The sequence below is a fragment of the Chenopodium album genome, chromosome 15 (genome assembly GCF_948465745.1).
Source record: "Chenopodium album chromosome 15, dcCheAlbu1.1, whole genome shotgun sequence".
Taxonomy (NCBI): domain Eukaryota; kingdom Viridiplantae; phylum Streptophyta; class Magnoliopsida; order Caryophyllales; family Amaranthaceae; genus Chenopodium; species Chenopodium album.
The window spans coordinates 15,710,136-15,836,661 of NC_137848.1; the positions used below are offsets into that span (position 1 = coordinate 15,710,136).

The 126,526-nt window shown below is 34.8% G+C and overlaps 9 protein-coding genes and 1 non-coding gene across 22 annotated transcripts; 5 read left to right on the forward strand and 5 right to left on the reverse strand.

Moving 5' to 3' along the window:
• Positions 1-4,528: 4,528 nt before the first annotated feature.
• LOC145582003 (uncharacterized) lies at positions 4,529-7,383 on the forward strand. The gene is made up of 2 exons (XM_081639039.1): positions 4,529-4,788; positions 5,034-7,383. The coding sequence occupies exon 2, from the start codon at positions 5,046-5,048 to the stop codon at positions 6,981-6,983; it is 1,938 nt and encodes a 645-aa protein (XP_081495165.1). The 5' UTR covers positions 4,529-4,788; positions 5,034-5,045; the 3' UTR covers positions 6,984-7,383.
• A 6,496-nt stretch (positions 7,384-13,879) lies between these two features.
• On the reverse strand, positions 13,880-25,909 carry LOC145583015 (uncharacterized). Of its 2 annotated transcripts, none has more exons than XM_081640112.1 (10): positions 25,722-25,909; positions 25,228-25,610; positions 24,836-24,972; positions 23,256-23,369; positions 23,078-23,161; positions 20,124-20,297; positions 17,283-17,427; positions 16,495-16,655; positions 16,289-16,415; positions 13,880-16,153 (listed from the first exon to the last, which is right to left on the reverse strand). In XM_081640112.1, the coding sequence occupies exons 2-10, from the start codon at positions 25,549-25,551 to the stop codon at positions 14,300-14,302; spliced, it is 3,120 nt and encodes a 1,039-aa protein (XP_081496238.1). In that variant the 5' UTR covers positions 25,552-25,610; positions 25,722-25,909; the 3' UTR covers positions 13,880-14,299. The 2 variants fall into 2 exon arrangements, with proteins under 2 accessions (XP_081496238.1, XP_081496239.1); XM_081640113.1 differs by having other exon boundaries at positions 25,228-25,636.
• A 3,895-nt stretch (positions 25,910-29,804) lies between these two features.
• LOC145580900 (uncharacterized) lies at positions 29,805-30,435 on the reverse strand. Its single transcript, XM_081637984.1, has 2 exons — positions 30,187-30,435; positions 29,805-30,077 (listed from the first exon to the last, which is right to left on the reverse strand). Exons 1-2 carry the CDS (start codon positions 30,433-30,435, stop codon positions 29,805-29,807), a joined length of 522 nt encoding a protein of 173 aa, XP_081494110.1.
• An 84-nt stretch (positions 30,436-30,519) lies between these two features.
• On the reverse strand, positions 30,520-47,099 carry LOC145580901 (uncharacterized). The gene is made up of 7 exons (XM_081637985.1): positions 46,749-47,099; positions 46,153-46,566; positions 40,580-40,933; positions 39,549-40,156; positions 34,083-34,427; positions 33,571-33,972; positions 30,520-30,895 (listed from the first exon to the last, which is right to left on the reverse strand). The coding sequence occupies exons 1-7, from the start codon at positions 47,097-47,099 to the stop codon at positions 30,520-30,522; spliced, it is 2,850 nt and encodes a 949-aa protein (XP_081494111.1).
• Positions 47,100-51,437: 4,338 nt separating this feature from the next.
• Positions 51,438-59,534, forward strand: LOC145582004 (2-succinylbenzoate--CoA ligase, chloroplastic/peroxisomal-like). 5 transcript variants are annotated; one of them, XM_081639040.1, is made up of 11 exons: positions 51,438-51,600; positions 51,786-52,016; positions 53,877-53,949; positions 54,558-54,711; positions 54,836-54,928; positions 55,729-55,826; positions 56,066-56,259; positions 57,186-57,313; positions 58,415-58,800; positions 58,969-59,183; positions 59,326-59,534. In XM_081639040.1, exons 2-11 carry the CDS (start codon positions 51,817-51,819, stop codon positions 59,453-59,455), a joined length of 1,671 nt encoding a protein of 556 aa, XP_081495166.1. In that variant the 5' UTR covers positions 51,438-51,600; positions 51,786-51,816; the 3' UTR covers positions 59,456-59,534. The 5 variants fall into 5 exon arrangements, with proteins under 5 accessions (XP_081495166.1, XP_081495167.1, XP_081495169.1 ...); XM_081639041.1 differs by having other exon boundaries at positions 51,440-51,595; XM_081639043.1 differs by having other exon boundaries at positions 51,440-51,595; positions 51,793-52,016.
• An 875-nt stretch (positions 59,535-60,409) lies between these two features.
• Positions 60,410-60,895, forward strand: LOC145580903 (uncharacterized). The gene has a single exon (XM_081637986.1). It carries the CDS (start codon positions 60,410-60,412, stop codon positions 60,893-60,895), a length of 486 nt encoding a protein of 161 aa, XP_081494112.1.
• Positions 60,896-68,366: 7,471 nt separating this feature from the next.
• Positions 68,367-76,781, forward strand: LOC145583018 (uncharacterized). The gene is made up of 10 exons (XM_081640117.1): positions 68,367-68,826; positions 69,591-69,652; positions 70,243-70,297; positions 71,301-71,399; positions 71,701-71,787; positions 73,794-73,910; positions 75,270-75,362; positions 75,549-75,579; positions 76,069-76,256; positions 76,344-76,781. Exons 1-9 carry the CDS (start codon positions 68,731-68,733, stop codon positions 76,248-76,250), a joined length of 822 nt encoding a protein of 273 aa, XP_081496243.1. The 5' UTR covers positions 68,367-68,730; the 3' UTR covers positions 76,251-76,256; positions 76,344-76,781.
• Positions 76,782-77,632: 851 nt separating this feature from the next.
• Positions 77,633-83,261, reverse strand: LOC145583016 (uncharacterized). Of its 2 annotated transcripts, XM_081640115.1 has the most exons (8): positions 83,046-83,261; positions 81,668-81,774; positions 80,431-81,431; positions 80,257-80,338; positions 79,186-79,252; positions 78,524-78,712; positions 78,368-78,428; positions 77,633-78,004 (listed from the first exon to the last, which is right to left on the reverse strand). In XM_081640115.1, exons 3-8 carry the CDS (start codon positions 81,197-81,199, stop codon positions 77,832-77,834), a joined length of 1,341 nt encoding a protein of 446 aa, XP_081496241.1. In that variant the 5' UTR covers positions 81,200-81,431; positions 81,668-81,774; positions 83,046-83,261; the 3' UTR covers positions 77,633-77,831. The 2 variants fall into 2 exon arrangements, with proteins under 2 accessions (XP_081496241.1, XP_081496240.1); XM_081640114.1 differs by lacking the exon at positions 81,668-81,774.
• Positions 83,262-100,812: 17,551 nt separating this feature from the next.
• Positions 100,813-112,511, forward strand: LOC145583019 (uncharacterized). 7 transcript variants are annotated; one of them, XR_014100004.1, is made up of 5 exons: positions 100,813-101,199; positions 102,367-108,469; positions 108,607-108,707; positions 109,533-109,601; positions 110,322-112,511. XR_014100004.1 is itself a non-coding variant. In XM_081640118.1 (4 exons), exon 2 carries the CDS (start codon positions 102,468-102,470, stop codon positions 102,912-102,914), a length of 447 nt encoding a protein of 148 aa, XP_081496244.1. In that variant the 5' UTR covers positions 100,813-101,199; positions 102,367-102,467; the 3' UTR covers positions 102,915-108,707; positions 109,533-109,601; positions 110,322-112,511. The 7 variants fall into 7 exon arrangements, 3 of the variants coding, with proteins under 3 accessions (XP_081496244.1, XP_081496245.1, XP_081496246.1); XR_014100001.1 differs by having other exon boundaries at positions 102,367-106,584; positions 106,838-108,707; XR_014100003.1 differs by having other exon boundaries at positions 102,367-106,435; positions 106,838-108,707.
• Positions 102,852-102,958, reverse strand: LOC145583655 (small nucleolar RNA R71). Its single transcript, XR_014100263.1, has one exon. It is a non-coding gene; the product is annotated as a small nucleolar RNA R71 (small nucleolar RNA).
• Positions 112,512-126,526: the final 14,015 nt, after the last annotated feature.

Genomic DNA, 126,526 nt, shown 5'->3' on the forward strand with positions numbered 1-126,526 from the left:
CACCTAATAATTCGTACGGCAACGATAGCGATTCTTAACTGGTGGTTCTGGGAAGCGATAGCGGCAACGGCGACGATCCTATTATTCAACCTCAACATCAAAATACTCGTCCTTAACCCTAATATGACAAACAAACCTAAGAAACTTACAATAAACCAATTCAAACGTCAACAAAAACCTAAAAAATCGAGAAAAATCGCAAGCAAATAAGAGTTTAATACCATTGCGAAGACTGATGCTAGCTTTGTTGCAGGTAGTATTTGTGAGATGCGTGTTTTGGTGGCTGGAAATCAGGGGCTGCTTTACTTGTAGTTGGTGGAGATTGGTGGTTGTTATGGGGACGCGGGTTTCGGGTTGTGGTTGGAGATGCGGGTTACTGGTGAGTCTGGGCGCTTAATTGCGGTGGTGGTGGATTCAGTGGGTGGGTTCGGTGGGTGGATTCGCTTGGTTGGTGGGTGCGGTGAAATCGGTAGGGTGGCGTACTAGCGTGGGATTTTTAGTTGATTTGAGAAAGAAAGAGAGGAAGGTTCGGTGCGTGGGTTCGGTGATTGGTGGTTGGTGGGTGCGGTGGGGTGGTGCGGGATTTGTGGTTGATTTGAGAAGTTGGAGAAGAAAGGAGGTGAACAGGTTCATTTCATTTGCAATAAGAGAAAGAAAGAGAGCAAGAGGGAGAAGGAGCATGAAGAGAAGGAAAAAAGCATTCTATCATATTAGCCAATAAAAGACGTATATAAGCCACTAAAATGAATATATCAATCAATTGATGTCTGATATCAGTCAATATTATGGACATAAATAAAAACGTATCAGCTAACAAAAGGAATATATCAGTCAACAATAGATACATATCAGCCCGCAACAAGAGGAATATATCAGTCAACAAAAGGTACTTATCAGCCAACAAAAGAAACATATCAGTCAACAAATAAATGAAGCATATCAGCCAACAAAAAGATGAAATCGGCAAACAAAAGCAAGAGGTAAGCCAACAAAATTAACATATTAGCTAATAAAATATAACATATAAGCAAACAATTAAAATATGTACATATTAGCCAACAAAATAAAGATATCAGCCAACTAAAAATACATATTAGCTAGATGATGTCTGATAACAACCAACAAAAGGGACATATTAAAAATTAAATTTAAAAAAATATCAGCCTACAAAAAGAATATATTAGCCAACACAAAAACCATATCAGTCAACAAATGAAACATATCAACCAATACATGAAACATATAAGCCAACAAGTGGAATATATTAGCCATGCCTGCCGCACGCAAACTTTATGAAATTGTTTCAGTATCAACTTTTCAAGATATTTATAAATACAAACCCTGTTCTTTTGAGCTTCTAGGCAGAGCAGATTTCAGTAGAGCAGAGCAGATTTTAGCAAAGCAGAGCAGGGCATGGCTTCCATACACTACAGAGTAGAACAGGGCAGGGTAGAGCATGGCAGGGTAGAGCAGCTCAAAAGAGCAGGGTCGTACTCCCTCCGTCCCAATATCTAATTCTTGTTTGTGTTTTTTCACGATATTTAAGAAATGTGAAGAGAAAGTGGATGAATTACATTAAAAGTGAAAAAAAAAATTAGACAAAAGTACAAGACAAGTAGATAATTTGAGGGAAAAAAATGTGAAAAGTACAATTATAGACAAAAGTTAGAGAGCGAAAGTGGAAAAGTACAAGACAAGTTGATAATTTAAAGATAAATTAGGATGTTCAATGCATATAGTTAAAAAAAATAAAGATATAATGGTCTTAATATACTATCTAAAAATAGAAACAGGAACATCATTTTGGGTCTAATTAGGGTGTTCTTTTTTTATTCTTTGTATTTAGGATCTTTCCTTTTTAAGTCTTATTTTGGACAAAATTACTCTTTCTTTACAATTTAAATACTCAATTGCCTCTACTTTTCACGTACAATTGTATCGTTTATAATATTTTAATGGGTTTTCAATTCTCATTATTACTTTCTCTCTCATCTCTCTTCTACTTTCTTCTTACTTTCTTTATCCCACATGTATAATATTTTTTTTTAACTAAAATTGTACTTTTAATGATTGAATTCATGTGAACATACCTCAATTTTACACAATTTTTTAATAAACCCCACATAATTTCAAACGTGAAAAACAAATTTAAATGGAGGGAGTAATAGTTTGTAGAACTGGTTTGATTAGTTGAATGTAAGATTTGTTTGACTAGCTACTTGCATTAGTTGTTATGTACAAGGTTTAATTTCAAAATTAGCTATTAGTTTTTTTTTTTTTTGTTTTGACAAGAAAAAATTAGCTATTAGTTGAAGCTACTTCATTGTACAAATAATTGACTAATAAGAATATATGCATAATTTATTACTCCGTATTAGTTTGTGAATAATTGATAATGAGTCGAATATGATCAAATTTAAGGTAGAAGAGTCATTTATCCACAACTAATACAAACTTTTCTCACAAAATCACCCCAATTACTAATTTTTCAAAACTAGCTTTTTAGACTTAAAACTCTATCTAAATCCTCTCTAATAATATTTGGTAAAGGTGGCTTGGTCGTGTTTACGACAAGAGTCATGGAGGTGGTTGGTGATTTCATAGACACCGATGGTGATGGAGGTTTTGGTGACAATGGTATGATGGAGGTGGTGGTGCTTCAGGTAAGGCGGCCGGTGGTCACGATATAGTGGGGAATAGTGGTAGATATCAAAAATCTAAAAGTTAATATAAGACAGTTATTGAAGTGTTGATATTAGAAATTTAAAGTGTTATTATAAGATATTGAAGTGTTGATATCAGATATTAAAATATCAATATAAGCCTTTAAATTGTTAATATAAGTTACTTCGTATTAAATTGTTGGTTTAACCTACAAAACTGTTGATGATAAGTAATTGAATCGTCATCAATATAAGTTTAAGCTATTAAATTGCTAATATAAGCAATTGAATTATTGATATAATTATGTTTAAAAAATATGTCTTGAATTTGTTTTCAGGTCTTAGAGTAGTGAGCGGTAGCTCAGTAGTTCGTTGGCAAGGTTGAAGATTGTGACGAAAAGTGGAGTTATAGCTACTAGGTGAGCGAGCTATAGCTCACAGAGGTATTTAGGTGTGGCTAGGTCCAACGAGAGCTTGGTTGCGCGCAACAATGGGAGACAGGCTTGCGTAAGTCTGAAAGTTACACACGGAGAGTCAGCGCAACTTTGAGAGTTGCGTGTGGCATCTAATGCTGAGGCGGTCAGCGTTTTTCTGCGCATCTATCTATCTTATTCCAAAGTGTTATATATGCTCCCGTAGGGTTATTTGTAGCCGTAGGATGATTGTGTCATTGAGTGATTATCCATAAATTTGAGAGTCTTTTGTGTATTTCTCATCTGTAAGATCAAAGAGAGATAACATTAGAAATATGAGAAATCAATATGTTTTTCCTGTGATTGGTCTCAAATCTGTTCTAAATCTATAATATGTTTTTCCTAAGATAAATAAAACTATTACTCTCGCCTGCCCGTAGACGTAGCCAATATACTATTGGTGAACCACGTAAATCTCTGTGTGTGTCTTGTTAATTTTACATTCAATATTTGTTTTGCCTTCGTTACAACACATTAAATTGTCGATTAAGATACGAAATTGTTGATACAATCAATAGTATTATTGATACAAGTTATCAAATTGCATAATTTTTATATGTGGCTGGCCACACGGGGATCACTTTGTTAGTCTGAGGTTACTTCGTCAGTATTATATGCGTTAATCATTCAGCACTACAGGGGTTACTCAGTCAGTATTACGTTGTATGTGTTACTTTGTTATTTTACAAGCAGTCATCATATGTTGTGGTCAGCCGCACACAAAACGTGTTGATTGAACTATTTTCTTCAGCAATTCTTTTAGTTAAATTGTTAAAAAAAAAAAAAAAAATCCAAAATAATTTCATGTTTTGGTCCTTTTGAATGAACCTTCTAAAAAGGATTTCATGTTCTGTAACATATAGTAGTACCTAGGACAAAGGGTCTGTTCTCATTGACTGAAATGAGCTGAAATGAACTGAATTGAACTTATTAGAGCTGAACTGAATATTTTATGAGAGAAGGAAATTAGAAGCTGAACTGAACTGAACTGAAATGAACTTATTAAAGCTGAACTGAACTGAAAATAATCTGATGAGAACAGGGCCAAAGTATCTAAAATTTAATACTCGTACTTAAGGGTCTAATCTTAGCTTAATATGCTTACTCAATGATAAACTATTTCTAATAAGCACTCCGCATGATTAATAATTAATATTGTCATGTGAAAACATCAAACAAATCTAGGGACGAATTCTGAATCTGCCAACACATGACAGAAGTAAATTAAACAATAATTAAGAACCAAAAAGGAAATTTCATAATTAAACATAGATTAATAACAATTTAACATTATCACTACAAAACCAATTCATCATAAAACAAGTCTATTTTAGTTTATACCCTTTTCTCTTTTACAACTCTCTTTCATTCCTTATTTCTAGGATTCCTAAGTCCACCACCCCACCCATCTCCTCTTATCATTACCTCTTTCTCTCTCCTCATAATTTTTCCAGTAAAAAAACACATTACCTTTTTTTTTCTTTTGATTTCCCCAAAATTTCCTTTTCCACGAATTTATACTGAATTTTTTTTTTGTTACTTAGATTTTTTTTTCAATAATATTTGTTGAGCAGATTTCTGCATTATTACATATGTATGAATAATCAGTAACACTGTAATTTACTGCAAATCTCCATTGTTGTAGTATGCAAGTAAGTTTAACCTTTTTATTTTTTTAAAAATTTTATGTTAGGTTGAATGATTTATAATTTCGAGAAAAACCCATGTTTTATGGACAAAATAGCATTAAATAATTTCTGGGTATTAATTAAAAATTTTCACCAAAGATTTCTGGGTAAAAAAAAATATGCTTTGATTGGCACACTACTTTGGTTTTCTGCTGTCTGTTTGTTGGCTCAGTCTTTTATACTGTGTTGTTGTTTTCCATATTTTGCAGTTTTTTTAGAAGATGATGATGCCGGAGAAGTTGGTTAACTCGGTAACTCAGTGGCCGGTTCTCAGGCTAACTCGCCGAGTTGGGGTTCTTGTTTCTGTAGCATTGTTAGCATTGTTGCTAGTTTGGAGCATTGATCAGTCTGTTGTGTTTGATTTTTTGAGGTATCCAAGAGAAACTCTTTCTCAAAAACTACTTGATAATAGTACAAAATCTGCAAATTCTAAAAATTCTCAAAATTCTACGTTATATGATGAATTTAATGCTACCCATGTCAGTTTTTTCAATGATAGCGATGTTTTATTGCCTAGAATAGAAAACCCAGATGAGGTTTTGGTTAATTCAAATCAAAGTTTTGTCAATGTTTCATCTGGGTTAGACTATAGAAATGGTGGTGATAATGATGTTGATGGTGTTGGTGTTGGTGTGCCTGAGGGGCAATTAGAGGGGGATTTGGATCGATGTTCGGGTGAATTTGACCCGAAAGGCGAAACAAGGAACCTGAGTCATGGTTTGGATTGGGTGTCAGTTGAGTTTGAGCAGAATTATAGCTCAAATCTGTTGTCTAGGTGGTTGGCACCAGGGGGTGAGGCTTGTAAAGATTCGAAAACGGTTGATATTAGGTTGGTTGGGTTTGATGATGGGAAGGAAATTGTGTTGTCAACCGGGAATGCTCATGAGGTTGTTTTTCAGGCATTGGATGAGTTGGGAAATCTTCATTGTGTTGGAGATGATTATTTTGAGATTGATTTGTCGGGTGAATCATGGAAATCGCGGCCACCCATCAAGGATTGGGGCAATGGGACTTACTCATTTACTCTTCAAGTTCATCCTGATTTTCCTGGAACTTATAATCTCACCATTATCCTACTATTCCGGCACTTTGAAGGACTAAAGTTCTCAACTGCTCGATTTGGATATGATCAGCAGCTTCGAAATATTCCTGTTACGTTTACTGAATCTGAAGCTATCTTGCCTGAATTGCATTTGTGTAGAAAATCCGATTTCAATAGAGATGTTTGGACGGGGAGATGGACAAGACATGGTAAAAATGATGCTTGTGAAATAAGCAATGATGGGCGATATAGGTGTTTGGAATCTGACTATCCTTGCACTAACCCCTGGTGCAATGGCTCGTTGGGGATGCTAGAGAGTAATGGTTGGGTTTATTCTGCCCATTGTTCCTTTAGATTACTTTCTGCTGATGATGCTTGGAATTGCTTAGACAATCGGTGGCTTTTCTTTTGGGGCGATTCAAATCATGTGGATACAATTCGCAACATTTTGTTCTTCTTTCTTCGTGTTCCATATCAGGAACTAGATGCAGTCTCTAGGCGTTTTGACAAGACTTTTACAAACCCGAAAAATAAGTCACAGTCTGTTAGAATTACAAACATCTTCAATGGTCATTGGAACATGACCAAGAACTATGAAGGCCTGAATTCACTAGCAAATGAAGGGTACCGGAATTTGGTGAAGAGCTTCTTCAATGGCTCTGCTGTACCTGACACTATCATTTTGAATTCAGGTTTACATGACGGAATTCATTGGCATAATGTAAGGAGATTTATTCATGGGGCAGAAGACGCAGCTTCATTCTGGAAAGAGATCATGGAAGGAGTGAAGCAGAGCGGTTTAGCAGTATCGAACTTTATCTTCAGGTCTACAATCACTACAGGAGGATATGCTAGAACTCTTTCATTCAATCCCAGTAAAATGGAGGTGTTTAATGGCATCCTCCTGGACAAACTGAAGGCAGCCGGTTTGGTTACTGGGGTTGTAGATGATTTTGACATGACTTGGGCATGGCATTTTGACAATAGGTGCAATGATGGTGTACATTATGGAAGATTTCCAGCAAAAATGAAATGGAGAGACGGACAAATCGGGCACCAATATTTTGTTGATTTGATGCTCGGCCAAGTTCTGCTGAATGCTATCTGTGCAAGATGACAGTTTTTGTACCATAAAATTCATTTTCGGTCCAAACTTCTACCCTGGTGGGCGGAAGGATCCCGTAGATAAGAGTATATTGAGCTTGAAGAAATTCAATTCATTACAAGGGCAATAGAGCATCTGTATAATGTGTCAATTTTTTCATTACCCAATTGTTTGGTTGAGCTAAATATAGGCTATATATGTCAATATTTACAGGGTACTCCCTCCGTCAAAGACCAATAGTCACGTTGATAGTGCCATTGAACTACCAACGTGACAATCAAGTCTGGACGTAGGTTGTACATTACACGTATCAAAATCATTTGTATTACTCCGTATTTGGAGAGACAACCATGTTTATGTCAATTCCAATGTGCTTAACAATAGTTTGCACTACATTATTATTGATGATTTTTATATTATTATACAGTACTCCATTTATAAGCCAAATGTAAGACCGTGTTTGGCTAATCTTGTTGATTAATTAACACCAGAATAAAATAATTTTGGAAGCATCAAATAATTAGAGATAGAGGGCACTAAATCATAAATGCTGGAATAGCTTACAGAGGGATTCACATGATTGGTTGAGTGTGTTTCATTGCAATGGAGTAAAGTTGTAAAGCCAACAAACTTTTGTTAGGAAATTAATATGTTCAAGGAAACTTCTAACTTCCTAACCTTATTTGCTTGACCTAAGTGTAGTTAGAATTTTATAGTTGCCTGTACTTATTGTACGAGTATTTTCTAAGGTTGGGAATCAATTTACGTGTTTAAGATATAAAACATGTTTTACATTTGACTATTTGGGTAACAATAGGGTTACATAGGCATTAAATACAAAGCAAGGAAGGGTTTGTAATTGTTGTGTTTTCTTGATTATCAAAAAAAAAAAAAAAAAAAAAAAAAAAAAAAAAAAAAAAAAAAAAAATACGAAGCACATATTTTAAAATGTTATGTCCTTGGATTCAAATGAGTTGTTAAGTTTTAACTTTTGATAGTATTTATAAATTTAATTCGTTAAAAAAAAAATACTCCATACATAGTTATATGAGATTTTATTATATCTTTTACCATATAACTAGTTGACGCGCGTTGTATTAATCTAGCGAGGTACAAGAAGTTGTAAAGTTTGCTTGTAAGAGTAATTAACATACAAATATAACTTTACTCCTTTCCATTTAAACGAGTAAATTAATCTTTCCTTGGATTGAATTTTTGGAATTATTATTGTTGTTAAGTGATATTGAAGCATAATTTTGTTTATTAATGGTCAATAGTTAGAATAGAGAGGAAATAAGAAGAAGATGAATAATTTGTACAAGTTGGCTAATTATTTTTTGCAAATCGGCAAAGAGATACTATCTATCTTCAAAATAAATGCTCATTTTTTGCAGATTAAGCATAAAAATCAATATAACAAAAATAGAACAACAAAAAAGTGTACCTCAGATTTCTCATTTAGCTATTGGACATCACAATATGAAGATTATATCAACAATGAAAAAATAAAAAGGGGGGGGGGGGGGGGGGTGGGGGTTGGGGTGGACATATAACTATATAAGAGAAGGAAGTACATTTAAATAAAATCAAAATTCGAACCTTAAATAAAAGAAGATTCTCATCACGTAAAAAATGGTGAATGAAGTTTGAAAAAAGAAAAAGAGAAAATGAGTCTTAAGAATTTAGAGACATAAAATTGAAAATTTTAAGCTATAGGCGGTGATACCATGCTTGGTACATACAAAAAACGCGGAAAGAACATATAGCTATTTTATAAAGAATGTACAACTTTTTTGTAAAGAACATATATATGGTTCGTAAAGAACAACTAAATGTTTTCATTTTTTTATATATATCTAAAGAACATGATAATATTATGTAATAAACATTATTTATATATACCCACCATAATTTAAAGACGAAATTCAAAGAATATTTTGCAATTAGCAACGAACATAATATTACAAATTAAAGTACATTACACTGACAATCAAAGAACATGGAAATATGTTATTTTCACTCTTTTTTGGTGAAAATATGTTTTTTTTTACTTGAGGTATGTGTTCATTACAATTTAATTGTATATTTTTTTCACTATAGATGTATGTTCTTTACATTTGTGTAATATGTTCTTTCCGCGAGAAACGTCTGTACAATGCATGGTACAGGTGCCTGTAGTAACCACGCACTGACATAAAATAGGTGTTAAACTTAGATATTATCTAGTTGCTCTTAATTCTATTTGCACTCAAACTTCCCATGAATTTTCTTTTGACCATTTTGTTTAGTTGACAGCTTGACACTAAAAATAAAATAAAGGAAGTCACAGTTTAGGGGATTTGTCACAAAACATGGCAATTTTATTCGAGAGCTGTTAGTCTATGTGTATCTCCACATAGACACCCAATAGATAGAAGACAACTCGTCAATTTATTATAATAAATGGGAGAGAGTTGAGTGGGAGAAAAATTAGTGATTCCTGCCTTGAAAGAGAGAAGAAATAAAAAACTTAATGTTGAATTAAATGAAAAAATTATGGCACCATTTTCATAAAGAGAAGGTATTGCGTCAGTCCGAACTGACGAAATGTTTTGCCAATCCAGGGATTTTTGATATCCTATATTGGCTGGATGATATCCTCTATTGGCTGGATGATATCATGGCTGGATAATATCATATAGCCAATAGAGGATATCATCAAACCATGATATCATATAGCCAATAGAGGATATTATCCAGCCAATAAAGGATATCATAGACACAATCATAAATGATATCATATAGTCAATAGAGGATATCATCCAGCCATGATACCATATAGCCAATAGAAGATATCATCCATCCAGTAGAGGATATCATCCAACCAATAGAGAACATCATCCAGCCAATAAAGGATATCATAGACACAATCATAAATGATATCATATAGCCAATAGTGGATATCATTCAGCCATAATATCATATAGCCAATAGAGGATATCATCCAACCAATAAATGATATCATCATCCAGTAGATGCTTTGTATAAATGATTGGAGGATATGTATAACTTTCTTGAGGATATGTATAATTTGTTTGATAATATGTATAACAATGGTGTAACCGTAACCTCCATTGAAGAGCTCGTACTAAAGGTTATGGGTATAACATAACTTGCTCATATCTCAACCAAAATACATGCATTTGCCATCAAAAAGCTCACAATTTAACATATAATCATATGGGACAAACAATTTCAACAATTATACATCACATAAGAAAGCCCCAATTTGATTTTTTTGGGCATTTTTTGAATAATCCGAGAATTAAACTCTCTCTCTTCTACCATGAATGACCTCGCTTCTCTCCTTCGCCATTGATGTTGTCATCGTCTCCTACAAAGGGAGAAGAAGATCCACCATTGTTGTCATCATCGTCATCGTCGTCTTTATCGTCGTCATCATCTCCTCCGCCGCACGAACTATTTGGTCAGACTTGACTGACCCAATAGTTTGTGAAAAATCTTACATTGTCACAAGCAAGCTATTTTGTAGTTTTGGCAACTATTTGTATGACAAAGGCAATGGAAGTTCAACATATTCTCATAATTGAAGCTAGAGATATTAAGTTCGTTAGTTAATCTTCCCGTTCAAAGCGTATTCCGGGTATCATTGAAGGTAATGTTTTAAAAAAAAAAAAAAAAAAGCAATTGAACACGTTGAATTCCTACAATTACTATAACGACTTATTGAATTTAATATATTTGCTGAACTAGGTTTTAACTATGAATTACAACTTATATAATTGATTTAAAGTAATACGGATCGAAGAAGATACTGTTTTAAGTTTTGCAATGAATTTGTAATTGTTGTTAGATAAATGGATTTGATATAAATAGATACATTTGTGTGGGAAGGTAAGGGTTTGTAGTGTGTTGATTATAAATGGTGGGTTGTAAATAGATTAAAAGGTTAATAATGTAAACCCAAACCCCTTAAACAGCTAAACTCACCTGAACCACCCATCTCGAAACCCAAAATGCGAAACCCACCTGACCCATCGACCTCCAAACTCAAATCCTGAAACCCACCTAAACTACCAACTTCAAAATCCCATATTTCCGACCACGAAACTAAAAAAAACCCTTCCTAAACGCCGGTCTTCTCAATTTAATTTATTCTTATAAAAAATAATACTCATATTAATTTGTTTATTTTTATAGACGATGATGTCGTGTACAATGCATTAATTTGTTACCACACCTAATAATTTAATACTAATTTATTATTGAAACATCTTTTACAAATACACTTAATACCAACATAATACAAATTAAGAATTACTAAAAAAAAAAATTGAACTCCATTTTTCATCCTAAAACAATACAAAAGAATAATTAACCCAGGTTTCTTATGCTAAAATGATCGTTTTTGATTTACTACATTCAACCACTTGAACTCCAACGTCTCTTCCGCTCAATCCCGCCCCATACTTTGGCTCTAATTCTGCCCACCGTCATTGCTTACCCTTCTCTAAACCATACTTTAGCTCTAATTCTGCCCACCGTCATTGCTTACCCTTCTCTAAACCACCTCACTCTCCCTAATTTCATCCACCATTTGTCGCATACCCTTCTTGGACCACCACTCTCTCCTTAAATAACACCTTACTTTTACGCTCATTCACCACCATATATACATTGACATTATAATTTGAAATTTAAATTTTCGATTCCGAAATATTTGAAAGTGAATATTTCAAAATATTTGAGGTGGGCCAAGGTGGGACTAAATTTCGACCAATAAAAATTCACCAAAGTGACTGTCTATGTTTTTTTTGACAAGAAGAAAAAAGATTTCATTAATGAAAAATATCCAAACGGTACTTACAAACAATTCCTAGGAATTAGATTTACAACAGAGGTACAAATCACCTTAGAAGTAGATACATTGCAGATTCGATCAACGATCGCCTTAATAAAAACTATACAATATGTGAGTTAGCACTAATTCGGCTTGAGATCTTGTGATGAATAGTTGTTCAAGTGAAAATACTCATATGGTCTTCTTGATATTTTTAGAGATTATGAAACCCTAAACCTTCAATCTTCAGCAGACAAACAAAAAAAGAAATTAACCCTAATAGAATAACCATCATTTTAAAGATGGGATCAATTTATTAAAAGAAATTAAAAAGTCTTTGGGGGCTTACCACCGGTAAAAACACCGATGAAAGCCCCTACAAAGATTCAGAAAAGAGACCGGAAGAAAAAAGATGAAAGAGAAAGAGAAAAGAAGAAGAGTGAAGGAAAACTTTAAAAAAGTTAGAAAAAATCTAACAATGGAGGCTAGAAAACCCTCGCAAGGGAAAAACCCTAGAGGGAACTAGAAAAACCCTTCCAAGGAGAAACCCTGGAGGGGGAACCGTCTATTTCTTAGGCTAGTTACTACTTAAAGTGATTGTCTATGTGGGTACACATAGGCGACCCTTTTTGTACAATTGAGCAATAATGATAAAAGATGGTATTTCCTCCATTCTTGAAAGATAGTTAACTTTGTTATACTAGTCGTTCTCTTTTGTTGGTTATGTTTTAATTATATACGGAGTATTAGATAATAATTTTTTTTAGACATTTTCCTTCATTTATACATGCTTTAATGCAATATTCTCATTTATTAAAATATTTATTTGCTTTGAAAGCTACTATTCCTATCTATAAAAATAATTTATCTGGTGTCAACGTATATATCCCTATTTCCGTCATTAACTTAATGCCTTAATACTTGATATATGTAATAGGAAAATTTGTCAATTGCATCCATTTAAAGTTTGTATTTTGCAAATTGCAGCCATTTAAAAAAAAAAAAAAAATTGCAGCCGAAAAGTTCTTATCAATTGTAAATTGCAGCCCGATTTAACTTTTTCAACGGTTCACGTGTCGAAAAATATTCGGTTAAGGTTTTAGGGGCCATTTTAGTTCTTAAGAGTCCGAATTGAGCTCGGAATTAACAAAAAAATAACATAAGTGTCTCGTTTTGCATAACAAAAATGTATCAATTTATGGGCAACTATTTTTTGTTGTAAAAACGAGGCACTTACGTTATTTTTTTGCTAATTCCGAGCTCAATTCAGGGCTAAAATGACCCCTAAAACCTTAACCGAATATTTTTCGACACATAAATCGATGAAAAAGTTAAATCGGGCTTTACATTTTATTGGGCTGCAATTTGCAATTTTTTTTTAAATGGTTGCAATTTGCAAATTATTGACATTAAATGGCTGCAATTTGCAAATTTTCCTATGTAACATCTAATCATTGATTTCCACTATCTTATTGCTTTTAATTACAGCATAAAGTCATCAATCATAACAACCTTTCGGGAATAGAGTGATGCACTTAAAAAGAACGGAGGGAGATGACAATTTATGGTCAAATTTGCAAATTTTGTCCCGAAAAAAAATATACTAGCGCTTGTAACGGGATGGAGGGAGTACAAAAGGAGTAGTTCTTGACACCTCGCTGACACCAATGGTGCACCAAGGCCTTAGGGCCTGCTCACATTTACTGAGCTGAGATAAACTGATTGGAGCTGAGCTGAGCTGAATTGAACTGAATATTTTATTAGAGAAGGAAATTAGGAGCTAAACTGAACTGAAGTGATCTGAACATACCCTAATGGATTAGAATTATTTTTTATTAAACATTACGTAGTACAGACTTTATATGGAATGATCCAAGATGCCTTGGTATAATTCTAAAAAAAAAACATGGTATGCAGTTCTTAAATTAAGAAATTATTGAGCTCCTTTAATTTAGTACTTTGGTAATTTAGTACTCGGCAGTATGTAATAAAAAATAGGCACAAACGACAGAAAAGGCAGCAACAGGAAACCATATCAAGGACCTCAGCCGGAGAGGCTAGAAATTTATTTTGGTAACTAAAAAGCCATAATTTAGACTGCAGAATTGATCAATAAATGCATGGAGAGCAATATCCACCTTCGTACACAAAATCTAGGCTCGAAAATACCTCTCAACGCCGGAACAGACCTCTAACCATAAAAAAGATGAGGAACCCAGATTTCCCACAGATAAAAATCAGGATAAAAATACAAGAAATCGCCTGTTGTAACATATTTTCCTTGGATGAATTAGATGTTCCCATTCCTACTACTAACAACTAGCTATATATACATGGTGTGGGTCTCAGCTGTTGTATAGGTATGTACAACGGGCCTATCATCCTATCTCTCCTCATGATTTGGCCAAAACTCCACTTATGCATCTCCTCCATACTTCAGTTTCATGGAGGCTCAGTTACTATCCCCAACAAAGTCCATAGAGACTGCTCATTGATTCCAAGATTTCACGAATGGCTTTCCAGAAGGATCATGTAATGATGAAGGTTGATTCCCCAAGCTCATCCACCCCATGCTGGGATTCTTCAAGGTAGTGGACGCTTCACCACCACTCAAGTAGTTAAATGGAGATACTGTTTGAGGCAAAGTATTGCTTGTCATGGGTATTACCCCAGCCAGTTCTTGTCCATAATTCGTCGGTGGGATCATTTGTTCAGTAGAGCTCACAGGGTTGTATGGACCCCGTGAACGCATATTGCACTGTGAGAGTACACTATAGAGGCTCTGGTCGCTACTGCTAACACTTCCAAGACTTGGGGTAGGGAGGGTTGGAAAAATCGCAGCATCCGACGTGGACCAACCACCATGAGCTCTGTTTTCGGTAGGAAACCAGTTATGATTTAACAATTCACCAGAACTCAATGGTGGAGGCTGAATAGGGTTTGAAAGACGGGGATTATTCCAGTCTCTCACATTCAGGGATGAAAAGTTTTCTGGCGCTGGGATAGCATACCTACTGTTGTCCGAGTAAATGCTATTTTGAATGTTCTCATGCATATATAGCTCACTTTGTGCTTTCTGTCTATGATGATCCAATGCAAATGGTGGCGGCAAATGCATATGGCTCGGGAACTGAACAGCAGGCTCCATGACAATATTAGTTGGACGAAACTCAGAGACAGTCTTTTTTTGCTCCTGATGAAAATTCTCACGCTTAATTAGAGAATGCAGCAGCTCATTTCTATCCCTATTTTGATAAGGATTGAAGAAAGGCATATGACTTGTATGCCTGTTCAAGAGGTCCTTTGTTGTGTCATCTTCAGGCATTGCAGACTCCAGATCAATCAAATGGGCTGTCTGTCCTGCAACTACTTCTGGATGCCTAAGACAGAGTCCACCAGAACTAGCATGCAAAGTAGTGAGTCCACCAGAACTAGCATGCAAAGTAGTTGGATGAGCATGATAAGATTCAGGCAATCCGATTGAAGACCACATATTCTTGAGTGATGAGCCAGGGATTTCCCCAGGATTTGAATCAGTAGCAGAACTGTTATGAGTGTCAAGGTGTGATATGGTGAAAGGTGCTTCAGATAGCTGAGCAACATGCTGGTCAGGCATGGAGCATGTGTCATTTGTTCCAGAAGTAACAGGATTATTTTCTGCATTCAAATCCATAGGAGTATAGTCCTCATTGTTGTTTAAAGGAGAATCCTCCAATGATGATTTATTCTCTACTGAAGACGGATCAAAACACTCCTTGGCTTTTAAAGTAGGATTCAGCAAAGATTGATTCTTCATGCAGGATGGATCAAGGTCCTCGTTGACATTTGAAGGATGCTGCTGCAATGGTTTATCCTCCATGGAGGCAGATGGATCAAACTGTTTATGGACATTTAGAGGAGGATTCTGCAATGATTGAGCCTCCATGGAAGCAGATGGATCACACTGTTCATTAACATTTATAGGAGGATTCTGCAATGATTTAGTCTCCGCAGAAGATGGATCAATCTCTTCTTTAACATCTAGAGGTGGATTCTGCAATGATTGAGTCTCCAAAGAAGAGGAAGGATCAATCTCTTCTTTAAAGTTTGGAGGAGGATTCTGCAACGATTGAGTGTCCATGGAAGAGGATGGATCAAACTCTTCATTGACATTTGAAGGAGGATTATGCAATGGAGACCCATTCTTTATAGAGCATGGATTAGAGGCCTCATTGTTATCATCTGACATAGAATCCTGAGTCGCTGACTCATCATGTTGGTGGTCCTCTGAAGTCTCTTGAAAAGTTTTCCCATCCTCATCTTGAGCAGGATCCTCATCATAAGGATTAACCAAATTCTCATCCTGATTCGATAATACATAGGCCAGATGTTAAAAAGATGTGAAAGCCAAAAACCACAAATATAACAATCAGGAGCAAACAGTGAAGAGTGGACCAAAGTAAACCCCAAATAAAGATGCAAAATTATGGAAACGAACCTTAGATTGTACTCCCAGTTTCTCTTCCATTTCTAACCATAAAGAATCCATGATTTTACGCTTCTCTAGTTGCCTATTTCTCCAGCTTTGTAAAGCAGTTGGAAGATCTTTATTTGCCAGATTTAACCTAGACAGGAAAGATTGTCAGAATTTGGTTGGATTTTACAATAAAGCAGCAGAATAGGACAGATAATACAGCAACATACCAGTACTCATGGATTCGTTTCTGCTCTTCTTCCACAAACATCTCATATGGTTTTACATTGGAACTATCAAGGCCACCCAGCAAACGGTTAAGAGCCTTGGATTGAATACTCGCACCAGACTGCCTCATACTCTTAACAAGTTCATGCTGCTTCTTGCTAATCTGAAAGACAAACAATGACGGTTGTTCAACCCCCTGATAATAAAATACATGTACATATCTTAAGAGCCTAGATGAATATGGTGCTACGATCATACAGCAGTTGCAAAAGGGTAACACCTACACCTGACTTGAACAACAACGAGAAAACTAAGCATCGAGGAACAAACTCTATCCAAAGAGAAAAGGGAGAACTTGTTAAGATATGAAGCACGACTCAACAGTTCAGTAGAGAAAAGAGAAATAAAGTAAGATGAAGAAAAGGGTCAATTGTAATGGACGCTACGAAAGATCAAATAGTAAGTAGCATTCTCTTGTAAATTCACACACAATAGTAAATAAATATTTGACTTTTCCCCTAGCCATTTGCTATTTGAGTTTACATGTTATTAGCACATAGTCTATAGGCTATAGCTCACAAGATGTACAGGTTGTTAACCTTTGTAGAAGTTTCCTGATCATTTTGTTCTGATAAGCCTGTTATATAATGCCTTAACAGTTACCAACGCTCACAGTATGCAAAGTTTTACCATATAGGGCAGAAAATAAATATAAAAGAGACCTGTTCAGCAGAACAATGAAGTCACAATCTAACATAACATATGAAATTTGCAGAAATGACAGTTTTACCTTCACATAAGACATATATTTGGCACCATCATTGGGGATCAAGTTGGGCTTTTGCGATTTTTCTGCTTTCTTAGGTTTTGACAAAACATTAAGAGGCACCATCATCTTCTCATGTTTGTCTTTCATAAGGTCCTGATTGCGCATCCTGTAATACAAGCAATCTAATTATAAATCCTCAACATCAAAAAGAAGTAAACTATTGATGAGGTCATTGACGATGTGACAGGTGCATGAGCATGGACATAAACAAGGAAAGACAATAAAGAAGGAAGAGGGGAGAGAAAATGTCAACCCACTTTCACTTAATGTCATACATATTAAACAAAAATCAGCCCGTCTCCCTGACAAAATCCAACAAGATCTGACTTAGTTCACTTCACCTTAAAAAAATAATAATCACTAAAAATAAGTTCAGTTTAGCAAAAATAAGTTCAATACAATAAAAATAAGTTCAGTTCAATAAAAATAATTTCCGTTCAGTAAAAATCAGTAACTTTAAAGAAGAAATATAACAGAAAATCAGTAAAAATAATTTCAGTTCAGCAAAAATAATTTCAATTCAGTAAAATAAATATTAGTTCAGTAAAAATACTTTTAAATTCAGCAAAAATAATTTCAGTAAAAATAATTTCATTTCAGTAAAGATAATTTCAGTTCAGCAAAAATAAGGTGAAGTGAATGGGGCCTAAAACATACAAATAAATTTCATCACAACTTCACAGGATTAGAAATGCTTCAAACATGTCTGCAATGTAGAACATGCAAAATTTGGTGTAATGATGCAAGGGTAGATAAAAAAATTGCAACAGGAACATTTCAGCATCTGTAAATATTTTAAAAAAAGAAATGAACTGACCCCAATAGAGACTAGAAGAAAATATGCAAAGCCATTGGAACCCTTTATCCAAAATTAGAAAAATTATTATTTACTTAAATGATAACTCATAGCTAGTATTATTATTTACTAAGACGATAGTTCAATATTTAAACGTTGATTGATTGAAAAAAAATTATGTCAATGATATTTTTTCTCCTAATTTAACTTTTAAACAATAATTTATGAGATCATTAATTATCTAAAATGCACTAACCCTATAGTGTTCAATGAAAATTAAATGAGGATATTCAAGTAATTTTAGGGGGACACCACCGCCTCCCCCCTTGGCTTATACTTCCTCCGTTCCCTTAATAAAGCAACAAATACTATTTTAGGATATTTCACAAATATTGCAACATTCCTTTTTTTCATAATTTTTCTCTACCTCTCTCCTCATCACATGGGTTTATAAAAGTTCTCTTTATCTCTCTCATCATCTTAAAAATCGTGCCTACACCCCTTGTTGCAATATTAAGGGAATGGAGGAAGTATAATAGAGATTATATGAGCCTCACAAATTTCTCAAGGTTTTCACATACCCAAAGCATTTTTCCAAGTCTTTCCAACCATTCACTAATAAATCCTTTTTAAGTTTTAACATAGTTCCAAATAGCTTGTTCTCCTTCTAATGCTATGCCCTTCAATATTTGTGAATTTCAACTATGTAATGAGTGGATTTCTCCAGATAAACACAATGAATCAAGTTACATTCTCATATTTTTATTGAATTAAAAGTGTGGGGCCTATAGACTGGTAAACCACACAAGCTATACAGAACAGAGGGGGGTACGGTATAGCTCTACTTATTGCTCTTCACTACCTTCTGGCTTACTGCATAGTGCATACTTTCCTAATTAACTAATGTAACTGTCATGCACTAGCCTCAACCAACCCCACCAGCATGATCAACAACCACTTTCCACCATGCCTATTGTTTACCCCTAACAGAATTTAGAACTACAAATTCCCACATTCAGATCTCCCTATTTAAATCAAGAATTGAAGAAATGGTTCATATATAGTATAGTATGAGTATTTTTGGAAAAGATATCTTTCACATTGCACCCCTCTAACTCTAGTTTTATAGTGCCAGCATCTTATATTGCAAAGATGCTAATCAATGATGAGCTTCTTACACAGATGAGTGGAAAAAAAAACAAAAAAATAATTCAATTGTAATAGAATATAAAACTCTAAGTGGGCAATCAGGGACCTTATTCAGATAACCAAACCACCCTTGACTGATATATTATGCAAAGGCTTGGAATGAGAGTCTTTGTCAAGACTCGAGATATTACTTTAGGTATACTAGAACTTCATGGAATTTGTAAAGAGATAAAAATTGAAAACTTGAGTAAAAGCATACTAGGACATAACAGACTGTTAAGGGGTGACTCTTTAGATGTGAAAGGGTACTTAGGGATTAAAGTTAGTTATAAGTTAAAAGATAGTTGGGAGAATAGAGGTGCATTCAAGGGTGGTTTCTGTTAAATTCCGAAAAGAAAGCATTGAACAGCTGTTAAATATACAAAAACTAGAATACACCAATGCTAATGCATGGGATATATGTAGGAAAAAAATTAGTATAAATGGAAGTTATAGATTTTCTTTTTTTTTTTTTGAAAGGAAGTTTATGGTTTTTTTTTTTTTTTTTTTTTTTTTTTTTTTTTTTTTTTTTTTTTTTTTTTTTTTGTTAAGTTAATTATTTGGAGTTGTGGGAGTTATTTGGAAGTTATTTTCCCTATTTGTAAGTTATTTTAAAAAAAAAAAAAAAGAGTGCATGAGAATTGAGGTATGGGGGTTTGAAGTGTTGTGGTTAAGTGTTGAAAAATGATTCTTAATTATATATAAGATAAGGTCAAAAATGAAAGCAAATAGCAAGAAGCATGACATTAACTATAGTCTAATTCAGTACAGAAGATAATGGGAAGCAAACTGATGATAAAGCAGAACTATAAGCTTACCTCTTCTGCATTTCAGCATCTCTAATGACAGACAACTTTTGGTTGTCACTATAATATATTTTCTCATCTGCAATTGAAGACCGAGATTCAGACATAGCAGCAACATTCTCATCAGCTTTGTGAAATTTGTGTCCGTTCACATCAGACAGAATGCCCTGCTCATACCTTCGTGGCCTGTTCAGGAAACAAAAATACATATACTCAGACCAACCAGCAATAACATAATAGGAGTTTAGGGGAAATAAAATGAGTTCATTTATTCACATAAGATGATTCTTATTCTTCATAAGCTGCACATATGGTTCTGTACTGTCCAAGGAGGAATAACAGCTTGTTCAGTTCAACTTATTTCAAGTCCTTGATACTTTTTCCAGAGCAAACCAGATAAATATAGATCAGATCAGATGAGATAACACCAAAGTTCATATCAGATTGCCTTAAAAAAAAATCACAGGTTCATGTATCAACATTGATCCCATTGTTGCTGCTTTTTTGTTCATTTTTTTTTTTGGGGGTCATTACATTGTTACTGTTTCATTACTGTTACAATAAAGATTACTATTGTAATTGTCATGGATTTACAGCAATAGAAATTTGACGATCAATAAGACATGATGTATGTAAGCTGATACGTTCAATTGTTCATTTTTACTCTCTGCTCTCCATTGATCCTCCTATGATCCATTTATCCACATTGATTTCCTACTTTTGCTCTAATTCACATGAAAAAACTCTATCCTGACCAAAATCTGAAAATAAAAAAGCGACTCACTCACCACTCCCTCCTTTCTTTATCAACAGAGAATAGAGGGAGGTAGTAGTAGTAAAAACCTTTTGCACTAACATAATAAGATATGCTAAAACTACCGGTACAAGTTATGTTGCTCTAATCCTTCCCGTAAAAAGCTAGACATATCCATGTCAAACACCAAATTCAAGTCTAATACTTTTGACAAGTCCAATAAACATATTGTTATACTAATTTTCTTTGCTAATATATTTGTGAGTAGTAATAGTAGTGGTGGTGGTGGTGGTACTTAGCAGTGTTTTCATAAAGCACTAATTACAAAATCAATAATAACAACATCAAACAATGATAATAATAACAGTTATCATTATCATAATCTTCAAATTTCAGAAAAAATTTAGATCAGTCAGCTTGGATACAATATAGCACATCAAATGATAACTCGCAAAAGCCTGTCAAGTTAATTTGTGCATATGTATTAATCGCACATTTTAACACAAGTTCCTAACAAGAACTCATAGCAGAACATAGTATGATTGCAACAAATAAGCAGATTGCATAACTTTAGCAAACACAACAAGCTAGTATCTAAGAGCCACAGAGAAGTATAAATGCATAAAAAACATTCAGGGAAAAAAAAAAAAAAAAAAAAAAAAAAAAAAAGATCCCGGGATTAAAAAAAAAAAAAACCTCACAAATCAAAATTCATGAACCAAATTAGCCAATTTAACCACTGATAACAGAAATCACTCGCCACATCGATTCTTTCCATAGTTTCGAAATATCAAGAATGGTTCCAGGCTCTTAACTCAGATCTCTAAACAAATACATCTATTTTACCACATTAACTCATTCTCCATGATTTATTGACACAACTTTTACCTCATAGGATCACATCCCACAAGATTCCAGGGGCAGTTATAACAAAGGATGATGCACAAGAATGACCGGTTTCTCCACAGAATTTCAACAAACCGTGACTATATATCCAACAATTCAGGCAGTATGAAACTGGAAAAGGATGAAAATATCAAGAAAACCCAATCTACTCCATATCAAATTAGCAGACAGCTGAGCTCTAAACAAAACATCAAACATCACGCAGCTCCAATATAAATTTTTGCTCAATTTCCAACCAAATCAGCAAACTTTTGACTAAAAAAAAATCCAAACTTAGCTGGACAAACCCAGTCTCAGCCCACTCAAGCACAATAGACAATATGTTTCAAGAAAAGAGAAACAAATGATGCTATGGCAGCTAATGTTTCATGGATTTTAAAGCATCATGTATAATGGTCCTAGTCTCAAGGGATACCTAAGAGAATACTTCCATCATAAGCCATTATCTTGGGTAAACTAGATCCATTTCACACCCTAGGAAAATGTCCTTGAACACCATCAATGATATACTAAATAATCTTCCTCTGACTATATGTTGTATCTAACAGTCTAACCTACTAATTCATTGTAAACTTATCAAGCACCTAGACCAATAGATCACTGTATAATAAACCCTGTTCTGTTAACTCAAATATTATTTAAAAAAAATAGAGACTATACGAAGGCAGGGCACATGAGCATTACGTAACCTAGGCAAAAGAATGCATAATCCATCACCCATCCAGCCCATTAGAGACTAGACATATCAGCAATGAAAAAAGGATCCAAAGAGGGATTCAAATATAATCCCCTTAGGGTCGGTCATATGATAAGAGAACAATACAAAGTGAAATATCAATTATAAACCCCAAAAACACCAAACTTTCAACCTAATATCTCTAGAATAGTCAAATGGCTCACACTCATAAAAGATATGGGCAACACATGATCATAGCACAGCCTTACCACCTATTTATTCAGGCTCATATACTAATGTCAAACATAGATACAAGTCCAAGAATCGAAATTCATTATTTTATGAAATTTATCCAAGATTTTGGACCAAAATGAAATGTCTAGCATCCATACCCATGTCAAAGTGTCAAAGATCCACCACGAAACACAATGTCTAAGTAAAATAGCTTACGGTAACCCCTAGAAAGTAACTATCTTCACATTATTAATGGAAAAAATAAGGGTCATTAGCAATCAGATCTCCCAAATTAAAATTGAAACCAGTAAAACCTCTTAGAATCCATTATTTTTGGGCTACAGAAGAGTCAAGACTGCTTTATAATAGATAGCCCAAACAGATAGAACAACCAACCTAGAGATTATCTGTTGAATTTCAGCTTCAGGATCCTTTGAGCTTGCACATCTCTGCTTCATGTGTTGCAAATTCCTTATCATGCTGCCATAAATTGAAAAACAATCTATAAATCACAATCACTAACATGCAAAACTTTTGAAGAGAAAGAAAAGAAGAAAGTATATTAGGGAAATACTTGTCATGATATTGTTGCAGCTCGGAATAATATGCTTTTTTATTAGTCTTAAAGGACTTCTCATGTTGAAGAATTGTATCAGGGTGAAGATCACCAGAGCAAAGTGAGGTGCCCCTGCATAAATTAAATTGCATAAATTCCTCTATAGCCAAATAATAATGTGAAGTATCAACAATAATAAAAAAAATAAAATAAATAAAAAATAAATAAAAAATAAAAAATAAAAAATAAAAAAAAACTCAACAATAGCAACACCCCAATATGGAAGTCACATAAGGGCTTAGGAAAGTCCTACATAGTTTTGACCCATGAAGCCAAGACAGTCAGAAAAAGCAGCCCACTGAAGACCGCATGTAAACTATTTCAAACAGAAATAGTCCGACAATGAAAGGCAACCTATTCCTGAAAAACCTCACATAAAGAGCTCACTTGTTATAGATGGAAACACAAAAGCAATTACTTTTAATGGAAGCCTAGTTAGTCTGGTTAGTCTTTTCAACGTATAAAAAGGCTCAAGGCGCAATGAGGCGATGAAGGTCCTGCAGCGCCTCAAAAACAATAAAGCCTTAGTCCCAAAATGATTTGGGGTCGACTAACATGAATCATCATAAGGCGTACAATATAAAACAATTAAAGAAAATTTGCCTATGTGCGCCTCATGCGCCTTAAGTGCACCTCTTTGAATGCGCCTCGCCTAGAGCAAAAAAGGCGCTCTACCCAGCACCTAAGCACGCCTTTTTATACGCTGAGTCTTTTGTTCAATTTTCCTTTCCCCTTATCATTTTGCCCATTTCAGGAGTTCCTGCCCCCCTTCGTAACTTGGATTACTTAAAACTTGATTATGTCTGCACAACACCGCAGCTCACCGTCGGCTTGCCACTGCCAACTTAGCTGCCCCCACCTCAATCTCACCACACCAAGACCACCACTGCCACCAACCTCTACCAGTTCCTAACTCTCTCACAGCTCAAAAACATTGTATCTATTAGCTCCAAAACTCATCAAGTCACCACCTTGCTCATGACCACAACAACCAACCGCCACCAAAATAGAAAATATGAAAACTTGGCCGTAACAAAGGCGAGCAACTTTGAGGTTTTGGATCTACAAATCCGACATTATGCTTGTAATTGTCGGTTTGAGTTCAAGGTGCCTGGAATATCCTCATGCCAGCTAAATTGTTCCTGTGATGTTTGGGAAGCTTGGGATATGGTCATGGTCAATGGCATGTGGTGTGCTCAAGGAGGAGATGCAATGGTGAGAAGTTTCAAGGTAGAAGAAGACAGAGGTTGGGAAATGTTTGTATGTGCCCAAACAAATCAAGAACTTTGGAGCTTTGTTTACTTTCCTTTCAATTTCTCTCTATCAATTCCCTTCCTTTCCTATTGATTAACCAAACAACCCTCATTTCAATTTGAATTTCTTTCCTAGCACATTCATCTAAATTTATCTTTCAATGTCCTAAGAGATGAACTCAAATAGGCTCCAAGAAGTTACACAGGGTGATCAATGATAGCTAATTGTGCAAGGCAAGGACAACAACAACAACAAGCAACAACAAGCAACAACCATAATCTCACCATTTTTGAAAAGGGTTCCCAAAACAGAAGTTGTCACCGGAAAGCAAAGATTGCACAACTTTATCAGCTTCAACTCCGGGAGGAAGGAATTGCATAAGGACGTTTCTCTCCTTTTCTGTTAAAACAGATTGCCAAACCTGCAATTTTGACAACATAATCAACACACACCGAAAACCACAAAGAACAACCTTTTACAACTCGAAACTATCTGTAAAATAACAATTACCTCATAACAATAACCAAAAAAAAAAAACACAATGGGCGATTGTTTAGTGGGGATAGGGATTACTAATCTGAAAAGGACATTTCCCTTTCAGACCCTAGTAATCCCAATCTGCCTAAACAAACAGCCCGAAAAGATCAAACTTTTAACAATTAGTAACAACAATCACCTCATAAGATAGAACTTCAGCCAAATCATTCAACTCAAACACATCCTTCGGAACAACAACGACATCGGCCAACTTAGTATTACTACAAGGCGCAGAAGGATTAAAAGGGCTCAAATGCCTCCAAGAAATCCCAATTTGATCCTCTTTGGCAACAACCCTCTTCCCATTATCATCCCATTTAAGGGATACATGAGTGTTAAAATTAAAATCATATTTAGGCGATCTCAAATCCCTCTTTTTTGCCCTATTATACTGTTCCTGAACCCCATAACCAAACGCAGTATTAGAAGAACTCAATCGTCTTTTCCGTTGATCAGCCGCCATTGCCACCAATTCTAAAACATTCCACAGTGTAGCATTTCACACCAAAATTTCGATATTTTCTGTACAAAAATTGAAATTCAAAAACCTAATTACAAAATTATAGAATACCCAGAAAAATTAAATCACAAAATAAAACAATAATTTGTAAAAGAAGTATGAAAAGAACTTACAAAGAAATCGAATGGAAATAGGTTAAGCAGATGATGATTGAAGATGAGATGAGTTGTGGAAGAGAGAGAAGGGGGATTAGGGTTTGAGAAAGGCAGACATGGAGGAGGTGTTAAGGGAAAAGATGAGAGGATTGGACATTGAGTTGAGGTTCAGGATCGAGAGAAGCCACATCCACTGTAATTTTCACACCCTTCTTTTTTTACTTTTTTTTAAAAAAAAAAATTGGGTGTTTTCAAGGGCCATTTGACACATTATCATTCTGTCCCTAATTATTTTTTTTTTCCTCATTTGACTTTTGCCGATCTCCAAGACATATTTTCATCCATGTAAATATTATAAAAACGTGATACATTAATAAAATGAGTCGAATGAAATTTTTTCCATGGAGGCAGATGCACAATGCTCTGTGCATTCGTTTTCTTTTTTAAAAGGCGGAATGAACATTTAGTACTTCAGTAAAGAACATAAACTTATTTTATAAAGAACATCTAACTATTACAAAGAACGTCACATATAGTTGTATTGTAATGAACATATAATTGTTTTGTAATGAACATATAGCTAGTTTGTAAAAAAAAACATCAAAATTTATGTTCTTTATATATATCTAAAGATCATCCGTAATATTAATATATTAATAAAGAACATGATAATTAGAAGTGGTCAACTTCAGCCCGGCTCGATCCGGCCCAAAGATAAGGCGGGTTTGGGCAAGCCTAAAAATGCATTTTTAGTTAAAAATCCAAACCCGACCTGATAAAAGCCCAAAAAGCCCGCTATTTTTTCCGGGTTTGGTCACGAGATATTATGTTAACGCCTAGCCCGACCCAAATTTTTTATCACCTATAATGATAATTTAATATAATGAACATTATTTTTATTCAACCACCATAATCTAAAGACAAAATTCAAAGAACATTTCAAAATAAACAATTAACATTATGTCACAAATAAAAGTACATTATACTGATAATCAAAGAACATGAAGATAAAGAACATTATTTAACATTCTATAACATGTTTTTTTCACTTTAAGTGAATGTTCTTTACATTTCTTTACAATGTTCTTTACAATTCTATAACATGTTCTTTTCACTTTAACTAAATATTCCTTACAATTCTATATAATGTTCTTTCCGCTTTTTTTTTTTGAAGGGATGCACCAAGCGAATCGTGCATCCGCCACCAAGAACTGCATCCGCCTGCAGGAACCACGCATTGTGAGTCGAATCTAACAATGAATTTAAGACAATAGATTGTTTTTTTTTTTAACAAATACCTCAATGGATTTAAGACAATTGATTGTTTTTTTTTTTTGGTGGGTGTTTGGGACATTGGAGATAAGAAGTTTGAGCCCTACTTCATCACATAGATACTTAAAAAAAATAAAAGAGTAAGTTGGCTTTAACAATTAGAATTATCGCTTGAGTACACCTAGCACCTCAATTTTTTATTAGTCACTTACACATCACCATTCCTCCAAGGCACCGACTATTGATTGAGATGAGGAAGTATAAATCGAGGATTGTGAGACAAATGGGAAGTGTCTCACAACTATTAAAATAACATAAAAGTATAAGGAAGAGAGAGAAAGGAGGAGAGAGATAGGAAGAGTGAAAAAGGTGGTGTGGGCCTCACTAAAACTTTTCAGACATGTATCACGTGCAAAAACGGACAAAAATTTTTGGAGACCACTACCACTGAGTTTATATTTTGTTCCACTAAAATTCCAGTGGAGCTTTTTGAAGTACCACAGAGAATATATTTTGTACCAGTGAGAGTGCATTTTATACCACTGAAACTCCAGTGATATTATTTGATAACTCAATGAGACAACTTTAAACTGACGCCTGAAATGCCTATATTACCCTTGTGAGACATGACTTTATTGTCTCACAACCCTCCATTTATACAACCTCGATTGAGATGTAACAGGTGCCAATATTTATCCATTAAATACCAGAATTTGTCTCATTTTGAGTGACAAAAATACACATTATTAGCACGTGTTGCACCCTAATCAATAGTTGGTAATGTGCCAACGATTTAGATAAATTTCGGGGTGTTAAGTGCACCAAAACTATACTTTATGGTGTTGAAGCTAATGTTAACCAAAACAAATGTAAATTAAGTGGTAGTTTTGTACATAAATCAATAATTTTGCTCAATTTTTATGATATTTTGTAATAAAATCAATAAGTGTGGGTTCGTACATAATGAAAAAAAAAATTATTTTTTTTTACAATATGATTGGTTGATTAAAATTGAATATTAAAAACTAGTTAAAGTTTGAGGTGTTGGGTGCACTCAAACTATGCTTTTATGGGATTGAAAGTTTAAAACTAATTTTGTAAATTTTTTTTTTTGGTGCTCACGAGGGGCAAAGCCCCGAAAAAGGAAAAACACAAACAAAAACAACTACGGAGGAACTAACCATGGCAAAGCCACACCTACTACATCATCATGCAAAATACGCCCTAAAGCTAAAGGGGGGAATTGAATCAATTCTAAAGAATTGTTCTGCAAGATTCCTTGATTGGCTAACCAATCCGCAGCTCTGTTTGTCTCTCGATAAATGTAGTGAACCTCAACTTGCCAATTATTCCCTTCTAGCAAATGCCTGCATCTTGTGATTATGTGGATACATTCACTATTATCGTTGCTAGCAGTATTCAGAGCTTTGACTAGAGTCTGAGTGTCCAACTAAACTTGAACCTTAGCAGCCTGCATACGAATAGCTAGTTCCAGCCCATATTCAAGGGCTTTTGCTTCAGCCATGAAGGCGTTGCATGCTCTAAGCTTAAGTGAGAAACCATGAGCTAGCTTGCCATTATGATCCCTGAGTAAACCACCCCCTCCCGCCATACTAGGGGCACCCTTCGCAGCCCCATCTGTGTTGAGGGCTAGACATCCAAAGGGAGGAGTTATCCATTTAATATAAGCCTTCTGTCTCAATCTTCTGCTTGAGTTCCCATTGTCACTGTCGTCACTTAAAATCCTCCAAGTTTCTTCGAATTTGGCAAGAAGGATTTGATTTGTATCAATCGGAATATCCTGAGTATTACCAAAGGCAACACTGTTTCGCCACCTCCAAAGCCACCAGATCACGATAGCAAAATAGGTAGGCCAAATTTCAGGGGATAAATCGTTTCAAGCTTGGACTTTAATGTTGCGCACTATCCATTGCTGAAGTGATCCATCACGAAAGCAAGGGAATTTCGCTGGGCCTCCAACACTCCTCCAAACTTCTCTAACATGGCTTTACAATCTTTAAAGACATGAAGCGTTGTTTCCTCAAGATTACCACATAATTTACACCAAGGATCATCAGCAATATTTTGCTTAAAACGATTAACATTGGTCATGATTCGATCATGCATCACCAACCAGAGGAAAACTTTTATTCGTTGTTGTACACGAAGTTTCCACACTAAATCCCAACTGCCGTCATTGGATTGTTCAGTCAGATCTCCTCGAATGATACTTAAGGCATACTTGATAGAAAATTTACCTTAGAGGAATTTCCCCAGTATGGAAGATCACCAATTGACGAGTCAACTTTCAAGGAATGAGCAACAATTTCCTGGACTATAAAAGGGGGTAACAAATCCGCAAATAATTATATTCCCACTTCCATCCTAAATTACAGTCCCACATATCAGCTACCATGGCACCTTCACTTTCTGAGGGAATATCAGCAGCAGCAAGCGATCTCAGAGTGCAATTAGTCGCCCATTTGTGATCCCAAAACAAAGTAGTATCACCTCGGTTGACAACCACTCTTGCACCTTCACCAATTACTTTAGCATTCTCAGTGATGCCTTTCCATACATTAGACATTTTTTTTATTGTGTTTCGAACATGTCTAAATCACACCTACCCTTACAATACTTAGCTCTTAAAACTCTAGCCCATAAAGAATTTGGCTCTGTATGAAGTCGCCACCCAAGTTTAGTAAAAAAAGCCGCATTCGTTTCCCTTGCATCACGAATACCAATTCCCCCTTCCTTTCTTGGCAGTTTCAAAGTCTCCCTAGAAATCAAATGTATTTTCCTCTTCTCCTCGGTTCCACCCCAAATAAATCATCTAGTGCGTTTATCAATGTCATCACAAATTGATTTTGGGATTTTAGCGGACTGCATAGCATATGAACTCATCGTCGAGATCGTTGATTTAGCAAGGGTAAGACGTCCAGCCAACAAAAAATATTTCGTTTTCCAACCGGAAAGCTTTCTATCAATTTTTTCACATAAATAAGCAAATGTGTCCCTGGTAATCCTGCTTGTAAGAGTAGGCATGCCCAAATAAACACCAAGATCATCTGTTGCCTCAATATTTAAGGCCCCTGCTGATTTCTGAAGCATGGACCAAATCAAGATTTTGAGAAAAATAGACTTGGGATTTCGCAAGGCTGATCCTCTGCCCTGATGCACCACCAAACCTCTTCAAACAGCTAGTAATAACATGGGCTTGCTCAACTGTAGCTTCGGCAAATAATATGATATCATCAGCAAAACATAAGTTGGAGAGTTTAGGACCATTTCTACTAGCATACATAGGCTGCCAGTTATTAGCTATGATCGACTCTTCAATTATTTGATTTAACCTCTCCTTACATAGGACAAAAATATATGGAGACAACAGATCACCTTGACGAATGCCACACCCCGGCTTAAATGCTTGAGTAGGCTCACCATTCCACAGAACTTGCATTGAAGCGGTTGTAATACATTCCATGATCACATCAGTCAATAGGCATGGAAATCGAATTTCAAGAAGGTTATCTCGAATAAAATCTCACCTCAATCTATCATAAGCTTTTTCAAAATCAATCTTAATATCTATTAAACCTTTCTTGCCTTGCTTATTTTTCATGGTATGGATCACCTCTGGAACTATGACTATATTGTCAGTAATTTGACGCCCCGGAACAAAACTAGTTTGATTGCTAAAAGTCAAGTGAGGCATCATTGGTTTGATTCGGTTCACAATAGCTTTAGTGATCACTTTATACACAACATTGCAAAGTCCTATTGGTCTAAATTGGGTTGCAAGTTCGGGATTATCGACCTTAGGAATAAGTACAATAAAGGTATCATTAAGGTTATTAGGAATACCTTTGCCAGCAAGAACATCCAGCACCACTTTATAGACATTAGGAGCCACAAGATCCCTATGTTTTTTATAAAACAGAGCTTGGAAACCATCCAGTGTAATACCTCGTATTTTTATACGTATTTTATTTAAAATAAGTATTTTGAGAAGTATTTAATTGAATTTAAATGTTTTATTTAAAGTATTTTATTTATTTATTTTAATAAATTGGAAATATTTTATAAAAGGAAAGTTTATTTAATTAACTATTTTAATTAAGTTGGGGTTTAGTTTAGGAAAGTTTATTTTAGTAAAGTTTTATTAGGGATGGGATTAGGAAAATTAAAAAGAGAAAGTTTAGGGAGAAGGGTTGTAGAGAAGGGGTATAAATATCCCACGTATGAGGCAAATCAAACTTTGCCCAGAGTGGAGAAAACCCAAGGTAAACTTCTCTCTCCTTTTCCTTATTTTCTTTTTTTTCTTTCTCCTTTCTCCCCTTCCCTTTCTTTTTTTTTTCGGCCACCCCCCACCACCACTGCCAGCCACCGGCAGCAGGTGGCTGCCGCAGCCAGCAGCACCAGCCGCCGGCAGCAGGCGGCCACCGGCGCCGGCAGCCGCCGTGGTGGCTGCCACCTTCTTTCTCTCTCCCTTTTTCGAATATATAAAAAAAAAATTTATTAACTTTTGTTTTAAAAATCAATTTAATCCTATATCTAAATATTAATTATGGGTTTTGTGATTTGATTTTGATGTTTGATTAAAAGTTTTTATGTTTATTAATTTTCAGATTATGTTTTTAATTAAAAAGCCCCAATTTTTGAAACCCTAGGTTCTTGATTTATAAATTATTGAAGGATTATGATATATAATGGTGTAAACCTTTGATTAAAGTGTTTTAAGACTACAGCAAGATTTAATTAAAATAAAGTGCTGGAAATTTTGGTAAAGCATTAGAAATCAAGTTTCTTTAAGGAATTTTAATTACCCATTAATTGAGATTTAATTATGATGTTTTAAATATAATTTCAGCTTATTTTAAATAAATTATGAGGGGTTTTATAATAGTATATATTGCTGGAAATTTGTGTAGAGTGAGTTTTAATATTCTTTTATGATTTTAAATTGTAGGAGACTTTGAAGTGAGTGATTTCTATTAATTGTGGCGATATTAAGATCGTATTCAAGGTACGTTCGCGTACTTAGCATAATTACATTGATGTAGTAGCATGCTAAAGGTGTTTAATTGATTTCAAGTAGTATCATGCTAGGTTTGGATTGGAAATTATGATTTGGATGTTATTGGTGATTGGATTGTGAAGCATGATTTATTTGTGATGGATTATTGAATGGAAAATAATAGCTTGGAATATTATTTATGAACCACATATTTATTTATGGCATGATAGAGAGCATGTTTAATTAAATTAAATGTTTAATTTGGTTTGGAATATTAAAAAGGAATTTTATTATGGTTCATATAATTTTTATTGATGCTTTATGCATGAGGAAAGGAGCTATATAAGTGTTTATGTACACGAGGAATAAATTGTATGTTGGTGCCTTAGTGCATTTAAGGTGTTTTTAACACCGAGGGATAGGATTTGTGGCGCTTTATGCGTTTAAGGTGTCATTGGCACCGAGGTAGAATTAAAAAGGGTTCAACATTAAATGTTATGTGATCACTAATTATTCAAGAATTAAATTGATGTATTTGATTGTTTGAATAATTATTGTTGATTGAATGATTATGGTTCGAGAGTCATCACCAAGTTTAATAATCGGTAAATAACGTAAAGTGAAAGAGATTACGCACCAAAACTCTTGGAACGTATATACCTTGAGTATGAACATATGGGGGGAGTTATGGGGTTTTATATTTAACCATAACTTCTAATGGAGTACAGGACGTTGTATATTCCTTTTTATTATTATTACGCGCAGGAATTCCGCCACCTATGTGTGGTTTTTGATGCTGGCACGGTTAGCTCCCGTGTCAGTAACCTCAATTTACTGGGGGAGGCTAGGGGGAAACCCGTTCCATGCGTAATCAATGCTAAATAAATTATTAGTGTCTAGTGAGAATTTTTATTGAGTGTTGTATGCTTGGAAAACAGGTGCAACAAGGTAAGTCGTGTGTTGATAGGAATTTGTATGCTAGTGTGTTAATTACGCTTATGTACTCAGCTTTGCTGATTGTGTGTTTGTGTGTTTGTTGGCCTTGTCTTTATCTTGGCCCTATGATGACCCATTTATAATGGAGAGTAGTGGAAATAGGTAGAGATAAGCTTTTCAGGTGTTGAAGCATATTCATGAATGGGCATGAGTGAAGAGCGTATCATGCTAGTTTCCATAAGTTTATGATGTGTTTATCGCTTTAATTATTTATGATAATATTATTATGCGTGACTAACGAAAAGGTTTTGAATTTGGTTTGGTTTTAATAAGGGCCTATAATGGTTCCAAGTTGTAGGTTGATTTTATTTTACTTCGTTTGACTTTGGTTTGACTTTACTTTCGTTGATTTACTTTTTAAGTTGACTTGTTTTGAAAGGGTTTGAAATTAGTCTTCCGCTGTGTGTCTTTGATAGTTGCCTTAGCCGTTATCACGGTGGCGGTAATATCTTAGATATTCCTAATTAAAGTTTTAAACAGAGCAAAACAGGTATTTTAAAATAAAGGAATTTCTAGGGTGTTACATCCAGCCCCGGTGCTTTCATAGCTCCCATCTCGTTGATGACTTTGTTAATTTCGGACCTTACAAAAGGACGAGCAAGGTAGTCCCAATCCCTCTGCGTGAATTCGGGAAAAATATCCGAGGGAAGATTTCCAATTTCATCACCACCTTCATCCGTAGATAAATTGGTGAAATAAGCCACGATATTATCTTGCACATCCACTTTGTCATAGAGCCAATTTCCTTCCGGACTTTCTTTGATGGCAGAAATTTTATTTCTCCATCTACGAGTGATGGTACTGAGATTAAAAAATGTTGTATTTTGGTCCCCTTCTCGAATCCAATTGACTCTAGATTTTTGGTACCAAAGGATTTCCTCTTGCTCCAACACTTCATCTAATTCCTTCCGCAACTTAGCCTCGAGTTTTATCAAATCCAACACTTCATCAAAGCCAAGCTTCGTTGAACACCAGTAATTTTGGCTAACAAAGTTCGTTTTTTTTAAATATTATGGAATATATTCTTATTCCAATCCTGAAGGTCATGCGTAATTTTGGATAAATGAGGCACAAGGGGGGCATCTTTATCTCACTTTTCTTCAATAAATCCCCGAAATTGCTCATGAGTGAGCCATGCTGCTTGAAATTTAAAGGGCTTATTGATTGAGGAAATTGGCGCAAATCCATTAGGGGATATGAGTAGGGGGCAGTGATCCGATTGAATGGCGGGGAGATTTTTTCCAACAGCATTTGCAAAGCGAAGAGACCATTCACCATAACATAATGCTCTATCCAACCCTGCACTCTTCCGTGAAACAACCGAATTACCTCGAGACCAAGTGTAGCTTGGACCACTAAATTCAACTTCAATAAGATTCATCTCTTCAACCCACTCGTTAAATCTGGAAAAACGCCAAGAGGTTTTAGAGCAACTAGAGCTGCGTTCATGAACAAACCTAGTATCATTAAAATCCCCCGCCAACATCCACGGTTTATTAGGGGAATTAGCAAAAATTTTAAATTCATTCCAAAGGTCAGCCCGGTTGCTGGGATTCGGGCTAGCGTTGTAATACTCCGTATTTTTAATTAATTAATTAGTATTCTCTTAAAAAAGGGTATTTTAGTAATTTAATTTACTATTTGAATTTTAGAGCCAAAATGGTATTTGAATTTTAGCGCCAAAAGTATTTTAAAACTCAATAATTATTTTGGATTTTGGATAAGATTTATTATCCATTTATTTTATTTAAAAGCCGAATTATTTATATATATATTTCGTATATTTTAATTAAATAAAATTATATTTTATTATTTAATTAAAAGAGCCGAATTTCCTAAATAATTAACTAGGAATTTTTGGATTTTCTTGGTAAAGAAAATCTGATTTCCTTAGTGAAATTAAATAGTGAATAATTGGTATTTTCCTAATTAATTATATACAAAATATATTATTTGCGCAATCATTTTTAATCCTTAAAATCTAGCAAATATTTCCCTAAACTATAAGTGGAGGTCCGAAAATATGAGCATAGATATGCTCAATATTTTCGGCCACCATTTGCTAAATTTGGGTTAATTATTTTGTTAGTTTTGTATTTTAATTATCTTCCTCAAATTCCTTATTTCCTTAATTCCTATTTTCCATCTCACAAAGATTTGATCATCTTATTTTCCTACTTTATACCTTCCTTGATTATTCTCCAAGTAATCTCTTTTGCTATATTATATTTCATGACAACACACCTTCCTTAAATTAATTATTCTTAGTCACCTTAATATTTAACTTTCCATAATTCTTTAACTCTCTTCTCCAAGTAATTTCCTTAATTCTTTTTACCATAATTCTTCCTACATTCTCCTACCATAATTCTTTCATTCATGAGCCTATAATACCCCTCCATACTTCTCATATTCTTCACACCAAAACTCAATTCTCTTCTTCTCTCTTATTCTTCTTTTCCCTAAACCTTTTCATACTTTTCTTCTCCTCTTTTCATACAAATATTATCCCGTATATCTTTGAAGCCAGTTTTCGGGCACTTCTGGTCAGTTTTTGGGTTATTAATGTTTCACGGAAGATTGTTCCTCTCAAAAAATCCTTGAGGTTAGGCCCAAGAATCACCCAATTCGGAGTTATATTGAAGGAGTTATGACCTCTGCAAGTTCTACCTATTCTTTCCAACGAAAATTCAATTCTCTTTAATCCTATTCCTCTATCTTCTTCATGGTTAGTTTTCTAAAATATAAATACCTATTTCAAAGCTATAATTTTATATTAAAGTATTATTTTAAAAGAGTTTTATAGTCCATGCACATTAGATTTGAGTTTATGTTGTGATAACCTTATGGTTATGTTATTTGCAAGGTGTATTCGTGATTGAACTTTGAAAGTGCGAAGTGTTGATTGATATTCGGAATCAAGGTACATTTAGGTGGCTAGATACCTTTGAAAGTGATTGGTTTGAATAACATGTTTTTAATGATTTTATGATGATTGAATTATGATTTATGAAATAAATTATGTTTGGAGGTATTGATTTTAATATATTTGTTTTTGTAACACCCCCAAATCTCCCTCTACGGAAATACCAGTATAATACGTATAATTATACCGTAGAGATAGACTTGGGCGTATTACCGCCGCGTGATTACGCAAGGCTACTCAAAATACTTAACTCAATAACAAAACTTGTAGCGGAAACTGAACTTTCTTTTATTAATACTTATAAAAATAGTAACATTGTTATGAGTACTCAAAATAAAGACACAAGACCAACACTTCCTAATCTAGGTGAAACCATTCCCGGAACTCCATATGCTCAATTATTGACTCCACCTGAAAATAGTTAACACTGCTTACCATTACGGTAAACAGGGCGAATCAAAACAAATAAGAAATACGGATTAGCAAAATATGCTAAGTACGATAAGTGCAAGATAATGTAAACTCAATTTATTTGCAAACATGCTTTTAAAAATCAATTCTAATAATTAATCCAATAATTTCAAACTCATTATTCCAAAATCGATTCCAATGATTCAATATTCAAAATAATAGTTAATAAAACCAATTCCTTTATTAAGAACCAATTCCTTTTAATCCAATTTCTCACCCAAGTGTGCACACCCCCCCAAGCTAGTCTCCTTATATTACAAGGATATTCTTGAGGAAAGACCCAGTCATACAAAGTCCAAGGACTTATCAATAAACCAAATCTGCATAGTGGGATTACCAACATACTTATAAAACATTAATAATAATAATTCAATGGTTCAATAAATCCTTTTAATATCCAATAAATTCCAATATAATTCAAACTCCTTTTTAATAATTCCACATACTTTCAAAATCAAAACCTTTTAAATAGATATTTGAGAATAAAATCTCATATTAATAACTTTTCAAAATCAATAACTCTTCCTTGAAAAAAATCTTTTATTTAATTCAACAAACCTTTTACAATCAAATCCTTTATTTAAACATGATAAGTAATCCAAACCATTCAAAACATGATTTAAAAATCAATCATTCAAAATACTTTTATTAAAATCAATACCTTCAAACATAATTTATTTCAAAATCATAATTCAAATCAATTTAATTCAATCACCAATCAAATCATGTAAAACATGTTATTCAAACCAATCACTTTCAAAGGTATCTAGCCACCTAAACGTACCTTGATCCTTGCTAGAAAAACCACACAAAAAGAACCTCAAGAACCTTGATTTTGAATATCAATCAACACTTCGCACTTTCAAAGTTCAATCACGAATACACCTTGCAAATAACATAACCATAAGGTTATCACAACATAAACTCAAATCTAATGTGCATGGACTATAAAAATCTTTTAAAATAATACTTTAATATAAAAATAATAGCTTTGAAATAGGTATTCGTATTTTAGAAAACTAACCATGAAGAATATAAAAGAACAGGATTAAAGAGAATTGAATTTTCGTTGGAAAGAATAGGCAGACCTTGCAGAGGTCATAACTCCTTCAATATAACTCCGAATTGGGTGATTCTTAAGCCTAACCTCAAGGATTTTTTGAGAGGAACAATCTTTTGTGAAACATTAATACCCCAAAAACATATCAGAAGTTCCCGAAAACTGGCTTCAAAGGTATACGGGATAATATTTGTATGAAAAGAGGAGAAGAAAAGTATGAAAAGGTTTAGGGAAAAGAAGAAGAAGAGAGAAGAAGAGAATTGGGTTTTTGGTGTGAAGAATATGAGAGGTATGAAGGGGTATTTATAAGCTAGCTCATGCAAGAATTATAGCAAGAGAATGTAGGAAGAATTATGGCAAATAGGGTTTAAGAGATTACTTGGAGAAGTGAGTAAAAGAATTAAGGAAACTTTGGATATTAAGGTGATTGTGTATACTTGAATATGGAAGGTATGTATGTCATGAAAAATAATAAGGAAATTAGAATTACTTGGGGAATAATTAAGAAGAATGAATGGCAAGAAAATATGACGATTAGATATTAAAAAAAATGGAGAATTAGAATTAAGGAAAATAAGAGATTTTGGGAGAGAATTAAAAATATAATTTACCAAAATAAGTCACCCAAAAATCCATCATGGTGGCTTTAGATATTTAGGGAATTAATTTGATAGTTTTAAGGAATTAAAAATAATTGTGTAAATAATATTTATTGTATAAAATAATTAATTAATAAAATTCCAATTATTCACTAAATAAAATAACTAAGAAAATCAGATTTTCTACACATAAAAAATCCGAAAATCATAGTTAATAATTTAGGAATTTTCGGCCCTTTTAAATAAATAATAAAATATAATTTTGTTTAATTAAAATATCCGAAATATATATAAATAATTCGGTTTTTAAAATAAAATAAATGGATATAAATCTTATCCAAAATCCAAAAATAATAATTGAGTTTTAAAATAATTTTGGTGCCAAAATTCAATTATAATTTTGGCTCCAAAATCCAAATAGTAAAATAAATTACTAAAATACCCTTTTTAAGAGAATACTAATTAATTAATTAATTAGAAATTTGTTTCAAAAATACGGGGTATTACAGTTTTAATAAAAGTATTTTGAATGATTGAGTTTTAAATCGTGTTTTGAATGATTCGAATTACTTATCATGTTTAAATAAAGGAATTGATTTGAAAAGTTTGTTGAATTAAATAAAAGGGTTTTCAAAGGAAGAGTTATTGATTTTGAAAAGTTATTAATATGAGATTTTATTCTCAAGTATTTATTAAAAGGTTGATTTTGAAAGCATGATTTAATTGGATAAAAAGGAGTTTTGATTTAACATATTATAAACGTTTATTTTATTTAAGGAGGAATTATTATTGAATTAAAGCTTTACAAGCATGTTAGTAATCCCACTATGCGGATTTGGTTTGATAAGGCCTTGGACTTTGTATGACTGGGTCTTTCCTCAAGAATAGCCTTGTAATATAAGGAGACTAGCTTGGGGGGTGTGCACGCTTGGGTGAGGAATTGGATTTAAAAGGAATTGGATTATTAAAGGAATTGGTTTTATTAATTATTTTGATTATTGAATCATTGGAATTGATTTTGGAATAATGAGTTTGGAATTATTGGATTAATTATTGGAATTGGTTTTGAAAGCATGTTTGCAAATAAATTGAGTTTACATTATCTTGCACTTATCGTACTTAGCACGTTTTGCTAATCTGTATTTCCTATTTGTTTTGGTTCGCCCTGTTTACCGTAATGGTAAGCAGTGTTGACTATTTTCAGGTGGAGTCATGAATGAGTATATGGGAGTCCCGGGATTTGCTTCACCTAGTTTAGGAATGTTGGTCTCGTCTTTATTTTAAGTACTCATAACAATGTTACTATTTTTATAAGTACTAATAAAAGAAATTTGAGTTTCCGCTGCAAGTTTTGTTATTGAGTTAAGTATCTTGAGTAGCCTTGCGTAATCACGCGGCGGTAACACTCCTAAGTCTATCTCTACGATATAATTATACGTATTATACTAGTATTTCCGTAGAGGGAGATTTGGGGGTGTTACAAGCGTAGACATCTATAAAGTACCAAGAGGCACCTCCAACTCTTTTGATATCCATAGTAATATACTGTCCATGCTTGATGATTGGTTCAATAGAGACAAGGTCGGGTTTCCAGTACACCCAAATTCCCTTGCTAAACCCTTGTGCGTCTACTCTTGTGTGACCAGGATAGCCAATGATGGAGGCTATTTTCTCTGCTTGCTTACCACCCATATGGGTCTCAACTAGTGCAATAACATTAGGGTGATTGCTACGAACTACTTCTTTGAGAGCATTAAAAAAGGATCGATTTCCTGCACCTTGTACGTTCCACACCATACAAGAAATTGGTGTACAATCTGGAGCCAAATTTGGTATTGTGTCTTCCATTAAAACAGGTATAGAAGGTAAGGAATTTGTGTAGGCTTGAGAAATCAATCTTATCACGCGATTAATTTCATTGGGAATGCACAAGGTCATTATTAACTCCATCAGCTCCGGGTATGGTTCCACCCAAGACTCGAGACGAACTTCCATCACATGTGTTAAAGGGTCTGCTGTGTTCATGTAAGGGACTTCCATCGGTTGTCCCACAAATAGGGTCTTCTCGAGAGGTATGCGCAAGAGAATGACATTCGAAGGTAGAGGGAATGGCTGGAGATTCATTGATGATTGCCTTGTTCGAGTCAACTGCTATGGCTTCTTTTTGTGCTTCTGTGGACTATTGTGAGGTAAAATTAAGAGCTTCTAAACCTTGATTTTCCTTTCCTTGGTTAGTATTACTAATTATATTCTGTGGGGTAAACTTAGAAAAATCAAAATTGGTAACTTGTTTGAGGGGGGTGCTAATAACAGGGTTTTTGTTAAAAGTCTTGGCAGAATTTTTTTTTTATTATTATTTTTTATTGAGATCCCGTGCTTTTGTCTTGGCTAGATTTACCAAAATTAAAAGGGGAATCTTTATGGATGGGAATAAATGGGATATGAGACTGATCTTCCAAGTTAATAATATTCCTTTGTGCATCCAAATTGGTTAAAATGAGATATAGTCAAATCTTTAATTGCTTTATCACCTACCTGTAAATTAGCTTCCAAAAAATTATCTTTTTGCAAATTAGCATTTGAAATATCTCCTTCCATATCTTGATCCGCTAAAATAGCAAATCTTGAGTTATTCCCAGTAACTTTCGTTGCACTACTAACAGTTTCCTTTGGAGCAGGCTGACCAAAGATTTTGGGCATATTCTGACCATCTTTGTTGGCAACCATAGTAGGCTTTTCTATCCTCGGAGATTTTTTCCGGACAAGTTTCTTAACCAGCATCCAAGAGCCATAATTTTCCACTTCTTCTGGCCTTGGAGCGGGGTCAACATGCTTCAATTGCACTTGATCAATAACAGAATTAATCTGATCAACAACCACTTGTGGTACCTGGTTTTTAGTGGACAAATTAGTCTTAAGAGGTTCCACTTGAGTCTGATAAGACTTTTAATTAAAAACTTAGAGTCGCCACCTTATTCTTAACCGATTAAGGACGGATTGTAAAACAGTCAATTTTTAAGAAATAATACTAAAAAACTAACTGCTAACTTCATAAAAAGAAAACTTTAAGGCATAGTCTTGGGTTCAGGATTTAGGTTAAGAGAATTGAACGTCTGAAACTCGTCTTCTCTTCCGTTCTAAAGAACGTTCTAAAGAATGGGCTCTTACTAATGCATTGTTTAAAGTCAAGTTTTAAGGCATGTTAGTCACATAAAATGATATAATAATTAATATAAGGTAGGTTTGAGCACCAAAGTTGCACTACGTACCGATCATAGCGGGATTTGAATCCACTCACGGATCAAAACCTTCGTAGTTCGGACAAATGTCGTGTTTTATATAATCAATTCCATTGGGTTTTTAATTTGGGCAGTTGACATAAACGTCATTTTTGTAAGTGGGATTTTAGTGATTTTTGACGGATTCACTCATAAAAGTAAAATGAACCACCTTGGTTGAGGAAAATCATCTTGATTAGTGATTACCAAAAATGTCTTTTGAACAAGAGAATTCAACAAATGCTTCCCAATTGACGACTTTTTAGTGGGTCAAGGTATTTTTTGGAGTGAAATTGTAAGGGTTTACTATGTAATCTCACTTTAAGTTTAAAATCACTCAAGGATAGTTTTTGTAAGGTTTTAAGGGTTATGTGTTTAGGCTTAAGGAATTGGCCAAATAAAACACGACACCTGTCAAGGCCTTACTTTCAAATAAAAGGGAACAATAAACTATTTAATCATATCCGATTGTTAATTAATCCATCGGGCAATTATAATGGGATCCGGACTTATTTTTATGGAGATGGATAATTGTTACAACCTTATACAACTAAATAATTAATCTTAGCCTCATGTTTGGAAATGAGGCCATAACCTTATACAACTAAATAGTCATAACTTTGCATATATAAATATGCAAAGCTATGACTCATTCTTGTGATACAAAATGGTTTGAAATAAGAAGGTTCACAAAATTATAAAAAACTTTATCTCTGAAGTCGTCTTAAAATAAAGTCAAAGTTTCTTAAAATATCATTTATTTCCGATGTCATCTTAATATAAGATTAAGTTTCCTCAAAAACAATCATTTAAGAACAAAAATTAAAGTTTATTAAAACTCTTATTGCTAAAGTCATCTCTAGATTAAAGTTCCTTAAAACTCTTTTATTTCGAAAGTCATCTTTAGATTAAATTAAGACATCATAATAATAATAAAAAAAAATAATTAAAGTTCCATAAGTTAAAATTACATGTAATAGTGTAATATAGATTTCATACCATTAGTTTCTTAAAAAATAAGTTAATTCAATTTTTTAAAAGAAGGTAATTAGAAAAACGGCCTTTTTCTTGTTTTAGATATATTGAAAAAAAAAATCATTAAAAATCATAAAAAAAATCAAAAAAAATTATTGTGAGATATGGTTGGAAAGATATTGAAAAATTCTATCACTTGAGATAAAGAAATGGAACCGTTTCTGGGCGTTAGGGTTGTTTCATTTACCATCTTTAGGACGTGGTAAGTTACACTTTATCCTTGAACATCCTTTACATAAACTATTAATTCCTTAGGTTTTTAGACTCACTTAAAAAGAAAATTATTCTTAATATATATCTTAGAGAAACACAAGAATGTATTAATCCTCTATATTTTTAATGCATTAGAAAGAGATGAAATGCAAAATGCAACTGCCCCTTCTTTTATAACCTATCACCTCACCAATAGGCTTGGCTTTCTAATATGGAGTAATGAAAGATTTAGGGCTAATTTAGCACCTAATGTCGTCATTACTCCTATTGGTAACATCACATGGAAACAAACACAATAGTTAGCATAATAATAATAATTAAGGAAATTAAGAAAGGAATAAGGATAATACCTTGAGCTAGATGTAGCTATTTTTTGGATAACCCCTTTTACTTATCAAGGATTAAAAGATGATAACTCCTTAATTAAAGTGAAATAAGAGAGACTAATTGATATTTTTTGGAACTTTTGAGATATTAAAAGAAATTAGTGCAAAATAAAGCTAATGAACCTTTTTTTTTATTTTTTGATTAAGGAAAATAAACTTGAAAAATAAAACTAAATCTTGAGAGATAAACTTTTTTTTGGTTTTAATATAGACTAGGAATACTGAAGCAATTAAACTATTTTTTTTTAACAAGGATAATAAAGAAAAATAATACTTGAACTTGAAATATATATTTTTTTGTGGTTTTTTTTATAGGAATTAAAGATAATAACAACAATAAAATAAAAATGACGACTTAATTAGATGATGCTGAAGCTAATAACTTAAAAATAAAGCTAAATTAGAGTGATTTTAACTAAAGCAAAAGATTAGAGGAGAATTTCTTAGAGAGAATTTTTTAGAGAGAGAATTAGTAAGAAATTTTGGTGTGTTAAAATGAGAAAATTAGGGAGGTATTTATAGGAAAATAAAGGGGTTAATTTGTAAATAAATTAAAATAAATAAAAGGTAACTCAAGGATTTAACTGGTAAACATCAAGATTTTGGTAATAATGAAGATCTTGATATTAAATTCTTTTATTTTTTTATGTAACAAACTAATAAATCAGTTTTACAACACTTAAACTGATAAAATAAAGAAAACCGTAACTAAATCATACTCTAATAATGCTACATAAAAAAAATGTTCTAAAACACCACGACATTACAAAATGAAAAATGTATATAACTAAGTCACGTCAAAACTCAAAAATACTTACGTGGTTTACGTATGACAGAGTACCTAACCCTACTAAGTGATTATTATACTCACCAAGCTACTAAAACAACACTTATAAAATAAATAACTCCCAAGATGTCAGCTCTGAAAGTTACTCAAAGACATAAGGTTACAATACTTGTAGGGTCAGACAAAATATCTTCATAGCTTATATATAAAAATAAAAGTTAACCTTTGCTCTTATTAGACAATACACATAAATTTACCAAAGAACATCTGACCATACAACGAAATCTTATACGCACGAGCATTACAAACAATGATCCTTACTAAAAAAGTATAAAGTGAGGTAAATTATATAAAGTCATGAATTGACATGGTCAAAGTAAAAAAAAAAAAAAAAAAAAAAAAAAAAAAAAAAAAAAAAAAAAAAAAAAAACCTATGTGAAACCACACAACACAAAGTTGACATGATTAAGAGTAAAAATCATTCCCTTAACCGGGCAACCTTAAAAAAGTATAAACCTTTAAACTATCTTACCCTAAAACACAAATTTATATTTATTACGGTGGTATTATTTCACTGTTGACGATGACAAGATATACAAAATTAGATAAAAACAACAGAACAGCGAAAAAACAGGTATCTAAGTTCATGTTGACGACATAACTAATCATAATGGTGAATAGTGTTTTAAATAGTGTCAAATAGTGTTTGAATAGTAGTATGCAATATGTGATGCGTACGAAATCTAGCTATTTCAATTACCGTCAAATAAATATTGATACAATTGGTCCAAATTCAAAATTTATCGAATCCAATGTTAACCCTGGGGAAAAAAGGTAGCATTATTTCACTATTGACAATTGTTCATCTAAATTGACGAAAGGATACAAAAACTAGACCGAAATAAGCAAGTCATAAAAAAAAAAAAAAAAGAAAAGTAAAATAAAAAAAACAAAAGGAAAAAAACGAAACAACAAAAAAAGAAACAAAAAGAATGTCAGAACCATAACTTCTTCCAACCAAAGACAACGAAATGTAAATGATCAGGCGCAGGCGCAAGATCCAAAATGTACGCTACCGCATACAGTAAAACATAACCAAAAGCGAAATAATTGCTCTACTATATTTACTGAAATACAGATAGTATTATTCTAATGTACGCAAAACATTCCTACATTCTAATTATCAAGTTTCCACTACACCGCAAATCGCTCACGTCCATACATCTATTATGTTAGAAAGTTACTGGTATAATTGGCCCGAATTTAAACTCATCGGATCCAATATAAATATATATATATATATATATATATATATATATATATATATATATATATATATATATATATATATTAGTAGTATCTTAGTTCATGGCTTATAGTGGTAAAAAAAATGTACATTCAAGAAGGTCCCTTTAGTGCTATGGCGGGTAGTACCTTTTTAGGTGTGGTAAACTTTGTTGTAGGAAAGGGAATATTTGTCATTTCCCTACCTTGGTTGGGCATAAGTTTTTGGAGTAGTGGACTTTATAGGTAAGTTGGCCAAATAATAGAGTATTGCACAAATTGTAAAAATCACTAGATAAAATAAAAAAGTAATCTAACACTCTAAGTGAACATACCAATATACTTAATATACTTTAAAGGGTTAAACAATACTTGTTTATAACGAAAATAACATATTCCCCCGACGAGACAAAAAATATCGTACTTTTATACTATACGATTGTTATACGTATACAAAAAAATACGGTATAAAATATCCACTTTTTACTATAAAAAGAAGATTACCCTTATCCAAATCTCCATTCATCACTTATTTCTTATCTTCTTTTATCTCCCTCCTCCCCCGAAAAACCAAACAAAAACACCATTAATTTCAGCCACCATGTTTCAAGACAACCAGGAAGGTCAGCTAGTCTTCTCCTTCGAGGAAGACATGAGGATGATACAGGTGTACTTTATTTACATTGTGAGGCTAGTGGTCCTCCTAATGATATGGCTGCATTAATTTACTCGCTAATCCACAAGTGAAGCCCGAATTACTTAGGAGTAGCAAGGTAAAAATACATATGGTGTTAGTTGTACTTCAAAGTTTTGTAATTTAGTAGTTTAGAAGTACAAATTGTAACATGTATTTTGGAAATTATGAAATAAAATCATTTTATTGCTCGTTTTTTTTATCGTTTTAAATGGTTTTTTTAAAAAAATAGTTATTAAGTTATAAAAAATGTTTTAGCATATACTTACCACGTAATTAAAAAAACAAGAAGCAAAATAATGATAATTGTTGTAAAAATAACAATTATAATGATAAAAATAATAAAGAATAATATTAATGGTATTATAAATAATAATAATAATAATAATAATAATAATAATAATAAGATCAAAATTTGGTATCTACACTACTGCATCATTAGCATGATTAGAAGCACATTGATCTTCGACATGTCCTAGTTTACCACATTTATAACATATCATTTTAATCCCCTCATATTGAAAACTCCAAACTTTTCCTTTAAGCCAAAACTTTGATAACAAAGGTTTTGACAAATCGATCTCCACACTCAGCCTGGTGAATTGTCCTCTTTCAGCACAGGTAGTAGATTTATCTACCCTGACTACTTTCCCTATTTTAGCACCAATCTTTTTTAAGAGCTCCTTGTCAAAGTATTCAACCGAGAGATTCGGAATACAAACCGAAGCATTGAGCACATTAATAGAGGCCTCTTCAGGGATGAAGTTAGGCGTCCACTTCCTAATGGTGAGGTACTTATCATCAATTATCCACGGACCTTGAGTAAGCACATAGTTATACTGAACCTAGCAATGAAGTATTTGCAGCCTATGTCAGTAAGGATTAACTCACCCTTCAATTGCCATTTCCTTTTTAAATGCTTCATTAAGCCCATGTAACCCATACTACCATCAAACATTCTGATGATTAATGTGTGTTTTCAGGGCTTGCGCATGTTCCTTTTCTCCTTCTTTGTAAGTTGGATGACAAGACACCGTTCAGAATCTTCTATCCCCTCAGGAGCTTCATCGTCATCAGAAACATCAAGATCATCATCCAGGTCAATCTGATTCTCATTAATTCCTTGCGCAGACAAATGGGTATCCTTGAGCAAGTCTCTCAAGGATTTTGGAGGGATCCCAAGAACCCCTTCCAGGGTACGAGAGTCCCCTGCTGTTTGCCCAGCCTGAGAAATGGAAGGCGCATCAGAATTCTTAACATTATCCACGTCCATGGATGAATTAATAATAGGGTTATCCAGGAACCCCTTCCAGGGTACGAGAGTCCCCTGCTGTTTGCCCAGCCTGAGAAATGGAAGGCGCATCAGAATTCTTAACATTATCCACGTCCATGGATGAATTAATAATAGGGTTATCCTTGTTAAAGATCAGATGAGTGATTTTTCTTTTAGGTTTCTTATGATCTATTCAACTAATTGAGCAATTCCTTAGAGTTTGGAGGATTTTTGGAGAGCGCTCATTTTTTCTAATTTTTTTTTTTATTGTTTTTAATATTATTTACAAAATTAGTTAAAAAAAACTAATTTTGTAAATAATAAAAATACATAAGTGGCAATTTCATAAATAAACCAATAATTTTACTTAGTTATTATGAAATTTTTGTAATTAAATCAATAACACTATGCTTTTATGGGATTGAAAGTTTGAAACTAATTTTGTAAATAATAAAAATACATAAGTGGAAATTTCATAAATAAACCAATATTTTTACTTAGTTACTATGACATGTTTGTAATTAAATCAATAAATGTGGATCCATATTGTACTATTTAAAAACATTGGTTTAAAAATTCCCTAGATATTGTCCACGTAGGATTAGTATTGAGCTTTAATTTTTTTCTTCTTTTGGTTTAGCTTAAAACCGCTATCACCATTAGCAGTTTAGAAAGGAGTCCACACCTAAGACTTAACTAATAACATGTCTCTTTGCGTCATTGGTTAATTACAAGTCTTAGCTAAAGCAAGAAATTAAAAGAGGACGCAAAAAGACCAGTTATTAGTTAAGTGAGGTCTCTGTTCTAAAACGGCTAATGGTACAGTAATAGTGGTTTAAGAAAAGAGACCGCACCTAACTAATAGTTGGTCTCTTTGCGTCCTTGGTTAATTCACAAGTCTTGAAAAGAGAGCGCTGGCAATTATACTGACAAATTCAAAGAGACTGTCTTTCAATAAAAACAAGTCTCTTTGACTTTAATTGAAAAAAATTGCAAAACCACTAACGTCGTTAATGGTTTTAAACTGAACCGAAAAAACAATCCTGTGGGGACGGTATTTTGGGAATTTGTTTTTAAAACGAAGCATAATAGGAATTTATTTTTATTTCAACAATATTAAGGGAAATCGTTTTGTAATAAATAATATTTGATTTTTTTTTTTTTTTTACAATGTGGCCAATATGATTGATTGACTGATTAAAAATTAAAATTGAATATTAAAAACGAGAGTAGTGATTTATTTTGAATAATATATATTGAATGAAAAAGGGTAAAGTTGTCAAAAAGTACTCCGTATATGGTTTTTGTTTTTACTACACTTGGGGCCAGGGAAGGATAAGGAATCCTCATATTGAGTTTCAAACCTTGTCCCTATGTCAAATATTTCAAGATTAGTTGATACGTTTTGACTGTTAACACAATTAATAAATTAAATTTTGACTAGTTTTTGTAAATTATAGATGGAATAAAACATATTCATGTGAAAATTTTGTTATATTCCTCTAAAATATATAATTTCATGATTTTAAATTTTTATAAATTTTACTTATTGATAATTAGATGCTAGTATATTTGTAAGGATTCAATTTATGCACACATATGTGATAAAAGAAATAGAAGAAGTATGTATTTTTGTGGTTGAAGTTTAAAAGGTTTTTATCTTCTTCTTTCTCTCCAGAAGGAAAAAAATAAAAATAAAAATAACTATGGCAGTATTTGGTGCATAGTTGAAAGTTAAAAATGATCGTGATAGATAATATTGACTTAATTAACTAATTGGTAATATTAGTCTATTGTATAAAAGAAGTTGGTAAATAGTTACTTGCTTTAACTTGTTTGAGTATGCAAAAGGACCAATAGGGATATTGATATACTCCTATTTTGTTATGAAGGATTATTTATTACAAAAAAAAAAAAAAAAAAAAAAAAACCGATAGTTCCCAAACTATGCTCAGATTTTGATATTAATAATAACTAGTTTAGGCCCCATGCACAGTAAGTGTAATTTTTTTTGTAAAAAAATAATTATAACTAACAAATAAAAGTGATACTTTAAAGTAATTTCTTTAATATCAACATTATGAATCAATTTTATTACAGAGTATTACTTTTTTTAGCAAAATCTAATATTACTTCGTTTATCAGATAATTAAAAAGGAGTTGAAATAATATTTTAGGTAAATATGTATAGAAGAATAATGAAAATTAAATAAAAATTAATATTTTTGTCATAAAGATGATATAAAAGATTTGGAATGATATTATTATAATTGTATTAAATATTTACAAAAAAAAAAATTTGGTTAAAAAGGGAAGGGGGTTTTGGAGGGAAAAAACAGCACAAGGATGTGACACGTGTCACTCCCGGTGTCTGTTTTAGTATTAACTAGACTAGATTAGTCTCGTGCGATGCACGATTGGAACAAATAAATTTTTAAAAAATTTGTTTATTTTTTCATACCAAAATTAAAAACAAAAATCCCGAAATAAATAATGCATCAAATATTAAAAATAAAATTTAGAGTTCATATAAAAATTGAATAATAAAAGGGCTACTCGAGGAAGAAAAATTAAATTATTATTATAAGGTGGATAGACTATTTTCGAAAATTGATACTAATAATGAAATAGCTTATCAGAATTTTAATTAAATCAAATAAAAAATCATGATGACATCATTTATAGTTTTGGAGGGAAATTTTTTAATGATGATCTGACATGTATCTAGTTTTAGGAAAGGATGTTGTAAGCGGTTGCTACTTTAGTATTAGTTATAGAAGATTTATTGATTTGTTGATTGATGATTTATTGATTCATTTTATAAATATGGTACCCTTCAAAAAAAAAATTATACAAATATGGTAATAATACTGGTTAACAAGTGTTTAAAATACTTGTACAATATACTCCGTAGTTTTTTAAAGTTTATGGAGTAGATTAAAATGTTGTCATAAATGTATTTTGAGAACATATACTAAATTTGTTATTCTCATAATATAATGAAATTTGCCAAAAAAAAAGGGGGTTTAGGCCTCGTTTATTTCACCTTATTTTTGCTGAACTTAAATTATTTTTACTTAACTGAAATAATTTTTGCTGAATTTAAATTATTTTTACTAAACTGAAATTAATTTTACTAAATTGAAATTAATTTTGCTGAATAGAATTTATTTATTTTTACTGATTTTTTTTATTATATTTCTTCTTTAAGTTTACTCATTTTTCCTGAACTGAAATTATTTTGGTGAACAGAAATTATTTTTGCTGAACTGAAATTAATTTTACTAAAGTGAAATCAATTTTACTGAATATTATTTTTTTAAGGTTAAGTGAACAGGGCCTTAGGAGGAGAAATTTCCTCTAGAAACAACTCCACTTTAGAAAATATATACTATATATTGTTGTTTCACTTTAAATTACTTGGAAAAACTTATTTAAGCAACTTATTGAAAAAAAAGTTATTTTGGGTGGAATCAGCTAACCACCAAACGCTTCAATTAGCTTATTGTATTGTCCAATTTGCTAAAATATATCAAATTGACTAATTTTTTTTTTGAAGGGAAGATCAATTCATTAATAAGAACCATACAACATCTACAAAAGAGATTAGAAACAATTAATAAAATGAAAATTGAATCAAATAACAATAGTAATTCTGTAAAACTACGATCGCGAGTGAGCATTGACATTAATGAATACCCTCATCTCTTAAATCGCTGTCCTCTGCAGCCTTCTTCTACAAGGGGGCCTTTGCGATCTTTGGTGGTTTTTGAATTGAACAAATTAATTGTAGTCGTTGATATGACAATCGATTCAACGCCATACGAACCACCAACAACAAATTAAAACTTTCGATGGCAAAAGAGAAATCATCTACACCGATCAAGATCATTATAAGGATAGGATATATTATTATAAGCAATTAAAAAGGGATTTTGGGGCTTACCACTGATCAAATAACCCGTGGTAGCCCCTACCAATATTCACGAGGGAGATCAAGGAGAGAAGGATGAAGGAGAAAAAAAAGGGAGAAGGGAGAAGATTGAAAGAAAACCCAAAAAACTGGGAAAACCCTAACAAAAACTCGAAAAACAACCTCTCAAGAATAAACCTAGAGGGTATTATGTCAAATCGACTAATTTAATTTTACTCAATTAGCTCACCACATCCTTAATAATTCATCCTCAATTATTATAGAGTATTTCATAAGCATTAACAATTAATGAGGATCTTATTAAATTCATTAACGTGTAATTCTACAACATTATATAGACGGTGGAATACAAATTACGCCATACTCCACAATAAATAAATATAATAAATATATGAAACGGAGTAATAAATTATACGGAGTACAACGTAACGGGGCCAATATCTACAAGTACTTCGTATATTGTACCTATTTCCCGCTAGATACCAAATAGAATGAAGTAGTACCACTGTACCACAAATCAAATTGATAAGCTTTACTCTATCATCATTATCAGTCTATTCACACCTTTCCTTCTCACTCGCAAGTCAATACAACTATGTTTCATATTCAATCATTTATCAGCAGTCATACCACTCAATCGTAGAGCTTCGGCCACCATTGAAGCTCAGTTAAGTTATTACTCTCCCCCTTTTCTTAATTCTTTCAGTTTATCAATACAACCTCATATAGTACACAATTTCTGGTACTGGGTTTCATTTTTTGGTTCAATTTTTTCATTAATTTATAATATTATCAAGCTAATCGGTTCTTCAAAAAAAAAAAAATATTATCAAGCTAATTAGTGACTTGATTAATAGGTTTCAGTTCAAAGCGACGGGGTAGAGAAACATGGGCGAGTGGTCTAAAGCCCACATTTGCCAATGTTTAACCCGCCTTCTAACTCTGCGGCGTGATTCAACGGTGACTATTGCCGACGAAAGACGGAAGTCAGGGGAGCAGTTTGTAGAAAATGTGTTGAGTCTTGCTCATAAGTTCTGCCAATTGGGTCTTTGCCGTGGTCACATTGTTGCAATTTGTGCTTTCAACAGGTTTCTTTTCATTTCATGTCATTTTTATTTGTCATCCATGTTCCTCCCCCGTTCATGATGTCTTATCCATTTCGACTGTGTACGTTTGTTAACATACGACTTAAAAATATAATTCCAACATCATTTGTTGTTTATATACAACCTTTGCTTTACGTATTTGCAACAATATTTTACAACACTTATTTTAATTAGGCGTTAGTATAAGAGGTCGTTTTCCATTCACCTGATTTTTAATTGGGAAATTCCCATTGGTACATCCGTGGTTTTGACTTTTCCCATTGATGCATTCCAAAATTTTTGCCTTCCCATCGGTACACCCATGGTTTGGTCTTTTTCCCAACCGTGACTAACACCGTTAAAAAATATTTCATTAAGTTAAAATAATTAAGGAAAAGACTATAATACCCCTTTTAAACATTTAATGTCTCGATTTGCGTGTCGAAAATTGATCAGTTAAAGTTTTGGGAGTCTTAGTCGTTAAGGATCCAAATTAACCTCGAAATTAGCAAAAAAAAAAACGCAAATGTCTCGATTTGCGTGTCATTACTTTTTTGTGATAATAATTGTTCGGTTAAGGTTTTAGGAGTCATTTTGATTCTTTATGGGTCTAAATCAAACTCGAAATTGTCAAAAAACTAACAAAAATATCTCATTTTGCACGTCATGATATTTCTTTTTTGTTTGGTCATGACACGCAAAACGAGACATTTTCGTTAATTTTTTGACAATTTCGAGTTCGATTTAGTCCCTTAAAGAATCAAAATGACCCCTAAAACATTAATCGAACAATTACTATCACAAAAAAATAATAGCACGCAAACCGAGACTTTTTTGACACGCACATGAGACATTTGCGTTATTTTTTTTTTGCTAATTTCGAGGTGTGGATCCTTAAGGACTAACATGACTTCCAAAACTTTAACCGAACAATTTTCGACACGCAAATCGAGACATTAGATATTTAAAAGGGGTATTATAGTCTTTTCCTTAATTATTTTAACTTAATGAAATACTTTTTAACGGTGTTAGTCACGGTTGGGAAAAAAACTAAACCATGGGTGTACCGATGGGAAGACAAAAATTTTAGAGTGTATCAATGGGAAAAGTCAAAACCACGGGTGTACCAATGGGAATTTCCCTTTTTAATATTTTAAACTTATTATACTCCGTCCGTCCTTTTAATAGAGTCTCGTTTCTCATTTTTCACAGGAATTAAGGTTTTTCTAGATTTCTTAAACCATTGATTGGAAGTATCAAAGTACGTTAAATAACAAAAGTGAGAGAAAAAGAAAAAAGAGAATAAATGGTGTGCTCATAAATATTTGGTACAAAAAATCAGTAAAAATTAAGGATTAAAAATATTTGGCACAAAAAATTAGTAAAAATTGAGAATAATCTGGGGATTAAATTAGGAGAATGAGGTTAAAATTGTAAAAAAACCACTCATTAAAAAGAAAAAGATTCTAACAATGGGACTTTAATTTTGATTTGCCAAAAACGGAATAGTAAACTCTAATAAAAGGGTGGAGAGGGTACCTTATTAAGATTTACTTGTATTATAATTGTAATTTAAAGTTGGATAACCCTTATTTAACTTTACCTAAATTTATTGTTTCCAAAAAAGTGAAAATCGGGTCAACATCACAAGACATTATTTTATTGTTTCACAATCAATTAAAGATTCATTTCCATGAACTAAACATAACCTTTCATAAAACTACATGCAAAATCTAGTGTTACAAGTATTTAGGAACAATTGTTTCAAAAAAAGTATTTCGGAACAAAATACGTGTACGAGTTAACAAGTCTGTGGTTTGTGGCTAGTTTTCTAAATTGCGTGGTGTTCTTGTGACTGTTTAGTGATTGGTATCTGGAATGGCTGCTTGCTGTTGCATATATAGGGGGGATTATCGCTCCTCTAAATTATCGCTGGGTACGTATAATGTTTTAGTTTTTGTCCTTTGATTATTTCTTCTTTCATAAGATGAATTGTGAATTAATTTAATTAAAGGCAGACAGTTGTGCATTAGGAGTAGCATTGTTACTCTTCAATTTTATTAATCTTTCATGGCTATTAAGTGTAATCAGATGACTTCTTAGTTCACCAATTTGGAACAGAAAATATTCCTGAGTTTCAAGGTGGTAGGAGCCATAAGGGTTTGGTTCCATTGTTAGCTTTGAATAGACCTGTTTCTTCTTTAGCATTCTGTACCACTAATGTCAGATATTACACCATTATAAGGCTAACAGTTTCTGTTACTTAGTTTTAGTTTTGAAAGTATAAACTGATTGCAAATTATGTGAGGATATGTTTTTAACATATGCTTGTTTGTGTAAAATAAGTTTGGTGGTATAAGTGAGGTTTACAATCTAAGGTCTGCGGAGTTTGGAATTCAGAAATTTGTGAAACTATATGCTGACTGACTGTTTCGTTTATTAGATGGCGTAAATGGCATATGATATATTAGCATCTTCAACAATTTGAAGCAATATCTATTATACGGTCTATTTTGATAGCTTCAATAATTTTTTAACCACCAGAGCTTGGAGGAGTCAAAAGTGGCGCTGGAAGTTATCCAACCAGCAATGATTGTCACCGATAATTGTTGCACATGGTTGTCGGAATTGCAAAATAGTACCATGTTTCGTCCAAGATGGCATGTTAATATTGGATTTCATTATTGGAGTTCAAATGGTATGAAAGCTGGCTCCAAATCCATGCTTGACTTTTATAGCTACATTGGGATTTGTGTGTGAAGTGGCATCGCCAATGATCATGTCTGACAACTTTTATCCTTCATCCTGTAATACTATGTCAGGTGTACAAAAATTTGAGGGGCTGTCCCTAAATCTTCAATCTATCAAATATTGTTGGGCACCTGAAGATGTAGTTATTATATGTTTCACTTCAGGTACTATTGTGCTCCAATCTTCTAATTTTCTGACATATGAACTTGTAAACATAGGGGAATTAAATTAGTTCCATACTAAAGTTAATGCGTATATATTAGTTATGATGTACATGCAAAGTAGGAACAACCTTAGACTTGTAATTGCAGTATTCTCATAACATGGAATAGTATTGACGTTTTGTATCTCCAATTCAAACCCCCCATTGCTGTAAAGCTCATCAATAGACTGATTATCTTTGTCCGTATGAATTTTCTATATATGTATATTAATTAGATATGAAAAAGATAATCATGCTTAGGCCCTACTCATGCTAATGCCTTATAATTGTATAAGCTATTCAATTTCCTCTATTAAAATGCACCTTCATAAACCTAAAAAGTATTTCAGTGAGGTACTGAGTTTCAGATTAATCACAGCAAGTTATGTGAGAGCCTTATGCTATCATAAAAGACCAAGTTACATACACGTATGACATAGAAATTCTGTAATACATGTACTAGTTACGGCCTTGCCAAAATCACAACCTCTCCCCACATCAAATTCCATTCCCACCTTTCACAAAACAACCTTTTCCCATATCAAGATTTCCCCACCTCCATTGAAAGGTATAGCTAGTCCTTACACTATATCACATATTTTTAAAGGTGATTTTTCATCTGTTATTATATTATTATGTGAATTTACACAACCTACATTTTTTTTTAAATTTTAGATGGTAACAACTCAACTTTTAGCATTCTGTTTACATTTGATTCTTTTTTAGCATTCTAAATCAGTTTAAATACTTTCTTCTTTATAGGGTCTACTGGCAAACCAAAAGGAGCTACCATAAGCCATGGTTCATTAATAGTGCAATCCTTGGCAAAAATTGCTATTGTGGGTTACACAGAAGACGATGTAAGTCTCTTTCCATGGTCCTTGTATTTTGTAATTTAATTTTATCATGAGATTGCAAGAATATGAAAGCAAAAGGTACTCTCCCCTCCTTCTTGTGGCATAGAAAAGAGCAAGATATTTGTTGAAGAATGCATGATTCCATTTACCATATTTAAGACCTTTATTGGTACCTTGAAATGAAATTGAAAAGAAAGAAAAACATTGATGATCTTTTTAAATTTTGTTCTTCTTTTTCTTAGGTATATTTGCATACTGCCCCACTGTGCCACATAGGTGGGATATCCTCATGCTTGGCTATGCTAATGGTAGGAGGATGTCATGTATTGTTACCCAAGTTTGAAGTTAAAATGGCTGTGAAAGCTATAGAGGAATATCATGTGACTTCATTGATAACTGTCCCAACAATGCTAGCTTCTCTGGTTTTTATGATAAGGTACTTTCAGATTACATGTAATTGACCCTTTTTTTTCCTATTAAAAATTGAGTGAAGTATGCATAGAGTAAAACACGTGATCGTCACTAATTGGTTTCTAAAGTTGCTCCTCTCTTTGGTGATTGGTAAGGAGTGCTAGTTGATGCATTATCTTACTCCTGATTTCAGTGGTAGTAACTTTTGTGTGAAAAATCAATTCTTAGAAGTTTCTCACTTTCCATGATACCCTTTTTTTGGGGTGGGATTTGTGGGAATCAATGAAAATACAAGTAAAAGATACAATCTTGATTCCCACAATTAGCATAGTGTATGTTTGCAAAGTAGGGTTTCTGTGTACACTATAATTTGAATAGTAATGCTAAGGCTCCTCAGGGAGTAGACGAGTAGTACATATTCATGGAAGACGGGGAAACCCCTCACACCATTACAATAACCAATGCCTATCACTGAACCTTGAATGTACGTCAAAGCTTGGTTCCTTTTATTCAATCTTGACTAGAAAAAGGTTAGTATGCTGCAGGAGTCACTCTCTTCTGCAACACAGCTAAGGTCTTAATGTTTCGAGTAAAATTACATATGTTCCCTTGAAATGATCATAAATTCACTTTGTCACCAAAATTACACCGTTATACCTTCAAATGTAAAATGTTTAGGTGTCTGAAGGGCCTCACATAAATATGATAAGAGACCTTTGACAAACATCATAATTGGAATGCTAACTTCTTTTTTTTTTTTTTTTTTTTTTTTTTTTTTTTTTTTTATTTATGAAAGTTGGGTTTTTCATTTTTCATTTTTGTGTATATTAAACAAGATTTGATGATAGGCTTTAGGTACCACCCCTAAGACTTTTAATAATTAAACTAGTTGGCATCTACTATATTTTACTATTTGTGCTATCAATTTGTTTTACATATTTCCTTTTCTAGGCACAATGAATCAAGGAAATTGGATCTAAGTGTAAAGAAAATATTGAATGGTGGTGGGAGTCTTTCTATCCAACTTGTTGAAGATGCTATAAGATGTTTTCCAACAGCCAAGCTTCTATCTGCTTATGGTACTTACCGCTTGTCTTATTTTCAATGGTTTTCTTGTATTTACTCTAGATTTAATTCAAGCAACGTTCTTGGTCACTGAGGAAAAAACATGTCTGGAAATTTCTGGCTCCTTTTTTTAAAAATTACTATAGCTGTCTTATGCATCCCTCCTCAAAGTGGGGAAGTTTAGGTATGTACCACAATACTATTATGTAAGATTTGAAGCATATGTATATGTGAGACTCTGTTGCTATGCCCTCTATTATATCATATGTTGGTTTACTAATCCGGTGGGTCAACATGTTATTGGCATAGAAATTTATGGGTTACACTCAAGTGAATGCGGATTTTGGATTGATATTCCATGTTCCATTTGCAAAATATTTGGTAACACACCAACTTTGTTTTCAAGTCCAGCTGTCTAGGCCATATATTGCCATGATTATCTGTGTGCTATGTTGCAAAAATGTAGACATGTAGTGTTATTTTGGTGTTAATACTTAGCATTGACTTGAATAAGCGTGTGTTGATCAATATGGGTTAGACATTCATGCCGCAATATGTAATCCTTTTAGGCGGGGTGGGGTTGGGGGTGGGGCCGTGGGGGGATACTGTACGTGGGTGACTGTTGTATTGATTCCACTGCTTTTGCTCAAGTTAAATGACATTGTTCTTAGTTCATACCAAAAGGCTAATTTTCAATTATGTACATGAACTTCCATCCATTTTTCTAATAGTTGGTACAACTTGGACTTCTTAAGCTTAGTTGAGCTTTTTAACCTTTAGCTTACTCCACCTTTTATACTGGCTTGCCCTTCAGATCCAGCATAAGGACTTTTAGGTATTCAGTGAAGCTTGAACAAAAATCCTGTCAGTAATTAAAAACCTGGAATGAAGTTCGATTAATAGCGCCGTGACAATATATTTGCACTTGATTTTAGGAGAACAATTGATAATTCGCCAAACTACAGAGAACTGATTTCTTTCACAATAAGAATTAGTTCTATCTTTACACATCTAATGTTTGTGTACTCGTGCAAATGAGTATAAAATTGATCTGCCCCACTTTTTACATTTGCTTTTTTGGTAAACCCTCTTCTTATTTCTGATATTGACTGCAGGCATGACAGAGACCTGTTCTTCTCTCACCTTCATCACCATCCATGATCCAACTGTTAATAATTCAAACCAGCACCCAAAGAAAACAAGTGGAATTATTTCCAACTCTGTGCACCCAGCAGGAGGTATCTGTGTTGGGAAGCCAGCACCTCATGTCGAGATACTGATAATAAAAGAGGAATCTACTCATGTGGGGAGAATTATGACTCGGGGACCTCATGTTATGATGCGCTATTGGAGTCAAATTAGTGCTGCAGTAATTGACTCCGGAGCAAATTGGTTTGACACTGGTGATAGTGGACACATTGATGCTCATGGCAACCTGTGGCTTGTTGGTCGTAGAAATTGTCGTATCAAAAGTGGCGGGGAGAATGTGTATCCTGAAGAGGTAAGGAAAACCATTAATCTCTATTATTGGTTTTGCTTTTGCAGTGGAATATCCAGGAATGAATTGTTTCTTTGTTGTGTTACAATTACAAACAGAAGGGTTGTACGTCTTGTCCCCTCTCCCAGCTAATGTTGTTGGCCTTATATTGTTACTACATTGGTGACACAGGTGGAGGTTGTGTTGTCACAACATCCTGCAATTACAACTGTGGTTGTCATTGGACTCCCACATCCACACTTAGGTGAAATGGTTGTTGCTAGTATTCAAATTAGAGAAAGCTGGATATGGACTGACTTGAAGGTTGGTGAGTTGCCAAGCAATGTGGAATGTCACTTATCAACCAGCATGCTCAAGGATTATTGTCGACAGAAAAGCTTGACCGGGTCTTTTTCTAATCCTGTCCCTCTCCTCTCGTCTCCCACTTTCTGAAACAAATGAAAACAGAATCCCTGTCTGTACAATTTTCCTTGGGAGTGATTATATTTTTTTGTTGACTGACAATTTTCTGTAATATTATGCTTGTAGGTTTAAGATACCAAAAGCTTTTATGGTTTGGAGGAAGCCTTTCCCCCTTACAAGCACCGGAAAAATTAAAAGAGACCAAGTTGAGGCAGAGGCTAAATTGCGTTTACAACCTTTACTTTCTAATCTTTAACGCAATTGTTAAATACGACTTCATTTTTAACAACATTTTACATAACATTTTTTCATTCAAGGTATAGTTATTTTATATTCTTTACAGTTTTTTTTTTTTTTTTTTTTTTTTTCCTGGTAGTCTTTATAGAGTACTGAAAAGTTGATTGTGTGCTCTTTACAGACCGCCAGATTCTTAATTTTTTATTTGGTAGAATGTTGAGTTTTTGTTAAATTAGTTTGACAAAGAGAAACAAACAATTATAGGAAGAGATAATAACAATATTCTAAACTAAAATATGCTCTTTCGCTATTACAACAGATATTTATAAAGAAATTTTCTGTTTCATACTATTGTATTTTACTCCCCCGTCTGAATAAAAGTCTCGTAGTGAATTAAAAAATAAAGGGGCTTACTTGATTAATAGTGAAAGAATTACCATGTAAATCTTGAGACCTGAATTTAATGTATTTCAAATGAGACAAACAAAAAGAACAAGGTTAGTTCTAAATAATATAATTACGAGTTTACAGCATCATATTATTCTCCCAATGGGTATGCAACTACGCATGCATATCCTATGCTTGTTTCAACATCTTTCTGTCCATAAATATGATGAAAGAAAAAAGTTATCTATCCTTAAGAAATTTCTACAATTATCAACAAAAAAGCCAAAATTAGAGCTGTCTAAAGGTCATCTTCTCCTTGAAGCTTGAATTACCAAGTTGTACCAACTGTATGGTACATTACCTTTAATCCTTCATAAAATTAGATCATATAGTCACTTTCTTATTTGGTCATTAAAGCAAGTATATATGTTTGTTCCAATCTTACTCAAGACAAAAGCTAAAAAGGTGACACAAACATCATTATAACACTCACCATGTTTATCTTCCTCTTTTTCTTTTGGAAGTTCTTTCATCATATGATAAAATGTTAGTGCATAATTTCTAGTCCTACCAAACAAAAATCACAATGCCTAAAAGAGCAAGCAAATCAAGCATTTTTGCTCTTCTAAAGTGCATCTCCACATGCCAAGATCACACCAATGGCGATTCGAGACAAGGCACAAGGGTATGGAACTTAAGTGATAGGACAATAGAGTTGCAAATAAGGGTAGGATCAATACTCAGGAAGGTACACACGTTGAAGCCGGGATCATCTAAGCGACTCGAGAGCAAGAGTATCTATAAAGCTTATATGCCTCAAGGTAATGATCAAAATAACGGTGATGATAATGGGAAAGGTAATATAGTTGTGAAGAGGTATGCATACCATTATGATGAAACATGTATGCCATATGTATGGATACATGATGCAGGAGGAAGTTTTTCAAGGATGGTTAAACAACAGTATATTAGTCTTGAAGATCTAAGAGATTGTTCTGAAATCAAGATTTTTAGAGACCACCAAAAAGGGTGTATTGCTGTCAGAAAAAAATTCAGGGCTGATCTCTGCTGACCCTACCGCTAGTTTGACAGAACAGGTCATATATACTACTATAGTTGTAAAAAAAATAAGAAATAAAAATGGGATTGTTTTTGTGTTTATGACTTTTTTTTAGTATGTTTAATATCAAATCTGTTGTATTTTGAATATTTTGATGTCTGTGGTTTGATATATTGTTCAAGATTTGGAATTTTTTTTTTTTGGGTAGGAAAAAAAAAAAAAAAAATAGTAAAGTCTTCTCTCAAGATTGTAAGTTCAAGATTTGGAATCAACATGATATTTTTGAGTGTTTGTGTCGATTGGCTTTTGAGTGATTTTTATGGATATTATTAGTTATAAATTCCATTATTATGCCATTTTTTTCCTTAATATTCCCTGCATAGTGTATATGACTATATTAGAGAAGATTAAGTACACCCGGGTGTACCGTATACTCAAACTCATTTGCTCATTCAACCAACAAATGTGTAAAAATATTATTTGCTCATTTGTTGGTTAAATGAGCAAATGACCCCAGGTGTACCGTGTACGTACACCTTGAAGTATATAACAAATTCTAAGTGCACACTGTCCATGTCACCATAAAAATCGAATTATTTTTTTTTATAAAAAAAAATAAACAAACACCGCTAGAGGACTTGTTATTGATCGTTTTTTGTTTTAAAAAAGTTTTTTGTTTTCAACCTTTCGTTTTTTTAAACAAAAATCAAAAACAAGAAACTAGAAAAAGTTATTTCCACTTTTTAGTTGTCAATTTTCAAAACTAGAGTGTACCCGTGCAAAATGCACGGGATATATATTTTATAGAAAGATATTACAAAGATCTAATAAAAAATATATATTTTAAATACGTAAAGTTGATTGTGATATACGGAGTAGTAACCAACTCTAATATGAGGTTGGATACACTCGTGTAGCTAGCTATTATGAAAGTTACTCTGTAAATATTATAAGGGTTACCCGTTCGGCCGCCATTCAACGTTATAATTGTTATCCATTAGTGTTATAAGGGTTACTCCGTCAGTATTATAGGGGTTTGTTCTTTTGCAAACAGTCACACTGTTGGCTTGTTGCACAAAAATAGGAAAAAAAATAAAAATAGTAGAAGTGGAAGTTATTTGGATTATTTATTTATTTATTTTTTGGGAAATTCTCTTTGGTGAACTCCAACTTTTTCATTTTCTAAGTGGTAAACGTTCTTAAATTTTATTATCAATGGTAAACCTAAATTTTTATATTGAGTCAATTACAACATTAATGATGAATTTTAACTAGATATTTAACCATAGTTAGTTAGTTTTTTTTTCATTTATTTTAGAAATATTTTTTTTTATCAAACCTAAAAAAAAAAAAGCAAACCCCACCCACAGTAGCCCCTCCCCCGTCAGCCACCCTGCACTCCTCCTTAACCCCAACTCTGCCACCATGTCCCCTTTCCCATTCCCGCTGCTCCACCCACCGACCACCATACCCTCTCCCCATTTCCCCCCAGCTCGACTCTCGCTCCACCCCAATCCTCCCCAAAAACTGCCCACTCCCCTCCCCCAAACTACCCTTCACTTGTTTTTCGCCCCCCCCAAAACCACTATAACCCATTCGAAACCACTCAGCCACCGTCGACCTCACTAACCACCCCGAAAACTGATCCCCTTCCCCGACGACCCCCCTCCTCTGTTCTCCGACCCAAAATCCAACCCAAAAACACAAAAAAAAACCCAAATTCGTTCATCCAAATCCAGAAAATCGAATTCGGGTTTTTAGGTGGGGTTTAAGGTTTTCGGGCCGCGCGAAAGAGAAGGGGACTCGTCGAGGAAGAGGGCCGTTTTTTGGGGGTGGTTAGCAACGACGGTGGCTGAGGGTGGGGGGTGGTTAGCGAACGATGGTGGTTGAGGGTGTGGGGGATGTGTCGAGATGGAGGAAAGAGAGAAAGTGGGGCGGGGAGACTGGACGACGGTGGCTGAGGGTGTGGGGGAGGTTGAGTGTCGCCGGCCGAGGATAGGGGGAGCTTGGGCGTCGCCGTCAGGGGCTTGGCTGCCGCTGGGTAGGGGGGCTGCTGGTGGCTAGGCTGGGTGGGGGAGGGATATGGTTTTTTTTTTATATAAAATAATTATAATGAATTAACTATTCAAAAAATAATAAAACTAACTATAGTTAAGGAATTTCATTAAAATAACTCTTATCAAGAGTAACAAAAAATTTAGGTGATAAGTCTATTTTATATATATATTTATTCCCTGTCCCACGGTCATATTTGTGCTTATTTGAGCTCTACGGAGCTATTTTTATTACTAATATACGTTTTCTAGTGTTTTTGTAGAGTTGGTATTATTTTGTAGGAATTTGCAGATTAATGTCAATTCCTGAGCTTATTGAGCCACTATGAAAATTTTAGAGATGATCGTACCTTATGACGAGTATTTGAAGCCCAAGGTCGAGCTAATTAAATTTGGTTCGGTGATTAAGGGCTCGGTTTGTTTGGAGTACTACTTTTGTTGCAAGTCCAAGATAAATTAAGAAGAAGAAGAAAACTTCAGCCCAAATTTGCTGGCCCAAACGAAGAACCAAGTATTGCTGGGCGTGATTTCTGGTGGGCCCGATCGGGCATGCTTGTTGCCGCAAATTGATTTACCAGCTTCGTCAGTGGGCTTCATTGTTAAAGGCCCAATTATTTTGGCAACCTTCAGATGCAATTTTCCGCAGCTTTTTATTTAGCTCCTTTGGGTTTTGTTAAGAGTTTTATTTTGGTTAGGATTAGTTTTTCCTAATCTTATAATTAAGATAAGATTCTTCAATCCTTATAAAAGGATGGAGTACGTAGCTTTTAGAGGGGGAATATCTTAGGTGTTATTAGCTAAGTTTTTTTCTTTAGTTAGTTTTAGTTTTTAGTTTTCTTTTTTTTAGTTTAGTTTTTCTTCTCTCTTTATCTCTCTAACTTTTCTCTCTCCTTTTAATTAAACTCTTAGTATTACTTTCTCTTTTATTTCTTCTCCCTTAATCTCAGTTATTTATTTTATTTCTTCTATCATGACTTGTTTAATTGCTTTACATGTTTTAGATTTAATTATGTCTGAGTAGTTTAATTCTAGGGTTTATGGGGATCCATAATTAATATGAAGGGATACTTTGTTATTATTGATTATTGATATTGCATGATAATTTCTTATTGAATTGTTTTAATTCTTTGCAATTAGATTATGAATCGAGCAGATGTAATTTGATTGTGAATGTTGAGCAATATTGAATTGATGAATCGAGCAGATGTTAATTTAATATTAAAGGCTATTTTCAATAGGAACTCAGATCTAGTAAATTGCGAGAGCTTGTTAGATCTATGTTGATTAATAAATTGCGAGAGCCTGTTAATCATGTTATTTGTGCAATGTTATTTATTAATTGTTATGTTTTATCCTGTAATATTAATTATTGGTGAACCTGTGACCCTAGGCCTTCTTATTATTGATTTTCTCCCTAAACTTAATCTCCGTAGTATAGTTTCATATTAAAAACAACAAATTGGTTACCTTAATAATTTAGATTATATTAATTAACTAGGAGTAGAAAGACCAGTTTCCCTGTGGATTCGACCCTACTTCCCTATCTACTTTAGTTAGAGGATTTAGGTAATTATTTTTGATTAGGGGATACGACTTTACCCTGTCATTAGGTTTACCATTGATAATAAAATTTAAGAATGTTTACCACTTAGAAAATGAAAAAATTGGAGTTTACCAAAGAGAATTTCCCTTATTTTTTTAAATGGAAGTTATTTAGAGGATAGTGCAAAAAAAAAAAAATAATAAATAAATAAAAAATAAAGGGAGTGCATGAGAATTGAGGATTGAGGTTTTGAAGGCTTCTCATTCACTTACTCTACAATCTATACTTAGTATTTAAAAACACAAACCAAAATTGACACATGTCATCATTCTTTCTCACCTTTCTTTATTCATTCTCCCTCCTTATGTTTTCAAAGAAATTCTCTCTTCATCTCCCCCTTTATTTCTCAATAACTTTTATATTTTGTAATCTTTATTTTAATTCAATAACAAATTAAATTTCCTAAACCTTCTCCTCTTCTCATTATTCCATCTATCAATTCAATTTATTCACATTCATAATTTATTTCTTTAATTTGACCCCTTATCTTCCCCCTCTTCTTATATAAATACAAATTTTCAATAAAGATTTTTTCACACTCATTAAGTTTCAAAAACTAAAAAATTAGTATATCTCTCAAAATTCTATGTGAAATTTCTACAACAATGAGGATGATGATTGAAAAGGGAAATATTTAGGTGGCAAGAATACTATGGAAATTCCATAGAATGACATTGTTTGCGTGTCATGGGGCTTTAATTTTGAAGATATTAAGCGCAATATAAGAGACATATATTGGTAAAGCTAAAGAAGAATATAATGTCTTCACATTTGATGTAAAAATTGTAAATTATAATAAGTGTTTCGTATTTACAAAGTAGTTTTTTATACAAATTGTTGATTAATATATCATGCGATAGAGATATGATTTTATGATTTTAAGCCATTTTTTCTACAACTATTAGTCTATTACCATAAATTCATAAAATATTATAATATGTCAAAAGACGATAAAATAAATTCATTCAAATAATTTGTAAAAGGGTTTTTTTTTTTTTGTGACAAGATAATTTGTAAAGTTTCAAATAAATATATAACTTAAGCATAACCCGTGCGTAGAACGGGTCCAAAAGCTAGTTATATTATAGATTATCATGAATTTAATAAGTTTGACTAATTTTTAATACATTATTTATTTATATGGTATATACGAATTAAGAGATTGAGCCAAACCAGATGTTTAGCAAGGGGTAAATTGGTCATTTCATCAACAAAAATGCAGGTTAATTTTGTCATTTTTTCCATCTTCTTCCTCCTTCCGTCATTTTTCCATCCACCTCTTGTCATCAACTTCCTCCTTTCCACGTATCTTCATCTTCTTCCTCTTCCTTCATCCACCCACCGTCATCTTCTTCCATTCCAGACACCACCATTTCGGATTGGACACTGGCACACCGACACATTCTCCTTCTTCGTCTCCACGGATACCAACTCCACTATTTTCGGCGGCCATTTAAACGAAAATCCTAAATAAAAAGGAGAGAATTACATGGTATGGTTAACCCTAAAGGGATAGGTGAGTTTAATTCCCTTCTACTTGTGAGCTTTCTCCATTAATGGTGAAGCAAGAAATTTGCGATCCATTTTTGCCGTTACTTTAGCCAAGTGGTAAGAAACGGTAGACAAAGGTCGCATTCATGCAAGTGGCTGAAAGTAAAAGTGCAGCCGGCAAATTAATGAGGCAAACCCAGTTAATATTCTATATTAACAAAAACATGTTTATATCACCAATTTTTCTCTCTCCTCCCCCACACATGACATTATTTCCTTCTCTCTCCTCCATTCTCATGGCCACAATTTCCTTCTCTTTCCTCCACTCTCATGGCCATGCTCAAGATCGACCACCTTTGCGGCTCTAAATCGGCGGCCAGCCGTCCAAACAAAAGACACCCTAGTAGCAAATTATTAAAATTGGGTCATACTAACCCTTTAGGGAAAGAGATTCGCTCGTGCTAGTGGTGTTCATTGCGGTGGTGCGACGGTCGAATGGTGGTGCTAATGCTCAGTGGGGGTCGGCCGGTGGTGCTAGTGATTGTGTGGTGGTCGGTTGGCGAAGCTAAGGGACGTGCGGTGGTGCAGCAGGTGGTACTAGTTGTTGTGTGGTGGTGATAGAGGGGAGAGAAAGGGGGTCGGGTATTAAATTTACAAAATTACCCTTGGTGTAGCTGATAAATTTACAAAAGTAACCTTAATATTAACAAGTTTTGTTAATATAGGACATTAATTTGTATTTTCTCCAAATTAATTGCTAAAATACTGAACAGTATCATTTTATTTACCAATTTGCCACCAAATTAACCAAATTCATTGATATTGAAGATCAACTTGGATTCTCATAAGAGATTTCCTTAAAAAAAAAAAAAAAAGGGACGTATGATATATAAAAGAGCTGGTGGCGAAGGCCATGGTACGAAATAAGAGAGCCAGTGATTGCCCCATTATACTTAAATGAGAAATTAACGCTTGACAAGCAACTCATAATGCGTTGAACCCAACTCATCCAAAACCCCATTTTAATCATCATTCTCCGAAAAAACATTATTCAATTCTACCATATGCCTTGCTCACTTTATCTCTTCATAACATGGAAAATTTCAAAAGCAACCAGAGTATTATTCGTAATAAGTCTTTTTGGGACAAAAGCACTCTATTCAATTGAAACAATCAATACTACAATACATAAACTTATAGGCCAAAAATCAAACATTCTCTTCAGATTATTACGTTTTGGGATAAGAACAATACATGTAGAATTAATGTCAGTCAAATCAGCCTCACCCTTCCATCACCCCTTAACAAAATGACATACATCCTTCCCAACTAGGGCTGGCAATCCCTGACCTCGACCCGGTAACCTGACCCGAAGTTACCGAGAGAAACCCGAACCCGACCCGACTTGAACCCAAACAACTCGAATTCGACTCGATTTCACCCAAATTTCACATTTTATAATAATATTAAGTTTTAAACTATTTTTAATAGTTTCTAAGAATAACCCGAAATTGACCCGAAATCTGACCCGAACCCGACCTGTTGACCCGAATTGCCACCCCTATTCCCAACTATACCTCAATTTTTTCGAAAAAATACAACATGCATTCCATCTAATCTAGAAGCCTTAGGGCCTGTTCTCATTTACTAAACTGAACTGATTGGAGCTGAATTGAACTGAGCTGAGCTGAGCTGAAATGAATATTTTATGAGAGAAGGAAATTAGGAGCTGAATTGAACTGATTGGAGTTGAACTGAACTGAACTGAAATTAAGCTGAAGTGAACAGACCCTTATTTGGGTGCATTTGAAAAAGAGCAGAACGAATTTCTTCGTCATTGGCTTCTGCATCAAACAAATCATTCATATCCTCTAAAACTAGAGCCTCGATACCAGTCAACGCATCATCCATATTTTTCGGGGTTACTTGTAGAGGAGTAGTCGAGTAGAGAACAAATCCCCCAAAAAACTAGCAATGGTATCATCAACTTCCTTCGACTACTCCTTTTAGGGCCTGTTCACATTTACTTAATTTCAGTTCAGTTTCAATCAGTTCAGTTTAGGTCATAATTTCCCTCTCTCATAAAATATTCATTTCATCTCAGTTCAGTTCAGCTCCAATCAGTTCAGTTCAGTGCAATTCCAATCAGTTCATTTCAGCTCAGTTCAGTAAATATGAACAGGCCCTTAGTTCTCTTAATCGACAATTTAGTCGTTTTTATTTTTGATGAAAAATCGATAAAATGTCGTATTATTCCAAAAAAAAATTTCCTACTCAAAATCAAATATAAACAAAAAAGTATAACTAAACAAAAAGACATTTGTGATCACGGACATTTCACAAGACTTTTGTTCCTTGAATATCAAATACTCAATCCTTACTCCCAAAGAAACCCGACAAGTAACGACAATTCGTCTACGCGAAGCACCTCACCAATTTTCTAACGCAATTAGATCATTTCCCTAATCCTATTCCTATACTTAGGAGAGAGAAAATTCTGGGAATTCGGCAATTTCTTCTGCACTTTCCGATCTCCATTTCCTACAACAGTCATCTAATAGCCTAATACAAACACCCACCATTTTGAAAGAGATGTTTTGAATTTTGATGGGGTTTAATTTTGTTGTTATTACTTTTTAAGGCCATAATTGTTGAGGAGTAATTTAGGGTTTGTTTGGAATTTCTGGGTTTTCATTTTCATGGAGTTTTCATGGCTGAATTGTTTTCGAATTACCCTTCTTTTGCTCCTCATCGTTGCCATTGCTACAGCTTGTTTCACGCTTCCCATTGAAAAGGTCGTGTTTTTTTTTACCCCTTTTTGATTTTTTCTTAATTGATGTTATTTTGATTAGGGTTTGAATAATTTGGATATATGTTATGTATGGTGAATGATTTTGATCCATTAATGAGAGTAATTGATGTATGAGCTATGATTTTTGAATGTCAAAGCTTGCAACTTTCTGTTTTCTTAGTAGAGTAATTTCATTTGAATTTGGTTTTGATTGATTTTCGGGAAATCTTGCTTAGTGATAAAATGGTGATTAATAATTCATTTCATGAACTAAAATTGAATATTGAGTTATATATACAATATAAACATGACGCATGAGTTTTGAATCAAAAATAATATCTATTTATTAAATTACTATTACCATCACAAAATTGGCGTATTCGAAGAATTTAGCTTGGATTGATCAAAGCTTAATCATTCTTACCATAAGTTTGTCAAAGTCCGTGTTGAGTTATTCTGTGAAATTATACTTTTAGATTTATCTTAGCTCTTAGTATTACTTGCTAGTTGAACTTTGGCGTTGTGATTTGAAAAATTGATTGAATCAATAGTTGAACTTGGTAAGAATTGATAACAAACGTTGATGTGGCTTATTATGTAAATTTGCTTTCATTTGAAGACAAAAGTTCGCTATGCTGTGTAGGATATAAGAACAGATTAACTTTGGGCTTCAAAGTTCTTCTGTTTTTGTTATCTTATTGGTTTTGTAGCATTTGCAACATTTTTCGTGTCAAGTTAAGTGTGCTGTGTTGTTGTCTCTGCTTGCAGATATTAAGAAACTTTCTCTTGTGGGTGGATCAAAACCTTGGAAATTGGGGGCCTCTAGTTTTGTAAGTCATTTGATTTTGTCCTTCTGAAACAATTTTGCCTGATAGTATTCTGTATTTATTTTTTCCTTCAAGATATACTCTTTTACACCTTACAGTTAATGTTTAGTTTTGACTTATTTTTACTTTTAATTTTTAGACTTGAAGTTCCATGTTTGTTGTGGTCCTTAATAGATGCTTGATTAGTTGATTATTATCTGAAATTTCTGTGAATCCTTTTCTTGGGATTGTTTTGTTGGCTTTTCATAGAATCTGTAGAAAGAGAAACACGTTGGAGAGTTCCAATCTCTCTAAAGTTGGCATAGGCTGTCATTGGTGAATTATTATTACCCCATAGTTCATCAATTACTGTCATATCTTACTCGCGTTGCCCTAATTTTTAGCCTAGTTTCTTTCTTATTTCAAAATTTTGCATTGTCTGTAAGGTTTGAGCGAAGGATCTACTTATTCTCTGAAGTGGTGATATATATGTCCTTGCCTTCTTGGAGTGACATGCGATAATTTGTTCTCAGAATCTCAGTACTGGTATATTATTGGTGCTTGGAGATTTATGTTTAATTTTGACTGATTATGTTCACCTTTGATGTTTATAGGGCTGTTGCATACATCCCTCTGACTATTTTGGCAGTTCCAGCTTCAGTGCTCACGGTAAGTAATGAATAATAATATCTGATTTTCATTCTGTTGCAAAAGAGGTTACTTGCTAGGCTGCTAGCTTCCCCTTGAGATTCTCCTTGACTTGATTCTCATTAGTCAAAATACTGACTGTTTTTTTAAAGTGCTTCATTGGACTTTTTGCACTATTCACTTGACCTACTTTGACCAATGCTAGTGATTTATCAATCAATCAAAGCCTTAATCCCTTGGGTGGGCCGGTGGGGTTGGCTACATGAACCAAAAGTGATAATGCTAGTGATTTATATGTAAGAAAAAAATATAATCTTGTGGGTACTTGTTGGAATTGTCTTAATGAGTAGTTTATTAAAATTCAATTATTATAGTTTATACTTATTGATAATAAAGATCTTATTAGTCAAAGTTTTGTAGGACGTGCTTAGTCAAAATGGAGTACTTAAAATAAAAGCAGTGGGAGTAGCTTTATGGATTGCCGAATGTATTCAATTTCTGCTGTGTTACTTCTGTGATAGATTGGATTTGTGTTGATTAACCATTTTCTAGTGTAAATGCATTAGTTGTTGACCTGATGTGCTCTTCTAAATGTCTTTGGAGCCTGCCGAATCACTGAATTCAAGCCTACTACCCTTTGGATTAATAGAGGTTTTTAAAAAAGGCCATCTCTAAGGTGTTTTTGTTGAAATATTTCAAGAGTTTCTTGGACCCTTATAGTGAAACTGAGAAAGTTTTTGGATGGAACTGAGAGGAAAGGTTACTTATATATTGTAGTTGATATTAACATTTATTCAGTGTGCCCTCCATGCCTAAATGCTAAATAGAGGAATTAGCACAAATGGTTGAGTCAGGTGTTAATGTCTCATTATGATCTACCATTAGATACCAACCCTTCCTACTAATCTTCTATGCTAAAGGACATGTTTGTTGTCTGCACTTAGAATAAATTTTGTCTGCAAGTTCATGCCCCTGTGTCACTGTCTTTGATGCTACTGTATTGATTGGACTTGCCATTCTGCAGCTTGGTGGTGGCTATCTTTATGGGTTGCTTCTGGGTTTTGTTGCTGATTCTGTAGGTGCTACATTGGGGGCAACTGCAGCTTTTCTTTTGGGAAGAACTGTGAGCACTTTATCTTATTTTTTTTTTTAATTGGAATTTGATATTTGAAGGGGCAGAGAATTTCTGTATGTAGTTTTTACTTTGCTATATTACACAAATTTAATTCCTGTATCTAGTCGAATCTCACATGTCATTTGTGAGTCTTGAAATTGAACTTATGTGATGGTATATTGGTGGTACCTCATGACATACATTCTGAAAGTTAGTTACATTTTTCTTTCTTCTACCTATAGAAGGCTATATTTTTGTTACTTCTTTAATGTGGTGCATGAATTAATTTACGTTTGAACCATGTGTGCAGATTGGAAGGTCATTTGTTATTTCTAAAATCAAGGATTACCCTAAGTTTCGGGCTGTTGCTATTGCTATACAAAGATCTGGTTTTAAGGTATGAACGAATAGTTGAGTACTGTCATTTGCTTGGCAAATTCCATTCAATGACCGTTTAATTTACATTTTATATGAATACTTGGTTCATGACTCCACAGTCATATTTTTTTAATATTAGATTGGGGAACTTACTAAGTGTAATCGGTTTGTTAAGTGTTAGCTGACTCATTTTCTGCGGGCTTGAAAAATTGCTAGATTTTTTTTTTTCTTTTTCTTAACTACAACCAACCAAAATATATACAACTCTTTGCTTAAGACTTGACTCTATGAGGTATGAGGTGGGACATGGACAAACTGGTAGATCTGAGTCTGCCCTTTTACTGTTAGTGCGACAATGATTCACAAGAAAAATTTAATAGCAATAATTCCGGAGTAATTTGCCTGACTGACAAGATGGATTGATGAGTAACTGCTTCGGAGAGTCTACTGTATCAGTACTGCCTTGTGATTTCGAGGGTCATGTAGCTATTATTTGTATTTGATGATGGAAGACCAGGATTATTTAAAGTGCAGAAGATTTCTTCAGAGATTATATTTAATTTTGTTAGAACAAATTGGACTTTTTTTTTCTTTTCCTAAGTGAATTCTAAAAATATTCCCCTTCTGAGATTCATTACACGGCACACCACACCTTTATTATTTGTCAGATATTTGATTATTGACATTTTAAAAGATGTGGGTACTGTTGATGATTTTGGGTTTGCCATATTGCATAGTTTCAGACAAAAAAAAAAAAAAAAAAAAAAAAAAAAAAAGTTTCACATATTTCAGTGGTACCTGTCCCCGGTATTTCAGCTTCATAGGTTATTGAGAGTTTTAAAGACTCCATGTTATGTTTGTTAATGCATTGTCAGTATGGAGCTTTTCGGGCTTTTAAGACCATGATTTAACCTTTGTTTTGTTATTTGGACTTTTGGAGTATAAGGGCTCAATCAAATATTTTACACCTTAGTTTGAACTAGTAGGTTAGTGGCTTGAATATTATTGTTTCCTTCCTCTCCCTAAAGGACTAAGGGATCTAGAGAATTGCTTAACTTTTATCTAAAGTCCCTCCGTCCTTTTTTAAGTTGACAAGTTTCTTTTATCATGTTTGTCAATGCACAAAGTTTATTGGGTTAATATTTCTAATTATCAAAAATTAAAAAAGGTAATATTATGAAAATTTACATTTAGACAATTATGATAAGATCCCACATGATTGTTCTATCGTTATAATAAATCACAAAAACTAATCAAAGTAGAGTTTGTGAACAGTGGCAAGTCAAAGTGTGTCAATCAAAAAAGCACAGTGGAAGGTTGTAAAAACAAGGGATTTATGTGTATCAATTTGTCATTCTCTGGTTCTTGTTCAGTAGTTTCAATCCATTACTGTTCCAAGTTTATTTGTGCTTTAGACTTCAGTAATTGTACCGATTCTAGTCTTGGCTGACAGCATTGCGTTGGTAAATTCTGGAAATTTACTTTGACGTGGATTAAGTGAAATGATGGCATAGTTCTTTAAATCTGCAGGATCCATCAAAGCTTCTTCCATGACTCTCATGAGTACTTGAATTATTTGATGATGTAGTTTTGTTCTCTCCTTAAAAGTTGGTAAAAAATGTCTTGTAGGTTTTGTTAGGAAATAGCAGAATAGGTGAGTTTAAGGTGAGACTGTCTAATTAATCTTGATCATGAATTTTACCTTGAAATATGATGTACCATGCTATTTCGATGGTGGAGGAAACTTGAGAGTTGAAGCCAAATGATCAATTTGTTTTAGCAAAAAACATCCATTGTTTCTCTGAATTGCATGCAAATTTGCTAGACTATTTACATTTTAAACTTGCAAAAAAGATTGTGTCCTTTCTGTAGGTTCTAGATAAGGGTCTAGTTTATTTCTTTTTGGGGAAAGGGTGAATGGGGGACAATGGATGGCTGCTTGCCTTTTTTGTTGTTGTTGTTGTTGACTCATTTATAATGTGATTGTTCCATCTTTTTTTGATGTGCTTTTTTTTTTTTAAACAGATTGTCTTACTTCTCCGGCTTGTTCCCTTACTTCCATTTAATATGTTGAACTACCTCCTGTCTGTAACTCCTGTTCCCCTGTGGGAATATGTCTTGGCCTCTTGGTTAGGGATGCTGGTAATTTCTACTCTCTATTTATACAAAGCTGCTTGTATGTTCTATCCAATCCTCGTTTATCAGTTATAATACAGATTGTACATTTGTGTTTGAGCCCATAGAATTTTTGTTGTAGTGAGTGCGCAAAGATATCATACTTGTATTTATTTGTCTTCTATACTTGAAGAGAAAGCTTAGGCTAGGAAAAAAGTCTTTGGAGTAAACTTTGACTGCAGCAGATAAAATTGATTGCATGGATGAGAATGAACTCTCTATCTGTAAAGTACATCATTGTAAAAATTGTAAAATTTGTCAGTCTGGTTTTCCTTTGAAGTTTTATGGTCAAACAGACAAACAATGTTCATTTATTGCTCATCTTTATCAATAAGAACAACATTTAAGTGTTTACTGGTTAAGGACATGAAAGTGAGTCTACTTTGACCCATATATTTCTGCAAAATGTTGATGATTCTACAAGATGACCTTTATGCGAATTACCTGTCTAAACTCTAAAGTCTTCTATGTTTTAGTGATGTTATAGAATACCAAGTGATCCATTAGAAGGTATAGTGCCTAAAATATAGTTCTTGTCAAAGTAATTTATGGTGTATTTTATGCTCTGTTAGATTATTGTCCAATTATCTTCCATTCCTTTATGCTAGAAAAATTAGCAGTAAAACTGTAGAAAGGTGCATCATATGATGCATGCATATTACATAAAGCTTGCTTAATCTGCTGATACACTGTCCTTGACAAAGTGAAGATCCCTCTGACTGACCCATATCATGTTTTCTCCAAACTGCTTAAATAACGTGGATTCGGTGTCTCTTTTTTTTTTTTTTTTTTTTTTTTTTTTCTCTTTTTTTTTTTTAATGTACGCTTTCTTTGGATAGCATAGAAGGAAGGAAAGGAAGGGGAGGGAAGAGAAAGGGAGGGGAAAAGGTGTGCTTGGAGGGATTATGCTAAGAGAGGGGGAAAATGGAGGGATTATGCTAAAGAGAGGGGGAAAATGGATCCCTCCCTTTCCTTCCTCAATCCTTGACCCAAATAAGAGAAATTCCCTCCTTTTATCTTCTCTCTTCTTTTCCTTCTATTTCCTTCTATCCAAACAAAGTGATAGTAGGACTATAGTCTTGAATTCTCAATTTGCAAAAGCTTTGATTTCTGTGCCGGGCATGTCTGCCCTGCCTTTTGTTATGACTTATGAGAACATTAGTGTTCAGTTAATCTTTGAACGTGTTTGAATTCTTATTTATAAATTATAATTATGTTACGACCTAAGGTGGTATTATATCCTATTTTTACTTGTTAACCACTTGTCTACCTTTTTCTTTGGGGAATTTAATTATTTAATGCTCCCTTTTTTGGTTTTGATTACAGCCTATAACACTTGCATTAGTGTATGCTGGAACAACTCTCAAGGATCTTTCAGATATCACACATGGATGGCATGAGTTCTCTCCCTCCCGTTGGGTAAGATCTGCTATTTTGTGCTTGGACGTGTTAACACTTCAGAAAATAACATTTTCCCTTGCTCATGACTGTTACAGTTATTATGTTCCTGTCATGACCACTACACGGGTTGCTTTTGCCTCCCCCCGTAAAACACCTTTTATGGAATTTAAAGTTTTAAACTAATAAGTGTTATTGTGGATGCAGGTATTTCTTGTATCCAGTATTGTGGTTTCAGGTATGTTGTTGTAGATGCCTCTTCTGCATCTTATAAGCAGTAGCACTGCTTTGTTCTATCCATATCTTGACTCATTGACAATGTGCAAACCAATGAAGTAAACTGATATTATTATATGTTCTTGTTATTGGAGGTGCTCTACATTCTAATGGCATATGTATTCTGAATTTTGAAGACTTAGACCAAAACTATACTTCTATATTGAATTATATAAGTAATAGCTAGTAATCCAAACATCAGAATGAAATTTTCAAGGTTTCCGATTCAGAATGAAAAGTATGAGTATATCTATCATGCTTGAGCTCATCAGGGTCAATATTTTTTGATTGATATTTAACTGGCTAAGTGGCTATGTTTGTTCTGTGTAGAATAATTGTAATGCACTGCAACTTTCGTATTAAGTTAATTTTCAAATTGACTATTTTGCTTAAATAGTAAATTGAGCGCATTTCTGCTTTACATCATCTTGATGGTTCGTGTTGCTTGCAGTGATATTGATGGTTTGTGTAACTAAAGTGGCAAAGACTGCTTTAGAAAATGCATTGGCTGAAAATGAGAATGAAGATACCCTGTCCTGCTCCGAGTTGCCTATCTCAGGTGATCTGGTAGGGGAGCTTCAACAGCCTCTCATTGTTAGGATGGATTCGTCCCAGGATAGCCAGCAGAACTGAAAATCGGTAGAATTTTTCTACATACTCTTCATTTTGTGCCTTGAAGTCTCATGCCCTTCGACATTAATGCTTCGTACTTTCATTTTTGTGCAGCAACATGCATTCGAAGTTCCTACATTTTGTACAGCCTTAACATTACTTTTCCCTTCGTGAAATTGGCCGATAATTTCCTTTGTGTATAGCCTTTTCACTTATGCTGAATTGGAACTGCTAATTTGAGATAGTCAAGATTGACAAGGATTTTGCTAGAGAACTCATGTTAGCAATTAGCAAGAATGAAAGATGCTGATGAAGATATTGCTGAAAGAAATATTTTCGTTGAGCTAGGCTACATCTAACTATTAGTCAACACCCTTATATTTTTAAAACATCTTACTTTTTCCTCTTATTCTACTCGTGTAAGTGATGTAACACTTCTCTCCCTGTAATTTTGTTAGTTGTTGACTATTGTAATTAACAATTTGCTTTTTAGTGCTATCCGCACCAAAACAAAACATAAGAAAAAGCTTATAGAGTTTTCTTTCTGTTTCATTTTGAGATATTTTATCTTCTATATTTCTGTCTTGTTGCCAAAAAGGAGAAGAAACATAATGTTGTACCCCTTTTTTAACAACCATTTAAGGTGATCAGACGAGAGGAATCACGACCCCTTCCTCGCAGCAGCTGCCAGATTTTGGGTGTGTTCTACCATATTTCTACTTGCTTTCATGCGGAAGACAAAATTTAAAGCTTTCAGCTATTTCTGTAATGTTTCTATTAACTTGATGTTCGATGAGGAGTACCTTCCCTACCTTGGGATCTCCAGTTGCTTGTGATGCACTACAAGTTATAATGAACACTAACTAATGACGGAGTATTTACAATCCTAAAAGCCTGGAAGTGGTCACTTTTACTCTTCAGCTTGAGGTTATTTACCTTACTGTAGTTACGCCAAATGCAGAATGCCCAACGGTCCATGAAAAAGTAATTTAACTGAGAGGAAGCAATTTTTTTAACTGAGAGGAAGTAGGTAGTACTCCCTCCGTTTTTTTTTAAATGCGTCACTTTTCTGGGGTGTTTTTTTTTAGATGCATCATTTTCATATTTAGTCATTTTAAACTATATTTTATTATTTCTCTCTCTTCTATAATACTCCACCCAAAATATTTTAGCATTTCTCTCTATTTCGTAGTCCCCACTTATATAATTATATAAATCAATCTCTCTTACATATTATTTATTTCATAACCCACATTGTACTTTTATCAAAAAAATTAATCACCCACTTGCTCCACTTGCACAATATAAATTTAAAGCAAATAACTTTCCTAAAACTCTGTGTAAATGCAAATGATGCATTTAAAAAAAAACGGAGGGAGTAGTAACTAGTATGGAGTAGTCGATTAAATTGATTTCAAAAATAATTTATATTTCAGCCTGCTTCCTATATAAATGGTGTTTTTGTTACATTGCAACAAAACAAAAGTGAGGTACAGCATATAAACACATCAGGCAAGACAAGAACAAAAGCAAAATTTCTTGAATGAGGTGAGATATATTTGAAATTCAATTCGATATTGGACAACCAAAAGATAGAACAGGTTAACCCCCGGCTGCCACTGCACTCTGTCCTTTGATAACTTTGTCATAGAATTGCCAGGACAAACTTCTTTCAGTGATAGCACTCTGACCAAATGGATGTTGCTCTATATATTCCTGTACATTGTCAGCCATAGCTAGTTCTTCCAGATATTCTCGAATGATCCCTCCTGGACCTGTAATTGCATTATTCCATGCTCAGGATACAAATTTAAAATCTTCCCAATTGAAAATTAGTTTAACTTTTACTAATGCTAATTCAGAATTATGCTACAGAAAGTTCAGGAACATGAACCAATGCATTATTGACTTGACACTTCATCATTACCCATAATAAGCTAATGATTACCAAAGGACACTTGCACACCATAACAAAAAATAATATGGAATAATGGATGTGACCAGGACAATATTGCAGACCCAGAAAATACACAACGGCAAAAATACAAAATCTATGCGTACTTTTAAGCAACATACATTATATTAACCCAGAATGAGAAAGTTAAGGTAAGATTGACAAAGGAGCAGGTGAGTCATACCAATTGCATCATCTGCACCATCTTTGTAGTCATAAGAGTATGGGAAAATAGCAGTATGAGGCTGTGCAAGAATCACATATTTAGAAGAAAGGTTAACGCAAGAACTTGTCAAGTTCACATCCACCAAACATTCAGTAGAAACGGTGATCAACTTACAGGATTGAGCAATGCCTTGTAAGGAGTATCATCCAGCAGTAATGTATTTGATTCATTTAATTCACCTTTCTTCCATGGAAGGTCAGGGTCATCGTAACTCTCCCAGACTTTTCTAAGCTCTTTGAAAACCAATGCCTTATGTTTATTTTCCAAGGTTCTAAAGTTTGACGCAGTGCAATAGGATAAATCCTGCAAAAATAAGCAATGCATCGAAATTTTGAAGCTCGTAGACATGCACCAATGACCGTCCAAGACTCCAAGCATCCACTTCAATAATATAAAGACAACAAAAATTATCTTAGTCGAAAATATTTTCTAAAATGACATTAACCCAATCTATGACACATCTATGAACTATATTGATTTGTCCAGACAACTGCAGTTACATTGATATTAAAAAAAATAAGTAACAAAGTCATGCAAGCCAGCATTTTGACCGACAAGTACTACTCTACTTTCAACAAGACCGAGCATCAGGTCCTTTTGAACAAAGCAACTTGCATGCTATCCCTATCTTATAGCTTGCTTTCCAGGGATCTTCAAAATAATATGTGAGGCTACTAATTTGTGCACTGTTCAAGGTTTCTAGGCTTTGCACATTAAGCTCTTGTAAATTATTTTCCAATCATTGCTAACAATAAAAAAAAGGGATAATTACTTACCCAGCAGAAAATCAATTTGTCTTTCATATCTCCTATCAAGTAGTTAAGTAATCTATCGATAATTTTCCTGCAAATTGAAAAAACATTGTTATACATGGACTTAATGAGTACAATGAAGAAATTTGATTTATACAAGATACAATCAATTCCATTGGAAACCCTAAGTGACTCAGATCACTACGCAGAAATCTAAATCAAATTAACTATAATTTGCAATATTAATGTACATTACTCAAGTGATATAGGGGCAGCAATAAAATGCACACATAATACGTATATGGTTTCAGAGTCTACTTTCTTATCTCTTCTCTTTTTATCATGGTTATCACATGTTCACATTGATAATTATTTAACTTGCGTGATCCAGATTAAAAAATTCAGTTATCCTTATAAACTCCCGACATTTCAGTCCTTTGATGTCCCAGATCTTACATTACATTGATAATAAGTTATTAAAATTTTATGAAGCTCTGAAAGTTGCTCATCTTTAATGTATTAACTACCTCATTTATAAACATAAATTGAGGATTTGCAAAAATAAACAACAGCTTGTGAACACATTTAATATTGTCCCCTTAATTATATTGAAATCCATTATCGAATTAACTATTTGGAACCGTAAAATTTTTTTTGAGCCATTCTCATCATTATAGTTGCTATCAACTTTATGGCCCCAAATCTCCTTTTCTCCTTTAGTCCATTTTACTTTCATTATTAGCTTTGCATATCATTTTATTTCCTGAACCCAAACCATTCAAAACAAGTGGGTTTTTTTTTTTTTTTTTTTTTTCTCTTTTTCTCTGGTTCTCTAAGAGAAAATATTCGTTTAAAAAGAATTTTCATGGTAAAGAACGTATTTATGAAGCTCAAATCAAGAGATTGCTGCAAGGACATATAAGGTCTTTTAAAAGCTTGACCTAAGGCTCCAATTTTCAGACACCATCCTAAGCTCCATCTCTAGTGTCAAGGGTGACGGTGTCCATAAAGATGAAGGCCTTAAATTTTTTTTTTTTTTTTCAAGTTGGGAGAGGAGGGGGTGTGCGGCGGGGTTACTAAATACAGTGTATTTACCTTGATCTTGATGACCATATTGCCACATTGAATCTCTCAAGGCAAAATTTCAGGAAATCAGAGCAGAAGGGTCTAGTGAAAACTGCACAAATAAGCAGCAAACAAAGCACATATTCAGCTGAGCTGAATGCAAAAAATATGCAGTTGACTACAAAGTGGAGCATCTATACAAACCTGCCCGTCCTGCAATTTTAGTGTCTGCCTTGTATCCCTTGGGAGGAGGATAAACTATATCTGCCAATATTCCATTGATATCAAGAATCAGAAGCTTCTTTCTTGAGCAAAAAGTGGGAGCTTTTTGTGGAAAATAATTTAATAAATGCAATATGCTACTATTTCGACTGACATTAGCCAGAGAGAAAGGATCATTAACATTCAGACTTGATAAAGAAAGCTCATGTCCATTGAGGCTTTCAAGCAATGACAGCTGCATTTCATGTTTCTGGGAGAAAGATCCAGCTCCTGAGATGGTTATCGGATTCTCTAACAAGACAACTGACTCACTAGAAGCATCTCTTTTAGAATTGGTTATCCTACTATTAGAGCTCATTGATAATGAATCAACATCCTCAAGTCGCTTGTCTGAAGTCCCAAGAGAAGCTTCCAAAACAACAAAGCCATCTTCACAAGAATCTATTGGAGCCTTTTGGTCCACTTTAGAATCTGAGGAAGGCAATTGCATCAATTCCTCAGAAGCAAAAGCTTGTGATGTTTTCAAATTACATTCTTTAATTGGTCCAAGTCCTTGGAGGGTACCATTCAATTGCTTACATTTCCCTAGTGAAAGGCAATGAGTTGAGCAATAACTTTTTTTCTTTAGACAAGACATATAGCCTTTCTCAGTTTGTTTTGAAGCAGGAAAGTTATGGCTCTCTACATTATGCATTGCCTTCTTCGTCACCTTGCATGACACTTCCATCTCCTTTTTCATCAAAGGGCCCATTTGTCCAATAGCTTGGGCAGTTCCAACATCTGCCCTTGCTGGTATATTGACTGAAAAATAAAGAGTCGGAGCCAGCTCTAAAATATTTCTAATGTTCTTCCAAGTCTCAAATTATGCAACTTGGAATGGGTATAGTGTCATTCGTTGCATGAAGTTGACTCTCTCCCTCTCAGGATATTAACATTTCCTCTTCACCAACGCTATCAGTTTCCTCTTCCAATTTACTTAAGCCCTGTTAAGATTAGGATACCATAAATAAAAAAATCAGGTTATCATTCTATTACAATATGTGCAACTCACCACTTCTATAGAGTTACTAAAAAGCTAGAGTAAATCACAAATTCAGTGCAGCAGAAGAACACAATTGCTTATGTAAAATAACATGACTTTAAGATGAAAGAACATGAGATATGTTCCTTTTTTTTTTGTAGCAATAGTTACATATCCATATTCTTTTTATCACAATACCTTTACATAAGCACTTGTGTTTTGATGCACAATTATCCGCGTCCATAGCCCAAGCATTGAAGAGTGTCAAAACTCGATTTAAGTTCTAACAAGGTTGATCTTGACCTCTAAAAACATAAAACGTTGTTCAGATTCTAAAAAATGGCCACTCTTGCTTAACTTTAAAAAATTTAAACCAAAAAGCAGGGATATGTATTTTGGTCATAGTAAAACCTGGACAATTCAAATTGGATAGTGTCTGTAATATACAGTCTGGATGGAACCAATCATGATCGAGCATGATGAAGGCTGTGCATTGCAGTCATGCAAGAACATCGCCAATTAGATAGACCCTGAAGGTTTTGTAATTGGAGTTTGGACTAGTCTTTACTTAGGGATGAAGAATATTTTTAACAATTTGAGAGCTTACACAAACTTGATATCCCTTTCTCCCAGGACAACAAAAAAAAAAAACTCAAAACACTCTTTACGAAGACACACAAGTCTCCGGCTCTCTACCACCGTTTAGATAACATTTCCTAGAGGATGCCATGAGGTCTCAATTATGCATTGGAAGAAGGAACACTACTTAGAACTAATTACAGACTGATTTCAAGGAGCAGGACAAATGCAATGATAAGCAACATAGGCAGCAATATATGCTTGCAAAAACTGCTCTAAAATCCACAAAAACCAAAGAAGAGATATAAGTTAGCAAGAAATAACTAAGATTTCTACAAACCCTGAAAAATCTCCTGGCTCAACACAAACACATGCAAAAACAACCAAACTACAAATGAATACGGAAATTCCATATGTAGTAAAAGAATTCATCTTATTCAGCTGAGTAGATTTTAATTTCTGAGTCTAATTCAAAACAATAACACTCTCCGTCAAGAATTATTAGTCACATGCATAGAGTACATTCAAAAAACAAAGCACAATCTAATTCTATACTCTCATAGACAATATACGGGTAGTTAAGACGGTTCATTAGGGGGCGAAAATGCAGGTTCGGCTAGAGCTCAATAGGATAAAGGCAGGCTCGGCTCGAGCTCGAATTACAAACAAACCTCAAATTCCTCAAAACCCAAGCTCAGCTCGTGAACTCGATAAGGCTCAGTACATGCAACACATTAAAATCAAAGTTTGACTCATGTATCAAATTAAAACTCCAAAATCACAAAAAACTCTTCTAGCCTAAGAATATTAACGTAAATTACACACAGCAAAATTCCAGCAGTAAAATCGTTCGTCTTAATGTTTCATAACCTCAGTAATTATAGTTCAACAATTTACCGTAATAGAACCCTAAATTGACAATTATATCATCGAATATGCGAAATAAAACCTAGATTGTGAAATTGATATTTGATGATTGTGAAATAAAACATTGTACCTCAGAAGCCGTTTCAATGGAGTAGAGAAAGCTCAGAAGCCGCGACAATGAAGAGCTCGGTTTACGCTTTAATGGCGGAGATAGAGAGAGAGGAACCGCGTAAAAGTGGAAAGCTTTAGAGGGAAATTAAAAGAGAAACATAGAAGGAAGATATAGGAGGCATTTCAGACATAATCGTAACCAAGAAATATTTTAAGGATAAAATATATCTTTGAGTTGTGTTGTGGCGTAGCAATGGAAATAAATTGATGAAGATTCGTCCTTTATTTTGACAATATCTTATGAGTTACTAAGTACAGTGACCGTGCAATGCATGGTTTATAAATCAAATTATTAATTATTAATTCTATAAGAAAAAAAAAATCAAAGATAATTCAATTAGTAATAAAGGGCTTATTTACTAATGATAGATATAAAAGTAAAGGAATGTAATTTAAGTAGTATTTTTTATTACATAAATGAAGTAGTATTTTTTATAATTTCAATTTATTAATTGAAAAATAAATGAATATTGCTCCACATAATTACATAAGAGAAGTAGATTCCTTCATTTCTATCTCCCATAGAAAAAAAAAAAATTAAAATTCTTATCATACCTTCTGCTTCAGTAGCTACAATCTTATACGAATTGTATATTTTACCCACGTATTCACCAAAATCTTTAATTATTATTATTCTTATATATTTAACATAAATTTTGCTTGAAAAATATTTTTTTAACTTTTAGATGTATATATTTTTTAATCTAAGTAGTTAATTTAATTTTACTTTAGGTTTGAATGTTAAACATTTGGAAACTCTATATTTATTTAAAATTACATTAGATAGTAGTCTTAAATTACATAGCTAGATTGGAAAATATTAATTACAGAAATGAAAAGTATATAAATCAAAATAATCACAATTAAATGATATGATTTGGTGAATATTTTGTGTATAACTTATAATAGGTAATTAATGACATTGGCTAAAAAAGGAAAAAAAAAATAAGAAAAAAAGGGGAAGGGATTTTGGAGGGGAAAAACAACACCAGAAAATGACACGTGTCATTCTTGGTGTCTGTTTTAGTATTATGTTATGTTATTGATTTAAGGCGGGTTTCGTCTTGCTTGCTCCATTTGGCTGGAAAAGAAAAGAAAAGAAAATGTTTTAATATGTTCCCATGTTTGGTTTGATGAATGACATGAGAACAGAGCCGGCCTTGAGGAGTAGGCCTTGAGTGCGACCGCCTAGGGCCCACGCTAGAAAGGGGCCCAATTTAAAAAAAAAATACAGTTTGCATACTTGTACCGTATAATTTAACTCGATACTTCTTACTCATTTAAACAAAAAACTTTTAAAAAAGATAATTACTGCATTTATTTAGCGATTAACATTAGCCATCAATTAGGTGGAGATTACAATGCAATATAACCCTTCACTTCTTCTAATCTTGCGGTTTCTATTAGTATCTACTCCAAAATATTAATCTTTTCAATTACATCGTTTCATATTTATTCAATATCCGAAATTCAAGCCTTTTAATTTTGGCTAATTAATATTATGGAAACGATTAAGAATTGTCAATTGAGACAAATATGTTAGAAAACATCGATGTTGATTTAATTATAAATAATTTTGCATCAAAAAATACTAAAAGAAATCGCTTGTTATGATTTTTCAAGAGGAAAAAATTTATTTTTAATATTATGCAAAGTTATTATTGTGTATCGAGGATTAATATTTAAATAATATAAGTTATTTTTATTGTCTTTTATTTAAATCTATTGTGTATAAAAAAATTTGTTTAAGCAAGGGGCCCTTTTCTTACATTATGCCTAGGGCCCATAAATTTCTAGGAATGGGGCTGCATGAGAATTTAAAGGAAACGAAGGGAAGTGAAATGAAAGTCTCTTTACAAATTTTTAGCTTTTCTTTCCTCCCAAAATTGGAGGAATTTGATTGGAAAGAGAAAATAAAAGCATATTTCCTTTCTCTTCCTTTCATTAACCAAACATAGGAAATAAAATCTCCTTTTCCCTTCTCTTCCTTTCTTTTCCCCTCCCTTACTTTCTCTTCTTTTCCTTTACTAACAATGAGCCAAACAAAGCCTAAAACATATATTCAGAGTGATGTATGTATCTCCTTTTTGCTCTCCTCATCACATGGATCTCTATCTTTATTTCTCTCCTTACTTCTTAAAATTCGTTTCCCCTTCTCATGTTGCACTATTAGGGGAACAGAGTACGTAAGTATATACTTTATTAGGCAACTAACTTAAGTAATTTCAAACTGTACTACTTAGTTAAAAGATATAATCATTGTTTTAGAAAAAAGAATATATAATCATAATCCATATGAAAATCTCAAAATTATATGTTAGATATCCAAATCTTACACTCACTAAAAAAATTACCAGTACAAATTATACTTGTGCTTTACTTGTCTAGTTTTTTTGGTGTTGTTTAAGGGTGGGTGACCGGAGTTTTTTAGCGGAGTTGTGTTTCAGCTCTGGATTGGAGAAGCTCTTGGTGATCTTTTAACCAAAGCTAACTCAATTCAGAGCCTATTTCCTCCTTATCCTAATTACTCTTGTTAATCAACTCAGAAAAACAAAAGCAATTACAAACGATTATTTACTTACTCGAGCAACTTATAACAAAATGTGTAAAATAATTGATAAACTGACAAATTGTTTCCCAAGAAGTGTTTTGAGCTTTGAATGACCTCTAAAAGCATACGTGAAAAGCTTTTAACTCAAACTATGGAAATGTGATTATGTTAAAGGTTCCTTAGGAGATAAAATATTTCGTGACCTAAAAGATCATATCTTAGGTAAAGATACTTTCCATAATGCATCACTCGCATAATGGGAAGCATTTTCTATATCATTCAGTTTCCACAAATAGAAACAGAATAATATCCTAAGATATATGTGAAATAATTAATTTATCTTATTATCAAAATCACATATTCCTCCTAGTTTGCAAATATTCTCATGCTAAAAATATGTTAAGGACAAGATTCTCAACCTTTGAACATATTGACCATTCTCCAACTAATGGACCAAGTTCAGTAAACATACATTTTGTTGTGTTTCTAACTAATAGTACAGTGTCCTGAATTCCTGATTCACATAACACTTAATTATCTCCTTAATGAGAAACATTTCGCAAATCTAACCAACTACTCATGCACATTTACAACAAGAAGACTAACTAATAAAATAAAGTCTTATTTTAGAGATCTTCATATTCTTCAGGCGTTGAAGCTTCCCTTGATCAACTTCTGATGATTTTTCTTTTCTTGAACTTTATTCAAGAGGGTTATCAATCTCTAAGAACCTAGATTAACATAATTGTTACCGCACAAAGAAAACAATATCTAATATCAAAACAAAAAAAAATAAGCGCTAAATTGTTTAACATCACTAAAAATCTAAGACGCCCAAACACACTAACTTCAAATGTCATACACCGGATGGGTAATACCTTTGTGGTATATGATTAGTAGCTCATCACAAATGGTACATGTGGTGGAATCCTGAGGGCATGTCTTTATGCTAAACAATATTCCTATGGTTATCCTACTCAAAATCTTCATTACTTCATCGTAATCTTATTATGACATGTAAGATGCAACACTTTTCCTTATATCTGTTCAAATACAGTTACAGACTATGTGATGAATGCATGATAATAATAGTATGTGACTGAATTTTTATATAAACTTGATTAATGCCCGTGCGATGCACGGTAGTATTAATTTTTTTTTTCATAATTATTTTGTGATTTAATATAAAAATGAGGCATCTTGAGTGGAATAAACAAATGCAATACATATAAGAAATATGATAATAAGACAAAAATTATTAAAACTACAACTGAGAAAAAAAAAATGCTCCGTATTATTTTTGATTAGTTGTATTGAAAATATTTAAAATTGTACATTATATTACATTATGATGCATGTTATTCCCAATAAAACTATATAGTGTAAATGTCATATGGCTTTTTTTTTTTTTTTTTTTTAGTTAAAAAAAATACTATACAATGTACTTCCAAAAAATAAGCTAAGTAGAATAATTTCTTTTTTTTAAAAAAAATAATTTTAACCTGGCGCCATATATTGTATTGGCAGGAAACTTTTTAATGATAGCTTGACATATGTCCAAAAAGATTGATGTAAGCATGACATGTTTTAGTAATAATTAATAGATTTTTTGAAGGAAGAAATATTTATAAGTTAGTAAAATTATTGCAAAAATATTTAACAGAATACTAACTCAATTATATATTATTATTTCATAAGGTTTCAAATCAACACCAAGAATAGAAATATTTTTTAACCCATAGAACCCCACTATAGAACAACTATATAATGGTAATTTAGTGTTAATATTGTAATTTTGGCTTTGTTATTTTATACTCTCCAGTCTCCACCATATTTCGAACTTCTAAATTATAGCTTATTCTCCCTTAATTAAAAGGTCACAAAATCTTGTGTAACTATTTTACATAAATAAAACATGAAATAAAAAGGAATACAATTATTATAAGGATACTATTTAAGATTACGGATAATATATTATTATAGTTGTATTATACAAATATTTCGTAAATAAAATATTAAGGGAGGGGGTAGTTTTGGAGGGAATGATAGTTGTATTATACAAATATTCTAAAAACAAAAGATTTTTGCTAAAAAAAAAGAGGAGGGTTTTGGAGAATTGGAGGGAAAAAATAGCACTAAGAAGTGACACGTGTCATTCCTGGTGTCTGTTTTAATAATATGTTATTGATCGTAAGGAAAATTATCGTTCATTCTCTTGATTATGTCGTTTCACCCAAAATTATCTCTTTTACTACTTCACAAATTTTTAGTGCCATGCATCAATTATTGTAGGCGTCATTCGAAGCGCGCCTATGTTAAGTATGTTGTGAATATGCTTGACACTCATAGGAAGTGGGAATTGACATATACGATTAGGGACAAGGAAAGTAGGGAGCCGCCAACAAGTTTTTAAGGAACTTGTAAACCGTTCACGGATAATTAAAGACAACCACGATTAAGGGACAACAATAGGCAACAACGATTGACTCGTGAAGGTTACACCCCATTCATAATCCATCAGAAAACTAACTCCATATGGTTTGAAATCATGAAAGGAGGATCGAGGATGATGGTTCAAAGTGACTCATGGAGTCACGTTCGCCCGTATTGGCCTCTACTCGATTCTTATTGTGAAAAGTAATTCCTGCGATCTCAAAGGTATACAAACAAAGATTCAATTTGCTCCAAACTATATTTATGTTAAATTGGTTGAATATTAATGCACATATAATTCTAAAATATATGTGATCACTTGATTAAACAATTAGATTTAAAAGGATCCTAAATAAGTTGTCCAAATTATCTTATTAGGCATTGTATTAAATTACATATTCCCTTTAAACATGCAATATAGTGATCAACAATAACAATAGAATAAACATTAACATTGGAAGCAATTTAACCATAATAACGTTAGTCAAATAAAAAAAATAATAAACCTAATCATGATACTAGCAATAAAAATAAGAGTAATTAAGTGGATAAATTACTCACATTCCGCGTTCCTTTAAACCGCTTCATCATGAATAAATTGTTAGTAACTTCAATAAATATATAAATCAAATTGAAACAATTAAATTAAATTTAAAGTAAAGTAGATTTGGTCAAAACCCTCAATCGGTTCTACCTTTCACGCCTTGGTTTAAGTATGTTACTTCAGGTCAAGTATGGACTCCTTGGAGTGTTTAAGGAAGGAATGGTGTAATTAGGAATATAGGTTTAAGGCTTGGAATATGAGAGATAGAGATTGATTTTTTGGTGTATAAGAGAGGAAGAGAGAACGATTTTTGGTGCCCCGAAACTGAGGAAATCAGCCTCGTATTTATAGAGAAAATACAAGGGGTGAAGAACGGAATCCTAGAAGTGAAGGCGCCGATGGAAAAAGCCCAGAAAAAATGCCATGTCACGGAAAATATGCCGTGCCACGATGGCATTTCCGTGGCGCGGTGAAATCTAGTTTTTATGAGTTTTTAAAACTTTGATAACTTTTGAGTCATAACTTGGAACAAGGCATATAATATATCATTGGAAAATTATTTAATTCTAATTTCTAACTTAATTAAAATCAGGTCAAAATATTTTGTAGATTTTAAGATATGGCCGTTTTAGTGAATGGGTGTCGGTTTTGGGCCGAGTTTAGTGTTTTGGTCATATCTTCTCCGTTTTAAATCGAAATTGGGCTTATGATATACTGTTGGAAAGCTTATTTCAAGACCTATCCAACCAAATAATATATGGATTTAAGAACTCTAAATATGGGATACTCAACCCGACCAATAACAGCGGTGAAAGGTTGTTTATCATCGGGTTTGGTTTTGTGGAGACATCTTTAGGTGTCTACAGAAGCCCCCACTTTGACTGAGTTTGTAGAAACGTCAGTTTCGAAAACGATACTCAAAGTAGTCGATCAGTGAAAAATATGTTTAGTAGTTTTCTACACTTCGAGAAATCCACCGAATGATGATTTTCCACGCCTCGAGAAGACTGTTATGATATTTTCCACGCCTCGGGAATGTTGTTAAATGATATTTTTCCTTGCCTCGGGAATGTTGTTAGATGATATTTTTCCACGCCTTAGGAACACTGTTAGATGATATTTTCCACGCCTCGGGAATGCTGATAGATGATATTTTTTCAAGCCTCGGGAATGCTGATATGAGATAGAGTTCTCGCCCCGAGAACTCTATCGTGAACCACTACGCTTTGAGCGATCCACTAGAAGGTGATAAAACCGCTGACTTCTATGCCTCGTGAAGTGTGCAACGACCGATAATTTTCCACGCCTCGGGAAAAGCTTGTCTGATTTGAGATAGTTTCTCGCCTTGGGAACCCTACCGTAAACCACTTTTGAGCGATCCGCTAGAATGTGATAAAATCGCTGACTTCTACGCCTCGTGAAGTGTGTAACGACTGAAAATTTTCCACGCCTCGGGAAAAGCTTGTCTGATTTGAGATAGTTTCCTCACCTCGGAAACTCTATCGTGAGCTCCTACGCCTTGAGTAGCTCACAAGTGAAATTCCGTACTTCGAGAATAACAATAAGTGTCCATGCCTTGGGACGAAATAGCTGAATTTGATGCCTTGAGAAGTGTACAACGACCGACAATTTTCCATGCCTCGGGAAAAACTTGTCTGATAATGAGAGATTACAAGTCTTTGTGTCTCGTGAATCTTCCTCGCCTCACGAACGTGAATTGTAGATGATAATGGTTCGATTGTCCCCAAACGTGGGCTGTAGATGATAATGGTTCGATTGTCCCCAAACGTGGGCTGTAGATGATAAGGGTTTGATTGTCCCTGAACGTTGCCTGTAGATGATAATAGTTCGATTGTCCCCGAACGTGGGCTGTACGTGAGACCTACAAAATGGAATTTGCTAAAGGACTCGTATAGGTTGTGATTGACTTGACCAATTGACTTGACTAAACATGACTTGACACGACATGACTTGACATGTGTAAAACTTGTGATTGTGTATGTATATGTATAGTTTGAGTGTGCGCAGACACAAACAACTGAAAATGCAGAAATAATAAATTTACGTCATTTTTGTCATGAGTGGAGGGTATAACTTTCACCCGAAAAAGAAAGACGTGAAAAAAATGAAGGAAAAATTTTGAAAAAGTTTTTGAACCTCCCCAAAAGAAAAAAAAAATTGAAGAATAGAATAAGTTTTGTACTTCCACGCCGAGAAAATTTTGAAAAAGTTTTTGAACTTCCCCTAAAGAAAAGACCTGAAAAAGGAAGAAGTTTTGAACTTCCTCGTTGAGCAAAGCGAGATGAATCGCATGGATCAAATTAAATTGCTCGTCTTGAAAATAATGTATGCATGATGAATGTTCGTAGGCCAGGAGGCTAAGGACAACTACATCATGTGACATGATAAATGAATGAACTTAGGTCATGAACCTAAGCACAATAGTTTGTTGTCAATGTATGTTGCTTAGGTTAGGAAGCTAAGCATCATATAGTGTATGAAAAACAATCTTGATGAACGTTGCTTAGGTCTGGAAGCTAAGCACGTATATAGATGAAGTGATTGTTGAGTATGAATCTTGATGAGTATTGCTTAGTTTAGGAATCTAAGCACAATATGTAATGTATGAAACAACGAATATTGCTTAGGTCAGAAAGCTAAGCAAGTAAACCATGTTTCTTTTAATGAATGTTGTCTTGAAAGATTATGAAGCACGCGCATTGTTGAAGTAAGATTTCATGATAAAGGGTTCCTAAGGGAAGGATGATATGGTTATGTACGTGTAAATGAAGTGTGTGAAAGTGATACTAAGGCTGGCTGCAAAGGCTATGGTGATGGGAATAGATGTGAGAAAAGTCAAAGATGATGACTCCTTAGGCTAGGTAGGCTAAGTGATGTGGGTTAAAGCCCCCAAGTCTAGCTCTATATGGATATGGATGAGCACTAGAAATGTTTTGACTCGATCATGTATTAATATGAATGTGGCCACACCTCGATGTGAGGTTGCCTACGTATCCGTTAGGATCAGCCCGAACGTAGCTCTAGCCGAACTTTGTACAAGTGTATGTACACCTCAAAGAGGTCTTTTTAGGGTTGTAACGTGATTAAGCTAGTGGTTTGAAGAAGAAAGGGTGAAAGGATCAAGACCCGAGAGAAACCCCTAAGGTGTGTAGTTGTGTTTTTGAAAATTTTGAATTTTGCAAGTTTATTTTCATCATTTTTTTTTGCTTTGAATTTTTTTTTCTTTTTTCTTTTTCATTCTTTTGAATCAATGTGGGCAATTTCGAATCGTGCGGTCATCACTCACTTAGCATTCATATTTCTCAGGCGCGGTACCAAGCACTCGATGAGAGACGCAGTTCGAGACGTGTTCATATCAAAGACATTGGAACACTTGCCCTTAGACATTGTTTTATTATTGTTTTGCTTTTTTTTTACTTGCTTTTAAATATTACACGAATTACACATCTTCGCATCCCAAGCTTAGGTGAAGGTGGGTTGAATAATTGAGGCCTACCGTTAAACGAGGCTCAAAGTAGTTCATGAAGAAGTGGAATGGTGTTTGAATGGTTAATTAAAGTAGAAATGATAGGTTGCAAAGGGTGCCTCAAGTCATTGGTATACCTTGTACTTGGTTTGGCAAAATTTTATTTTATTTGTTTTTTTTATTTTTTTTTTACTAATCACATGGTTGAATGTAAGAAAAAAATGCTCATTGATGGAATGTGGCTCATAGACACATGGGTAAGGAGAACCTATGCTAGACTTATTAGGGGAGAAAGGAAATGAATAAAAGAAAACATCATGAAATTTTGTACAGAGGGTTCATCTTGGCCTTGTCTTCATCGTTGTTTATCACTTCTTGTTGCCTGGAGGGACCAGAAGTTTGTTAGCATCCACTAGATCTTGAATAACGTCCTTTAAATTCCAACTTCACTCAATGGTGTTGATAGGGTCGTAAAAATATATTGTTTATATATATTAAACTCTTGATTTTATATTAACATTTGATAATTTAAGAGTATAATAAGTAATTTTCTTTCTATAGACACCTGATTGTGTCTCCTCAAAAACCAAACCCAGTGATGAATATCTTTCACGTCATTGATTAATGAACGAGGTGAAATGTGAAAAAGTCTCGTGAATTCCCCTGTTTTTTAAAAAAATAATTCTTTCTATTTTTGAAAATCATTCATTTCGTATACTATTTATGAAAAACGTCCAATCCACTTTAATATATTCCATAATCAGGGTCCAATAATTGTGTAGTTGGATGGGGCTTGAAAAGACCTTTCCAACGATATATTATAAGCCCAATTTCGAGTTATAACGAGGAAGTTATGGTCAAAATACTAAGCTGGGCCTAAAACGAGTTTACGTGCAACCCAATGATCATGTGGAGGGTCCACTAATCTTAATTATATTCCTAAAATAATTAGGATTTATTAGAAGATTTTATTTGTTTCTAAAAGATCTTAATTATCCTTTTTGAAAAGATAAGATTAAAGAGTTTGAAATTGGATAAAACTTTCCTTTTTTAAGTCCTAATTCTATTCGAAATGAAAGACGTTCAAAGACAGTCAGATATTAATTTTGTGCCTCATAATTTTTATCCAAATCTTATATGGTTGGATAGATCTTGAAATTATCTTTCCAATGATATATTATAATATTAATTCCGAGCTATAAGGAAAAAGATATGAAAGAAATACGAAACTCTATCCAAAACTGACACCGTCCCACTATTTCGGCCTTTCTTTTATTTTACAAAAGATTTTAATCTGATTCTAATTGGGTTGGAAAGTATGCTTCAATATCTTTCCAGCGACATATTATATGCCTTATTTGGGCTTCTGGATCAAAAGTTATGATAAAAACAAAATCCGCAAAAACTGCTGACTGTTGAGTTTTATTTCGATTCGAATTCAGATTCTTTTCTATTCCTTCGACCCTCTTTTTTCCTTATAAATAGAGGTCATATCACCCCTTTTTCAATCATCAACAATCTTGATCATCGACAATAATCTAATATTATTCTCTTCTCTCCACAAGCTAGAAGCTTATTCTTTCTCCCTCTTTCTAAGCCTTCCCTTTTCAAATAAAAATACCGCATTCACGAGTTCTAGACACACCTAGCCAAGCTCAAAGTTGCCTTCGCCCTAGACGTGAAAGGTTGATACTTTCTGAGGGTTTGGTCCCAAAATCCCTATTTCAATTATTTAATTTAATTGTTTGATTTAAACAAAATCCGCAAAAACTGCTGACTGTTGAGTTTTATTTCGATTCGAATTCGAATTCTTTTCTATTCCTTCGACCCTCTTTTTTCCTTATAAATAGAGGTCATATCACCCCTTTTTCAATCATCAACAATCTTGATCATCGACAATAATCTAATATTATTCTCTTCTCTCCACAAGCTAGAAGCTTATTCTTTCTCCCTCTTTCTAAGCCTTCCCTTTTCAAATAAAAATACCGCATTCATGAGTTCTAGACACACCTAGCCAAGCTCGAAGTTGCCTTCGCCCTAGACGTGAAAGGTTGATTCTTTCTGAGGGTTTGGTCCCAAAATCCCTATTTCAATTATTTAATTTAATTGTTTGATTTAATATTGATGTGTCTAAATTATATAGTATTTTACCCCGTCCCTTGGTCATAATTAGTAGTGTTTTTGGCTCTTTAGAGCCACTTTTATTACTAATATGTGTTTTCTAGTGTTTTCGTAGTTTTGGTTGAGTTTTATAGGGAATTGCACTCTTGGAGCATTTTCCCGGGATTCTATGGAGTGACTACGAGCATTGGAGGAGCATGACCATCTTTCGTAGCCCAAGATCGGTTAGAGTCATCAAACCGATGATTAAGGGCACGACTTATGAGAAGATGAGGCATTGGACTGAATGATTAAAGCCCCAAGGAGGATATTTGGTTTGGGCCGAGTTACAAGCCTAAACAAGGAGTCCAAGTAGCCCGGTGTAAGGGTCTCCGCTCGAAGGCGCGCCCGATCGGGCGCGTGTTTCTGAGGAGAAGTTTAAGCGTCGTTTAAGTTGTTTTAACTTAGGATTTTCGAGCTTAGTTTAGATACGCTTTTGTTAAGCGAGTTGAGTATTATTTCTCCCTTCCCTGACTCTCTCTCTTTTTCTCTCTCTAACTTTTCTCCCTCTCCTCTTAAACTCTAGTATTATTTTCTCTCTCTACAACTCTTTGTTTAATTCCATCTCTTGTTTCCTTCAACTTTGGTAACGATTTCTTCTCCTTTAACCTCAGTTATTTATTCTCTCTCTTTCATCATGATTTGTTTAACTGCCTTTGTTTAGTTTATATTTAATTATGTGTGAGTAATTTTCTTTCTAGGATTATGGGGATCCATAAATAATATGAAGGGGTAATTATTATTGTTAATTGTCAATGCTTGATTAATTTCCTATTGATTGATTTAATGCTATGCGGTTAGATTTGGCCAGATTTAATTCGTATGAGTTTAGCAATATTGATTCGAGATTCGAGAGATGAGAATTGATGTTTAGGCTTAGTTTCAATAGGCAGACTAATTTATAAATGGTTTGGTCGAGATTCGAGAGATGAGATTTAATACCGGTAAATTAACTCTGTGATTGTAATAAGTAGCGAAAGCCCTTTATGATCTGATTAATTGATGCATTGATGATTGATTGTTATGTTTTACCTTGGAATATTATTTATTGGTGAACCTATGCCCTAGGTCTTTTATTATTTGATTTCTCCCTACTTTTATTTCTCCCTACTCATATTCTTCGTAGTATAGTTCCTTTAAATAACAACTTTTGGTTACTTAATAATTTAGATTATAATAATTAATTAGGAATAGAGAGACTCATTTCCCTGTGGATTCGACCCTATTTCCCTATCTATTATTAGTTAGCGGTTTTAGGAATTACTTTTGATTAGGTGATACGACTTTAGCCTGTCAAAATTTGGCGCCGTTGCCAAGGAAACGGTTTTATTTTTATTTCTAATTATTATTAGAGTCTAGATTATTTTGTTTTATTTTTTTTATGAGTTTAAAATATCCATGCTTTCACCACTACAAGAATTATATGATTTTTATGCAGCACCTAACTACTGTAGTTGTCGACGTCTTTGTCATGAAAATCCTGAATGCCCTTATAGTGAGTTTTTTGTGCGTGCTTCGAATGATTTTAGAGTCTTTCCATATACATATGATCATATTCGGAAACGATTAGTTGCTAATGAAATTTATTGGAAGGCTCTTGATGAAAAAGTCTTTGGACACTATAATAATAAGAGTGCTATTGAGGATGAAGAACCATCGGTTATAGAATTTGTGGTTGAAACATCATTGGTTGACGAATCGGTGATTGAAAAATCATTAGTTGTAGAAACGGTGGTTGAAAATTCCTTTATTGATAATGAGGTTATTCGTAAGAGTAAAATTTTCAAGTCATTATTGGATGATAAAGACAATGACTACCTCCATGATTGTTGTATTAATTCTAAATTTTTAGCGGAGGAAGTAGAAGATTGTGGTGTATTTTCATCTCTCTCTTTTGATTTTTCCTTCTACCTTGAGTTTTCTTTATGTGCTCCTAACCTTTTCTTTGTAGGGATTAATGTGCTTGCAATTAAGCCCTATCTAGTGCCTAATGAAATGTTTGCTGGAGCATTTGATAAGTTACTCAAGGCGTTGAATTCTTCCGATTGAGAGAAAGAGAGGTAAGGAGAGTGTAACTTATGCTTGTGGGAGTTTGTTTTTGTGCAAATTTGAGCTAGAGAAGGCTTCATTCACGCTGGAACTGCAGTCGTATTCGATCGGGCAGAGCTCGCCCGATCGGGCGCGCGTAGCGTCAGCAAAATTCGTCAACTTTGATAGGCCATAACTTTTGCGTTTCTTATCGGATTTTGGCGTGTGACCTATCGTTGGAAAGATCTTCAAGTCTACTTTCCAATGAAATTAGAATAACTGCATTATCACTTATATATCAAAAGTTATGATCAGAATAGTGCACCTGACTTGAATTTGGACTTGTTCCCACTAACACTTTGTTTCATTCTTGCCCAAATTTTTTCCAAAGAGATGCATTACAATCCTCAAGGATTTGGTGACATTGATGTGGTGATAATGATGAGGATTAGTCACCTTGACTATTAGCTTCCCTCTAAGACAATGAGGACATTGTCTGATTTAGCTTGGGGGGAGGTTCTCGTGTACGTATGGTATATCTTTCACCCTCTCTCTCTTTTTATTTTTATTTCTTTTGGTGCGCTTAGTATAGATTTTATTGCTTTCTTAGGTTAGTTTTATTGCTTTCAAAATTAAAAAAAATCCAAAAATACGTTCCAATGAATTGTGAATCATGTTTCCCTGTGCCCCATACTTGAATTTTTGTTTTGATTCTTGGTATATGACGATGAGCATTGTGGATTTGTTGATCATGATTTGAAGTTTGATTGCTTAGATACCTTAACATGCGTCAATTTTATCCAACTACTTGTGAATATAGTGCTTGACTAGTTGATTTGGTTAGGAATGCGTGATAGTTCCTGGTATGTCAATGAATTTGAGTATTGGTTTGCAACTATGAGTAATGTTTATATGGCTCACCATTATGCACATTGAGGAGGACGAAGACATTTGTTCTTTTAAGTGACCTTCAGATGATTGTAGATACATTTGTTCCCTTTTTGCTGCCCATGTTGTTGCCTTGACTTTTTGTTGTTTATAAACCACATTACAAGCTGATTTTAGCCCCATTGGTTACTAGTCCCAAGCTTGGCTTGGGGGAGCTTCTAGTTAGTGAGGTGAGGGAGTTGTAGTGTGCATATAATTTGCACAATGTGGGAATTTAAGATGAGTAATTTGTTCTTTGGTTTTGTGATTGGAAAAAAATAAGAATTTGTGTTTTAAAGTTAAATTCCAATGTGAGATAAAAAGAAAAAAAAGAGCAAAAGAAAAAGAAAAAAATGTTTCAATGATCAAGTGTTCTATGTGAGGGTTATTCAAAAAAGAAAGAAAGAAAAAAAAAGTATCAGGAATTAGTTTAAAGTTTGTTTATTCATTCAAGTTCTATAATATCATATTTTATGGGTGAATTTGTAAGTGTTGGGATTGTTTGATATGTTTGGAGTTATATTTGGTGAACTTTTGTTTGAGTTGTGTTGGAGATGATAGGGTCATTATTTATTTTCGACCTTGGGTTTATTAGGGTTTTGCTCCCTTAAGCATGGCTTTACTATCACATTTTCCCAAATATTTCCTATCCTTTTCCCCTAGGCTTACATTACAAGCTTTAAAGACCTTCTGACTTTTGTGCATAGAGTTGTGTGAATGTGAAATTAGTTATTTATCAATGCAAAGAATGATTTGACATATTTCGAGTCGACTATTAGGTTGAGTGCTTGTTTTTTTAAACACACGAGAGTGTGAGTTGGGAGGGCATTGTTCACATAAAGGGGTTAGGATGTAGAGAGATTGAGTACATCTTTTACTCGCCACATAAATGAGAGTTGAGTGTGTGAGCACTAGTCTTGAATTCTATATGCTCTTGTGGTTAGCTCTACTTGACAATTGTTAGGGAGGATGAGTGATTGGATGGATGAGATTGGTTGATGTTGAAGCATGTTTATTAGATTTTCCTTGAATCGTTTGTGCTTGATTTTGTTTACTTGGGATGAAGCGTGTTTTATATATTCATTGATGAGCTCTTTGCTTAGGGACAAGCAAAGGTTTGGCTTGGGGGAGTTTGATGTGTCCAATTTATATAGTATTTTACCCCCGTCCCTTGGTCATAATTAGTAGTGTTTTTGGCTCTTTAGAGCCACTTTTATTACTAATATGTGTTTTCTAGTGTTTTCATAGTTTTAGTTGAGTTTTATGGGGAATTGCACTCTTGGAGCATTTTCCCGGGATTCTATGGAGCGACTACGAGCATTGGAGGAGCACGACCATCTTTCGTAGCCCAAGATCGGTTAGACTCATCGAACCGGTGATTAAGGGCTGGACTTATGAGAAGATAAGGCATTGGACTGAATGATTAAAGCCCCAAGGAGGATATTTGGTTTGGGCCGAGTTACAAGCCTAAACAAGGAGTCCAAGTAGCCCGAAGTGTCACCGCCCAGTGCAAGGGTCTCCGCCCGAAGGCGCGCCCGATCGGGCGCGAGAAGAGAAGCTCACGAAGAAAAAGGCGGGCCCGATCGGGCAGTGCCTTGCCCGATCGGGCGCGTGTTTTTGAGGAGAAGTTTAAGCGTCGTTTAAGTTGTTTTAACTTAGGATTTTCGAGCTTAGTTTAGATACGCTTTTGTTAAGCGAGTTGAGTATTCTTTCTCCCTTCCCTAACTCTCTCTCTTTTTCTCTCTCTAACTTTTCTCTCTCTCCTCTTAAACTCTAGTATTATTTTCTCTCTCTACAACTCTTTGTTTAATTCCATCTCTTGTTTCCTTCAACTTTGGTAACGATTTCTTCTCCTTTAACCTCAGTTATTTATTCTCTCTCTTTCATCATGATTTGTTTAATTGCCTTTGTTTAGTTTATATTTAATTATGTGTGAGTAATTTTCTTTCTAGGATTATGGGGATCCATAAATAATATGAAGGGGTAATTATTATTGTTAATTGTCAATGCTTGATTAATTTCCTATTGATTGATTTAATGCTATGCGGTTAGATTTGGCCAGATTTAATTCGTATGAGTTTAGCAATATTGATTCGAGATTCGAGAGATGAGAATTGATGTTTAGGCTTAGTTTCAATAGGCAGACTAATTTATAAATGGTTAGGTCGAGATTCGAGAGATGAGATTTAATACCGCTAAATTAACTCTGTGATTGTAATACGTAGCGAAAGCCCTTTATGATCTGATTAATTGATGCATTGATGATTGATTGTTATGTTTTACCTTGGAATATTATTTATTGGTGAACCTATGCCCTAGGTCTTTTATTATTTGATTTCTCCCTACTTTTATTTCTCCCTACTCATATTCTTCGTAGTATAGTTCCTTTAAATAACAACTTTTGGTTACTTAATAATTTAGATTATAATAATTGATTAGGAATAGAGAGACTCGTTTCCCTGTGGATTTGACCCTACTTCCCTATCTATTATTAGTTAGCGGTTTTAGGAATTACTTTTGATTAGGTGATACGACTTTAGCTCGTCAAATATTTTCCTTGAAGTTACTAATGCGTGTATTGTTTTGATAGAAAGAGATACGAGGCAACAAAGTAAGTTGTTTTTATTGCTATATTTCTTTAGAAAGCATGTTTGTATTATTCATAGTATCATGTTAGAATGCTTTTATTGCTTTCTAGTATCATGCTTAAGTTGCTTCCTATTTCTTCTATCATGTTAGTATCCTGTTAGGAATAAAGCTTTGATCTTTAATGTTTAGTGAAATGCTAGGATTTGTTATTAATCTTGTTAGTATCATGCCTAGGATCTTGCTATTATTATTATTATGCTTTGATGAGAATATTATGATGATGATTTGTTGTATCAATATTATGTTGCTTGATATATTATTGTTATTGATTGATCACGCCCTCTCTTGCAGGATTAAAGGGAATTTGTACTTGAAATAACGCTTAATAAGATAATTAATAATCTTGTTTAGGTTAATGTGATTTTAATTCAAGTGATCGCCAATAATAGATTTTTTTGTGCATTAATATTCAACAAACATAGATTAAACATGTTTAGGATTAATATATTGAATGTATGTTAGTCAGAAAGCACTCATGAATATGAGAAGAATAAAATAGAGGCCTATTTTTAGGGCAGGTTCAATCTCTTTTAGGTTGAATTTGTACCTTCATCCCCGAATATCCAGTCATGGTTCCAGACCACTATGGAGTTAGCAATCTCATGAATCGTGAAGGGGTGTAACCTTCACCCCGTGAACGGTTTACAAGTTCCTAAAACTTGTTGGCGATTCTTTTTCTCTAGCTTCCTTCCCTTTGGATGTCACCATACTTTAGTGTATGATCACAGTGGGGCTTAAGTGTGGGATGCTTGAAATATTCCCTACACTTTCCTAGACATGAGTTACTACTATTTTATTTATTATTTTGTAGGAAATAAAATATCGGCATCAAATTGCATTTTACGCCACTCCGATTAAGAGAAGAAAAGTTTACATGCCAATTGACTCACAAGTATTTCAAGCCCAATGTTGTTGTATTGTGTAGGCTATTACATTTGGGCCTTGAATGAAAATATCTTCCTACTTAGCTGAGTGAAGAAAAGAGGAAGCTCAAGAACATCTCTCCTTGCGGTAAAGCACAAAGTTCTCCACCGACTTTCACGAGTACCAAACTGTCAAGCAAGATGATAAAGATGAAATTGGATAATTATTAGAGCGATGTACTCGGTGTAGTTGAGATTATTAATCGAGGTATCTTATCTTTTCGTTGGGTTTTTTTTTGGAGTGTTCAGATCCTTATTTTTGGGGGATTTTTCAAGGCTAGGTTTTAGAAATAAATTGAAGAATTTCATCTAAAATTGGGGGGAGGATACTAGATGACTTCGGAGAGGAGCAAGCAACGAGCAGCAACAGTAGCGAGCTTATTTTTCTTCGTGGTATTAGCTAAGTTGATTGTCAGTTACTTACTTTGGTGAAACTATAATTTTGTTTTAATAATTGAAGTGAAAAAGTCACATTTTCTTTCTTACTTCTCGCCATTTTCATGGTTGGTATTGGAACTTTGTTACTTAGTTTATCAAGTTTTCATTTTCAATTACTTTTTGCTTTGTTAATTATGAATTCCATAGTTTCTACTTTAGTTCTTATTCTGAACATGTTAGGCTAATTAATTTAGGGTAGGGAGATAAATTATGCATTGTATTGTTGTATTGTGAGAATAGTTATGTTATAATTCTTGGGTATTATGTTTATTTCTTGATTGGTTTGATAATCCGTTTGAATATTACGAACTAGTCAAATCTTAGACCGGCCATCTTTAGTATAATTTGCTAGTTTGATGGCTAGAGTATTAGCTTGTGATTCGTAATTGTCCTAGTTGATAACATTAGTAGTGATTAGGAGTTTGATTGGTGACTAAAACTTGTCATAATACCTAAGATTATCAACCCTTTGAGTTGCACAAGTCCGAGCTTGATAGTTTGCTAGCTCAAGTTAACTACTTCCTTGTTATTAATGCTACTCCCTCCGTTTCATAATGTTAGTCTCATATGCAATCAATCACATAATATAAGAAAATAAGAATATTTGGAATTTAACATTAAATTACAAAATAATTCATGATTAGTTTACCTTATTTAAGTTTTTTGATTTTTTTGGGAAAGCATAAGTCATAATTGCAAAATTCAAGGTAGAGATTTCCTTATTTAGAGTCATATCATCAATCCACAACCAATTAATTCCAAAAAATTAATTTAAAAATGGAACATATTCAATATAGGTATATCTTTTTGAAACACCCAAAATAGTATATGGTACTAACATTATGAAACGGAGGGAGTACTAATTAATTGAGTCTAGCTTATCCTACTACATTTTAGGAGGTTTTAGTTAGGTTTATTTTTGGTAGACACGCAACAATCGTACCAAATTTTGGCGCCGTTGCCGGAGAATTGGCGTTTAATTGCATTATTACTTGTGCTTTTGCTAACTTTCCTTACGAAATTGTCATCTAGTTCCTTGTTTGTGCATGTGTGACAGAAATTCGAAGAATAAAAAATTAAGGGAATTTGCATCAAGGAATCAGGGACTAATAATTAATCCTTTTTCTACATCTTTTGTAGCTAAAAGGACTCGTGCTCAGATATTGGAGAAAGCTCGTCAGATCACATTGCCTCTAAGTGAGAGTTCGTCTTCTGAAGAGGAAACTGAAGAATTTTTTGAGATGGCCGACTGTACCTTAAAGCAGCTTGTTGTTCCTACATTTATTCCTAATTTGCTGTGCAAATTAGATGGCGAGACAGAATGTAAGATCAAGCCTGGACTGATCAGAGCATTACCCTCATTTTCAGGATTCCGCAATACTAGCTCCTTGGGTCCAGTTTACATGAATGAGGCGAACAGATTCTTGAAGCAATTTCACATAGCATGTGCATGGATAAAACCTGCTGGTGTAACCCTTGATCAGCTGAAGTTAAAGGCATTTAGTTTTTCCTTGACTGATGCTGCCAAGGAATGGTTGTTCGGACTTCCGGTAGGAACCAACACAATCTGGACTCAGATGCAAGAAAAATTCATAGAAAAATATTTTTCGGCATCTTTGGCAGCAAACATTAGAAAAGAAATATGTGGGATTCGACAAGAAGATGTAGAGACCCTTCATGAGTATTAGGAGTGGTTTAAAAAGCTATGTGACAACTGTCCTAACCATCAGATCAGTGAGCAATTGCTAGTGCAATATTTTTATTAAGGGCTCACGGAGTAGAATCGGAACTAATTGATGTTGCAAGTGGCGAAGCATTATATTGGTTGATAAGACACCCATAGAGGCAAAGATGCTGATAGTGAACATGGCAACAAACTCTTAGTATCGAGGAGGTCAAAATATTAAGTCTAGTCCTGTACGTTAAGTTAATGAAGTGGTGAGTTCTAACCTCGAGCAACAATTAGCTAAACTCACTTCCTTAGTGAAGCAAGTGATGATCGAAAAAGGGCAAGAAAGAGTTTGTGGCATATGTTCGATGGACACCCAACTGATATGTGCCCTACTTTGCAAGAGGAACAAGTGAATTCTGTTGGTGGCATTCAGGGACAGCAAAGACGTTACGATCCATTCTCCCAGACTTATAATACGGGGTGGAGAGATCATCCAAACCTGAGATATGGCAATGTTCAACAGCAGGCAGGCAACTCCAACCTTAGATAACCAGCTTTCCAGCAACAACATTCACCTAATCCTCCAACTGGTTTTCATCAACAAATGCAATATCAGCCACAACCTCAAAATCAGCAAGTTTCCCAGCCACAACTTGGTAGCATGTCTCTAGAAGAAATCGTGAAGGCAATGGCTGACAACACTTTGCATTTTCAGCAAGAAATAAGAAGTGGACTAAAAAACTTGGAGAACCAAGTTTCTCAGTTAGCTAACACAGTGGGAAAGCTCCAAGCTCAGAACTCTAACAAGTTGCCAAGCCAACCAGAGAGAAATCCGAAGGAGAATACAAGCGCCATATCACTTAGAAGTGGCAAGTAGCTGGAGGTTCCAGAAAAATGCAAAAGTGAAGTGGTGAAACATCACGAAGAAGAAGAAACTATTGTTCTAGAAAAAGATGAGCAGCCCTCTAAGGTAAGTGATGTTATTTCATCCAAAATTGACCATTTTTCTTTTTATGTTCCTTTTTTTAGCAGGTTAACTTCTAAGAGTAAAAAATAAGATATGGAGAAGGAGGTGCTAGATGTATTTCACAAGGTAGAGGTGAACATACCTTTATTGGAAGCTATTAGACAAGTGTCACATTATGCAAAGTTCTTGAAGGATTTGTGCACTAACAACCGAAAATTGAATGGAGATGAGAAGGTCAGTGTAAGTGAGAATGTGTCGGTTGTTCTATAGAGGAAAATTGCTCCCAAGTGCAAGGATCCAGGTATGTTTACAGTACCTTGCAGAATAGGTAACACGAGATATGCGAGATGCATGTTAGACTTAGGAGCTTCTATTGATGTGATGCCTTTATCTATTTATAAAGCTCTGAAATTGAGACCTTTGAAAGATACTCGTGTGATTATTCAACTTGATGATCGCTCTAATACATATCCTATAGGAGTGATTGAGGATGTCTTAGTACAAGTAAATGAACTTGTGTTTCTTGGTGACTTTTATGTATTAGATATGCCAAATGAAGAATCCTCTAATGAAACACCAATCTTATTAGAGAGATCTTTTCTAAAAACATCTAGAACCAAGATTGATGTTCATAGTCGGGTTTGACCATGGAATTTGATGGGAGATTATCCGGTTTAATTTATTTGATGCCATGAGATACCCCTCTAATTGTGAATCTGTTTCTAGTATAGATGTCATTGATGCATTAACTGAGCAAGTATTTTTTCTCTCTGGTCATGATGCATTAGATGTTGTTTTGACTAAACCTGTGGAAAAAGAGAAATCCATTGACCTGCAGGAACATTTTGAGCTCAAAATTGAGGTCAAGGAAGCTTTCTCCTCCTTGGAAATGCTTCCAAATAAGCAAGGAAGGTATGCAGATAAATTTATGAAATTGCTTGTCACATTTAACAGACTTTTACCTTCTGTTGTACAACCCCTTGAAGTGGAACTAAAACCACTACCTAAGCATCTTAAATATGCATTTTTAGGCAAAAACAACACACTGCCAGTCATAATCGCGAGTAATCTTACCGCGATTCAAGAGCAAAAGCTTGTTAAGGTGCTTGAAGAACATAAAACAACCTTAGGGTGGACAGTTACAAATATTTAAGGGATTAGCCCCTCTATGTGCCAACATAGAATCTTATTAGAAGAGGGAGCTAAACTTGTGAGACAAGTGCAGCGACGACTTAATCCACCTATGATGGAAGAAGTGGTAAAGAAAGAATTATTGAAGCTTCTTGAAGTGGGGGGTGATATACCCTATATCAGATAGCCCTTGGGTCAGTCCCTTGAAAGTGGTCCCGAAAAAGTCAGGAGTCACAGTGGTGGAGAATGATAAGGGAGAAATGGTGCCCGCTCGAGTTCAAAATGGGTGGAGAGTTTGTGTAGATTACAGGAAACTTAATTCTATGACTCGAAAAGATCATTTTCCTTTACCTTTTGTTGATCAAATGGTAGAACGACTTGCTGGTCATGCTTATTATTGTTTTCTTGAAAAATATTCAAGTTATGTGCAGGTTCCTATAGCTCTAGAGGATCAAGAAAAAACGATGTTTACATGCCCGTACGGCTTATTTGCGTATCGTCGTATGCCATTTGGGCTGTGCAATGCTCCAACGACTTTTCAGAGATGTATGGTAAGCATCTTTTTAGATTATCGTGAAAATTTTATAGAAGTTTTCATGGATGATTTCACTGTACATGGAGACTCTTTTGATAGTTGCTTAGAACACCTCACTTTAGTTCTTAAATGTTGTCTTGAAACTAACCTTGTGCTTAATTCTAAAAAATGCCATTTCATGGTTCAACAAGGTATAATTTTAGGCCATAGTGTCTTCTGAAGGAATAAAAGTCGATAAAGCTAAAATAGATCTTATTTCTTCTCTACCTTACCCCGCCTCTGTGCGGGAAGTTCGTTCTTTTCTTGGCCATGCAGGTTTCCATCGAAGGTTTATTGAAGGCTTTTTGAAGATTGCACAACCACTATGCAGACTACTCCAAAAAGATGTGGAGTTCCACTTTGATGAGGTCTGTAAGCAAGCATTTGATAAGCTGAAAGACATGTTGGTCACTGCCCCTGTTCTACAACCTCGTAACCGGGAGCTTCCGTTCGAGCTAATGTGCGATGCTTCAAATTATGCCGTGGGTGCAGTGCTAGGCCAACGAGTTAGAAATATTTGTGATCAAAGGATGTATCTAAACCTAGGCTAATACGTTAGATTTTATTGCTTTAGCAATTTAATGTTAACATAAAAGATAAAAAAAGGTTCTGATAATAGTGTTGCTGATCATTTGAGCAGGTTAGTTGTTGTAGTTGATGAAGGTAAAGCTCCAATCAATGAAGAGTTCCCCGAAGAGCAACTTCATGTCTTGAGCTTAGGAACTCCGTGGTACGCTGATTTGGTGAATTTTCTAGTATCTGGGAAGTTTCCAGCCAGCTACACTAAAGCATAAAAGCATACCAAAATATTACATATGAGAGACCCATATCTCTGGAAATGTTATGCTGATCAACTGATAAAAAGGTACTTACTTGATTCTGAATTTATTTCTATATTAACTTTTTGCCATTCTTATGCTTGTGGAGGACATTTCGGACCTAAGAGGACCACATGCAAGGTTTTATAGAGTGGATTCTACTGGCCTTCCATATTCAGAGATGCATATGAAATCTGTAAGGCTTCTGACAAATGTCAAAGGATAGGTACATTAGGTCCTAAGAATAAAATGCCTCAAACTCCTATTTTAATATGTGAAATTTTTTACGTTTGGGGTATGGATTTCATGGGACCCATCCCCTCTTCTTTCAGTTTTCAATATATTTTGCTTGCCGTCTATTATGTTTCGAAATGGGTGGAAGATATAGCCACCCGTACTGATGATTCTTAAGTTGTTGCAAAATTTTTAAAGTCAAATATTTTTGCTAGATATGGATTCCTAAGAGCCATCATCAAAGATAAGGGGACACACTTCTGTAACAAGACAGTAGGAGCTCCTTTAAAGAAGTATAATGGGTTACATAGAGTTTCCATAGCGTATCACCCACAAACAAATGGACAGGCAGAGGTTTCCAACCGAGAAATCAAGTCCATCCTTGAAAAGACAGTGAATCCAAACAGAAAAGATTGGAATCTTCGCCTCAACGACACTCTATGGGAGTACAGAACAACATATAAGACGCCAATTGGGATGTCTCCATATAGGCTGTGTTCGGCAAACCTTGTCACCTTCCGGTAGAATTGGAACACAAAGCCTTTTAGGTTATGAAGCAATGCAATATGGAGATGGATGCAACGGGTGAGCAAAGGAAACTTCAATTGCAAGAGCTAGAGGAAATCTGAAATGATGCTTTTGAGAACATGAGAATTTATAAGGAGAAGGCTAAGGCATTCCATGATGAGCGCATCACACAAAAGACATTTACGGTGGTGTAATACCCCGTATTTTTGAAACGTATTTTCTAATTAGTATTCTCTTAAAAAGGGTATTTTAGTAATTTATTTTACTATTTGAATTTTGGAGCCAAAATGATATTTGAATTTCGGCGCCTAAAGTAGTTTAAAACTTAATTATTATTTTTGGATTTTAGATAAGATTTATTATCCATTTATTTTATTTTAAAAACCGGATTATTTATATATATTTCGGATATTTTAATTAAACAAAATTATATTTTACTATTTATTTAAAAGGGCCGAAAATTCCTAAATTATTAACTATGATTTTCGGATTTTCTATGTGTAGAAAATCTGATTTTCTTAGTTATTTTATTTAGTGAATAATTGGAATTTTATTAATTAATTATTTTATACAATAAATATTATTTACACAATTATTTTTAATTCCTTAAAACTAGCAAATTAATTCCCTAAATATCTAAAGCCACCATGATGGATTTTTGGGTGACTTATTTTGGTAAATTATATTTTTAATTATCTCCTCAAAATCTCTTATTTTCCTTAATTCTAATTCTCCATCTTTGTAATATCTAATCATCATATTTTCTTGCCATTCATTCTTCTTAATTATTCCCCAAGTAATTCTAATTTCCTTATTATTTTTCATGACATACATACCTTCCATATTCAAGTATACATAATCACCTTAATATCCAAAGTTTCCTTAATTATTTTACTCACTTCTCCAAGTAATCTCTTAAACCCTACTTGCCATAATTCTTCCCACATTCTCTTGCTATAATTCTTGCATGAGCTAGCCTATAAATACCCCTTCATACCTCTCATATTCTTCACACCAAAAACCCAATTCTCTTCTTCTCTCTTATTCTTCTTTTCCCTAAACCTTTTCATACTTTTCTTCTCCTCTTTTCATACAAATATTATCCCTTATACCTTTGAAGCCAGTTTTCGGGCACTTCTGGTCAGTTTTTGGGGTATTGATGTTTCACAGAAGATTGTTCCTCTCGAAAAATCCTTAACGTTAGGCTCAAGAATCACCCAAGGAGTTATATTGAAGGAGTTATGACCTCTGCAAGTTCTGCCTATTCTTTCCTACGAAAATTCAATTCTCTTTAATCCTATTCTTTTATCTTTTTCATGGTTAGTTTTCTAAAATACAAATGCCTATTTCAAAGCTATAAATTTTATATTAAAGTATTATTTTCAAAGAGTTTTAGTCCATGCACATTAGATTTGAGTTTATGTTGTGATAACCTTATGGTTATGTTATTTGCAAGGTGTATTCGTGATTGAACTTTAAAAGTGCGAAGTGTTGATTGATATTCGGAATCAAGGTTCTTAAGGTTCTTTTTTTGTGGTTTTTCTAGCAAGGATCAAGGTACGTTTAGGTGGCTAGATACCTTTGAAAGTGATTGGTTTGAATAACATGTTTTACATGATTTGATTGGTGATTGAATTAAATTGATTTGAATTATGATTTTGAAATAAATTATATTTGAAGGTATTGATTTTTAATAAAAGTATTTTGAATGATTGATTTTTAAATCATGTTTTGAATGGTTTGAATTACTTATGGTGTTTAAATAAAGGAATTGATTTAAAAAGGTTTGTTGAATTTAATAAAAGGTTTTTCAAGGAAAAGTTATTGATTTTGAAAAGTTATTAATATGAGATTTTATTCTCAAGTATTTACTTAAAAGGTTTTGATTTTGAAAGTATGTGGAATTATTAAAAAGGAGTTTGAATTATATTGGAATTTATTGGATATTAAAAGGATTTATTGAACCTTTGAATTATTATTATTAATGCTTTATAAGCATGTTGGTAATCCCACTATGCGGATTTGGTTTATTGATAAGGCCTTGGACTTTGTATGACCGGGCCTTTCCTCAAGAATAGCCTTATAATATAAAGAGACTAGCTTGGGGGGTGTGCACACTTGGGTGAGGAATTGGATTAAAATAAACTGGTTCTTAATAAAGGAATTGTTTTATTAACTATTATTTTGAATATTGAATCATTGGAATCGGTTTTGGAATAATGAGTTTGAAATTATTGGATTAATTATTAGAATTGATTTTTAAAAGCATGTTTGCAAATAAATTGAGTTTACATTATCTTGCACTTATCGTACTTAGCATATTTTGCTAATCCGTATTTCTTATTTGTTTTGATTCGCGCTGTTTACCGTAATGGTAAGCAGTGTTAACTATTTTCAGGTGGAGTCAATAATTGAGCATATGGAGTTCCGGGAATGGTTTCACCTAGATTAGTAAGTGTTGGTCTTGTGTCTTTATTTTGAGTACTCATAACAATGTTACTATTTTTATAAGTATTAATAAAAGAAAGTTGAGTTTCCGCTGCAAGTTTTGTTATTGAGTTAAGTAGTTTGAGTAGTCTTGCGTAATCACGCGGCGGTAATACGCCTAAGTCTATCTCTACGATATAATTATACGTATTATACTAGTATTTCCGTAGAGGGAGATTTGGGGGTGTTACAAGTGGGGCAGAAAGTTCTCTTGTACCACCATTCTCGGCTCAAACTTTTTCTTGGTAAACTCCGTTCTCGATGAGTGGGGTCGTTTGTTGTTACCAAGGTGTATGACCATGGTGCGGTGGAGATTCGTGGTGAGGACATGGGGAAGGAATTCAAGGTGAACGGCCGTCGACTCAAGCCGTACTATGAGGGTTATCAAGTCCACAACATTGAAATGATGGAGCTCAAAGCTCCAAATTATGACAACTAGCATGTTGGAAAGGCGTCGAGCTAATGACAATAAATAAAGTGCTCTTGGGAGGCATCCCAAATTTAAGAATATTTTCTGATAGTTTATTTTTAATTTTTTTTTCTTGTCAGATTATTTTCAATTTTATATTTCTATTTTGTTAAAAAAAATCAAATCAGCTATGATATTTCATTTGCTCTTATTTTTAAACCCCTTATAATATTTTGGAAACTAATTCTGCTTTGATTTAATGTCCGTTGTTACAGGACAATGAGATTGGCTGGAACACAACCAACTGCTGGTGGAGTTAAATCTGACCTAGAACAACACCTTCCTATATCCGCCAATGTTTGTAGCAAGAGATTGTGAGCCGGTCCAAGCTTGGGGGATGCCAACAGGGGAATACACAGTCAGTGTTCACAGTTAGCCAAGTTCATCCGGTGAGCTCGTTTCCTTTCATCTGTCTATTCTCTCCTTTATTCATCCTGTTCTATTATTTCACAATCACACATTGAGGGCAATGTGTGAATTAAGTTTGGGGGGAGTGCATTCAGTTCTATTTCTTGGTATGGTATTGAGTCTGATAGTTTATTTTTGGGCAGTGCTTTGCATATATGATTCCATATCTTGTCTACAATGCATAACTTTGGCTTATAGACTTGTATCTATGTAGAAAAATAAAATTATTTTTGAAAAAAAATGATTCTTTAAACAGTTGCTAGCCTGGTGGAAGTCATTATTGTGGTATTGTAATAAGAAAGAAATTATTTGGGCAATGAGTTCTTCGCACCACATAAGCCAAAAGCTTACGAATGACATGGACCATTAGTAAACCCAATTTGAACTTTATTAGCCTACTCTTTTGATTACCTAAATGAGCCATGTTTTTGAAAAGTGAAATGTAATCTTCTTTGCAATCAGTAGAGTACATGGAAGGGTGCAAAGGATTATTGTTGTTGCTATAATGATTTTAATATGGTGGTGTTGCTTTATCTGAAAAGTTAAGTTTCATATTGAAAGCTCTGCATACCAATGTAAGGGCTCATAAAAAAAATTAAAACACACACGCACACACACACACACACATACACACACATTAGTTGAGCTTATATATGTACGTGTGATGTTTATGTGTCTTGACTGAGTAACTCGAGTTAGTAAATCCATAGGGGTATCTTAAAGCCTAGTGCCTTGGGCCAACTGGACAAGAGTCACTGGTTGAAAGCTCATTACATGGGTTGCTTGATAGATACATGGCACTAAGAGTCATGAAACACAGAAAAAATCATGAAGATTCAAAGGTTGTGGGATTTTATTCTGTATACATGATGTTAATTTCTACTCTACTATTCTAACTCTTTATCATCACACTCATATATACTCTTCAAATCGCACTTTACCTTGGCCCTATTTCATCCTTAAATCATGCCCTTATGATCTTTTGAGTTATTATGCTACCTTGTTGATGGAAACTAGGCTGTGATTGTTTGAGAGTTGGTATTTTGGTTCATAAATTCTTGAAATTAATTTTCCACCTGCATATATACTTGACTTGAAGCTGTTATTGAGAAAATTGGAGTAATTGGAACATGTCAGGTTGCATATTAAAATATCAAGAGTCTAACTCCTTTGTAATTTCATGTCTTTGGTATAGGACAAGCAAAATTATAAGCTTGGGGGAGTTTGATAGGGTCGTAAAAATATATTTATTTATATCTGTTAAAGTCTTGATTTTATATCGACATTTGATAATTTAAGAGTATAATAAGTAATTTTCTTTCCTAGACATGAGTTACTACTACTTTATTTATTTGTTTGTAGGAAAGAAAGTATCGGCATCAAATTGCATTTTACGCCACTCCAATTAAGAGAAGCAAAGTTCACAAGCCAGATGACTCTCAAGTATTTCAAGCCCAATATTGTTTTATTGTGTAGGCTATTACATTTGGGCCTTGAATGAAAATATCTTCCTACTTAGCTGAGTGAAGAAAAGAGGAAGCTCAAGAACATCTCTCCTTGCGGTAAAGCACAAAGTTCTCCACCGACTTTCGCGGGTACCAAACTATCAAGCAAGATGATGAAGATGAAATTGGATAATTATTAGAGCAAAATACTTTGTGTAGTAGAGATTATTAATCGAGGTTGTTTTTTTGAAGTGATCAGATCCGTATTTTTGGGGGATTTTTCTGGGTTAGGTTTCAGAAATAAATTGAAGAATTTCATCTAAAATTGGGTGGGAGGGGGGAGGATACTAGACGACTTCGGAGAGGAGCAAGCAGCAAGCAGTGACAGTAGCGAGCTTATTTTTCTTCGTGGTATTAGCTAAGTTGATTGTCAGTTACTTACTTTAGGGAAACTATAATTTTGTTTTAATAATAATGAAAAAGTCACATTTTCTTTCTTACTTCTCACCATTTTCATGGTTGGTATTGGAATTTGGTTACTTAGTTTATCAAGTTTTCATTTTCTATTACTTTTTGCCTTTTCAGTTATGAATTCCATAGTTTCAACTTTAGTTCTTATTCTTAACATGTTTGGCTAATTAATTTAGGGTAGGGAGATAAATTATGCATTGGATTGTTGTATTGTGAGAATAGTTATCTTATAATTCTTGGATATTATGTTTATTTCTTGATTGGTTTGATAATGCGTTTGAATATTACGAACTAGTCAATTATATCTTAGATCGGCCATATCTTAGATCGGCCATATTTAGTATAATTTGCTAGTTTGATGTCTAAAGTATTAGCTTGTGATTCATAATTGTCCTAGTTGATACCGTTAGTAGTGATTAGGTGTTTGATTGGTAACTAAAACTTGTCTTAACACCTTAGAATATCAACCCTTTGAGTTGCACAAGTCCGAGCTTGTGAGATTTGTAGCTCAAGTTAACTACTTCCTTGTTTAATGCTTCTAATTAATCGAGTCTAGAGAGCCTGTTCTAGATTGTTAATTAGTTAAACAATACTCCAAGAGCTTGTTTGGTTTATTTGGAATTAAGGAAAGTTTTGAATGTTTGATTGTGTTCATTGGTTAACATTAAGATATAGTTATGATTATATTTAATTTGATGATCAATTGATATTCCAATGCTATAATACGTCTCCCGATTCCCTATCTCATTATTCTTGATTTTATAGTATGTTAATTTTATTAGTTTATTTCTCCGTGCTTTATTTGTTTCCTAGTTAGTAGTTTATTTTTAGATCATATTTTCCTTATTCAAAACAGGGGTTTTTAACTTAAACAAGTGATAATTTGATAATCCAATTCTCTATGCGATCGACCCTAGCTTATCTTACTACATTTTAGGAGGTTTTAGTTAGGTTTATTTTTGGTAGACACGCGACAATCGTACCGGGTGTGCCCCTTCCTTGATGGAACTTGTAGTGGGCATCGGGGTTTCATTTGGCACTCCTTTCTCTATGTTTCGGCTCTGGGATTTGTCCAATGGATGTAATCAAGCCTTGACTGTAGAGGCAATCAAAGGCAACATCATAAGTGATTCCCAAAGGAGTATAAATTCTCTTTTTCCTTGAGAGAGAAGTGTTTGGAGCTGGTACTTCATTGAGATCACACTAGCCTATATTATTGGTGGCGTTGTTAGGCTTGGAAGACGAAGAAGAAGGAATGACGTTCTTCTTGTCTTTCCAAGTGTTGTTGTTATCGCCACGCTTGTTCTTCACAGCAAATGCAGTGGAAGGTTGTGCCATGCAGGTGAAACCTTCAGAGATTTTGCTCACTTCTTCTTTCAGCCTGTTAACTGTAACAAAAGTTGCATTGTTTTATTCTTGGGTAGTGACCTAAGTGTCAAGGCCTTGTATCATTATGATGAGTGTCATGATTGACTTGTTGAGTTTCTCAATATCTTTATTGCTAGCCATTGGAGTGAAGTGAAAGTGGGCTTGATGTGACGGTGATGGACCTTGTAAAGAGGATGGAGGTTTCCTTGGATGTCTCAAGCCGTACCAATCGACCCCTGATTTTTAACCAAGTGCTGCTATATAAAACAAATTCACTTAATGTTTTGACTCAACATTCTAAAATAGGAAAGAAAGGGGAATAGATAGACATTTGAAAACAGTGAGAAACTCAACTCATTTTTATGATGGAAAGGGACGCATGCATGAACTTAGTATACGATCATAGACGTCATGGTGCAAGACTCAAGTTTAAAATAAAGTGTGTGGACTCAACTTGACTCATGAGTGATTAAGTGATGTTATAAGACTCGTGGTATGATCGCATGACTATACATGTAAAAAACACCAAGATGACTGACGCGTGGACAAAAATAGCATGGAAGATTAAAAAGACAAACTAACTTGATTAATTTTGTCCAATTGTAATGTTTACGTTATTTACTAGGTGAAAATGGTCCATTGGAAATTGTTAGTCATAAATAAGAACACATGTTAAGGTTGGCACAATAATCACATGAAACTAGGAAGAGGATTGGAATTTTAGAAGAGTTAGGACTCATGGGTATAAATAAATAAATAAATAAAATTAAAAATCTACAATCCTATGTTATACGAGTTGACAGGGATTAAAGGACTAAGTGAAGTAGAAGACTGGCTAGGACTAGCTTGACACGAAAAGATATGAAAAAAATATAATAAAAAAGAAGGTTGGACGCTAAAAAGACACCTAAACTGGATAGGTTGCAGTATTTCGATTATACCTTTGTATCCGTGACTCTTGTTTGGGGCAAAAATTACCCAAGCACATGGACCAATCCCCTGGTGATGCGTGGCCCAATCAGAAGGCATAACGTGTCACTATAAGATGAAGCCACATACACAACCCTAATTAAGAGCACCTGAATAAGAGAGAAAAAGGGCCTCCTTACATCAGGAGGCCCAAATCCCGAGAAAGCCGTAAAACGACGCTTCATAAGGACACGTGTCCTAACTTGATTGCGCCGCCAATTAGAAAACGTCATTCTAGGGTACAAACCCTAAAAAGCTCAGATCCCCACCCCTATAAATACCCCAATCATTTATGATGGGAGGGGTGGATTAAGACAACTTTTAATATAGAGCACAAAACAGCTCCAACTTCTCTCTACTTTCTCTCTCTAGCCTTTCCGATTTCAGGTTACTAACTTAACCGTCGAAGGTGAATATTTTATCACCGGAATATTTGTGTTTTGCAGGTGTCCGAATCTACTTGTTAGAAGAACGCGACCAAAGTTCGAGGAAATCACAAAACCACCCGAAACATTTGGCGCCGTCTTTGGGGACTCTCGTCCGTTATGGCAATAGATGGTCAGACACCAAACACAGGTCCTGCTCCTGGTGAGGACGGACATGTAGAGGATATAGTTGCAACAATCAATTCTAGTGACCCTCTGACTGCCTCGCTTCATGAGGCTGAGGATCCTCCAGTTACTGCTGGTTCACTTAAGCTTGGCTTGAGCAAGCTCCGAAAGGAGCTTGAGGGTAAGATGCCTTCTTCCTCTAGGCACCCGCCTAGGAGAGGAGGAGAGGGCACTCAGAAGAAAACCTAGAGTAAGGCAACTAACGCTGAAGATGCTGGAACTACCCCTTTCAGGCGACTTGGAAGATCTCATAGGGTGCTACGGACGAATCTGTCTAGGTTCCTAGAGAAAACACAGTCGGCTGGGGCGCAGACCAGACAGCCTCGAAGGGAAGAGTCTGAGTCGTCTCGATGCCGGAAGGACGCAAGGGAATACATTCGGCACAAACAAAGGTAACGAGCAGCCTACTCGGACACTGCCTCCACTCCCACGATGCCGGATGAATTCTCAGACCCCTCTCTTTCCAAAAATACCAGCTCGGCCAGGACCAGCAAAAGCCAAGCTCATCATACTCAAACTCCTATTTCAGTTGCTCAGCCGTTTCAATATCAGACCCCCCAGAATCTTAATGCATTTTTGCCGCCTAACCCTCCTGTCTTCGGACAGTAGGGGCAATATGGCTAGCCGTTCGACCATGCAGCTTACCTGGCCGGACCGTCTGCGCAGTGTAGACACCCAAATGTGTCTCCCCAAAAGTAAACCCAGTGATGAATAATTTTCACGTCATCTGATTATCGAACAAAGGTAAAGTGTGAAAAGCTTTGTGATGTGATAGTTTTTAATAAAAATCTTTCTTTCTGTTTTTGGAAAAAACTTCTCTATTTTATTGAAATAGCTAGTCCAATTTAGTTTGATCCGTGATAAGGGTCCATTAATGGTGTAGTTGGATCGGGCTCGTAAAAACCTTTCTTACGATATATTATAAGCCCAATTCCGATGAATAATGAGGAAGTTACAGTTCAAATATTAATTTGGGTCTAAAATGGTTTTATGGCCCAATGATCTAGTGGAGGGCCCATCATTATTCCTAAAATTATTAGGATTGATTATAGTCTTCTAATAATAGTCTAGAAGGTTATTTTGAGTTCTAATAGCATTAGGATTAATAATTAATATCTTTGATAATTAATGAATTTGGTTTGAAATAAAACAAGTGTTTATTATGATAAAATCTGATTTTAAAATTGATTAAAACGGAGTTTTAATTGCTTAATTATATTAAGAAAAGGATTTCGTATTAAAAGCGCGTTTTATTTTTTAATTGTCGCAAAACGACAAGCCTGTCGCCAAACGACAGGGCTTGTCGCCATGCGTGATTCCTGTCGCTCGCGACAGGGAGCCGTTTTATTCCAATTCAAATTCTGATTTGTTTCTATCAATTCCGGACTATTTTCTTATAAATAGGGATCGTATTTCCTTATTTTTATTCATTCAGAATCATCAACAATCATCTAATTCTATTTTCTCTCTCTAAAAGCTAGAAGCTTATTCTCTCCCTATTCTTTTTCTAAACCTTCCCCTTTTACAAAATTCCGCATTCACAAGTTTTAGACGCACCTAGCCAAGTTAGAAGTTGCCTTTTCCCTAGACGTGAAAGGTTGATAATTTCTGAGGGTTTGGTCCCAAATCTCTATTTCAATTATTTAATTAATTGTTTGTTTTAATATTTTCCTTGAAGTTACTAACGTGTGTATTTTTATATTAGAAAGAGATACGAGGCATCCAAGTAAATAATTTAATTACTTTCTTTTTCTATAGAAAGCATGCTTAAATTATTTTAATTCCTAGTATCATGTTTAGGGTAATAACTAATTTTTCTTATATCATATTAGTATCATGTTAGGGTTACAGCTTTGATCTTTAATGTGTAGTGACATGCTAGGATTTGTTATTAATCTTGTTAGTATCATGCCTAGGATCTTGCTAATATTATTATGCTTTCATGAGATTGAGAATATTATGATGATGGTTGTCATTATTATGTTTCTTGATATATACATTATTGTTATTACTTGATCACGCCCTCTCTTGTATGTTTAAAGGGAATTTGTACTTGTAATCACGCTCAATAAGATAATTAATAATCTTGTTTAGGTTAATATGATTATAATTCGAGTGATCGCCAATAATAGTTTTGTTTGTGCATTAATATTCAACCAACATAGATTAAACAGGTTTAGGGTTAACCTATTGATTGTATGTTAGTCAGAAAGCGCACATGAATATGAGAAGAATAAAGTAGAGGCCTATTATTAGGGCAGGTTCAATCTCTTTTAGGTTGGATTTGTACCTTCATCCCCGAATATCCAGTCATGGTTCCAGACTACTATGGAGTTAGCGATCTCATGGATCGTAAAGGGGTGTAACCTTCACCCTGTGAACGGTTTACAAGTTCCTAAAACTTGTTGGCGCCTCTTTTACTTTAGCTTCCTTCCCTTTGGACGCCACCATGCTTAAGTGTATGATCACAGTGGGGCTCAAGTGTGGGATGCTTGAAATATTCCCTACACATAGCCTCAGCCAATTGATTGGGAAATGCGTTTGTAAATCTCGATGATAAGCCGCCTCCGTTTTCTCAGGAAATTCTCAACTCCCCTCAACCAGCAAAGGTTAAGACTGTACTCGTGGGTGCCTACGATGGTACAGGCAACCCAGAAGAGCACGTCACTTCGTACAAAAATCTAATTTATTTGCAAAGTGTGGATGATGCCACATGGTGCAGGTGCTTCCCGACCACCCTTAAGGGCGTGGCGCAGGACTGGTTCAACAGCCTGCCGACCGGGTGCATCAATTGTTTTACCACTCTCAGTCTATTGTTTGTCGAAAACTTCTCATACAACATTCCCCCAAGGAAGACCAGCTTGAATCTAGCAACAATCGTTCAAGGAAGAATGAAGGTCTGTAATCGTACGTCTAGAGGTTCAATCAAGAAAAAGCCCAAATTCATAACCTGTCGAATGAAATGGCCTATTTGGAATTTCTCCGGGGGTTAAGACATAACGGTTTCAGGTTTGATCTGGTCAGGAAAAAGATTCGGACATACGTATGCGTACTGCGGGAGGCCGAAGCCTACATTGAGGCATCAGACTTTTGTTCGCTTACCAAAGCAGAACAGTTGGTTAAAGGGGCTGAGAAGAAGCAACCTTCTTAGCAAGACTCGGCCGGAAAGAAAAAAGAAGGAAACAAGTGTAAGGAAGTCTGGGTGGCTAACAGCCAGCAGCCAAAATCAAAGAAGGTCAAGACGTACAAACCAAAGTACGAGTTCAACAAGGATTGTTACTCAATCCTGATGAAAATCAAAGATAAATTTGAGTTCGAGAAGCCACAACCACTGAGAGGTTCAGCCTAGTACGCAACAAGAACAAATATTGTCATTACCACAAGGACGTGGGACATGACACCAATGAATGCATCAACTTGAAAAGATTGCTGGGTAAACTGGCCGAAAAGGGCATGTTGAATTCGTACGTTTTGAAGTCAAAATTCACGTATAGTCGAATAGACAACAAATCCAAGAAGAAAAAGCAAGCTGACAAGGAAGATGATGGAAACAGCACTGACTCTAGTTTTGTGGCCGTTATATCAGGCGGCTTTGCCGCAGGCGGCCCTACCATGAAGGGAATCAAGCAGGACACTTGGAAGCTGGGGAATGTGATGCACGCCGAGGGGGTGAAGGACGATCCCTTCCCGGAAGTGACGGTCTGCGAGGCAGACCGAGGCGAGATAAGAGCCCCTCACAATGACCCCATGGTATTCATCGTGAAGGTGGCTAACATGAAGGTTGGTCGAGTGCTAGTTGATACTGGCAGCTCGTCCGACATAATCAACCTAGGATGTCTGAAAAATTTGAAGATTCCAGAAGATGCCCTTCGGGATATCTCCTATCCGCTTGTTGGGTTTGGTGGGAGTATCATACACTCGGTAGGACGGATTGATTTACCCGTCCGATTCGGGAAAAAAGGAGAAGGAAGGGACATGGTCGTCCGCTTCCTGGTGGTCAAAGAGCTTACAGGCTACAATGCCATTATCGGTCGTCCGACTTTAATAGCAGCCAAAGTAGTAATTGTACCCCACTTAACGCTAATGAAGTTTGAGAGGACGGACAGAAAAATTGGTTCCATTCATGGTAACCAAAAAATGGCTAAGGAATGCAATCAACTAGCTGTGAAGCTAACAGTTAGGGGACGACAACGGTTGTCAGAGCTAAATTCCGAAGAAGGGTTACTCCAAACACAGCAGGTCGGCCAGAAGCGCATCAAGAAAGAGCAGGCATAGTAGCTAATGGTCGTTCGCCGGCCAGAAGAGTTAAGGTCGTAGTCGGCTGGCTATCATACGGACATAGTGCTTGATCCAGACCAACCTGATCGAACGGTCAAGGTGAGCACTATAGACATAAGCTTGCTGGGAGACGACCTGATAAAGCTATTAAGAGAATTCAAGGATGTTTTTGTATTTGAGGTTCATGAGATGCCGGGCATAGATTAAAGTCTAGCCGTCCACAAGTTGGCGGTAAATCAATGATGAAGCCTGTTCGACAGAAAAAGAGAAATCATGGAGAAGAAAGGAATCAGGTGGCTGCAGCAGAAGTTAGGAAGCTACTGGACGCCGGTTTCATTCGGCAATGCTACTACCCGGATTGGGTAGCAAATGTAGTTCTGGTGAAGAAGCCGAATGGAACATGGAGAATGTGCGTGGACTACACTGACCTAAGGATAACTTTCCTTTGCCTAAAATCGACCGACTGGTCGATTCAACGGCCGGACATGCCCTGATGAGCTTTATGGACGCATACTCTGGATTCCACCAGATCCCCTTGTGGGAAGAATATCAAGAGAAAACCGCATTCGTGACCGAGCAGGGTCTGTACTGCTACAATGTAATGCCATTCGGCTTTAAGAATGCCCCTGCCACTTTTCAGAGACTTGTCAACACTGTGTTTAGATATCAAATCGGCTGGAACATGGAGGCGTACTAGATGACATGATTGTCAAATCAAAGCTTCCGGCCGACCCTCTTAATGATTTAACATAAGATGATGTTAAATCCAAAGAAATGTGTCTTTAGTGTTGAGTCCGGGAAGTTTCTCGGAATTCTAATTAATCAACGCGGCATTGTGGCCAACCCTGAAAAAATCCAAGATGTCCTAGATATGAAGTCACCGAGGACAATCAAAGAAGTGCAAAGACTGACCGTCTGCTTAGCGGCGCTCAGCCGATTTCTGTCTAGGTCAGGGGATAAGTGCCGATATTTTTTTTCAAACAATCAAGAAAAAAACTATGTTCGAGTGGACCGAAGAGGCCGAGGAAGCCTTTGTGCAATTAAAGAACCACCTGCATACACTTCCTCGTCTCGTCAGCCCGTTCAAAGATGAGAAGCTATACATGTACCTTACTATTTCAAATCATTGTTTAAGTGCCGTCCTCCTTGTGGAGAGGGACAACCATTAGATCCCTATATATTTTATCAGCCATGTCTTGCACAATGCCGAGCTGAGGTATCCACCCATTGAGAAATTTGGGCTGGCATTGTTCATGGCATAAAAAAAAGCTAAGGCCATACTTTCTTGCTCATTCAATAGTGGTCTACACGGACCAACAATTGAAGAAGTCGTTCACAACATTGGAGGCCAGTAGCCGAATGCTAAAGTGAGCCCTGGAACTAAGAGGTTTTGACATAACGTTCGAGCTTAGGAAGGCAATCAAGGGGCAAGCCTTTGCTGATTTTTTAGCTGAAATGACACGGCTGGATTTACAGCCGGTAGGGGATCAGATTTGGAAGGTTTTTATGGATGGAAGTGCTACAGCAACCGGATGTGGTGCTAGTATCATTTGTCAATCTCCTGAGGGAGATAAATTTGAATATGCTATGAGATTTCAATTTCAAGCCTTTAATAATGAGGCCGAGAATGAAGCCCTTCTTGCCGGCCTTAGAATGTGTAAGGCGACTGGGGCAACAAAAGTTGATGCTAGTTCTGACTCCCAGCTGATAGTTAGCCAGGTGAATGGTGACTACGAGTCTAGGGAGCCGGCCATGATGAAATATCTTCAAATGGTGAAAGATGAGACCGACGATCTAGAACATTTCACCATACAACAAGTTCCTCGTTTAGAAAATCATCAAGCGGATGCACTCTCCAAGCTAGCATCCTTAGCATCATGTGATACTCCCAGATCGGTATTTTGGGAAGTAAAAGAAAAGAGGAGTATTGATGCTAAGCCCGTAAAGATCATAGACAGAAGGTCCACTTGGATGGACGGGGTGATCTCCTATCTGAGGGATGAGACACTCTCGGGCGATCCTAAAGAGAGCTGGCTGATGAAAAGGAGAGCGGCCTTGTTCGAAATAAAGAATGGGGAGCTGTTCAAAAAAAGCATTTGTTAAGCCGTACCTGAAGTGTATCACCCCAGAAAGAGGGCATGATGTGTTGAATGACCTCCACCAAGGGCAATGTGGATCCCATATAGGCGGACGGGCCTTAGCGGAAAAGGCTACCCATCTAGGGTACTACTGGCCGAGCATAAAGTCGGATGCCATGAAAATGGTGAAAAATGTGACAAGTGCCAGAGGTTTGCCACCCTTATTCACCGACCTGCAAATAGCTTGTCGGCCATAAGCAGTCCACTCCCCTTTGCAAAATGGGGCATGGACATCTTGGGGCCGTATACTCATGCGTCAGGGCAGAGGCGGTATGTGTTAGTAGCGGTAGACTACTTCACGAAATGGGTGGAAGTTGAGGCCGTTCGAGGGATCAAGTAGATGGATGTGTCCGCCTTTATCTGGAAAAATATAATCACTCGTTATGGTGTGCCACAGTCAATGATGTTCGACAATGACCCCAATTCGAAACGCCCTAACTCAAAAATTAGCTAAGTGACCAGGGCATCACTCATTGTTTTGCCTCGATCGGACACCCACAAGCTAACGGCCAAGTTGAGGCTTACAACAAGTTGATCTCCAACGGTATCAAGCGAAAGATTGAGAAAGCAGGCGGCCTTTGGGAAGATAAGTTGGTGAACGTGTTATGGTCTCGAACCATAGCTAAGAGTTTAACATGAGAGACCCCATTCTTTCTAGTCTATGGCGTTGAAGCTGTACTCCCAATTGAGATGTACGAACCTACCCTTCGGGTAATGCTATATGATGAGTCGGCCAATTGGGAGGCTATGAGAACGGTCCTGGACTTTCTTCCAAAAGCCAGGGGCAATGCGCCACTTAGACATGAAATTTATCGTCTTAAAATGACGAGGGCATACAACCGCAAGGTGTCTAAGCGTCCGCTAAAGATGGGGGATCTTGTTCTAAGAGAAATGGAAGCAGTCGGCTGTGCTAATGAAGATGGAAAGTTAACCCCCGACTAGGAAGGGCCATACCAAATCAATGAGGAAGTAAGGGATGGTACATACCGTTTGGAAGCCTTAGATGGTCGTCCTATTCCTCGTACTTGGAATACGAACAATCTAAGAAAGTATTATGTTTGAATCTAGTACTTAGCCAAAAAGTTGTTTATACAACTAGGTCTAGATGATCGAGCCTTGTAATGAAAGCCGTACGGCCCCTGAACAATGTAATTTTTACAAAATTAATGAAAAGTCGAACATTATTATCTAAATTCTTGCCATTTATTCATGATTACTTAAGTAGAAATGTCGAATAAAATTAATAATGATGTTGTTTGCAACTTAGTAGCTCGGCCCTCACAAAGGCACTACAGAATGGCCGAGTAGGTGTGTAGAAAAGGCATCCCTTAGTTATACAACTCGGCCACAATGAATGAAAAGTCAATCAACCCGTCCGACCTTAACATGGTCGGACGACTGAGCATTAGGAAGCCACCAAAATTGCCCAATGTATTCTCACCTAAACAGGGGCAAGGGCAAGCCTAGGCCTACAAGCCCAGCCAATATTCAGAAGTTTCCAAGTTGAGATGTTACTTGAAATTTCTTGAGTTGCGTCCGAGCGATAGTATCAAAGGACAACTCAAACAAAGTCACCTAAGCGGCCGTATACCAAATGTTGATTCGGCGATTCACTTAGCCCAAGGGCAATCATTACTGTGATTTGATTAACTTACTGGTCATCATACCCTTCTAGGTATTAAAATATTAAGTTAATCAAAATCACCTGGAATATGGGCTAGGCGAACGCCGACTAAAGGGGCATACCCCCAGTGTGCACGTACGAAGGCAATAAAAGCATAATAAAGTGTGCAAAATTTTCTAAGTATGGAAATTCATAAAAACGGCTCAACAGGTGGTAAAATTAAAATAAATAAAAACCACTCAAAAGGCGGCAAAATATCTTACAAGACCGCTCAAACAGGCGGTCAGATAAAAAATTGTTCAACATACAGAAATGAAAACAGAAAAATCTAAGTACAGAAAAGCTTAAAAATATGCTGCTAGAGGACCTGAGATCTTTACTCAGCCGACTTCTTGTCGTTAGCAGGCTCCTCTAAGGCCGATTCCTACTCGGCCACAGCATCGGCAGACTACTCCTCGGCCACCTCTCCTTCGTTGGAAGGCTTGGTTGAAGCGTCCATTAGCTCCCCCTTGGCTGCCTCCCCCTCCTTAGTTGGCTCGGCCTCGTCCTCCTCTTCATCATCATTATCATCATCGTCCCCCTCGTTTTAGAGTCGGACGAGGTTACTTCAAGTTCTGGAAGAGGTTGGTCGGCCTTCTCAGCTTTTTCTTTGAGGCAGATGTACTCCAGGCGCTTGGTGAAGCACTCTTGATGGTAAGCAGTCGTGCCTTCCTCGCTCATCAGCTGGAAGGCCTCGAAGAAGTGATTCTTCAGTCTCTCCTCGGCCTTGTGCTCAATCTGGACAATTTCCATTGCACTAGGCGGCTGAGGGGCCTTCAACTTCTCAGACAAGTCGGCCACGGACTTGTTTAGCTCATCTACCTAGAGCTTAAGGAAGGCCGCCTCGTCTTGGACTGACTTGAGGGCCTTCTGGGATGAGGATAATTCGGCCTTCAGTTTCTCGGAGGCTTTGAAGCCCTCCTTCCACTGAGACGCATTTTGAATCGCCTCGTCCCACTCTTGCTCGGTCGTCTGCCTCACCGGCTCTTCCCTCTCATGGGCCTTCCCTATTTTGACGATATCCTCTGTCTGCTTTGCCGCCTTGCGGGTCAAAGCATTGAGGGCCGTCTCGTAGTGAAGCTTCAGGAGGGCCGTGTTGCAAGTGTTCGCGTCCTCAGCTTCTTGATTTGGGCCCAGGCCTTTTTGATTCTCTAGTTATCTTGTTCCTTCCACTTTTGGAAGGCAGAGAGACGAAGGAAGAGCTGTAGGCGGACGAGTGAAAGTCAGTAAGTATGAAAAGTGGAAAATATACTAAGTAAAAAATAAGAAGCGGACGAAGAATTAAAGATAGGATTACCTCGGCGGTGTAATTGACCATGGGGCCAAGGAAGCCCTCGTTTATTCCGCAGAATTTTTCCCGCTGTTCCTGAGGGACGTTCCGCAGCATAGCCTCCCTCATAGCCTTCCTGTTAGCGCTCGTAAGCTATTGGCCGGGTGGTTTCATGTACATCAGATAGGAATGGTGTCCTTCGAACAAGTGTATTATTCCGATAGAGGGTTCGGAATATTAGAAACCTAATTATTAAGTGAGGTCAAGTGATCGAAATGCCTAGGTGGAGGCCGCTTCCGATCAGTTTATTAATGAGTAATTAATATTACAGCTTAATCTTGACTAAACCCTTCGGGTCACACCCAAGCAACTAACGAACTGACACAGCGAATTAATTCGGAAGGAACTTATGAGTCGCTCGAGTAATTAATATTTAGACGTCGAAAATTCGAGCTTGGAGCGTCGAAACCGAGCGTCGGAAGTCGAGTCGAAAAAATAAAAAGACGAGAAGGTAAAATCACTAATTAATCAACAATTTACTGAAATACCCCTAGGATCGGAACGCCCCGAGCAAACCGAAGCCTAGGGGTATTTGGTATAGCCAAGGTGGCTAGCAAGCGCACCAAGCCGAGCCTAGGCTGGCTGGTTCATGCTAGCGCACTAAGGATAGCATGGTGCTAGCTGCGTGTGATGGCAGTGGGCACAGCAGCACGCCAAGGCCAGCAGCCCACACTTGTGTGCGTAGCTTGCTGGGCCAAGGCAGCAGCCGCGCCAAGGCTAGCAGCTACCTGGGCCGAGGCAGCAGCCGCAAGCCATGCCAAGGCCAGCAGATAGTTGGGCCGAGGCAGCAGCCCACCCCGGCTGCTTTGGTGCCCAATTTAGGGTGCCACGTGGTAGCACCTGATTGGAGGGTTGGTTAGTGAAGGTGGCCGGCTATAAGGGGGTGCTTGGGGATCAAGTTTGGTCTCCTCCCTTCCTTGTGGTCCTTACCTAACCCTTCTCCTAAATATGCCACTTGTTGATTAATTAGTTGTTGGATATTTAATTTTATTTTTGATTTAAAAATAAAGAAAGAATATTGATTTTACCAACTCTCCCACATTGATGGGAGAGAGGATTTCACTCATGATTTTCCCTATAAATACCCAAGTTGGGGTATGGGAAAAATCACTTCAGTAAGGTGTTAGAAGAGGCATCTCCATTGGGAAACCTTTAAACACATATAATTACTCGAGTATTTGGTCGGGCTTAGCTAACCTCTAAGCAATATACCTAGTCGGGGGTCGAGTTGCAGGTGGATACCGTAGGAGGTTTTCGCTCGTGCGAGACTTAAAGCTTTCTCAAGTAAGAGCTCGGGGTACGAGCGAAGTACGCGTCAAAGGTAATTAAGTCTTTCCTTAATTCTTGTTAATTATGTTAATTATGTCTTTTGATTATATTAATTGTGAGTGTGATCTTGGCTCGGGTTTTATTCCGCGATGAGTCGGACTCATCAAAACCCAACAGCGGTATCGGAACCTTGCTCATTTATTTTTATAATCATAATTTTTAAGGTGTTTTTATGGCTTTATTTTTTCGATTTTATGTTGCTAATTAGATTAGTAGCTCGGTTTTATTAATTTTAAGTCCGTTTTAGAGCTGATTATAGCCCTGAACCTAGATTTTTGCCCAAAAATAGTGAATTTTAGGTGGAAAAGGTGTTTTGGAAATGTTTTTACCCTTTAGGACTGTGTTTTAAGCCAAAATCTGACCAGAAATGCCTTTTTCGAGTGATTTTTCGTTTTGACGAAAAAATTTAA

What these genes read in the sequence shown, in the direction of transcription:
- LOC145582003 (XM_081639039.1), top strand. Translation starts at nt 5,046, where the DNA reads ATGATGATGCCGGAGAAGTTGGTTAACTCGGTAACTCAGTGGCCGGTT.
- LOC145583015 (XM_081640112.1), bottom strand. Translation starts at nt 25,551, where the DNA reads ATGGCGGCTGATCAACGGAAAAGACGATTGAGTTCTTCTAATACTGCG. An exon ending in AAACGAATCCATGAGTACTG is followed by an intron (nt 16,416 to 16,494) that starts GTATGTTGCTGT and finishes TTTCCTGTCTAG; the next exon opens with GTTAAATCTGGCAAATAAAG. An exon ending in AACTGGGAGTACAATCTAAG is followed by an intron (nt 16,154 to 16,288) that starts GTTCGTTTCCAT and finishes TTATCGAATCAG; the next exon opens with GATGAGAATTTGGTTAATCC.
- LOC145580900 (XM_081637984.1), bottom strand. Translation starts at nt 30,435, where the DNA reads ATGCAAGTTCTGTGGAATGGTGAGCCTACTCAAGCATTTAAGCCGGGG. An exon ending in CTACAGTTGAGCAAGCCCAT is followed by an intron (nt 30,078 to 30,186) that starts GTTATTACTAGC and finishes TCCATGCTTCAG; the next exon opens with AAATCAGCAGGGGCCTTAAA.
- LOC145580901 (XM_081637985.1), bottom strand. Translation starts at nt 47,099, where the DNA reads ATGTTAAGAATTCTGATGCGCCTTCCATTTCTCAGGCTGGGCAAACAG. An exon ending in TTTTGGAAGCTAATTTACAG is followed by an intron (nt 40,157 to 40,579) that starts GTAGGTGATAAA and finishes ATGAATCTCCAG; the next exon opens with CCATTCCCTCTACCTTCGAA. An exon ending in CTTGCTCGTCCTTTTGTAAG is followed by an intron (nt 30,896 to 33,570) that starts GTCCGAAATTAA and finishes TAAAAAACATAG; the next exon opens with GGATCTTGTGGCTCCTAATG.
- LOC145582004 (XM_081639040.1), top strand. Translation starts at nt 51,817, where the DNA reads ATGGGCGAGTGGTCTAAAGCCCACATTTGCCAATGTTTAACCCGCCTT. An exon ending in GCAATTTGTGCTTTCAACAG is followed by an intron (nt 52,017 to 53,876) that starts GTTTCTTTTCAT and finishes GTGACTGTTTAG; the next exon opens with TGATTGGTATCTGGAATGGC. An exon ending in TCTCTGGTTTTTATGATAAG is followed by an intron (nt 56,260 to 57,185) that starts GTACTTTCAGAT and finishes TTCCTTTTCTAG; the next exon opens with GCACAATGAATCAAGGAAAT.
- LOC145580903 (XM_081637986.1), top strand. Translation starts at nt 60,410, where the DNA reads ATGCCTAAAAGAGCAAGCAAATCAAGCATTTTTGCTCTTCTAAAGTGC.
- LOC145583018 (XM_081640117.1), top strand. Translation starts at nt 68,731, where the DNA reads ATGGAGTTTTCATGGCTGAATTGTTTTCGAATTACCCTTCTTTTGCTC. An exon ending in TACAAAGATCTGGTTTTAAG is followed by an intron (nt 71,788 to 73,793) that starts GTATGAACGAAT and finishes TTTTTTAAACAG; the next exon opens with ATTGTCTTACTTCTCCGGCT. An exon ending in ATCCAGTATTGTGGTTTCAG is followed by an intron (nt 75,580 to 76,068) that starts GTATGTTGTTGT and finishes TGTTGCTTGCAG; the next exon opens with TGATATTGATGGTTTGTGTA.
- LOC145583016 (XM_081640114.1), bottom strand. Translation starts at nt 81,199, where the DNA reads ATGGGCCCTTTGATGAAAAAGGAGATGGAAGTGTCATGCAAGGTGACG. An exon ending in ACAAGGCATTGCTCAATCCT is followed by an intron (nt 78,429 to 78,523) that starts GTAAGTTGATCA and finishes ATTCTTGCACAG; the next exon opens with CCTCATACTGCTATTTTCCC. An exon ending in TGGTGCAGATGATGCAATTG is followed by an intron (nt 78,005 to 78,367) that starts GTATGACTCACC and finishes ATGCAATTACAG; the next exon opens with GTCCAGGAGGGATCATTCGA.
- LOC145583019 (XM_081640118.1), top strand. Translation starts at nt 102,468, where the DNA reads ATGGCCGACTGTACCTTAAAGCAGCTTGTTGTTCCTACATTTATTCCT.